The 144,179-nt window shown below is 43.9% G+C and overlaps 1 long non-coding RNA gene across 3 annotated transcripts; it reads left to right on the top strand.

The window, feature by feature from the left end:
* Nucleotides 1-4,326: 4,326 nt before the first annotated feature.
* LOC120386867 lies at nt 4,327-89,489 on the top strand. 3 transcript variants are annotated; one of them, XR_005589952.1, is made up of 4 exons: nt 4,327-4,368; nt 5,869-5,935; nt 6,981-7,155; nt 89,390-89,489. It is a non-coding gene; the product is annotated as an uncharacterized LOC120386867 (long non-coding RNA). The 3 variants fall into 3 exon arrangements; XR_005589951.1 differs by lacking the exon at nt 89,390-89,489 and adding an exon at nt 75,170-75,266; XR_005589950.1 differs by lacking the exon at nt 89,390-89,489 and having other exon boundaries at nt 6,981-8,520.
* The last annotated feature ends 54,690 nt before the right edge of the window (nt 89,490-144,179 follow it).

The following is a 144,179-nucleotide window of genomic DNA, read 5'->3' on the forward strand; positions in this document are numbered from 1 at the left end:
ATGAAAATCCACCTTAATGCGGCCAAGTTATAACCCTTTGAAAAATCTCAGGTCGTGCATGCTCAGAATAGACTTCCTCAAACCAAACATCAGTCAAGCTCCATTGGCCATTTTAGTGGGGTTTTGCCCCTCAGGGCCTTTAGTAGGGCACTAAGGATTTTTTTTTAATGTATTGGAATGCAAAGTAATCCCTTGCATTCAGTTCATTTGCTGGGCGTATTCTCCGTGTTGGCAGCGGCTGGGAGCTGGTCTGATTTTTGTGGGCTCTGAAGTATTTGTTTTTTTAGAAAGGAATAAAATAGAGATACCTGCTCTTCCTGGTAGCCTGAAGCATTGAGTGTTTTCATATGTAACTCGGGGAAGAGCTGTCCTATATCATGACAGGAAGGGAAGGGGAAACTATACCTGAACATACTCAAATTAACTAGCTGGAGAAGGACATCACTCTATCCATTGCTCACCTTTCTTTCTTTCCAACTTGTTGCTTTGATGCCTCCCCTTGAGGCTTTCCTGCCAGGATGCTGTGGGAAGGCAGCCTTGCAAAGTAACCCCAAGAGAGTGCATGGGACCTGGTGGCTAAAATGTAAAGGAATATCAGGCTCACTATGTACAGTATGTAACTGTTTGTCAGTTTTCCTGCTCACTGGGCATAACACTGTGGGTCAATATGTAACTCGGTGTAATGATCCCAGATGACACTGAGAAGGGGAAGAAACATCCCACATATAATTCAAATTGTACAAAGCAGGAACAAAGAGGCTTGGTGGGTGACATGTTTGGGCTGAAATCCAAACTTACCCAATGCAGTTATTTTGATTCTGCTGAACCAAACCCGGAGGTTCAAATACACTGGTTAGCTTTCCACTCCTCTGGCCACATTTCTGGTTCCATCCAGATTTGGTAGCAGAAAGGCCACGAAAGAAGCTATTTTTGTGACATTCCCAAATCAGCCTGAATGAGGGAAGCACTGGAAATCTCACGAGAAAGCCTGTCTTCCTGTGATGCCAGGCCCCAACTGTAGACTAAAGAGGTTTTCTTTATTTTCCAAAAAAGACTTAACTGCTAGATACTTAATTGTAACAGAACTTCGGAACCCATTTCCAATGGCTGTGCAAATCCTTGCACACGGCTGTTCTATTGGTCCCGTTTCACTATATCTCCCCTTCCTTCACCCTTCCACCTGTGCCACATCTGTACATGCTTAATAATCAATTATCATTCCCCCATATCTAACCTAAGCCTTAAGGATTACTGTGGGCCAGATGGTGTAAACTGGCATAGCTCCATTGAAACCACTGAATGGGCCAGTTTACACCAGGTGAGGTTCTGGCCCTATGTATTTAACATACTGTTACATTACTGTTTTACTCCTCCCCACCCCCATCCACTCCTCTGAAACTGTAGTTCAGGTCTTCTTCATCTCTCATCTTGACTACTGCGACCCCCTCCTCTTTGCACCCCCCAAACACATACATTGTCCTGCTCCAATCCATCTTTTCAGATTATCTCCTTGGCTCATCTCTCTGGCCATGTTACTCTCCCTTCCCCCATTTTACACAGCACATTTCAGATTAAATTGTAAACTTTTCAGGGTAAGGGCTGTGTCTGCCTGTGTCTTTATAAGGCACCTGGCAGAATAGGCCTCTGTCCTGACTGGGGCCTTTGGGTGCTGACACAGTATAAATAAATGTAATAGAAGTAAGAAATCACTGTAAAAGCCAATTCTTAATGCATACCTCTAAATGTCAATGTAGTTTTGCTTTGGATTGGTGGAAAAATAAACGTTTGTAATGGTTTAAAGCTATTATATTTTCTTTATCGTGCTCATGGTTTTATCTCAAGCCTCACACCATTCGTGCTTTTTCTTAACACCCAAGCCCCTGGATGTGTGTGATTGAAAACAAAATAGAAAAAAGTTTCTAGACCTCATGGTTGCCGAGAGAATCTAGAAAATGTGAACCCTAAAGGCCAAGACATAGAGGACAAATAAGCAAAGGCCCAGAAGTTATTTTTAAAAACATCTTATGATTTTTAAGCCAATGTCATGATTTTTTTAACACAGGGGTCTGGCAATATTGGACAAGCTCTGGGGTATATTGGTCTTTCTGGCTTGTTGCTTTTCATCTAGGTTCCTAGTCTGGCTTCAGAGCGCACATTGGTTATGTTTTTTAAGGAATGGGTAACAGAGAAGTTAGAAGGGAAAGGATAGGCAGAGCATTCATGGTCTTCTAAGCAGTAAATATTTTCTAGGTAAAGCTGTACACCACCCACCTTCATGGGTAACCTTAGAAAGAAGATGGCTGAGTTTATGATAAAACTGTAGTCATATAAATGAGAATTTGATTCTTCCCCTCCTCAAATAGCGTAATGGGGAAATAAAGGAAAAAATGAAGCAACCTGCCCTTTTAAAAGTAATTTTTGTAATGTCACTGTGTTTCCCTTTTCACACCCTCTGACAGTGTTTATCGTGTTTACAGGAAATGCCTTGAGTAATCTGTAAAACGAAAGCAGCTTTCTGCCGGGTTGGGGCCTGCCTAATTGGAAAACACTGTGCTTTACCACTGGACTCCACTGTTTGCGTTAGCAATAGTTACAGCCACAGCAGTATTCCACTGTGGCTGCTTAGACTCAAAGAGCACAGGGGGCAGAGGCAATGAGCAAAGGCTGAGAAGGTGGTTATGTAACTGTTTCATTTCCAGTAACAAAACAAAGATAACAAGGAAAGGACATGTATCGTGTCCAGCAAATAGGAAAACGGAGAATTACTGTAAAGCCACAAGGTGACATCCGGGCCCCCTTAAAGTCAATTGCAAAACTCCTTTTGATTTCAGTGGAGCTGGAATTACAGCCATGGTGATTAATATTCTTTTTGAGTGTCAGATATACGATTAAGCTAGGTCATCATGTCTAGTTTCTAATGAATTACCTTTAACGTAAAGCAAATTCATGTCACAAAGCTATTAGAAAACATAGTTTGTGTCCTTTGAACTCCTCTCTGCTGGCTTATGGAGGCTTCAAGGCAGAGGAAATGCTATCAAGAGGGAGGACTGTGTAGCTATATAAGCTCATTGATTTAAGCAGATATCTTTATGGAGTTTAATGATCTCCATCGAACTGGCACTGGTCACAGAAAGACTGAGATTATTATTAAGTGCAGAATTGTATATTTAACATTGTACTGCCCAAGATGAGTTAAAGTCAATAACAAAAAGCAGCCATTACCCAAAAATCAAACCACACCATCCACATTTAGGAAATCACAGTAAAGTCAAAAAATTCACACCTGGATATGTAAAATTAGACTTGTAATTCCATATCCAAGCACCTCTGTAAAAGTTAAGTGACCTGCTTTTCAGGGGTGCTGAGCACAAATCTCATTAAGTTGATGGGACCTGGAGATAGGGACCTTTGAAAACCAGGCCATTTTTACTTTCATGCCTAAATATGGATTGAAGAGCCTAACTCTGGCACCCTGGTTTGAAAATTTTGGGCCTAAGACTATCTATTGCCCTTATTGGGCAAGGCAGGTATATTCAAAATGCTTGTTCTTTCATCATGTCCCCACCACACAAAATACTGGTCCTAAGTAACAGCTCAAGTTTTAGAACTCTTGGCATACTGTAAATGATGGGAAAAGCAGGAGTTGTTGCACATCAAAAGAAAACTACACAGGCAGACTTCTAAACTTTGTAGACATGATGGAATGGGAATCCTCCTGACAAACTTACTAAGAGTTATTGAAACACCAGCAGACCCCCATTGTTGGTGAGCAGGGTTGAACCAGGGGACCTCTGGAGCTAAATGCATGAGCCTCAAGCCCTGGCCCTCTTAGCTAAGGCTGGAGCAGACTCATTAATCTCTAGATGGTCTAGGTGCCACTAAAGGGAGACAGAGCACCACACCCAGCAGGTATGGGATCCATTATCACACAGTGGCTGCACTTAACCAAGACTAACTATACCATACACTGCTCTTAAGGTCCATAGGAGCCAGGGGAAACTCTCCTGCAGACTTCAGGAAGGCAGCGTGAACAACAGAGTTCCCGCTTTGTTCCTCCAAAGCCACTTTCATTCTTCAATCCCATGTTAGCAAGACTTAAATTGTATATACATAAAATACGTACACAAAAAAAAAATAGCATTGATGAAAACCCCCTCTGTAGCCATTCCTTCCACCAGAGCTAACACAGGGCACATCTGTTTAGCGCGAGAGCTGTATAGTTAGGGCCATGACCACCCTCTCACTCCACTCCATCTTAACCTAACTACACCTGTGGGAGGAGGTTCAGTCCATAAATGGTCTGTCCTCCATTTTGGAGTCTTTCTCCAAACTGACTCAGCTTTTGGTTCAGAAAGCAGCCAGAAGAAGGTAAACTTTAAACAAGGAGAATTAAAGAACAGATAGAGGAAAGAGATATGGTGCTGTGAAAGCTGGGACATAATGCATGCCTTCAACTCTCTCTCAAATTAGAAAGTAGAACCTTGTTAACACACAAAAGCTTACTACTTTAACTATACCAGTGTTGTCAAAGCAATACAGTTATACTGGTGCAAAGATGCTCATACTGGTATAATTTATTATAATACAGGAAGGGAAATAAGCTATTCTTATATAAGACACCTTTATACTGGTATTACACATACACACATATAAATAAATTAAAAAAACATTATTTAGGTTGCAAAGTCAAGCATTCAAAAGTTAGGAAATACCAGTATTAAGGTTGCCTCTGCATCCTTAATTCAGCTGCCTTGTGTGTCTGCATTACATTATAATACAGTCTTTAAGTACATGATCACATATTATTAGAAGCCCTGCCTATAACTTTGTCCACACTTGAGGATGTACTGGTATAACTATTTCAGTAAAAAATCACACCTCTAACCTAGGCAGTACAGAAACTATGTGCAGACCAGGCCTTAGTTATTGAGAAGAAAAGGACTAGAAACAAAACATTTATTCCTTGGCATTATCTGGGATAGGACATTTCGATCTCCCTGTTCCAGAAGGTTATTTATAATCTAGAAATTCCCTTTCTGGACAGTAAATACTACTGAAATAATACAGAGCAGATTAGAGGATGTCTGTGTGATTTACTTGCTCCAAAACACAGATGGAAATTTGTGTATTTTACTGTAGTTAATGATGAGTTTTCATATCTTAAATTAATTTGGCTTAGCTTTCCTGAGTGTCCTCCTGTAGACGTGCCCTAATACAGTCCTCTGACAGTGGGGTTAGAAAAAAGTGGTTGCTTTATAGGCATGAGAGCTGAAATTCCTAAGCAGAAGGCAGTGATGTATAGAAGGCAAATTACCCTTGTACTGCTAAGTGTGAATTTCTGAGGGAAGAGAGCATGTGACATGGGTGTTTCAGAAACAAATCATGCCCCAGCAATTTACTGGAATTTAATTCCTGAATGAGGTTGCAATGAATCTGAGGGCAAACCTTCCCCTCCACCCCACACTAAGCCTAAATAAATGGGCTTGGTGCAAAAGATTTTAATGCGTGTGGTTACAGAATCCTAGTTCCTACCACTCGTGCTGCAGGGCAGCAGCATATCTACTTTGGCAGTCTCTGAGCTGTAGCTGTGTCCTCAGCTCATGTTCTTTGTAATGCTGGGCGGAGTGGCCAACGGACCTAGATCTGCAAATCTTTTAACCCCACCCCTATAGATTAAGGAGTTAGGCTCTAGGAATCCTATCCCCCTTCCTCATACACAGAACTTTGCCAGCTGCCTTAGCTGGGAAAGAGGCAGAGATTGACCCTTAGTGAATAAAGGAAATAGTTTGGACAGAAATGTATGTTAAATGCTTTAAGTTATAGTAGAAACAAATCATGTCAAACCAATTCTTTTTCTTTCTTTGACAGGATAACAGATGGTAACAAGCTTAGGCTCTAATTCGCCCCCACGCAGAAGGCCTGCACAAAGCTTTAGGTATGACTGAAGTCTCAGTGCTGGGTATAACTGGGGCATGAGGAGCCCATAGGATCTTAAAGTGGCTTGTCTTCGCAAAGATGAATTTAGTACTCAGTCATGCCTGCAAGGCATAGTCTTGTATTGGGGTTGCTGTGTAGCCACAATGTCCCCAAGGGAAGTACAAGGAGACATTCTGCCTCAGAGAAGAAGAATGCCTCTCAGAACTCCCAGGCCCACAGAGGTAGCGATCCTGTTACTTCCCTTCATGGTATATAGCGTATTTCCCCCTCCTATTGCACAGCCAGCCAGCTGTGACAGCTCAAGTGTGTGTGGGTGTGTCCTTTCCGCCCTTTCTTGCCCCCTCTGAAGCTCCCCATCAAAGGGAATAATCTTTGTGCTCTTCATGGACTGCAGTTATAGCTGGTTATTTTGCAGGTTATGCCAAGTATAGCTCATTGTAGCCTCACCCCACCAGGCCCCTGCGTGAAGGCCAGCTGTAATCTGCTCCTTAGTGAATAAAACTGAAGCAGTGAGCAGAGTGCACTATGTTATATGCTATCTCCACCACAATTCGTTTATTCACTGATCCTGCTGTCATTGAGGAAATAAAATTAAGTGGGTTTGCCATGATTTGTTTCTGATGAGTCCATGGCCATACTGCAGAGTACTTGCCATTTGCAGCACTCAGGGCATTTAAAGTGTACTTGTGATATAAAGCTATTGATAGTGACTCCACTCCTAGAGAAACTGGTGAAGTGTGGCTACATAGAATCACTTGTGAGACACCCATGCATTTGCTTAAACACAATAGAGCTTCAACAGTAACTATTATTTCAGCGCTGAGCTGAGCTGAAATGTCAAGAAGGATCTCACAAGCTGTAGATCTGGGCAGTGGCATCTTAGGGTGGGTGCTGTAACTTCCCTTGGCCGCACATGTGCTCGTTTGTTCACTGCCCTTCTGACTGTGATCCTTGGGCCTCTGCTGCAGTTGATGGGCTATCCAGTGTAGTTCTAGAGCTATTACTGCTGCAGAAGCCTAACTAATCTTATCTATTCTGTCCAGGCATTTATACTCCATCCATCACCATGGTATCCGAGTCTACATGCTGGAATAATGCACGTGGGCACTGCACCATATGGAGCACGGAGCAGCTGTTACCAACCTGGATCCTTCTTTGGGAAGTACTCTGGTGTTAAATGAACTGCTCTGATTGACACGCACAGGATGGGGCTAAAAGGTACATCTGTTTGAGATTGCTTTTATTATCTTCTGGTTGTGAGTGGAGGACTGCTCCAGCTGTCCTAAAGACAGAACTGCCACTGACTCCAAGTTCTGTACAGTTCAAACATTTCCTCATTTGCTCTGATTATTTGCTACACCTTCTTCTTGTGTCTGTTCTTAAATTAAACTGGAAGCACCTGGGGGCAGGAACTGTCTCTTACTATATGTCTGTACAGCATCTAGTGCAATTGAGATCTGATACTGATTTGGGCCTCTGGATGCTACTGTAATGCAAATAATAAATGACTTGGAGAGTGGAGGGGAGAATACACTAATCTAATATGAGGATGATACAAAACGGAGAGAGACTGTCAATACACTGAGGGTAGAATTAAAATACAGTATGAGCTTGATAGATAAGAAAAATGAACTGAAATCTATCAAAGGAGATACAATCTAATGTAAAGCTGATGTAGGAAGAAATAATCAAATTCACAAAAGTAAAATGAGGCATGATTGGCTAGGCAGCAGTGCTGCAGGAATGGATCTGGAGGTTATAGGAGATGATAAACTGGACATCAGGTAAAACATTGTTGCGAACAGGAAAACGCCATCTAGGGTTATCTTAACAGGAATCTCTCGTGAAATAAATGAGGTAATTATTTTGGCACTGGTTGGCTTTCTGGTTAGGCTTCATGTGATCACATTTGTAAAGGGGCACACCAACTGGAGAGAAATCAGAGGAGGAACATATAAAAATAAATGACAAAAGTTGTAGAAAATAAAATCACTGAAGTAAAGGTTAAGAGAACTGGAGATGTTCAATATGGAGAAGAGATGGTGGGGAGGTGGAGGGGAGAGGTTTAACTACCTACAAAGACAGTACTTACCAAGGTACTATAAAGAGGATAGGGATCAATTACTCTCAGGAGCTATCAAGGACAGAACTTGAAATATAACAGGCATAAGATGCAGCAGGGAAAATGCAGGGCAAATATTAACATGTTAAGGCAAACCCTGCTGTGACAAAGTAAAGGTGCTGCAATCTGTAACAGGGTTAACTGGTCCCACGGGGACTCATGTGGCTGCTCAGGGCCAGAGTGTACAAGGAAGGGGAAGTGAAGATCAAAGGGAAAACTAAGGAGAAGAGAGTGCCTTCTCCCCTCTGGGTTGGGCGAAGTGGAGACAGCCTGTGGGGATTATTGCCCAGAGTCGCCAGTTGATTTGTTTTTGTTTTGTGACTGTTTTGTAGACAATAAAATAAACCCCAAGGAAAGGGCCTTGAAAATATGGGTGCCTGGAGGTTTATTTCCCTTCCCTGGCTAGTGAAACCGCCCACTAGGTTACACCTGCCTTGATTTACACCCTGTGCAGTTCCATTGGCTCCATCAGAGATGCATAGGGCATAAGTAAAGACAGGGCTGGGCCCTAAAACTACAGTCAGTCAATGCAGAAATAAAGCACAGTTACCAAGAGAGCTTTTGACCTTTCTAGAGTTGCATATATGCATGGTGATCTTATAGGAATGGTTCAGGCATAAATTTAAAAATTCACCTTGATTTCGGAGTGATATAATGGAGATCTCTCTCCCTCTGAATGCCTGTATGAATGTCCTTGCTTTATGTGTGTAAGGGTATGTCTACACTGCAGTCCTGGGGTTGATTGCAGCTTGTGTAGACATTCCTGAGCAAGCTTTGATCTAGCTAGCTTGAGTGCCGGAGCAGAGAAGCTGCAGCAGCGTGCAAGTAATTACCCTGGATTCCTGGAGGGTTTGGACAGCCGGGGCTGAACTGTGTGCTGCTGTGACTTTGCTGCTCTGGTATAGAGCTAGCTACATTAAAGCTAGCACAGACATGACTACAAGAGCTGCAATCTCGCTTTGTGATTGCAGTGTAGACATACCTTAACTCAGAACCTCCATGCTATTTTATGTAACTTGGTGTGCTTATGTTGCTGTGCCATGCTTTCTTCTGTGCCGGTGATGCCTACCCTAGATCACCTTACTGTGAATGTGTGTGGTATATTTTGATTAGAATGCAGCTCGACTGGAAATACCCTCTGTTATTTCACTGATGACAATTGGAAAATGCCCAATTTTGTTGTGGTTTGGTTCGTTTGGTTGCCCCCCTCCCGGCACTTGTACTAATTTCCTTCCTTCTTCCTGTTAAGCAATATATTGTAAAGCTTCATACCTTTACAGTGGTTACCCTACACGATTATGGAGTTTTTCATTTGTAGGCGAGAGAGAGGACCTCCTGCAAGGCATGTGGGTAGGAAAGCCCAAGGGGATCCCCAGCGGGGAATATCCTAACAGTCATTGGTTGCCTCTTGTTGCTCCCTGTGTGTAATGGTTTGCAGGAGGCAGGCCTGTAGAAAAGAGGGGTTGTTGATGAGTGTGTCTTGATTGTTCTGTGTCGTGGCTGGATAGTCCTTTGGGGATCTCTACAGACCAGACATAAGTTAGAGTAGCCATTAGGTCAGCTCTAGTTTATCCTGAGGGCTGCCAAACTGGCTGTCACTAGTCCCAAAATTCTGGACATTGAAAAGTGCTTTAAATCTACCTTTGCTTACTTCCCCAGTGCTGCGCCTCCTGAGAGATGCCACTCAGAACTGGGATCTTAAAGTTTATTCATTTATCCCAGACATGAGGAAGTTTGTGTCTAGCAGCAGGTAGGGCTGTGATCAAGACCATGGTGGCTAATAACCACTGGAAGCTGTGAGGCTATTACCGCCCTTCCTTTCTAGGGCTGGTCTAAGTTCTATAGGGATGTTCTTTGCATTCCAAAAGTGGTGAAAAGGAGGCAGCTGGCCTCTTGCTTTGTGGGGAAGGTTGGTACTTGGCACCCTACCCCACAGCCGTGATTCTCACTACTGTAGGGCATTTCACAGAATTGATGCTATCTCAGGAGATTCTCTTCTTTTCAAAAACCCATTTCCAGTGTCCAGGGGCTGCAGCTCTGGTATTCCTAATTCTTCTTTTGGAGCAAGCCTCAAACTGAATGAGGTTCTTTTGCACCCTCGTGCTTCATTTGTAACACAGGAGGCCTTTGTGCAGTTGGGTACATCTGTGCAAAGTGTGTGTAAAAAGCAGCCATTGTGCTGTTTACATCAACTTTGCCCAGATGTAGATGACTACAAATGGGGCAAGCCAATGAAGAGAATCAGGCCTGTGGGGCCTGTGTTAAAAGTACGTCTCAGCCCAGCTTTGTCATCCCACGGCTACAATCAGTTTGTGTTTTGAGAAGGTCAGAGTGTTCATTGTACCCTGAAAACCTAGTTTATCTCAGTAGAGTGGGGGGGAGGCACTGAGGGAAGGCCTGCTTTGTCAGGCTTGAGAGGCTTCTGTGTGGTAAAATCAGGGAACCAGTGCAGTGTGTACTCTGAATATAAAAAACTACCTCTCTACCTGGGACTGCACAGAAAGAGGCAGAAACGCATCTCTTTTCTCTCTCTCTCTTGGAGTTCACGAGAACTAGAGGGAATTTAGATATCTGTGAAGAAAAGAGCTTAATTCTTCCCCATGACCAGCTTAAAGTAAAGTTACAGCAGCTAAATGGACCATGCGGTATGAAATGCAAAGTCACGCTAGTCTGCGTCAAACATTCCCCCCTGGTAACAGAGGAGCACAGTCAAAGAGCAAAACAAAGGCAGATGCATCAACAACTGAAAGTGTTTTTATTGCTTTCTTATGCATGGCAGCTGCCCGGGAGACCTCAGTTGAATTTAAGTAGTGGAATGTCACCTGGAGGTCACAGAGAAATGGGGAAATCTCCCTCCACCATCACAAATGAGTTAAAGGCTTCAGTGGTTTTCTTTCCTTTAGTTCATTTGTAGCATGAAAACTCCTATTAAAAGCTGATAACAAAGAAACATTAGGAGTATCTCCTGCTTGCTGAGCCAATTAAAATTGTCCTTAAATAATATAAAGGGGGGGGGGGAGGAAAAATCAAGTATGTGGTGGGGGGCGGGGGAAGGGGGCAAAATATTCCTGTTTAGGGCCTCCTATGGGCTAGCCCTGGTACTGCCTCAGGTTACATCTACACTGCTGCTGGCAGTGTGCTTCCCAGTGCACTTAGACACACACACACCAAGCTCTGCTCAAGCTACAGCACAAAAAATAGCAGTGTGGCTGGGGGTAGTATGGGCAGGAGCCCAAAGTCGGCACCCGATTTGTATGCAATGGAGCAGATTGCAGCAATTCTTACCTTGGATACATAGGTAGGACTCGTAGAGACTCTAGGTTTCAGCATATAGTGCTCCATCCTAATCTGAGTCGTTTCTCTGATGCTGTGCCATACAGCCTGTGCAAGTTATACCTCAGTTTTAAAGACAAAGGTGTCTGCAGAGCATGTTGTACTCTGTGGGCTAAACTTTGGATCCCACTGATATTGAGGATACTTTCTTTAAACTGTTACCAAAAAGTCTGCATGTTGATAGCTTTTTCATGTATTTATTTTAGTCACCATTTTATGATGTCAAAAAGTAAAATATAAAGGTAGCATCAGCACCAAGTGAAGGATATACCAATCTTCAAAAGTAATCTACCTGCCCTCCCATTTCTGTGAAACAGAGTGAGGGGACAGAGGAATAAAACTGCCTGAATCCACAGTGCTTCTCTGTCTTGTTTCTTCGTAACATGCATTTACCAAATCCCTGGCAGGTGATAGCAAAGGAAGACTCACCAAAACTTTGGAGGACCCTGTAGATTTCTCTGTGACTAACAAATCTCTAAATAGCAAATAGACCCTTCTTGTATATGTATTCCATAGAGTTTGCTGGTAATATTAAAACAAAACAAAACATTATTTCAAGTTTTTGTTCCCTTTGGCTGGGACCCTGCCCAGCTGTCCCAGGTCTTGCACCTAAACTGCGTGTAGAAAAGTGGCTGCAGTCCAAAGTCAGTGCTGTGTAAAAGATAATATATCAGTATGGGGCAGAGAGAGAGTTTACTGAATCCTTTAGAATGCTGTGGCAGTATGGTAACTGAGTACTGTGTTTTGTTTGTTGCCTATGACAGTATAAATAGCTAAGAGTCTTAAAACGGGGATCCTCAAACATTTTTGTAGTGAGGTCCGCATCTGAAAAGAGAAATTTTCTCATGGACCACCACCGACCCTCGTGTTTGTGATCAGATAACACCTCTTTGGCAGTGTCATCAACTACTTACATGGAAAAATAATATTAGGAATGTGTTTGATGTATTTGAAGTGCCTTTCAATGTGATTTAGTAACTGGTAATAGAAGAGGCATGGGTAAATGTTATAATGGTATGCAATAAAGAAGTTAGAGACTGGGAGAAAATTAGGAGCATGTTTCAAAAGTGGGAAGAAACATTCCATAAAAGATAGAAATGTCACGAGCTGTTATTTCTATTCAAATGCAAAGAGCACCCAATGTAAATAAGATTGTTATACTGTATGCTCCTCTATTGACTCCTTTTGGAGCCCCAATTAATTTCTGGTACTCATTGCCACTAGTTTGAACTGATCCTGGAGCTCACTAGGACTCAGAAAAGGGTTAAATATTTATATGGATAATGAGGACATCCACAATTACATTATATCCCTTCTGTAGAAGTAATGTAATTGTGAATGCTCAAGTTTCAGGTCATATCATAAGTCAACCTCTAGCTGACTGGGTTTAGGAAGAAGTTTCTCCTATAGTAAGGTTATTCCATAATTGTTCAATATGAGGTTTTTTCCACCTTCTTCTGAAGCAAGATCCGAAACAGTATATTGGGCTGAATGGACCAGAGATCTGATCTAATATGGGAATCCCTATGCTCGTATGAGCACGCAGCTTATTTGCAAGTAAATGATGTCTGGCTGACCCTTTTGTATGTGCACTATGCCTTCTCCCATTACATGAATAAGTTAATAAACAGCATGAGCATCTCCTCAACACAGCCTGAAGCAAGATCAGTAATGCTTTTCATTTAGGGTTGTGTTCATCAAATGAAGGTTTACACTTAATACCACATGCTAACCTCGCGCAGCACATTTCCTGTCATGGCTTCCAAGACACTTTTCAGTACAGAGACATAGTAGACTAAATAATAAATATTAAGCCAAAGTAAGCAAATGAAACATGACATTCAAGTGCTGCAATAATTCTAGAATCCTACATAGGGATGGGATGCTGCCTAAAAGGAGGTTCCTGATTTCCTTTGGCAGCTCCTGATTCTTTTAGAAACTTGGCCTGTCATTAGGGCTAGAGCTCTGGGTGGATAGCACTAAGATGATTATGTTGTAGACTATACAGTACGGCCAACTCCAAGTGCCAAAAAAGTCATCAGATTGGCTTAAAAGTCATGAGATTTTTAAAAATAACAACTTTGGGGGCCTTTTTGTCTTCTGATGTTTTATTTTTTTCAAGTTTTTCTCTGCAACTATGAGGGCTAGCTTCCTTTTTTTTAAAAAAAAGGAAGGCTGAGATTTTCATGCATCTAGAAGTTGGGTTTTAAGCGAGACACCAAGTATTACAAGATTCTTGACAAAGTCATGAGAGTTGGCAACACCAGACTTGTTACACTATGAGTGTTGTCCCAACTCAAAGGTCCTGTGAATGAGTGTGACTGTTCTGATGAGCTTCCTAGACCAAGCTAGGAATAGGAGACTTTTCACTGTCGAATTTTCAGTGTACACAGCCCCTCCAAACATGCTCAGCAGGCTAAACTTTTACTAAGGCCTGGTCTACACTAGTCTGTTATTTTTGAATTAGCTGAGTTTATTAAAAAAAAAAAATTATCCCGTCCACATGACCGAACTGTTTTTTTCAATTTGAAGGGCTCTTTAATCTGATTTCTGTACTCAACCTTGGCAAGTGGAGTAACACTTAAATCAAGATCGCAATCCTGGGTTAAAGGTATTGTGGATGCAATTCAATGTTATTGGCCTCCGGGAGCTATCCCAGAATGCTCCCTTGTGACCGCTCTGGACAACACTCTCAACTCCGATGCACTAGCCAAGTAGGCAGGAAAAGTCCCAGGAACTTTTGAATTTCATTTCCTGTTTGCTCAATTATGAGGGGTGACGCCCACTACCTCACCACTGTCCATGGACACCTGCAAGTGGGGAGTTGCACGGAGCAAGGAGGAAGAGACACTGGAGGATGAAGAGGAGGAGGACAGTGCACAGGCAGCAAGTGGGGAATCTGTTTTCCCCCCTAGCCAGGAACTATGCTTAACACTGGAGCCAATAGCCTCCCCCCACTCCCAAGGCGGGCGTCTGGAGAAGGTACTTCTGGTGAGTGAGAGCCTGATCGGAGCCATGCAGTCGGGGGAACCCAGCTGCGCTGGGCTGTTCGCGTTTAGTTTAAAGGGCTCATCCCTGCTCAGAGCCTCATCGGACCACGCTGTGTGAAGTGATCATCCCAGAGAGCCCGCAGGCCCTCCTTTTATATGGCAAACCCACCAGGCATTGCTTGCTATAGAGGCTGGCCCAGATTAGAAGGCGGAGAAAATGAACTCAGGATAACATGTTCGCTGAGCTCATGCAGTCCTCCTGCACTGATAGGGCCCAGCTGAATGTGTGGAGTAAAACAATTGCGGAACACAAAGTGAGGAGGGACGCGCGCGATGAGAGCAGGCAGGAGGCTATAGTCACGCTCATGTGGGAGCAAACTGACATGCTCCGCTGCATGGTGGATCTAATGTGGGAAAGGCAGCAGGACCACAGACTGCCACTGCAGCCCCTGTATAACTGCCCTCCCCCTCCCTGAGTTCCATAGCCTCCTCACCCAGACGCTCAAGAACACAAGTGGGGAGGCTATGGGGACCCACACACGCAACCCCAGAGGGTCGCCCAAGCAGCAGAAAGCTGGCATATGCGAACTTGTGATTTGGTTTCTGGACTTGTCCTTCCCTCCTCCTCCACCCCCTAACCCAATACCTCCACCCCCATTTCTCTCAATGTGTTGTGCAACAAATAATAAAGAACAGTTTTTAAACAATTTTGACTTTATTTCCTTTCATATATATAGGGGGCAGGTAACTTCAAGAGAAACAAACACAATTGTCACACCGTACCCTAGCCAGTCATTAAACTGGCTTTCAAAGCTTCTCTGATGCGCAGCGCACTCTGCTGCGCTCTTTTAATAGCCCTGTTGTCTGGCTGTGTGAAATTGGCCACCAGGCGAGTTGCCTCAACCTCCCACCCCACCATAAACGTCTCCCCCTTACTCTCACAGATATTGTGGAGCACGCAACAAGCAGCAATTACAATTGGAATATTGGTTGTGCTGAGATCTAACCGAGTCAGTAAACTGCGCCAGCGCACTTTCAAACGTCCAAAAGCACATTCTACCACCATTTTGCACTTGCTCAGCCTATAGTTGAACTGCTCCTTATTACTGTCCAGGGTGCCTGTGTATGGCTTCATGAGCCATGACATTAAGGGGTAGGCTGGGTCCCCAAGGTTAACTATAGGCATTTCAACATCCCCAACAGTAATTTTCTGGTCTGGAAAGTAAGTCCCTTCCTGCAGCTGTTCAAGCAGACCAGAGTTCCTGAAGATGTAAGCGTCATGCACCTTTCCCTGCCATCCGATGTTGATGTCGGCAAAACATCCCTTGTGATCCACCAGTGCTTGCAGCACCATGGAAAAGTACCCCTTGCAGTTTATGTACTGGCCTCCCTCGTGTGCCGGTGCCAAGATAGGGATATGCGTTTCATCTGTCGCCCCGCCGCAGTTAGGGAACCCCAGCACATTAAAGCCATCCACAATGGTCTGCACATTTCCCAAAGTCACTATCCTTAATAGCAGCTGGTCAATGATTGCGTTGGCTACTTGCAGCACAGCAGCCCCTACAGTAGATTTGCTCACTCCAAACTGATTCCCGACTGACCGGTAGCTGTCAGTCATTGCAAGCTTCCACAGTGCTATGGCCACTCGCTTCTCAACTGTGAGGGCTGCTCTCATTTTGGTGTCTTTGCGCTTCAGGGCAGGGGACAGCAAGTCACAAAGTTCGATGAAAGTGGCCCTATGCATACAAAAGTTTCGCAGCCACTGGGAATCATCCCAGACCTGAGACACTATGCGGTCCCACCAGTCTGTGCTTGTTTCCCGGGCCCAGAATTGGCGTTCCACGGCATGAACCTGGCCCAATGCCACCATGATCTCCCAATCGCCACATGCCATGCTTCTAGGAACGTCTGTGTCCATGTCCTCATCAGTATAGTAATTGCACTGTCATCGCTTCCTCGCCCAGTTTTGCAGGTACTGTACATACTGCTGGATAATGTGCGTGGTATTTACAATGGTCAAAACTGCAGCTGAGATCTGAGCGGGCTCCATGATTGCCACGCTTTGGCACTTGCACAGGTAATCCTGGAAAAAGGGCACGAAATGTAGGAGGCCTGTTCGGTTCAAGATGGCCGATAAAAGGCAGTAAATGGTTGTCTTCTGTAGCTTTCACAGAGTCGGGAAGCTCGCTAGAGCTGCAAGAGCGGGAGAGCAGAGTTTGTGGCAGAAGCGTGAGCAGAGTTTGCGGCGGAAGCTGTGTGGCTCAGTTCACAATGGCCGAAAAACGGTGGGGAATTGTTGCTTTCTGTAGCTTGCATGTGAGCCCAGGACAGACAACATGGAAAATTAGCTAACGATGCAAGAGCGGGAGAGCAGAGTTTGCGGCGGAAGCTGTGCTGCTCGGTTCATGGTAGCTGAAAAAAGGAGGGAAATGGTTAGATAAAAGAGTAGATAGAAAGATAGAGGACACGCGAGGTGGATTCATAGTACCAGGAGACAGGCGGTGCACCATACTGCACCGTCTGCTGGCAGTATGGCGTCTGCCATAGCTTTCATGGAGGGAGGAGCGAGTGACGGCAAACACCCAGAAACACCCGTGAGAATGTTTTTGCCCCATCATGCACTGGGAGCTTAACCCACAATTCCAGTGGGTGGCAGGGACTGCGTAAACTGTGGGATAGCTTCCACAGTGTACCGCTCTGACATTCAATGCTAGCCTCAGTACTGTGGACACACTCCGCTGAATTCACGCGCTTTAGTGGGGACACACAACACCGAATGTATAAAATCGCTTCTGAAAATTCGAATAGCGTACGTTCGAATTAATTTCGTACTGTAGACGTACCCTAAGATGATTTAAAATATTGCATTAAAATATTATCATAACTCCCGCATGCCAGGATGCAAAGTGGGCCTGAGTAGACCTGAGCCCTGCATCACCCTATTGCTCTACTGGTACCTGGCTGGGGTGACCTTTCTGTAGCTGTGTTTCCTAGATCAAATGCGATTGAAAACACAGAATGTTCTTCTCCTTCCATTAAGATAAATTCCTACAGCCTCTATACTGTTCCTTTCCCAGTGCTCATTTGCCAGCAATGCAAAATGTTCTAATGAAACATACATAATTCATTAATCTCACTTAAAATGTAAATGTATTGTCAGTCTCTTGGATAATTAAAGCGCCATTATGGGAATAGTTTTAAGTTTTGTAGCTGAAGTTCTTGTCACTAAAACAAACAAACGACACTTTAAGCTCTGCCTGAAGTGGTACAATAGATGCCCATGTGGGAAGTAATTTGAACTTCCTGAAGAGGTTGGCCAGTCTGTGTCTCTGTACTATGCAACAGAGCATGCGTATGCTTTGCTATAAATTGAACATGGTTGTTCTCTTAGGTGTCAGGTGTCTGTGTTTCTGAATAGTTTCATGGACAGAGAAATTATTAATAACTACATTTCCTACAGTAGAATACTTTATTGACTTCAAGCTGCCCTTCAGAAACCTTCAAATGGATATGATGTAATGATGTATTATGATGCTTAATGTAAACATTCAACCTACTTAAAGGTCTCAGAGGTTAGGTCAGATGTTGGCACAGTGGTTCTCAAACTGTGGGTCGAGACCTCAAAGTGGGTCATAACCCCATTTAATGGGGTCACCAAGGCTGGCTTAGACTTGCTGGGGTCCGGGGCCAAAGCTGAAACCCGAGCACCACAGCCCAGGGCCAAAGCCGAAGCCTGAGGGCTTCAGCCCTGGGCAGGGGACTCAGGTTACAGGCCCCCTGCCTGGGGCTGAAGCCCTTGGGGCTTTGGCCCCCGTGCCTGGGGCGGTGGGGCTCGGGCTTTGACTTTCGCCCCTCCACCTAGGGCAGTGGGGCTCGGGCAAGCTCAGGCTTCAGTCCCTTCTCCTGGGGTCGTGTCATAATTTTTGTTCTCAGACAGCGGGGAGGGGGGGTCGCAGTGCAATGAAGTTTGAGAACCCCGGGGTGTAGCATATTCACACTGCTATCCATTAAATAAATGAATAAATTAAAAACCTCTATTACACAAGGATGGGGTAGTGGAAAAGTGCTAAGCAAGTGATTTATTTGTAATTGTTAGTGCTTCCCCCCTTCATTTAATAAAAATATTAAATAAAACAAAAAAAACATACAGACAAGGTAGCCATACACATGTCTTGAAGCTGTGGGCTGAGGGGAAGAGCTGGTCTTAGAGGAGAGAAAAATACATACCCTGGTTGGCTTGCTAAAATTCCTTGGTTTCCTCCATCCAAATAAATTGCTGGGATGGAGCATATTCCACCAGGTTTATCGGATCATTTTTTCAAGTGGGTGGGGAAAGGAGTACTCCCCCGTATATGCCACACACACAAAAGTACATTGTAACTGTTGGGGAAATTTTGGAATTAAACAAATAGTGATTGGTTGTGCCAATACCCTACAGTCACATTTGTCTCTTGTTAAGGATACATATGGCTTTCTTGAGGGTCTGGGATTCATTATCTACCTTCTGCCATCACAAATAACCTTATGGCTTTGGAAATATGCATAGAATTCTAAGATTTGCTCTCCCAGCTAGGCAGTGATATGAAGCAATGGTTGGATTAATGGCAGCTGTGTGTGTGTGTGTGCGAGAGAGAGAGAGAGAGAGAGTGTGTGTGTGTGTGTGTGTAACTCAATCCCCACAGCGGCTTGGCCCCTGACATTAGGCCACTCCTGGCTGCAATGGAACAGTGAGTGTACCCTGAGAAAGCCCGTAGCAAAGAACCTGTAGCTGGTTGATTCATGAATCAGTTTAGAGCATGGCGGTGTTGCTGTCTGGGTGCCAGGGTCAAGGCGGAGGGGGGATGGAACAGCCATCTCTCTGCCGTCTGCAGATTCCAATGGACTGGAGGAAATGGAATCTGACACTTATTTCTGAGGCCATATTTTGAAAAATTCTCAGGAGCCCTGTTCAGATCAGGTTTTCCTTCACAGTTCTTCACTATTCAGGTCACGGGTGGTGGAAGTGAGGGTCCCTCTACAAAAACAAAAGCTTACAGCAACTCAGGACCTGGTTAGCCTCTTCTCATCTCCCACAGATATAAGGTTTGGGATAGTCTAAGATATACAATCTGAGTAATTTCTTGGCATCTCTGTGTATATGGTTGTGTCGGGGGCACAGGAGGAATGTTAATACCATAAAGGCAGCTGGGCAGTGGGGGGCTTTTTCAGTGTCAGAGGCTCGTTTGAAAGACAGCAGTTGAACCATTCTGACGTCAGCTCTGTCGCTGTGGGAAGTATCAGATTAAACTGATAATTATCTGCAGCACATGTACAATTTATGAACCTTCTGATGTTCAGACTCATAAGTTCAGAGTTAACTGACACATTTTAGTCTATTTTTTTAATAAAAACTCTTAGCATTGGCCCTCTCATGCCCCCGCTGCAGTTTTAATAATTCAATAAAATCTTCAGGAAATGCCTCCCTTCCCATCCTCTCCCCAGCCCTACAAGTTCCCATCCAGAAGCATGGCTCAGACTACTAAAATGGCTGGCCCTGTCTGTTTTGGATGTAACATATTTGATGTCTCAGAATGGTGAGGGAGCATTTTTTTGTAACTGTTTGTCCTCTAGCTAAGCATAAAATCCACTGTATGGATGAAACCGTTCAGGGGAACCCTTCAAAACTCAACTCAGGTCTTTTAAAGTTAACTAAAGCATGCTGATTCTAGCCCTTTTGATGTAGCAGAGACATTGGTGCATGCAGCCTCCAGGAGCAAACCTTGCAACTCTTCAGCTTTGCTTGCAAAATACAATGTATAGTCCTAACCTCAAACACTTCATCATCACCCCACCCTCTACACCAGACATCAAAATACCACAGCACCTTCTATCTGAGCTTCTCCAAACACTTGGTAAAGATATTAGTTAGTTATTTTTTTTAATTTACAATTGTTTTTGCCCATTTCTATTTGTTTTCTGTTATTAACTCTTAGCTATTTATAACCATATCCATGTATATATATTTGCTTTATTCTGTTTAAAAATGTATTTGTACAGGTTTCTTAAATAATTTCTAACATTTATTTTAATAGTTTCTTAGTTTCTTGCACACACACACTCCCCCTTGAAGGCATCTGGTGCTGGCCACGTTGGAGACAGTATATTTGACTAAATGGACTGACCACTGATCTGATTCAGTATAGCAATGTCCGTGATACCAGATTAGGTGGAGCAATGCCTTTGTTCTTATGCTGCTTCACATATACCCTGTGTCATCTTATAATACAGACACATGGGAATCTTAGACACAACTTCTTTACAAGGGACAGAGGTTGGATTAAGGAGTTGTATGTGTGAGGAAGGCACACTTTTTCGTACCTAATATCTTTGCAGCAAAGCAAGTCTCCTCTTCTGTGTATCATGCTGGAACTCCTGCCGTTGGCTTCGCCACCCCCAAAATTGCTGTACTCATTGATTTATACCAGGGGTTCTCAAACTGGGGGTCGGGACCCCTCAAGGGATCACGAGGCTATTACATGGGGGGTCATGAGCTGTCAGCCTCCACCCCAAACCCTGCTTTGCCTCTAGCATTTATAATGGTGTTAAATATATAAAAATGTGTTTTTAATGTATAAGGGGGTTTGCACTCAGAGGCTTGCTGGGTGAAAGGGGACACCAGTAAAAAAGTTTGAGAACGACTGATTTATACATTACTCTGACTAATTGAAGATTTGATCAGATCTGGTGCCATGTGGGAGGTTCCCTACATCCTCATGAATTATTCACGTGGCATGGAAGAGCCCTGGGGAGAGCTTAGGTGTTTTGAAGACAGGGACTGAACACATGTAATGGTTTACAAGATTATCTCACAACCATGCTGAGGTAATCTCTTAGGTGGATTATTTCTAAAGCCACAACACTAACATGCAGCTTCAAGAGTCTCAGATGAAATGCTGATTGAGCTTTTATTTTTATTTTTTATAATTTTTACTGGCCACAGAGAGGTTAATGAAAGGGCATATGCTTCTCGGCTTGTTTAAGAGTCTTGATAGTTTCCTGAGTTTCTTAGGGACTAATTCTTGACAGTGAGGAACATTTTAGTAGTGTGTGTGGTACTGTTTTGTACTGTTAAAGCCCTGAAAATGAGGCTGGCAAGGGCGGAGGCAGTGAGCTGACTACTTTTGGGGCATCCTTCCAACGGCCTGGAGGGAAGCTTCTCCTCCCAAAGGACCTGTCAGGTGTCAGATCTACTATCCTCCTTGACAGGTTTCAGAGTAGCAGCTGTGTTAGTCTGTATCTGCAAAAATAGCAGGAGTACTTGTGGCACCTTAGAGACTAACACATTTATTTGAGCCTAAGCTTTCGTGGGCTACAGCTCACTTCATCGGATGCATGTAGTGGAAAATACAGGAGGAAGATATATATATATTCACAGGGAACATGAAACAATGGGTGTTACCATACACATTATAAGAAGAGTGATCAGTTAAGGTGAGCTGTTGTCAGCAGGAGAGAAAAATAACTGTTTGTAGTGGTAATGAAAATGGCCCATTTCCAGCACTTGACAAGGAGATATAAGGAACTGTAGGGGGGGGAAGATAAGCATGGGGAAATCGTTTTACTTTGTGTAATGGCCCATCCACTATAGTTTCATGTTCCCTGTTAATATATATATAATCTTCCTTCTGTATTTTCTACTACATGCATCCGATGAAGTGAGCTGTAGCACACGAAAGCTTATGCTACAATAAATTTGTTAGTCTCTAAGGTGCCGCAAGTACTCCTATATCCTCCTTGATTTGCTCAGCAATTTAACACTTGCTTAGTGAATCTCCCTTTTAGCAATCAGCCAGGGCAGGGGGGTGAAGGAAAGGGGTATTAGAAATGACTTGGAAGGGAAGCCTATCCATCAGGTAATCAGGTTTGATTTAAATCTTTCTCTTTTGCTTCACCCCCACCATCACACCGAGTCTTCTCCACTAAAAACGAGAGCAGCTATTCTACATGAGACAGAAACACTCTGAAAGGTAAAGCTGGAGGAGAGAGAGAGAGAGAGGCAAGATCTTGCCTACCTCAGGCCTTCTGATTTTCATTTCTCTTATGGTTGTTGCTTCCCCCTCTCCCCACCCCCTCTAGTCACAGGACTAGTGTAATCTAGACACAACAGACTTCTGAGACCACTTGGCACAAAATTCTACTCCCTGAAAACTGATGGATTACATACAGAACCAGAGCTCTTCTGAGAGTCAGAAACACATTGCAGGGTATGTGTAGGAGTGATTACGATGCTGGTGCTGTGTGAACTTCATCTATACCAATCACTTTAGGATTGAAAATAAGTTTTTGAAACAAACAAATGACGAAAGAGAGCATTTCAGAGGAGGTCCATGTGGATATATATTTGAATCCTTCATTTTTATTCTGTTTCTCCTACTTGAAAGAATGCAGCACTTTACCTGAGGCTACAAGCTAGCACAGGCTTCCCTTGTGACTAAGCAGCACACTGACTTTGCAATGCTATGCCTTCCTGTGTGGTGCACAGACATGAATACATGGGGGAGCTGGAAGAATAAGGTAGTTCTGGTTAGTTCATTCAAAGTGTCCTGGGATTGCAATCTGGGATTGCATTATTTACTGTCTTGGAGGACGATGCGTGGGGAAGGGTATAGTAGTGAGTAGAAAGTGATTATGACGATAGAGACAAATTCTAAAGAATTAAATAAAATTGTACCACCTTTGAACTTGTTACAACTTCAAATAGCTTTTATGAACATTATCCTGGAGTCTCAGAAGGAGAGAGGTGGGGCTTAATTTGAGAAAGATTTGGGAGAAAACTTAGTTTCCCTGATTGAAAATAAGATTCCTTTGAACATACAGGAGATGGGAAGAGATGGGAAGGAAAGTGTTTTCTCCCTTACTAAATGTCTACCTTTGGAGCGCTAGAGGAAGCTATGGTATATAGTATGCATGTGATCATACAGAATAAGAAGGATCACTGAACCAGTGACGCAGGGAAAGAAGGATTACACTGCATGTGATGGCAGGAGGAGGATGGAGAAGAATTCTTCACAGTCTGATGGGGATGTGAGGAAAGGGATTACTAGAGGATTTTCTTGGGATTCTGTGCATAATGAAGAAATTCTGCCCTCAGATCCACACTTTGGGCCTCTGAGGGGACATATGAGGGGTTAGGAGAAACCTCATCATATAATTTACTATCTCTTGGTTTCCTACATCCTCCAAAAGTGTTTTCTCTGCCTTTTTTCCATGTTTACATTGGCAGCTTTCCAATCAACAACATTGTTTAGTCCAAAATTGCCTGCCTGGGGGGTTTAGCAAAATCCTCAAGTTACTATCTGAAAAAAGAAATTCTTTCTTATGCTACCATAGAAAATAAGTGGACATAGAGCCTTATAAAGTTTGAATTAATGGACACCTTAGTTGGAATTATTTACATTCTTTGGCCTCTGCCTAACACACAGTCAGTAGGAAACTTCCTGGCTAAATATGATTTTAAACATCATTCAAGTAATTCATAGATCTAAATATACCTCTGTGCATGCTGCCCCAAATCACATTGGACCAAATTCTGCTCTTAGAACGTGATCCCATTGATTTCAGTGGGAACTCATATGGATGCATCCAAAGGCAGAATTTGGTCCTTTTACACTTTTTGCTGTCGTGTCACATAGACTGTGAACTCCTATCCCTAATGAGCTGTCCACTATTCCCTCCTGGTTACAATCAGCAGAAGCTTACTGAAGGTGTCATAACAGTCAGAAAATTGGATATGAGCTTGTAACATGATAATGGCTGCAAAAAAATAAAGGTGATTTTTTTTCGGCTACATACACAAAGAGGTCACAGCAAGCGCCAGAAAAGTGACAGTTCCTTGTCATAGGGTGACATCATACCTATAATATTACTTTCCATTCTGGTTACATGAGTACCAGAATGGCATCAAGAAATTGGAGGGGATTCAGAGAAATGAAAATAAATAAAGATCTGGAAGGACTGACTAATTCTTTTAGGTCCACATATCAATGAAAAGATTATATACATTATAAACATAGTCCACATTTTATCTGTGACAAATCTCACTCCTATGTTTGTCATGTTATTTAAAAGAAAATTATACTCATTTTGCTCTCCTCAATAGTCTAAAAGTTCAAAAGAAAAGCAGCAGTCAGCACACTGTGTAAAAAAAAAAAAAAAACAAAACAACAACCCTGCAAAGAGTTCATTTGAAAATACAAGTTATATTGACAAGGTGTTACTGTTACCGGCAATTGTTCAGTGACCAGCGCTTTTTGTAACAGTTCTCCATCTATAATTCAGTTTAATGAAGAATTTATAACCAGGGGCGGCTCTAGGCACCAGCAAAACAAGCTGGTGCCTAGGGCGGCAAAGTCTAGGGGGCGGCAAAAGGCTGGGGTCCCAGCTCCTGCCGCTGCGAGCCGAGGAGCGGCCCGTCCCCTGCTGCCGGGGGGGGGCCGCACCCCCGGGACGACTGGACCTGCCGCAGGCATGACTGCGGCGGGGGCGCTCGTTCCGCGGCTCGGCTGGACCTCCCGCAGGCATGACTGTGGCAGCTCAAGCGGAGCCGCCGGACCCGCGAACCGTCCGCAGCCGCGGGAGGTCCAGCCGAGCCACGCGGGACCAGCGGTCCCTCTGCAGTCATGCCTGCGGGAGGTCCGCTGCTCCCGCGGCTCCGGGGCGCCTCCCGCGCATGACTGCTTGGGGCGGCCAAACAGGTAGAGCCGCCCTTGTTTATAACACCCTATTTTTTGAGTCTGAAGAGAATGAGAGAATCTTTATACACTATACCCATTATTGTGAGTTTTGAAACAGCTGTACAGCTGAAATCTATGGGGGAGGAAAGTTGTAATTTGGCCAAAAGAGGGCCTTTATCAAGAAGAAATGCCTCTGAATGTTCTGATGAAAATGGTTCAGATTTGGCCAAGTTATGATGCTTTGAGTATAAATTATCATAGCTTCCACCATACAGACACCATAGATGCTTGGCTTCTTCACCCTCAGCAACAGACATCTGTGATGCTTCCCCTTTGTCTCCCTCTAGATGCCACTGCACTGCTTTCTCCCAGCAGTTTCAATGGTGATAGTCTAGAGCAGTGGTTCTCAAACTTATTTGATTGCACCCCCCGTTCTTTGCATCTGTAGTCATTTACGCCCGCCCACCCCTCCCTGCTTCTGCCACACAAGCATATATGGCTGCCCAGCTCTGAAGGCAGAGTGGAGAGTGGCAGCTGCTGGCTGGGTGCCCAATTCTGAAGGCAGTGCTGCTGCCAGCACAGCACAGAAGTAAGGCTGGAATGGTATGGTGTATTGTCACCCTTACTTCTGTGCTGCTGCTGGCGGCGGTGCTGCCTTCAGAGCTGGACACTTGGCCAGCAGCTGCCACTCTCCTAAAGCCTCTCTCTCTCTCTCTCTCTCTCTCTCTCTCTCTCTCTCACACACACACACACACACACACACACACACACACACACACACACACACACACACACACACACACACACACACACACACACACACACACACACACACACTTTGAGAACCTCTGTTTTAGATGGGGAGGAGTGCACAGCAGTGGCACCAGCATCAGGAATAGGCCCAGGCTTTGGGGGAGAATTTTGGGCAGGGAAAAGAAAAGTAGGGAGAGCCTGGGGTAAAGGAGTGAATAAAGGCTAGATGAGAGATAATGTGGGAGTTCTTTAATTACTTGAAAATCAAAAAGGAATCCTACAAAAAGTGGAAACAGGGATGAATTGCGAAGGAGAAGTACAAAAGAATAGCACAAGCATGTAGGGACAAAAGGGTCAGGCACAAAATGAGTTATACCTAGCAGGGGATATAAAAAGCAATAAGAAGAGGTTCTTTACATATATTAGAGCAAGAGAAAGATGAAGGAAAATGCAGGTCCTTTACTTAGGAGGGAAGGAGAGCTAACACCTGTTGACATCAAGAAGGCTGATGTGTTTAATGTCTATTTTTCTTCAGTCTTCACTAAAAAGGATAAAGGTGACCAGATATTCAACACAGTTAATATTAACATAAAGCAGGGAGGAACGAAACCTGAAATCGGAAAGAAAAGCTAAAGAACATTTAGATAAGTGAGATGTATTCAGTGCAACAGGGCCTAGTGAAAATCATCCTAAGGTACTTGAGGAACTAGCTGAAGCAATCTCAGAACCCTTAGCAATTGTCTTCAAGAACTCATGCAAGATGGGTGAGGTCCCAGAGGACTGGAGAAGGATAAACATAGTACTTATCTTTAAAAGGGGGAACAAAGAGGATCCAGGAAACTATAGACCAGTCAGCCTAACTTCGATAGCTGGAAAGATACTTGAACCAGTTATTAAACAATCAATTTGTAAGCACCCAGAGGATAATAGAGTTATAAGGAATAGCCAGCATGGATTTGTCAAGAACAAATCGCACCAAACCAATCTAATTTCCTTCTTTGACAGGGTTACTAGCCTAGTGGATAATGGGGGAGGCAGCAGACATGATATATCTTGATTTTAGTAAGGCTTTTCGCACAGTCCTACATGACATCCTCAGAAGCAAACTAAGGAAATGCAGTCTAGATGAAATTACTATATGGTGGGTATAAAACTGCTTGAAAGACAATACTTCAGTAGATTTCAATGGCTAGCTGTTAAACTGGGAGGGCTTATCTAGTGGAGTCCCACAGAGGTCAGTCCTGGGTCTGGTACTATTCCATATTTTCATTAATGACTTGGATAATGAAGTGGAGTGCATGCTTATGAAATTTGCAGATGACGCCAAGCTGGAGAGGTTGCAACAACTTTAAAGGACAGGATTAGGATTCAAAATGACCATGACAATTTAGAGAATTGGCCCGAATTCAACAATTCAATAAAGATAAGGGCAAATTATTTCACGTTGGAAGGAAAAATCAAATGCACAGCTACAAAATGGGGACTGACTGGCTATGTGGTAATACTACTGAAAAGGTTCTTGGGGTTATAGGGATCACAAATTTACTAGGAATCAACAATGTGCCAGGGCTGCAACAATATCATTCTAATATTCTGGGGTGTATTAACAGGAGAGTCGTACATAAGATATGGGAGATAATTGACATTGGCGAGGCCTCACCTGGAATACTGTATTCTGGGCACAACACAACAAGAAAGATGTGGACAAATTGGAGACAGTCCAGAGCAGAGCAACAAAAATGATAAAAGGTTTAGAAAACCTGACCTATGAAGAAAGATTAAAAGATTTAATAACAGTTTTTGAATATATTAAGGGCTGTTATAAAGAGGATTGTGATCAATTATTCTCCATGTCCACTGGATGTAGGACAAGAAGTATTGGTCTTAATCTGCAACAAGGGAGATTTAGGTTAGATATTAGGAAAAACTTTCTAACTATAAGAGTAGTTAAGCTCTGGAATAGGCTTCCAAGGGAGATTGTCAAATTCCCATCATTGGAGGTTTTAAGAACAGGTTGGACTAACACCTATCAGGGATGGTCTAGGTTTACTTGGTCCTGCCTCAGCACTGGGATCTGGGTTGGATGATTTCTTGAAATTCCTTCCTGCCCTCCATTTCTCTGATTCTATGAAAGCAGAACAAGAAGGGCGAGAGGACAGTGCAGTGACAACACAAACAGGAAGTCGTTTTCCAGAGCAGAGGGAAGAAAAGTCTTTGTGTTTTTCTAAGTATAGCACAGTACATGTGTTATATGTATATTATTTCATACAGGGCCTAGCATAATGGGGCCCCATTCCCTTTAGGTGCCTGCAGTCATTTTAGTAAAGCAATGTAGATAAGACTCTGTATCCTCCATGCCTTCCCATGTCCCTTCCACCTTCCTTCCATTTCTCTCTATCCTGTGTCTACCAGTTCTCTACACTCTCTTTTCTCCTTCTCATGCTCTGGGAGTTGCCCATACACCCTTCCATCTCTCCCCTTGTCCCCTGCACTGCACTTCCATATTCTGTCATTTTCTATTCGCCCCAGTCCTCTGTACTCCCTCTATCCCAGCCTCCATCCCTGTCATTCTTGGGGTGCTCTGACCACCACAGGTCTCCCCAATTATGAAACCAGGAGTCTTGCAACATGCTCCAATGCCTCCTCCCACAATTCCCAACCCCAACACCAAGTCCATATCACATCTGGTCTCCGGGCCCTTTCTCCTCACCCCCACCCAGGCTTCTGCCACTCTGTCCTTCCTCCCAGTCTCCTGGCAGTTCAGTTTTCAATCTCAACCCATAGGCACCGACTCCATGGGTGCTCCAGGGCTGGAGCACCCATGGAAAAAATTAGCAGGTGCTTAGCACCCACAGGCATCCAGCTCCTTCCCCTCCCTCCCTCCCAGCACCTCCCGCCCGCCGTGATCAGCTGTTCTGTGGTGTGAGGGAGGTGTTGGGGCGGGGGAGCAGAGACGGGATGTGCTCGGGGGAGGGGGGGAATTGGGTGTGAAGAGGAGGGGTGGAGTAGAGATGGGAAGAGGTGGGGCGGGGCTGGGGCTTTTGGGGAAGGGGTGGAATGGGGCAGGGCCTGGGGCGCAGCACCCCCAGGGCAAGGAGGAAGCCGGTGCCTGTGTCTCAACCTCTAGTGAATTTGAAGGGGTTAGTTTACCACTCCTCACCCTGAATGGCAGGGTAAATTCCACAAACAGCATCACAAGCCCAGCTGTGCCTGGGTCATAGCACTCTAGTCAGGGATTCAGCCTTCTGTCTCCTCTACCTCCTAACACAATACTGTGACATTGGTTCATAACTGATTCAGAGGGAAGACTGCCACCTACTGAACTGCCAACACCATTTGCTACTGCAGCAGCACATGGGTTTCCTTTGGAGGTCTCCTATCCAAGAATTGACCCAACCTGACCCTATGTAAAGCTTCCTTCCAGACCCTGAGAATGCTGCCTACTCAGTGCTCTGGCCTGTTGGGCACAAGACAAGTGATTTAGGAATCAAGCTATCTGATTTGTGAAGTGATGACAGCCCAAACAGATCGTATAACACAGAGAGAACTTCAAATCTGGTTTTCTGCCAAGAAAATAGTTCTCATAATTCTTTTGTGGGTAAAGTTAGTTAGAGTGAGCTGGATTCTCTGGTCCATTTAAGCTACTGCACCCTGCATAAACTGCACAAAATAGCCTTAAACTTGCCAGAGGATTTCCCCCCACCCCCGTGTAGTGGGAATTTCTGGGGAATTCTCAGCTGATATAGAGCGGATGGAGGTGGCATAGCTGTCCACCTCACCCCCTTCTTTGTAACTGCTCCATGACTGTATTCAACAAATGCTCATGGAGGTGAGATACAACAGCATAAATATTCATGAAAAGCCAATGTTAGTCTCAAATGTCCTACTATTAACTGAACATGAATCTCAAATTGTATATCTGAATACAAAATGTATAGTCACAAGGGTCATCCAATCAGAGAACACAAGACAGCATGACTTCAGTGACTCACCAACCTATGATGACTACAAGTATTAGCAATGAATTGTTTGCAACTGATCTGCAGATCAAGAATTATTCAATGAAGAAATTTGTGAACAATTTTGACTAGTTAGTATGTTTGATCTGCTCCCAAACAGCTTGTGAAAAGAAAAAAAGTTCTAAAATTAATTGAATAAATTATTAATTGCCAATTATTCACTCAGATCTTGTTAAGTCACTCATCACAGGTGTCACCACAATTCAGTGGCTGAATCAGGACTGGAACCCACAAGTTCTGTCAGTCTTCAATAAACCATATTGTTTTTCCCTTAGCGTATTCTAGGCCCAAATAGTCTTTTTTCCTGGGTCTCTTCCAAGTCCCTATTTTGAAACACTCTATACCTAACCCTCCTATATTATCCCACTGTGGACTTGGTCTGAAAGTGCCATTTGCGCATGCTGCTTCTGCACCTCTGCCAGCTTATGCCTGCTTGGAGGAAAGGGGAAGAGAATTGGGAATCTAGGAAATTTGTCTTTCTTTGTCTGAGAACCTTGTCCATGACTGAGCTCCACTGCTAGGTTCCAAGGCTGAGCATTTTATTTTGACCATCCAACCTGCTTAGCTACCATATAGAGCAATGTCATCCTGCAAAAGTATTGCTTTTAGCAGTAACTTCAGAGCTATTATAAAAAAGTCAGTACACAACTGTATGACCCAGCACAAGGTTAAATTCCTTTGGCTACTAACCCCATAAAAGCAACTGAGTAATGAGAACTAGAAATTGGAACAGGCTACAAAAACTCCCCAAACCTCAAATGAACAAAGTGTTTTGACATTCCACCATGACCTCATTGCCCATATGATAGGGAACTATTTCAGCTATTCAAACAAAGAACATTAGTTGTTAGGAGGAAGCATGATGTCTTTCTAAGGCATATAAATACCTTACTGGCAATGGCATGCCAAAAATGCACAGAATCCAGCTCCACTGAGAGGCTTTTTTGTTCAAGGGCTTTAATGGGCGCTCTCACTCTGCAGGTGTAAGCATGACAATACTTCAGATTTACAAATTCAAAGGGGCAAGAAAGTATCCAGACAGACACTTGCAAAAAGTTGACTGCAAAAATGAAAAGGTTCAATGCAAATGACTGTCTGTTGGAGAACTGTGCTAGCTACCACCCAGACAGGCTGGATTATGCCTAGCAACTGCTACTAATCTTATTATTTAATATTTATTTACTTCAAACACCCCAAAACATGATAGGTGCCTTCAAAACAAGCAAAGACGCAGTCTCTGCCCATAAAGGTTTTTGCAGTCTAACTATGATATGATACAAGTGAAGGGTGATAGGGAAAAATAATAGAGGAGAAAGTAAGGACAAAGGTGACTAATATGATCACACAGTTATTCAATAAGGCATGCCCACATCTTGACTAGCATAATATTTCTGTAGGTTTTTTTAATTGTTCCTCCTGTAACACTGCACCCCATATTCTTTGCAGTGATATTATAATATGATTGACATAATTATAATGTATTTTATGCAAGATAAGTCATGTGAGGTGTCACTGGAAAACTTATGACTTGCTGAATATGATTTTCCTATTTGTATGCATGCATCATTTTTGTATCTGAAGTTATGAATACTGACTATGTATTTGAATTTCAAATGTAATTACACCTGGGTAATTCTCACCAGACAAGATGCTTTCAGTCTAGATAGTGGGTGGGGAAGGGCCTATTCAGGGCAATGGGCCATTAGGAAAAAAACAATAGGCCTTAGGAGAAGCTTATCTCTCAGCTTGGGAGCCTTCCTGAGCATGCTACAGACAGCCTCCAAGTAATGGCTGCTATGACTCTACAAGGACATGTGATGAGACCACATGTCTCCAGACTCCATCCAGGGATGTCAGTATTTTTCCACAGACTGGTCTGGGAACCAAGCTTTGGAACAAGGGGTTCCCGCCATATGCAAAACCTGTATAAGGCAGGGAGTGACATCATCTGGTGTTCTTCACTCTCCACACAAGAAGACTCCTGGAAACACCTGAGGAACAAAGACTAGGTAATAAATAAAAAGGTAATAATTGGAGATATACCAATCTCCTAGAATTGGAAGGGACCTTGAAAGGTCATTGAGTCCAGCCCCCTGCCTTCACTAGCAGGACCAATTTTTGCCCCAGATCCCTAAGTGGCCCCTTCAAGGATTGAACTCACAACCCTGGGTTTAGCAAGTTAATGCTCAGACCACTGAGCTATCCCTCCTTCCTAGGGGAAGTGCTGAAGGGATTTCTAGCCTGTGAATGGAACACCTGGGGATTCCAAACTGTAAAGCAAGTGCAGCTTGCCCCTAAAGAATCTGCAGCCTGCTTGTATCATCCGTCAGGGTGAGAATCTGCTAATTCATATCCAGTCTATTTAGTGTATTTAGCTTAGTTTGTGTTTTTGTTTATTTGCCAGCTAATCTGCTTTGATCTGTTCGCTATCACTTATAATCACTTAAAATCTATCTTTTGTAGTTAATAAACTTGTTTTTGCTTTATCTAAACCAGTGAATTGGAGTGAAGTGTATGGGACTCTTAGTTCAGAGGCAAAAGGCTGTTGCATATTCCTCTCCATATTGAGGGAGGGGGTGAATTTTACGAGCTTACACTGTACCGTTCCCTGCGCAGAACAAGACAGTATAATTTTGGGTTTATACTCCAGAGGGGGTGTGTGCCTGAGGAGCTGGGAGTTGCTTTAGCTGTAGCCTTCCTATGCAGGGGCTGGTCAGAGAGCCTGCATGCAACTGCAGCTGTGTGTGTCCCTAACTCAGGGGTTCCCAAACTTGGTTCGTGGCTTGTTCAGGGTAAGCCCTGGCGGGCTGCAAGATGCTTTGTTTACCTGATCGTCCATAGGTACAGCTGCTCACAGCTCCCAGTGGCCGCGGTTCGCCGTTCCCGGCCACTGGGAGCTGCGGAAAGCAGCATGTGCCGGGCCACCATTTCCCAAAGCTCCTATCAGGTAAACAAACCATCTTGCAGCCTGAACAAGCTGCTAACCAAGTTTGGGAACCACTGCCCTAACTGTACGTATGCTGGTAAAAGTGCAGGCTGGAGGGCTTTGCAGCTTGTCACAGCAGCACAGTGTGAGAGAGCACCCAGGCTGGTGGGTCAGAGGGCTCAATGGTACCCCAGTTCCAAGTGACACGCCGGGGGGAACCTGACACAGTACCCTCCTCACTTCTCATTGGCTTCTTCCTTACTGTTTGGATGGAAATGAGTGAGTCAAAGGAAGACTATTTTCAGTGCATGTCAGTAAGGAAACTAGTGTTAGTGGTGATTTCAAGTTTCCAAACAAAAATGAGGAAAAAATGTGTTTAAATTTTTTTGAAAACTGTTTTGAGTAGATACATTTGTATAATTCTTCTAAATCATTTACTAGGTAAAAATTTGGGCTGGTCATCCTTGGCACAGTCCCTATAAAATTTCTCATCTTTTTCTGATTTACTTAATGGCAGCAGAAATATTGGAGAAATACAAAAATGAGTCAGCCTGTTAGATCTCTGCAGGGACATCATCCTAACCAGTCTGCATCTTTGGAACTACAATATGTCTTGCATTTTCCTGATATAACTACAAAAACGGACTCTGCTTATTTATACAGTAATAGACAATTAGTTCCTGATTTACTTTTCCTTTGCAGTCTACTATTCCTTCCCTGTATACCTCACTCCATAATCAGATATGTAATTACATAGTGCAACTTTGATTCACATAAAAATCACTGTCCCTTCCTGTGACGAGTTAGAGCAGATGCTGCAGACTGGAACATTTTAAAAGGATGTGGTCCTACTGTTAGAGATTTTAAACACTGTGCCAGTCACTGGAATGGTTCATGGTACCTGGTGGAGACCCTTCTTTTGTTTTTTCTGATGGTGGTCCCTGTACTGTTCCAGCAGATGGCACTATACCATGTTTTAAAAAAAACAAAGAAGGAAAGCCCCTAACAGATACTCACACATCATAAAACCACCACACAGTTTGACAGAACTAACACTCTGTTCAAACGAGGCCTCGGACTTGAAGAGCAGGGTCATTGCAGGTCAGCGCTGTGCGTGAGGAAGCCTGACTGCACTTTGCCAGATATAGATAAATTGAATAATTCAAGAGTATTAAATTCACCCATAAAATTAATAAGTGGTATAAGAACAGGATTTAAAAAAATAGTTTAAAAGGTTATCTAGATAGAGGAGTCCCTCTGAAATGCTTTTATTTGGGGCGTTCAGTATAGTTAGAACTAGGGTTGCCAACTTTCTAATTGCACAAAACCGAACACCTTTGCCTCACCCTCTACCCCTTCCCCTAAGCCCTGCCCCTGCTCTGCCCCTTCTCTGAGGCCCCACCCCTGCTCATTCCATCCCCCCTCCCTCCCTCGCTCACTCTCCCCCTCCCTCCCTCCCTTTCACCAGGCTGGTTCAGGGGGTTGGGGTACAGGAGAGGGTGAGGGCTCCAGCTGGGGGTGCAAACTCCAGAGTGGGTCCAGAAATGAGCGGTTCAGCATGTGGGAGGGTGCTCTGGGCAGAGGTAGGGGGTTGGAATGCAGAAGGGGGCTCTGGGCTGGGGCGGAGGTGTTCAGAGTGCGGGAGGGGGCTCAGGGCTGAGGCAGGGGGTTGGGGTGTGGGCTCTGGGAGGGAGTTAGGGTGCAGGAGGGGGTTCCGACCTGGGATAGGGAGTTGGGCTGTGGGAGGGGAATCATGGTGCAGGCTCTGGCCAGGAGGTGCTTACCTCAGGTAGCTCCCAGAAGCAGCTGGCATGTCCAGCTCCTACATGGAGGAGCCATGGGGCTCTGCGCGCTGCCCGTGCCTGTAGGCACCAGCTCTTCAGCTCCCATTGGTCATGGTTCACAGCCAATGGGAGCTGTGGATCTGGTGCTTGTGGCAGGAGCAGCATGTGGAGCCCTTATGGCTGCCTCTACGCCTAGGAGTCAGACATGCTGGCTGCTTTCAGGAGCCACGTGGAGCCAGGGCAGGTAGGGAGCCTGCCTTAGCCCCACTACGCCGCCGACTGGACTTTAAGTGGCCTGATCAGTGGTGCTGACCGGAGCTGCCAGGGTCCCTTTTCAACCGGGCGTTCCGTTTGAAAACTGGATGGCTCGCAACCCTAGTTAAAACAACAGTGCTTAAAAGGCCAGGAACGATAGAGGGATGTGGGCCTTAACAATTCAATAGTGCATTATTGGACAAGATTAGAATTCAAAATGACCTTGAGAAATTGGAGAATTGGTCTGAATTCAATAAGATGAAATTCAGTAAAGACAAGTGCAAAGTACTTCACTGAAGAAGGAAAATCAAACACGCAGCTACAAAATGGGGACTAACTGGTTACGTGGTAGAGCTGCTGAAAAGGATCTGGGGGCTATAGTGGATCATAAATAGAATATAAGTCAACAATGTGATGGAGCTGGGGAAAAGGCTAATATTCTGGGGTATATTAACAGGAGTGTCATGGGTAAGACATGGGAAGTAATTATTCCACTCTACTTGACACTGGTGAGGCCTCAGCTGGACTATTGTGTCCAATTCTGGGCACCACACATTAGGAAGGATGTGGACAAATTAGAGAGTGTCCAAAAGAGAGCAACAAAAATGATAAAAGATTTAGAAAACCTGACCTATGAGGAAAGTTAACAAAAAAAAAGGGGGGGGGCATGTTTAATCTTGAGGAAAGAAGACTAAGGGGGAACCTGATAACAGTCTTCAGATATGTTAAGGGCTGGTATAAAGACGACTATGGTCAATTGTTCTCTATTTCCACTGAAGTTAGGATGAGAAGTAACAGTCTTAATCTGCAGCCAGGGAGATTTAGGTTAGACATTAGGAAAATCCTCCTAACTACAAGGGTAGTTAAGCTCTAGAATAGGCTTTCAAGGGAGGCTGTGGAATCCTCCTCATTGGAGGTTTTTAAGAACAGGCTGGACAAATACCTGTCAGAAATGGTCTAGATTTCCTTGGTCCTGCCACAGCACAGGGGGCTGCACTTGATGACCTCTCCAGGGCCCTTCAGCTCTACCTTTCTATGATTAAACTAGTTCCCACTGAAATCTTCCACTTTCTCTCTATCTTGTTGGCCTTAGAATCTACTTTACACACTAGTAGAGGCCTGTAAGGGCAGGGCTGACCCTTGATGTTACTGCACTCAGCTGCTCTCACCTTCAACAGATGGTATAGATTTATTTATTATTTGGGTGGGGGGTGTTAATTTTTGATGTTGTTGTTTTAAGCAAATTACCAGCAGTAGGCTTGGGATTTGGAAACTAATCCTGGTGTCAGCACCTGGGCTTAAACTACTGTTCCAGCCTTCTTGTCGTCAGTACAGAGATTATGCTGTGTTAAAAGACTGCTGAGCAAACAACTGTAGCTGCCTACCAAGCATATTAACTTCCCCTTAGTAGCTTTAGGTTTCATCTGTCTCCATTTTCTTGCTCCTCCCCTCCCTCTGACATTTGGAGAATATTAGGATTGATGAAAATTTATGCAGTTTTGAAACATAAGCAGCAATCATGATCCCAGCCTTCTATCTTAAGGTTATAAGATGACCAAAGTAAGCAATGCTTGATTTTAGAATACACAAATACGTTACGAAGATAAGTTTGGATTATTTAATTAAAACAGAAGAGCGAGTGCATGGCTATTACAATACAGATTACACTGGCTGGTGCCATAGTTACAGTGTAATTTGAATGAAAACAGAAATGTCATCCTGTACCCCTTGATCCTGTACCCACTGAAATCAATGGTAATGTTGCTACTAATTTCTTTTGGAGCTGGACCAGCCCTACGTCGTTGCATGATATTTACCAGGTAAAATATAAGTGATTTATTATTATAGGCTGGGTCCTGGCTACTGGGCATAGCCAGAGAAAATAGATTTGCACAGGGGATTAGAGAATGGAATACTTCCCCAACAGGACATGCAGCACCAGTAGCGATGTTGTCAATATTTCTTTGCTAGAACGCTGGCCTGCCTTGCTGGGTATAATGCATGGCAAATACTGTAGATTAGAGATGGGCCTCAAATGTAAAATTCTGATCTGTTCCCACTAATGTACAGAGCTGGGGGCCCAGATTGGCTTATCGTTATAGACAGGGCTGGTAGCCTCACCTACATTAAGGTAGTCCAGCACTTTCCTTTATAAGACCCTATATGCCAAACTTTAACTCTTCAGGCTGAAACTTTCTGTGCTGGATTTCTCCCTCAGGCTGAATTTTCTTGGAAAGTTTCAACTAAAATGTTTCACCTGTTTCCAAGCATGTGGTCAGGGAACAACACATTGCCTTACCCATGATAAAATAATTCTTACAGCGCTTGGTTGAGATGCTCTACCACCTTCACTCTTTGAAGCAGGGACTTGAAATTTGGCAGAAAAGTCATCTGCATGTTAGTGATGTGTCTTTTGCTGTTTTGTGAAAATCAGCTTAAATTTGGCCAAATTATAAATCTCTGAAAAACCTCAGCTCGCATATGCTCAGTGGAAGTTAAGACTTTGACTGTTAAATTCTCTTTAGATTCCTTCTGTACTGAGCTTGCTCCATCATCCCCTCACACAGGTCTACATGCCAACCAGACTGCATGTGCGGTATCTGCAGAATAACTGAGCATGCTCCATTCTAGGGCTGAGCTGGACTTCCCCTGCAACTGCTCCTTCTGACTGCTGCACCAGCTGCTGTGGTACCTGGCACCAGAACTGAGAGCAAGGAGACTGTCTTTCCTGTTCCCTCACTGCTCTCCTTTCTGGCACTCAGCTAGCGTGCAGGAGGAAGCAGCCACACTGGAATGCAGTTACCTTACTTTGCAATTACCTTACTTTGTTTTGTGCCTGTAACCAATAGTACACAAGTTGTTTAAACAAAAAATCTCTTGCTAGCCTTTTAACAGTAATTGCATAGACACTGAAAAAGCTCCTAATGCAACAGTGTGAGATGTTAACAGAAGGAGGGAACCCACTAACTTCCACTGCAAATGTATCAGATCTATGGCTCCTTCAGGCTTCCTAAAATGTTCATGGAACCATAATAATGGTTGATGTATACAATATATGGGATACCCATACTGTATTGACATAACATGGAATTTGCTTTTATATGGACCTTCGTTAGAGATACCTAAGCAGACTTTAAAAATTAATGTTGATTTAAATTGGTGCAAACAAGACGTATACATAAATGCAATATATGGGCTAAATCTAGAGCAGTCATACACAAAAGTTAGAGCAGTCATAATTCTAATTCCCACAACAGCTGTCATTTGCTCTTTTTACCTATATAAATTGGTACAGTATCATTTAGTCTTACTGTATAATTGATTATCTTTAATGCCATAACATAAAAGGGCCCGATGCTGAGTACCTGCAACTGCCTTTGAATGCAATTAGAATTGAGGATGTTTACCATGTTACAGAATCCAGCCCTGGAACTATGGGTCCAATCCTGCTCCTATTACTTGCACAAACACTCCTTCCGAAGTCAATGGAGCAACTCACTCAAGTGGGGTGAGCAGGATTTTGCCATATACGTAGAGCAATACAAGCCACCATAGTATATATTTGCAAGGGGGCCAAATCAGAATTGCTGTGGGAACCATAGTTTTGAACGGGTGACTGATGTTTATATGTGTACACACTACTATTGCACACTAGCTTAGTATTTTCCTTTTATTTGTTTATTTTTATATTTTTATGTAGGTATAAATCAACAAGAAAAAGAAAGGTGCTGGTATGTTTGATGTTTGACGGTGCACACACATTTGAACATGATATCTAGATTTTGTACATGCTAAACAAACTTCACATGTTGATTCACCCTTCAGGATGTGAGAGATTGGAAATAAATGGTAGTGATAGGGAAGCCATCCGTAAAGCTGCTGGGCCTGCTGGATCCCTTCTGATATCACAACCCCCAGGAATATACATGCCCAGCTCATGTGTGTGTGTAACTGAAATGTTACATCTCAGCTTTGATTAATCAAATGTCCTACATGCATAGTGCAGAGCCTTCAAAAATTATTTATTCTGTGCATGTACCACATTTGATACACACAAACACAGAACATTTCAAATCACCGAAATCAGGGCTTTGATTAGTAAAAACCCTGCACACTAACGAGTTCCTTTGCTATGTACATATATCACAGCTCCCTGAGGTCTTCATTGGAACTGCTATGGTGGAAATACATGGCAACCTCCCACTGAAATCAGTGGGACGTAGCATAGTAAAACCATAACAGCAACATTTAAAAGGAAGTGGTATAAAATACAGATGCAGCAAAAAACAACAACAAAAATAAAACCAATTATGAAACATAGCAATTATACATGGGCATACTATGAAAATATCTTCTGCTTCAATATTTTGTCTCTCCAGTTCCCATTTTAAGGACTGTAGCGCTGGCAAAATCCTTTGGCTTTTGTTTATTCCAGGGGTGGCCAAACTTACTGGTCCTCCAAGATGCATATGACAATCTTCAGACGTTCAAAAGCTGGGGCACACCTGCTGGGCGCCGGAGCTCGGGGCTTCAGCCCCATTCCTGCTGAAGCCCCGAGCTCTGGCAGGTGCCTGCCCGAGAACCTCCTTCCCGCTGGGCAGAAGTCCCTACCCTACCACTCCGCTGAAAGGCAGAGGTCCCGAGCTTCCCCCCCTTTCCCTCCCCCCGGTCTGGTAAGTGGAGAATGGGGGTGGGGTGGGGCTTCGTGAGTCACACTTTAATGGTAAAAAAGCCTCATGTGGCTCATAAGCCACAGTTTGACCACCCCTGGTTTATAATAGTAATAGGAGATATATCTATCTCCTAGAACTGGAAGGGACCTTCACTAGCAGGGCAAAGTACTGATTTTTGCCCCACATCTCTACCTGGCCCCCTCAAGGGCTGAACTCACAACCCTGGGTTTAGCAGGCTAATGCTCAAACCACTGAGCCAATGCAAGAGAACATTTTCCCATTACACTTATCATTAACTGACTTCCTGAGGGGTGTCATGGCCAACAAGCCAAGAAATGGGCATGGAGAGAGGGCCCTTTCTCTCCTTAGAGGTGGAGCCTGCAGTTAGGTCCCTCCAACGTAGGACTGAGTACATGAAGACGGGGGCAGCCTGGAATAGCATGCCCTATCTCTGTCCATGCTGTACCAATGGATAAATAAAGAATGTCAGTCTGCAGTGCTGTTGATTCAGCATCTTTCATAAGCACCATTCTCTTAAAAAGAAAGAAAAGAATCCAGTCTTCTTGTTGCTGCTGCTGTTTTAGAAAGTGGTGGAAGCTTTGAGTCTTGTACTGTGTGTTGTTTGTTTTTGCCTGTCTGTAAATGCAAGCCAGCTGAACCAACTGAAATAAAGTCTAAAGGGGAAAATGAAAGAGAAAGAAAGACGGAAATTGCATGTTTACTGATTTTCTACTGTTGCAGTTTCAAACAGGTAATTTATAAACCCCAGAAAAAACAGGATTTCTAATGCTGACAGATTCCAGGCTGTGGCAGCTCTTTTGGGTAATGCTGCAATAGCAGTTCATGATTTAACCAAAATACTTGGTAAGGAGGAAAATAGAGAATAAGAAACAGAATGTATTGCTCTTACTTGAACATTTTACTCCTGCGATTCCTGCTGCTGTACCCCTCCAACTTCCCCTCAAGATTAGGCCACATCTATATTAGGAATTCTTTACCAGCATACGAATAGTATATCGGCAGAGCAGTGCATTGTATCAATATAGTAAAACCACCTCCCACAAGTCAAACAAGCTATGATGGTAAAAGCACAGCTTTGCCAGTAGAGCTGCGTCTCTACTTTGGGGGCTTCTGCCGGCACAGCTGGGTTGGTCAGGGAGCACATCTCTTCACTGCCATGACCACCCCAGCTGTGCTGCCAGAAGTCTGTAGTGTAGACCTGGCCTTGGCAGGCAGGCTCAGCTCAGCCCTAGGATCCCAGACTGTCATACGGGCTCAGCCAGACAAATGAACCAAACCTTGTTCTGTACAGTGTTTTTGTTCATGCTGCACAATTCTCAGGCATTTTTTCAGGCGTTTTGTGATGTTTTCCCCTCCCCTCAGTCAATAGAAATAGCTTGTCTCTTCACATATTTCATTTTATTTCAAAACTGAAGCTCCAAAGACAGGTGTCTGGTTTTAAATACAAGAAACAAACCCCTGCTGTGTGTACTGGGGAAGAATAGATCGTGTAGCTTGAGAGACAGTCAGATAAGCTGTCCAATGGTGCAGCATTTATCTTTCCACCGGTAGCTGTGAGAAAGAACAGTTTCTCCTTGACCTAGGCAAGCACTCTGCATGCCATGTTGGCTGCAGTTTAAAGAGTAGGCTGATTATCTAAAATACCAGGCCATAATGGAACAGACTGAGCTCCCCCTCCACCCTCCCTCATCTCCCCAGTGGAATTAAGGGGCTACAGTCAGAGCAGCCAGTGGCAGCTGCACAGATAGCTGGAAGCATTTGATTTGCGTCAGTTTGCAGCAGAGCCTGATGGGGCTGCGTTCAGGGTGCTTTTAACTCTCAGTGACTGGCAGGAGCGTGATGTCACAATGAGGCTAGATATCTCGCAGGAGGCTCAGGTTTTTGAGACAGGACCAATTTAGAATCAAATAGAAAATGGACAGCAAAGTACTAAATGATAATCCAAATCACACTGCAGAAGCAGGCAGAGAATTGCAGGAGAGCGAGGGGTGGGGAGGGTTTACACTGTTTTAATTCTGTGAGTAACTATCCAGAGAGGTCAGGTCACTATGAACAGTAAGTCTAGTAGATAGTGCTTATATTTACCCTGAGTAGGTCTCTCTGTGCTACTCATTTTAATATCCTGGGCCTCCACAACACAGTCAATGAAGGAACACAGTTAATTGGGGGAGTTTGGCTGGAATACTGAAGGTTATTTGAAACCTATAATTTCACAAAGATTAAAAGTAATCATCAAAGAACTCAGATGAACCACAGACTTTAAAAAGTACATGTAATGCACTTTTCATTGGTTTTTAGTATAGTGCAAATATGAATAAAATATTTTCAATTCAATATTGGTTCTGGAAAAAGCTGAGCATAATTATGGTTAAAAATACATGTGACAAGAAACTAAGCTATTGGACATAATGCGTCTTTGCTTTTCTTATCATTCAAGCAATTGTGTTCTGTTTGTATAGTACATAGGTAAGGATTTTGCAGGATATAGAACTATAGCCATCTCTATTACCTTCATTACTGTGTGTGGCTGGGAAATACCCTCTCTCCTCCAACTTCAGATCCTCCATTACCCCAAGTTGCCGCCAGTTAGATTCCCTGGGAGATATCCCTTCACATTGACCCCCACCTCCCCTCCCCAGGTGAACCACTGTTATTGAGAGACAATAGTCTTCTGGGGGCTATGTAGGTAGAAAACTGAGGGTGGGTTCACTTCAAACTATCATGAAAGGGCACTAGTTTATTCCCTTTTAACCACTTCTCTCTTCCTCCCTAACCAAGTAGATTTCCTATCAGTGTTATATTCTGGCCTTTTAGAAGATGCTGCCCAGTGTACAAACACCATTTATAAGTTATTTATGACTTGTTTGCCTAAATGTAGGCACTTAAAGACACTGCTAAATATGTGCCAAAATGAATATTTAGGTGCTTATATTTAAACATCCGAATTTGCAAATTGGACCCAAATTGCCTCTACTTTAGGATTCTTACTACACTTTACAGAGATTACAGAGACAATTTTAATCAACCATTTTATCACTTTTAATCCAGAGCAGTTTGCTTTATTAGAAAATTAAAAAGAGGCAGACAGCTTAATTTCCTTGTCTGCTTTGTTACTATATTGTTAGTGAATTTTGCGCAGGTGAAAGGCACCTGGATTGATGAGCCCTGGAGACTAAAGTCCTTCATTTATCCGCAAGGGTAAAAACAAGGATAAAAGAAGCTGTTCGAGTACTAGCTTCTCCACAGTGACCCGTCAACATGTCAGCCTTGAACTCCAGAGACCAGCTGTAAGGATGACCCGAGGTTCAGTTTGCGGGTCCATTTGTTCCTTGGCCATTCTCTTGAAACAAACAACACAGGAGCCAGTTTGGGTCAACCGGGCGGTGGTTTTATAATGTGAATATCAGTTTAGTTCCTAAACTAGACAGACATCACCAATAATTTCACATGAGACTCTCAGATATTCCACTAGACTGTAGCAACATTCAGCAACTATCATTCTGGGTTGAATTCTGACTTGTGACCCAGAAGTGAAGATCTGCATATAAAATTGTCAATATTTTGACTCATTCACTCTCTCAATTTCTCTGTGGTTCCTGATATCTTGATACTATGAAACAAGTAACTAAAATTGGAATGAATATTCACAGATACTTTTCCTGTTCATCTCTGCTTGCTTTTTCTCATTTGTTCTGCTCTGCTTAGTTTTTTATATCACACCCATCTCTCTACTCATGGAGTCTTTTCTGCTGTGCTGACAGGTAGATTTTAGCTTAATGCTAGTTCCCATAGATGGATCAACAAGTTGTTGGCTTGTTGTGACTGAGAGGGGGGTGGGAACCAGTTTGTTCAGCCTCTTTGAATGAATGTGTTTGATGTGGTGTATAGGTCTGTCAGGTGTTTGCACGGGATGTACTATCTCTCAAGGGAAATTACAGCAGGTATTTGCCTTCACTTCTGCCAAGAAACCAGCTCTTTGGGTGTGAGGAAGAAATGTGGCTGCAGTCAGCAGAAATGAGTTATCAGTATTGAAGAGAACAACTAGGAGGAAGGTTTGGGGCATAGGTCTCTTATTAAGGTTGACCCAATGGTGAGACCTGGCTTTGTGAAATGCCTGGGGACAGGGGAGAGGCGGGGAATGGGACTTTGTTATATATGCCCAGTCTTTGCGGTGTGACAGCCACAAGACCCAAAGGGGACAGTTTTCCTTTTGCCTGTGATTCATGTTTTGTACACGTTGTATTTTGTGGTCTGAGGATAAAAGAGCTAAAAGAGACATTTTAAACCACAGACTCTGTCCATCTTGATTGCCTCATGTCTCAGCGATGCAGAGCTGGCCAGGCTGTGACAGGGTCAAAAAGTGAGGCTATTTTTGGTTATGGAGCACAAGTGAGTTCTGTGTTATCTGTAAGATCTGAATAACTATTGTATCCATGAAAAGACTCTATACTCAGTGATGGCACTGCGGTACATACTATATTTTACTCCTCTTGCAAGGCAGCCCAGCTTCACTGTCTAAAAGGCGTTCTATTTGCTATACTTCTGTTCCTGATCCCCTGAAAGAACCATGTCAACATGGTCACTGAGAGGAAGTGTTGCCTTTGGAAAGGAGTACTTCCATGCAACCGGGCCTGGATGAAGGAAGTAGAATGGAAATGGGTGGCTTAACTGAAGAGCCAATGAAAAGAAAATCATTTTAAAAAAGGGTAGATGATGAGGCTAGAGAAGAAAAGAGAGTAGAAGGAACAATCTCTGCAGCAGGTTCCAAACAAACTCTGATAGTAGCGGTGGTAACCTTTCTCCAGCCAAGAGCTTGGAAAAAAATCTCATTCAAATCTAATACTTTTTGTTTACTGCCCTTTAGTCAATTTCAGTCAGTTGTGCCAATTGTCCTCTTCTTCCATAATTCTGCTCCTTTGGCACGAAGGCTCTAGAATAGGAACACAAACTGGCACCAGTGACATCCATTGTTCTCATTACAATGCAAGTTGCAAGCTGGCAGAATAAAAATCGGCATTCTTCTCACAAGAATTGTTAAAAAATAAACACCCAAATAGTGCAGGATAAATGTCATCCTCTGAATTATGCTTTCTCGTCTCCTGGGGACTGTCTCATGCTGTAACTATTTTTCTTTGCGGGGAGGGGGTCAATAAAGTCTGCCAAAGCAACTTCTTTTTTTAAAGATGCTCAGTTTCTTTGTGTGTTAAATGGCAGCAAGGACAGCAGGAGCTGGACGCTGCCGAAGAGAAAACAGAGGCTTCAGAACAAGAATAAAGGAGAGATGGAACAAAGCTGAGGTAGGGGCAGAGGAAAATGAAGAACACTATGAATAAAGAGCCATTAAGGAAAGGTAACTGGAAAAGTGTGAGAGAGGAAAGCAAGTGCAACTCTGCGAATAATCAATAGTAGGAAGCTGAGTGACTTAATTTTAACCCTAAAAATGGAGCAAGGAGAGGATGTAACTATTTATACTATCGATAGCTTAATAATACATGAATCTAGTAGAGGATACTGTCTTCATTGTTAACTCAGCCTTGAAGTGCTTCTGTGCTCTGAGATCATCTGATCACTAATCCATTTATTTCGCTCCTAAAATACGAGCATGAGAAGCAAGTAGGGAAGCCCCCATCTCTAGCACAGTCGAAGCACTTCATACATCTAACAGCAGGGGGGTCTTAATGGGAGCGTTACCTTCTTGGGCGCCATTAAGTCACAGTGCTTTTCCCTCCAGTCTCCCGAATAAAGCTTTCTAATAAAATACTATTTTAAGCAACCGTGTGTGTGTGTGTGTGTGTGTGTGTGTGTGAACGCGCGCTAAGCGGAGTGGTTTCTATGCTGATGAAAGATAATTACTGACCCATACGTTCGACCTACAAGCCATTCACTTTAAATGTTTTATGTGTTTTTGTGTGGGTGCTGAGTAGTCCTGGGACTCTCCAATCCATGGGCTGTTTTTCATGTTTCCACTTCATTGGCTTGATTTTTGCCCCATTTCCTCCTTTCCTCTTAGCCCCTGCAGTAGCTTGTCTGAGTCTCCAGACTCCTTGAAGGATTCCAGCCCTTACTCTTGTGCAGTGTGAGCTTCTTGCCACCCAAGACAAAGCTCAGTGCATTTCATAAGCATGTGAGAAGCATTCCAACTGCTTGTACTGTAGAAATGCATTTCTCGAGCAGTTCTTTAGCGTATGAGGCTCGTGAGTGTCCATTTAGATATTGGAGGGATAGCCTCTAGTCCATCTAGATATCTAGTCCATTTAGATATTAGCATTTGCTAATTCATTCCCCAACATACATACCGTTCTAGCTACTGTTAGGAATCTCTCAGGCAGATTCTATACACCATAATTTCTCTGGGCCTGATTCCCCACTGCCTTGGCCATGTATAGTCAGTCACAATAATAATATTTAGCTCTCAGATAGCAGTGCAAAGTGGATGCCATTCTGATTTGGTATCATTTTATATCTCCTTTGCATGGGTCTTCATGAGTATGCAAGGTGCAAGGCAGTAGGAATCAAGCTTCTCTGTGCTTTAGGTTTCTTATCTGCAAAGTGGATAGGATAATTAATACTCACCTCACAAATATGTTAATATTTGAAAAGCATTTAGAGATGCTTAGTTGCGAGGTGCAAAATATTAATGCTTTTTAAAAGTTCTTTAGTTTTTTCCCCCTTTGCTTGCTGATTGGCCCCTTAGAGGACCCACCTACACTGTCCAGCTACTAACACGAGACAATGACCACTTGGCCAGCAACCAGAGAATAACTTTCCTTCCCTCCCACTGAAATGGCAGGTAACTTCCAGGCAACCCCGAAGCTGGAATTCTTATGAGAACAGTCTTTCTTGCAAAATTTGCTATCAGTCATGTTTCCATAGCTTGGGCATGACAAGAATAACTTTACTTGCTGTATTTCCATAGGATTTCAAACCTGGAAATGCAGAAGCATATGAAAATTCAAAGAAAAAATCCCCCCCTCCGTCTTCCCCTTTTGTTTTTCTTTACCCACTAAAACAATGGGGTTTAAGTTTCAGTTTTGGGGAAGGCTCAAGACAGTGATTATCCTGGAAGCAGTTGGCCTGTACTTACTCAAAATTCAGGTTTTAGAAAACAGCTTGTTTTGACATACGTGGCTAGTCTGTGGGAATACTGCAATGTGCTACATCTAGTTTCAGCTCCATCTTTTATTATACTTCTGCACTGATATGCCCAGTGTGTTACTCTCCTTAGGGTGGGAGAGAATGATAAGTTAAAGGGGCATGGGCAACTGCCCAAACCCCGCAGGTTGTCATGAATCAAAAAACGTGGACCTGTCCAGCTGAAACATGGCAACAAATTAACGTGGCTGCCACAAGTAATTGATTGTTGCTGGCCTTCAGGGGTTGTTTGTGAGAGCAGGAGCCCCAGCTTTCAAGAGTGAAAGGCTGCCTCACTCAGACGTGACGTAAACATAAACCACCATCTTACTGACCTCTTTTCTTCTGTGGGCAAACACAGCAATGCATGGCTGGCTCATTACTGTCACACACTCAGGACACCCCAGGGAGTCACGATGCAGATTTTCCATTAGCATCAAATGTATATAGATTTCTGAACTCCCATAACCTGGAGTTGATGAGAACAGATTAGGAAGAAATTGTTTTTACATAACTTGCATACCTAATCGACTAATATAGGGCTTGATGCTGAAAGGTCACCAATTTCCCAAGAGTGTGAGAGAATATTATTCTGTTCACTTCATTATATATATAGCATTGTGTATATGTTTGGGGTCTGATATTTTTTCCACCCTTACTCACAATGAGTAATGATCTACTCTATGTACAGTCATTATTTCAATAAGAATACTCTACAGGTCTCATTCTTAGTTACACTAAGGCCCTTTATGTTACTCTGGCAGCACAAAGGGGAATTAAAGTAGATGGAAACGGCCCCCTGAAAATATTCCCTGCACAGAAGGCCTGGCATAGAGCTGGTGTAAGGTCTCTACACTGGCCTTTCTCCCAGCCCTCAGTGTAGGAAGTGGATTGGGCATGGCCGGTGTGCACTGCATTATGGTTATTCTCTGCTTCCTAGGGCTTTTAGAGCACCGTGGCAAGCAGAACATAAGTTAGAGCAGCCCTGACAGTGCTCTACCTTACACAAGGGGTCAGGCAGCCCCACAATAGTGTGCAGGAATGAAAAACAGGCCCGATGTGAGCAGGGTGAAGGAGTCAGGCCCTTAATAAGTGCAGCACTTCTCTTAGGTGAAAAATTTGGAAATGTAACTTGAATGAAGATGTCATTGTGCAAATAAAAATAGGAAAATAAAGTGAAGCCTATGTAAAATGACTGCTCAGGGGAATCACCAAAAGAACCCTGATCGGTTGCTAAACAAGCTAGGTCTGCTAATAAAGGAGACACAGAACTGTGCTCAGTACATTTGTCAGTACTTTGAGATAGTCTCTTCAAACAGGGGTTTGTCTAATGAAGGTGGTCTTTTGTAGAGGTTTGGCTATAACGTGCACTTGGATAGCACCTTCTAGCTGACGAACTCAAAGCTGTTTGTAAATATTAGTGATTTAATCCATGCAACCCCTCCTGTGACACAGATAAATATTGTCCCGGTTACAGACATGAGGTGACTAAGGCACAGAGATATTAAGTGACTTACCCAAGATCATACAGGAGCTCCCCAACAAAACTAGCAATAGAACCCAGAAATCCTGACTCCCCAATCCCGTGCCTCGCTCGCATACAAAAAGGTTCTCCTTCCTGCGCCTTTTATAGCAAAAAAACTTGTGCTCTGCTGAGCCCCATCTGATGTTTAATTTAAAAGCCAGATGGGTTCAGTTTGCTGGGGTTGGGAGAGAACCCTCTCCTGCGGTTCTGCCCAGAAGGTTGGAGTTCAGTCTTTGCATTAATTACCAGACCAAACGAAGCTTCATTAGGAAAGGTCTGATTGAGAGTACATAGTGGTAATTTCCGGGTGGAAATCCTTACCATAGCTTTGTCACCACAACAACAGCAAAGTCAAAAGCTAGGAATTTCAGAGTTAAAGCTAAACTTATAAGAAACTCCACAGTTGGAAAGTATGAAAATGCACAGTTAAGGTACCCAGACTACCTTAATTCTGTCCTCTTCATGATCACAACCTTCTACATTCCCTTCTTTGTTCCCTTTATAGCTTCTTTTGCAAGATGGTATTTTTGGATCAACGATTCTTTTCCCTATAGGCTCTAAGAGAACTGCAGCCAATGGCTCAGATTTTGAACAGCCACAATACTGGTACAACTTATAAGTATTGGAAATAGGTGCCACTGAGCATCGGATTCTAACTGGGTTCATGTCACCCTGCGAGCATGCTAGCTCTGTGTGTAATTACAGTGGGACATGGAATAGTAGGACCAAAGCCTGTTAGGTGCTTGGCATATCTTACAAGGGGCTGACCACTCGCAGCACTTTGCAGGACTTGTTCCTTAGGGGGATGATTTCCTTGTGTAAGCTCCTTGTCTGATGAGGACTTCACAAAGATAGGCTTTCTCTTTCCCCCTGTGGAGTGTGGATGATTGTAAAGGTGGTTGGATCTAGTATAATCACCGTAAATTCAGTTCTGTAACCCGCGCCCTGGGCTAGATTGTCGCAGTAACACAAGGGAGTAAAGATCCTCTCTATCCCCTGCTTGACCCTGCTCAGATTGTGACTCTGGCTGCGATGGGAAAAGCTGGGGCTACTTGCTGCAAGCAAGTGGGGGGTGAGGGAAAGGGGAAGTGGAGGAGCACTCACAGGGCACAGTTGGGAGAAATGTATCCCTCCCTACAGCACAACTGGGGACCAGGGGAAGAATCGTGATCCTGAGTCATGATTTGTTCTTTGGCCTGCTCCTGGAGTGGGCCTGCCTTGCCCCCTGGGCAGATTGCAGTTATAATCTAGCCCACTGAGTAGTACCTTACTAAGCAAGTAGACCTGAAACCATCGGGACTACTTGTGAAGTAAGATATATATTCAGAGTTATTGACAGTGGCAGATTTTTACCTTGTATGATTAAGAGTAAAACACTCTAAATTTCTTCTGCACACGAAGTTCCACATGTCCCACAATGGTTCCTCAGCCTTCTTGCAGCTTTAGGATCAGAGCTCAGACTTGTCAGTCAGTGGTTCGGGGATATGTGCCTCCTGCTGAAGTGCCTGACCATTTTTCTGAAGATATATGGAATAGCATTATCTACCTCTGATGCCTCTACATGCTTGGTATCTCTCAGCCAGAATAGATAGCTATTTTCCTGCAAAGTAGACATTCAGGCAAAACATCTCTTGGCAGCGTCAAAAATATCACAAACTTCTGGATAGCTAATGGACAGAGTAGTGGCCGAATCTTGGAGGAAATGAAAATAAAGCCTGCCATTTACAAGGCAGTATAAAGGGAAATATACAAGCCATGCTACAATGTTAAACAGTCCTTTCGAGGCTATCACATGAGCAAGCACAGTTAAAGAGAGAACTGGTACAGCAGAGTAGGATGGAACAGGTCAAAGGAAAACCACCCCAGGAAATGTCTTTGGGAGAACCATCCTGTTACGGTTCTCAGGGTACCCAGGACTGTGAGTTACCCCCCTGCCTCCAGTGAGAGGAAAAGTTGCTTGAGCTCAACTGGGTGTCAGCTCTCTGACACCACCGGCCTGTTCATCACCCATACAATCTCCTGTGGGCTAAGCCAGCCCTGACATTGGCATGCAGGTTAACAATAGGTGCACCACAGTCCCCAAATCCCTTTGAAGTGTTCCCTTGTAGTGTGCAGCCCCTTATCCACTGAACACTCACAGAAATACCAGGTCTGCTGCTGTCCCTGAGGGAGCAACGTACACACCAGATTCAAGAATGAGGTGTACTTGTGGCACCTTAGAAACTAACAAATTTATTTGAGCATAAGCTTTCGTGGGCTACATCATCGGATGCATGCAGTGGAAAATACAGTCGGCAGATATATATACACAGAGTACATGAAAAAATGGGTGTTACCATACTAACTATAACAAGAGTAATCAGTTAAGATGAGCTATTATCAGCAGGAAAAAAAAAACTCTTGTAGTGATAATTAGGATGGCCCATTTCCAACAGTTGACAAGAATGTGTGAGTCATAGTAGGGGGAAAAATTAGCATGGGGAAATAGGTTTTACTTTGTGTAATGACACATCCACTCCCAGTCTTTATTCAAGTCTAATTTAATGGTGTCCAGTTTGCAATTAATTCCAATTAATCTCTCTCTCGTTGGAGTCAGTTTTTGAAGTTTTTTTGTTGGAGTATTGCAACTTTGAGGTCTGTAATCAAGTGACCAGGGAGATTGAAGTGTTCTCTGACTGGTTTTTGAATGTTATAATTCTTGACGTCTGATTTGTGTCCATTTATTCTTTTGCATAGAGACTGTCTGGTTTGGCCAATATACATGGCAGAGGGGCATTGTTGGCACATGATGGCATATATCATATTGGTAGATGTGCAGAATTGGAATTAATTTGCAAACTGGACACCATTAAATTAGGCTTGAATAAAGACTGGGAGTGGATGGATCATTAGACAAAGTAAAACCTATTTCCCCATGCTAATTTTCCCCCCTACTGTTACTCACACCTTCTTGTCACCAGTTGGAAATGGGCCATCCTGATTATCACTACGAAAGTTTTTTTTCTCCTGCTGATAATAGCTCATCTTAACTGATTACTCTTGTTATAATTAGTATGGTAACACCCATTTTTTCATGTCCTCTTTGTATCTATATCTTCCGACTGTATTTTCCACTGCATGCATTCGATGAAGTAGGTTTTAGCCCACAAAAGCTTATGCTCAAATAAATTTGTTAGTCTCTAAGGTGCCACAAGTACTCCTCGTTTTTTGCTGATACAGACTAACATGCCTACCACTCTGAAACCTGACACCAGATTGAATGATTCAGCTCAGGGTCAGCTCCTTGTGTAATATCACAGCACTGAGATTTATCTGTAGTGACAAAAACAATACATTTATTATCAAAGGTTCAAGATTCAAGTGAGAAAGGCTAATGGAAACAACAGGGTTACACATAAAAGAAAATCATAACACAATTTCTAGAGACTAAACTTAGCACGCTACCTGCTGTCTAAAGAAGTTTATCTTACCCTACATGTCCCTCATAATGTTTTCAACGAAGCCCCTGGTTGAGATCCCATCTTCATGACTGTAATCGCATTGTCTGATTACTTCCTAGGGGCAGGATATAGGGGTGTCTTTCTCACCTTCTCCTTATATTCTTCAAAGTTCATTGTTTCTGCCTCAGAGTCAGTAATGACACCCCTGTCCCCACTAAAGTTTATTCTCTGGTGGGCTTCCTCTCCGTTGATTTCACCTCCCTCCCATTGACTTCATGTGTAATTATGGCTTCCATTGTGTTGGCTTAACGTATATGTTGACAGAGAGACAGGTGAATACACATCTTTTGTCTGGCAGAAACCTGTTTGTCAACTCTGCCTTGATACAGACTTTAGGAACATATTCTCAGTACACAGACATTACTCCTCACATAGTTATGTTACAGAGTTACATACATAGCTTCTGACATGCATTTCGCAGTGATATTAATAACCAGTGTGACCCTGGGCTTTCATTAAAGACCTCCCAATATTCTTTGTTGAACCAGAATGTATGTATCAGGATCAGGGTGTTCTTGTAGCCCCCTTGCCAGTTGGCTTTGAGGGGCTTTTCGGGTTACACATACCCACCTTGTAACAGGCCATATTACCCAGAGTCCCCTAGTATATCCACTCTGATGTAGAGTCTCCAGAGGATAGCAGACTCCTCTCCTTTTTAGACAAATAGCCACCATCACATTGGGCATATTGGAACTGATCATCATGCACAAAAAATACACAGAATTAATCAAGCTACCCAGGCATAGATTCCAGCTTGAAAGTGTGCACGACACAACCTCCCCGTAAATACTAAGAAATAAAATGTGGGTCTGAGGGCTAAAATGATAGTCTCAGCTCCTGACTCAGAGAGAAGCTGGGACCGGTTCCATCCTGTTAGTGGGGCCAAAGGCTCAGAGCAGGGCAGGTTGAGCCTGACAGAAAGTAGGTGTTAGGAGTCCTGAGCAGCTGTATCTTCTCAGCTTGTGTCCTTTCACTCCATTTTCTGTTTGATACATAGAACTAGTGCATTGTCAGTGGAGGGAATAAGAACATTCTGAAGAATTTTTGAGTTCTGATGGGGGTGCTGGGAGGGTGTGAATTGATGAATCCCATGTGTAAGTGACCTCAAATCTGGTAGAAAAATTCTACCTCAATCACAGACTTACCCTATCAATTTTGAGACCTATATTCCTCTCATTGTCAAATTTGGAGGGGGGTAAAAATCAGGCTTATAACAAAAACTCAGTTGCAACTTTCATTATGAAGTGGCTACCACCACTCCATGACATATGCCAATGATCAAATTGATTCTCTTTAACCCCAATCTACAGAAAAACTTTCTATTGACTACAGCAACAGGAAATGATTAGAGCTGGGTTGATCAATGTTATTGAGAGGGCTCAATTGTTGAATAGAAGGAATAAGATACTGTCATGATTCTCTAGCAGATGGCTGGCCTCTGAAGCCAATACAAATGTAATGAGTTGTGCTCTGGTCTGCCTCCCAGAGGGAAGTAGCAGCTTGATAGAGATTTCAAAACTCACTGTTTCAGGTGAGGAACAGAATTGCTAAGACAATTAGTGGTGCCAGAGGCTCAGAGCAGGGGAGACTGAGCCTGAAAACAAGTGTTAGGGGTCCTGAGCATCTTTATCTTCTCAACTGGTGCCCTTTTACTCCAGTTTCTATTTGATTTGTAGACCCCAGTTGTCAGTGGGAGGGATTGAATTTAGGATCTCTGGAGCCTAGTGCATGAGCATCTTACTGCATGAGCGAAAAGCCACCTGCCCCTTAGCTAAGGCTGTAGCAGACTCATTAATCTCTAAGTGGTCTCGGTGTCAGTAGATGGGACACAGCACCACACCCAGGAGGTGTGTGAGTTAGACATTGTCAACAGTGGAGCCTCCAGATAGCTAACTTAATACCCTTACATTTTCACTAAAAAATGCAGCCTGATGTATGAAGTATCTGCCTCATATTGCAAAGGCATTATAGTGCGTTCAAATCCTTCATGGGGTTTTGCTTTTATTAGAAATTCCACACCTCTTTTATTTTCTGTATCAAATGCGTCACTACAATGTTTCCAACACAGTCATTTTAAGCAACCAAAATGCTTCTGCCCTTTTTTCACTTTTTGGCCCCTCTTCCATCCTGTGCCAGCCCATGGAAGTTAATGAGGTTGTATCAGGTGGAAATCAGGGAAGAATCTGGCCAAGCTTTTGGAAAAACAAACTCTATAATATTAAATCTCATTTTCACAAAGTTTTGTGTGCTTATAGATTCTACTGTGAACTAGGAAGTGCAATTCATTGAAACTCTGTGGGGACTGATTCTACACTTCCTTGCGACCTTGTCTTGACATCTGTGCAAAGCGAGAACAAAATGCTACCTTTCTGATTTGGAGGCATTTTGCACCCACTGTAACCAGGCATAAATTGGTTACACAAGGTAGGGATGACTCCATGCTATAGCCTTTATTTTCAATTGATTATTCTGCTCTTGCTTGTAATGCTCAGCAGCCCATGCTCCTGCTGCATTAACTGGAGGAAATATGGGAGCTATCTGGTGGCCAAAATTATACTTCTACCTTCTTTGGATCAGTAACCAAGTGCTATGTAGCCTACCATATAAAATGTCAGTTTCATATTTTAAAGGTAACGATCACAAATCATAATAGTTACTTTTTAATATTTTTGTCTGTCAATGTTTTGCTGAAGCAATAAAGAAGGACAGCTAGCACTAAGATGATTGGAGAGGCAGCATGGTCTAGTGGATAGAGCATCTATGTGAGACTTGGGTTCTCTAATCAGTTCCCTCACTGATGTGCTATGTGAACTCTGGAAAGTCACTTCCTCTCTGTTACCTCTCCCATCATTTGTCTGTCTTTTCCCTCCAATTTTAACCTCTTTGGGGCGGAAACTCTCTTACTGGTACCTGTGTTGTTGCAAAACTGCCCTCGGACTAACCAGTAGGGATTTGATTTGGGTGGCCACCTTAGGCAGATGCGATGCCTGTTACTGAGATCCCAGACAGGCTTACGCATGTCAGGCTGGAAATCAGAATGGAAATAAAGTGGAAGTTTTTAATCATGAGACTAATTAACCAATGAAACAATTTACCTAGGGTTATTGTAGATTCTCCATCACTGACCATTTTAAAACCACGATTGGCTGTTTTTCTAGAGGAAATGCTCTAGGAATTATTTTGGGAAAGTTCTATGGCCTGTGCTATGCAGGAGGTCAGACTAGATAATTCCAGTGGTCCTTTTTGGCCTTGGAATCTATGAATCTATGTGGAGTAGTTTGGTGGAAGCCAGTGGCACTGCTTGTGTGAGTACAATTATGCATGTGTGTAAGCCTTTGCAGGAGAGAGGCCTATAAAAACAACCGTGTTAGAAAAGAGGTAGCTATTTAAATGATCAAGTTAAGTTGAACACAGTTTGGACTAACTCAGCTCTTTTAATGCACATGGGACAAAGGAATTGGAGACAGCAAATCAAGTTAAAGAAAACTCTGAGAGAACTAACTGGATCTTCTCTTCTCAGTTCAGAGTGCCCCCTGTATGGAGTTTTAAACCCTTAGGTTCCAAAATGTTAGCCTCAATTGTGTGCTGGTTAACGTGACTATTTAACCCTTTCCCACCATACTCTTCTTTTATAAATATTGCATCTTTATTTTAGCTGAAATGTTACTTGGCTTTTTTGCATGTGAAATGTTTTGGACTAGATTACAGGTATGTGCAAAATTATATAAATGTATATTTTTGCTAACAGCTGTGAACATATGTTATTTACTATTTTAAAGCATTATTTGTTTGTTTGTTTTTGGAATTTGTTATTGCCAAACACTTCCACATATAGCACTTAAAAAGACACAAATATCTTGGTTTTCCTTTTTGTTAACACTTACTGTTGCATTTTCAGACATCAGCCACATGGCATTTCATTACATGCCTATAGTCAAAATCCTCCACCTCTTATACCAAAATTAGCTATATAAATTGCCTACCACAGAGAATTTGCATTTGTAACATGATCAAGGTTCCTTTACATTTAAATGAGTGCACAAATCCACCATAAGAGACACCACGGCGCTCTCTCAGAATGATGTCTTCAACCAGCAATAAACTTAAAAGCCATAAGAGCTGGAATGAGAACACTTTAGGAGGGAAATTAGTAGGAGTGGGTGGGCATGGAAAGGAAAATGTGGTTCTCTTAAAAACTTTCCTTTATGGGAGTCAGTAGGAAATTAGATTCATTCACTAACCTTTGGTCATTTGTCTTAAATTATGAATCCTACTGTAGGAAACGGTAAAAGGAGTTTGGCTAGCTCATCCTAGGGTGTAATGCATGTTTGTCCAAATGAGAAAAAACACCACTAATAATCACAATAATATAAATATCTTCCATAGTGTTTTACATTTACACAGCACGGCCCAAATATTATCTAATTAATGTGCACAGAGCAGCCCATTTGGCAGTCTGTTTTCAGGAAATACATAGAACTTGGGGAACATGGGTCTTGCAACTTTAACTTGAGTGTCTGCGTTCAGCCAGGCCTAGCAGCTCTTTTGTAGTAGAGACACAATTTAGTCTAACTAAATTGCATAGAAATATTGTTGTTTGTTTTGGCCAATCTACAACATCTCTCATCTTGATTGTTAAGAATGTCCTGGCCTATTGCACCTTTTCATGAGGCAGGTACCATAGAGGGTAAATGTAACAGACCATGACACAGCCACTTGACCAAAGTGTTGAGCAGTCTCCCCCTTTACTAAATCAGAGAGGACCAGGAATCAAAGAACGTGCCCAAGAACCAGAGTTGGATTACAAAGATTTAAGCAGTAAATTAATAATATATCAGAAGGGCATTGCCTGGTAATTGATAATTGGCTGGATTTGCCTCAGACTCTTTTAAATCTGCTTATTAACTTTATCTTTCACAATTTATAAAGGTCTTATCACCATTATTGTATCTCAGTAAACAATACATATCTGAAAACAAGACATATGAATCCTCACTTATAATTTTAAATGTTCCATGAGATAAGCCCCCACATTAGGAAATGTAATACAACTGAGAAGTAGAATGGGGTACAGAGCCCCAGCTAACTACCATACACTGCTAAATTCGTCTCTATACAACAGGGTACAGATGACTGAACTAAAACGTTAGATCCAAATGTGTCCAAACTTGGTCTGGATCTGAACATCACAGATCTCTAGAACAATCAGACCCTAAAAGAGTGATGTGCTGAGGAGACCCACTGAATTCGCTAGTCCTTTTTGACCTCACAGCTCAAGCAACCCTTCTCCACACTAACGCATGGTAAGCAGCAGGTAGAGCACATCATACTGACATCATCTTTGTCATTAACCCTCTCCTTACCCCAGGCAGTCACACAAGGAAGAGTAATATCATGTGGACCAAATTACAGGAATGGAATTAGATTGACAAGATACCATTACTTAATCTGGAAATTTAATGTAACTAGCAGAGTAACTAGCAAAGGTTAACACCAGTTGACTATTTCAGAAGTCTCAGTGGCAACGCTTACTGGAAGTGAAGGGCATGCTGCTTTGTATTGTACATAGCGTCTAATCTGTACCACACCTTAACTTCATTTAAGTCAGATCCTCAGGAATCCTACCCCTGCTACATTCATAGTCGGTTTTGCTAGTATAGTATCTTTGGTCTTTCGTTGACTCTGTTCACCATTACCAGTTACATTCCTATGTGATTACATTCTGCTGTCATTATGCTAAATTGTTCTGGTGCAACTAAATGCAGTTGCTGGAATATCCACTGATATCTTTTAGCATCTGCAAAACAGCACTTGTAACATACATAAGGGCCTAGTAATAACAACAAAAATAGGTCAGAGACCCAGAACAGTAACATAATGTTCAGTGCAATAATGATCTCATAATAAACGGCTAACATACCTGATAGGTAAGTGTGCTTGGGTGCAGTCTCCTACAGGTATTTCATAAACAGAACATATAATAACACTTGCAGTACATACGCATTATACAGAAGCGTCTGTAGAGTGAAAGTGGGTGGAAGAGCTTTGCTCCCCTCTATCCTTGACACATTTAATGTAAGGGTTTTTTGCATGTTATGGGGATAAGGTGACCAGATAGCAATCGGGACAGGGGGTGGTGGGTAATAGGTGCCTATATAAGACAACACCTCAAATATCAAGACTGTCCCTATAAAACTGGGACATCTCATCACCCTATATGGGGAGAGCATCATCCAAAACTCTGTTGAATTGCCACTCAGCGCCATCACTTGGCGACAGAGAATCGAGGTGACCGCTCTGGGCCCTGCACTTTGGGGGGGCCCCGTGGGCTGGGTGATTGGCTGGTGCCACATGGGTGGTAGGTGAACCACGGCTGGGTGAGGCTACCTCCAACCCCAACTGCTCCTACCCAAGGGAGAGCACGTGCCCCGGAGCATTGGGAGGGAGAGCACACGATGCCATTGCAGCCTCCCCAGCCCCAGTAAGGCGGGCGGCGTGGCCCCAGCCCCCTGGAGCCCAGTGACACTGCCAAAGCGGGGCCCTGGAGGAGCAGAGTGTGGGCGGGGCCACACCTGGTTGTTTGGGGAGGCACTGCCCTCCCCACTTCCCCCCAGCCTTCCCTACCCACCCCTGGTGAGGTCGGTCCCGGAACTGACATCACTTCCACCCCAGGCCCAGGGCACCCTGGGGACAGCCCTGTCACTGACACCAAATGTTACAAAGATCTGAATGTGTGGCTAATGAGTTCTACAATATGCTTATGTTTTGCGAAGGGACAGCCTTGAGACCAGTCTCTTGGCTCAGACATACCATTGATACTCTAACCATTGGTGGTGAATAAAGCTCCCATGGAACTTGTTGTAAAAGTCTTGGAGTTAAATAAAGATGGCCTTGGTCCAAAACAGTGGATCAAAATAATCCCAGACTTTAAGAAAGTCCAGAGCCAGACTCTCTGTCTTGTCTTTTGTGTTAAGGCCACTTTCCTGGCCAAATTCCCAACTTGGATAATTAGATCCTGCCTCCTCACATTTTTCTACAATTTCTGAGGGACTCAATATTCATCTTCACTTCCTGTCATAAGCAGTGGGGTAATGTATTTATTTGCTGTGAAATAATGCAAAATTGGTCAAAAGATGCATGCATTTCAGTGATTGTTGAAGTGATCTTATCTATATTTCATTCAGCTGTCTAAGGATTGAGCCAGTTAGTGTTTCTAAAGTACTTTGATCTTGAGATGAAATGTAAAGCCCAAATCAGAGGCCAGGGCCCCATTGTGCCAGGTTTGTAAAATAAAACAGACAGGTGCTAAGGCAAAGTGTTTACATGCTTGTTTTAAAAAGGAAATACTTACAGAATGCATAGTTGGCTTGTAGCTAAGATTGGACCAACATACTACCAACCTGTTCAGGAAAGCCCTTGGATAGTTTGTTTTTGACGAAACCAACCTTTTTTAAACGCAAAGAAAATAAGTTAAGGCTTGAGAAGAAGTATTTGTCTCTCTGCAGTTTAATCAACCATAGGTTGAAACCAACACCCTCTTGTCTCACTTAGTCACTCAATTATTATGCTCTGGCTTTTCTATTTATTTATTTATTTATGTTATTTATGGTAATGAAACTTTTTCTTGATTTAAATCAGAGAGTGAAACGGAGTAACTTTGCTCTTTGGTGTGTTCTGCTTCTCTCTCTGCCTCTTCTTCCTTCCTCTGTTTTCATTCTCTTGTCTTGAATTATTTGTGGAGGAGTCTGGGAGCCTGAATTTTCTTGACATATGTTGATTTGTGTGCTTCAGACATGTTCACACAGGCTTTTTTAATGTATGCAAAACACTTAATACCTCCACCAGTCTCCAGTTTTAAGTGCTTGAAAACAACACAATTCAGATCATGAACCAGATTTAGTATTAGCACAGGCCAGATCCTAAACAGAATTATTCTGTTGCTATGTTTGACGTGTCATTGCATCAGTTTAAAGACAAACTTGAATGCAGCTTGTTCTCTCTCTCTAGTCTTGCAAAGCTAGTCCATATGAGACTTTTAAGCCTTGGCTACATACATAAGTTGTACCAATTTAACTACATCAGTTTAGAAAATTATGTAGCCAAATTGCTACAACTCCCTGTGATGCTTCCCCAGGGGACCCAAGGGTGTGAGGCATCTCCAGCCCCAGTCCACTGAACACTCTCAGTAGGTGCAGATCTGCTGCTCCCAAAGAAGCAGTACACTCCAGCTTACCAGTTACACCTCAGATCACCACTCGCTTCACACACTACACTTAAATATGCTTATAGTGAAAACAAGTAAATGTTCATAGACTCATAGAATAGTAGGACTTGAAGGGACCTCGAGAGGTCATCTAGTCCAGTCCCCTGCCCTCACAACAGGACTAAGTATTATCTAAACCAGTGGTGAGGAACCTAAGGCCTGTGGGCCGGATCTGGCCTGCTGCTTTATTTCATCCAGCCCGCGGCAAGTCTCTGCGCCACGGAATGAAAGCCCTAAGCCTCAGTGCTCCCCCATGGGGCTGGAGCCACGAGCGCTGGCTCACCCCGCTGCAGGGGGAAGCTGGGGTTGCCAGGGCATTAAAGGTCCAGTAGGCTCCATGCAGCTCCAAGTTTGGAAGCGACTGGCATGTCCCTGTGGCCCCTAGGAGCAGGGGCGACCAGGGAAGCTCCGTGCTCTGCCCCTGCCGCCAGCGCTGGCTCCGCAGCTCCCATTGGCTGGAAACCATGGCCAATGGGAACTGCAGAGGCAGCCCCTGTGGGCGCGGGCAGCACATACTGCGCAGAGCGCCCTGGCTCCTCTGCCTAGGGGCCAGACATGGTGGCTGCTTCTGGGAGCAGTGCAGAGTCCCAGCAGGCATGGAGCCTGCCTTAGCCTTGCTGTGCCACCGACTGGGAGCTGCCTGAGGTAAGTGCAGCCCAGCCGAAGCGCGCACTCCGAATTCCCTGCCCCAGGTCAGAATCCCCTCCCACACCCTAAGTCCCTCCCAGACCTCGCACCCTGCATCCTCCACCCCCAACCCCCTCCCGCACCCTGAACCCCTCATTTCTGGCCCCACACCGGAGCCTAGGGGAAGCCCTGAGCCTCCAGCCCCCTGCCCCCGCGGGACTGTGTGTGGCCTGCGACTGATTTTTTTCTGTGGGTCAGTGGCCCCTGATAGGAAAAAGGTTCTCCATCCCTGATCTAAACCAACCCTGACAGATGTTTGTCTAGCCTGCCCTTAAAAATCTGCAGTGATGGAGATTCCAGAACCTTTTAATCTTGTGTCATTTAACACAAGGAAGAGATTCAGATGATAGCAAGTGGAAGTATTGGAAACAAATGGTTACAGATAAAATAAAATCATAACTCATATTCTAGAACCTAGACATATTTAACTAGTTACTCTTATGTTTTATAGGGCTAAGCTCACCCAAAATCTGTCCAGCGTATTACAGTGAGGCTTGGCTCTAATCTTCTGTTCATGAGAAAAGTCAAACTCTCAGCAATGGTGTATCTCTGCACTCGAAGTTATACCCCCAACAATCCATTGTCTTTACTCATAAACAGGATTTCCCCCTACCCAGCCATCCCGCTGTGTTCTTCCTGTGTGCTCTTTTCTTGATGATTTTACAGTCTCTTGATTAGCATTCAGCTCAATCTGCAGACTGGCCTCCAGTCTGAAGCTGACAGTACACAATACACGCATGGCCAGACAGAGAAAAATAAGTGTCTCTTCTCCCCTACCTGACAGGAGTATGTTTATCACCTTCTGGTGACCTGCTTTCACTCACATATCTTAAGAACATAATTTTCAGAACAGACTCATAACGTCTTAGATATTATCTGTACATATATTTTGCAAGGATTTAGATGACCAGTGGGCTCTTGGCTCTTGGCGGAGACCTCACATGCCACCCTTGGGTGAATTATTGTGCGTGTATTTGACGCAGGAGATCCCTGTGAAACTCTATCCCCCTGTGCCCTCTGCCAATGGACACACCAAGATTCCTGTATGACAACCCCTTGTGTGGATGCTCTGAAATCGGTATGGGAGTGTCTTTATATTGGTTTAGGTTAATTGATTTAAGAACGTCCACCCAAGGGGGTTACACTGATTTAATTAAATCCATTTCTAAGGGCTTGTCTCCATGGAAACTAGAACTGAATTAACTAAACAGATTGTAATTCACACGTTTTGTGTATGGACATTTGTTTCAGAACAAGAGAAGCCTATTTTGATATTACTGAAGCCAGCAAAATATCCACGGAAGTTATACAAGAATGAGGCCCTTAAATGAGAATTGAGCCCTCTATAGCTCCATTTTACAGATGGGGACTGAGGCTTGGAGATGTTGGAGCTTTTTTTGTAGGAAAAAAATTAATAAATGACTATTTTCTGCTCTTTTGAATACACTTAGTGACACATTCTATACTTCTAACTACACTATTTTTGTCCCTTTCTCCCATTTCTATTCTATTAATTAGCCCTAGTAAATCACTTACCCTTTTTGTGTTCATTTATTTAACTGGAAATAGTGGGGATATTTATCTGCCTGAACGAGGTTATGGACATCTTAAATCCTGAACAGCCCTATAGATTCAGCTCCCACAGCCCTATAGATCCAGCTCCCACAGAAATGCACCGAACCAGATGAATTTTCAGAAGGGAAGAGAAAGACAAATAGCAACAGGGACTGCGTTCATGGCCATGTTGTTTGAATTCTGCTGTGCTAGATTATTTTTTTTCTGATGACAATTTTAATCACTTGGTCTCCTATCTTAAAAAGCCCCTGTCTCAAGTTTGTTCTTTCGCACGTTAAGCATTGTACCAGCATTACTAATCACAAATTTTGTTTGTTCTTGTGACTAATAAAATAATTAACTTCAGCAACATAAAACAAGGTAAAAAAACCACAAATTCATTCTGACTTAAAAAATGAAGCCAGAAAACTAGAACGCAAGGGCTGCTTAGCCTCCTCCCAATCCAATTTACCGGGGGCAATGGAACAGCAGCCAAATCTTCCATAGATGACCCTTCTGTCTTTAATGGCCAACATGTGGCCATCTGGCAAGTAGGGTTATTACTTGGAAGGGCAGAACCTAACAAAACAGAACATTAAAAAACAATCCAGAAAGCATTTGCACAGAGACTGGGCGCCTTTGGAGGTTTGGAAAAAGCAGTGTTGAAGCTTTCTTCTTGGCAGTACATCCAGGCCTCATGATCCCTATTAGCAGGCTGTAGCTAGGGGATAGAACATTTAAACACTCATCAGTAAGGGAAAATATAGCATTTGGTTGATTACATAACTGTAGTGGACAAACTGGCAGACTTTTTTTAAATTTTATTTTATGCTTGACTTGTAATTTGGGGAAATAGAAAGTAAAGAAATGTGTCATGACTTTCTGCCTGCCCTGTTCTTCTGTCGCAGAAAGAGGAAGGGTGGTCTCATAGGATGCTAATCTGGGCCTCTGGAGACCCAGATTCAGTTCCCTGCTTTGCCACAAATTCCTTGTGACTTGGGGAAATCATTTAGTGTCTCTGTGCCTCAGTTTCCTATCTGTAAAATGAGCTGAAATAGCCCTTCCCTACCTCACAGGGCTGTTATGAGGATAAATACATTAAAGACTGTGAGGTGCTCAGATACTGTGATAATGGGGGCCAAAACAGATACTGCAGTGAATCCCATGCCATCAGTCATAGTTTCAAGATACATTAATGTCTGAAATATTAAGTTACTTGGGCAAATCAAATATTTAGCATAGTGCTTTACATTTCCAAAGCACTGAACAATGCCCCTGTGACATAGGTACGTGCATGTTATCCCCATTTTATAGAAGGGGTGAGGGAGACTGAGGCATAAATGGACAGATTTTGAAATGTGGCTATTTCATTTAGGTGCCTAACTGGGAGCTGAGCTTTTGATCCACTCTGAGCCAAAGAGGTGAGGTGACCTGCTTAAGGTTTCACAGAAAGTATCAGAGCTGGGAATAGAACTCAGGGGGGCTCCTGACAGTCAGTTCTGTAATAAATTCACTAGCATTCCTGGACAGTGATGTGTCTGCAGTTTACCTGCTAGAGAAGCCTGAACACAAATGCACACTCAGCAAACCAATCCACATCCTTCTACAGAGCAGGCTTGGTTCAGAAATATTACTCATCTGAGGCAAAGTGTTTACAGCAAGTAAAGGACAGAAGCTAAAATGATGTTTGGAATTGACTGTCTTTGGGAAATGGCAGTTGTATTGAGACTTTATTCAAATGTTTTTAGCTTTGCAGGCAATGCCTTTAAGGAATACCAAAACTTTGGTAGTATTGAATGGAAGGAACTAAAATTTCTTGGATAAGTTTTACTTCATGGCAAATTGGCCTGCCTCACATTCATACTTCTAGTGAGACAAATCTTTGTGGCCTTTTTGAATAGCTGTGTCTCTGGCACTTACAATTTGAACCTACTATGTCACAATGGCCTTTGGAAAGGGCAAATCACAGAGAAGGATTTACCATAATATAAGAATAGTATCTTTAAGATACAACGAGGTATTTTTAAATACTTCACTTTCAGGAGTCAGCATTTTTATATCACAATTTTTCACTGGTTCCACTACCAGTGTTGTTAACCTCAAGAGTTCAAAAATCATGAATTGGGCCCCCATAAATCATGAGATGATCTTAAAAATCATAAGGACTTTTAAAAAAAAATGCTAAATTTTGGGTTGTTTTTGTTTACCTTTTGGTGTTAGCGAATTTAGAGTTCACATTTTCAAGCTTTTCCTTACAGCCACAGGTCCAGAAAGAAAGATTGTCATGTAATAACCTGGTGCCAGCAGTTGGGGCTTTAACAAAAACATCAAGTGTCATGAGACTTGTGATAAAACTTTAATAGTTGGCAATCCCGCAGCAGGTTTGTATGGGATTAATGTAAATTTGTGTTTAAAACTAAACTGAACCAAACGCTGTAAAAACTGTCCTGCAATTGCTCAAGCGATTGTGGTTTACTCATACAAATGGCATGAGAGTGTATTTTAAGCTTGCGTATTTGTGCCAGAAGTGTTAGGTTTTATGTGATTTTAGACACCGCTTGACACAGCAGGCGCCCTCACCAGGCCCCTGGCACAGAGACAATTAAATGAGCCAAATGACCACATCCTCCTTGGCATGTCTGTGCGTGCACACACGATTACTCTGTGACTTTTATGAGAGAAAACTACATTTTAACTCAGCACCCTGCCAGTAAATCTTACCGTTGCCTAATGTTCTAGGAATCATGCCTCAGGCTAGGCCTGAGTAGCGCAGAAAAGGTTTAATGAATTCCCTAATCCTGTTTATTTGCTACCATATCTCTAAAGTCCTATCACTTCTCAGAGAGTCAAAGCTCTATGGACTCCTTCCAGACGGAGCACCTCACAGTGCCTACTGTTAAAGTTGAACATGTGTTTCCACTCTCAGGGGCCATTTTTAGCAGTTTGTAACTTTGTCAGGCTTTTACTTTTCAAGCTGAAATAGGCCAGATTTCTTCTCGTTCTTCTGCGAGTGAATTTATATGTTGGAAAGTTTCAGCCAAATCTGTTCAAAATTTGTAACTTTTTTTTTTAAACAGCTCTAGCACCTGTCTAGTAGAAAGTTCAAAATGGGGAGGGAGAGTGCATATGTCTGGTGAAAACTGGTCATGGTTTGTACAGTTTTAAAATATCTACTTTAGAGGAAATTGATAATGTGGTCCCTTAAAAGCCTGACCCCACACTGTTGGTTCATTTATTCGGAAAACTTTCTAATTATAAGGAGAGTTAAGCAGTGGAACAGGTGTCCTAGAGAGATTGTGGAATCCCAATCACTGGAGGTTTTTAAGAACAGTTTGGACAAATACCTGTCAGGGATGGTCTAAGTATACTTAATCTTGCCTCAGCACGGACCGCATTGTAAACCTGGGTCTGTGAGACTCTGTCGCAAAGCTTCTACTTGAGCATCCACACTGCACTGTAAACCTGACTTTATAATTGCTGGACCTGGGTCTCACAGCTGTTCTTCTGACTCATCCACACTGCAAAGTGATAGGATTTAGGGCCAAGTTGCAGTGGGACTTGGGCTTTGACCCACGCCTCTAGCAGGGTCCTAGGGCCCTGGTCCTGAGAGCTTGCTGGCCTGAGTTAGACTGATTTACGTGTGGTGTGGACAGAAGGGGGATTTGGGCTGAAACCTAAGTCAGACCCCAGGCTTAGGGTATATCTACACTGCAATTTACACATGGGTGCCCAAACCTTGCTTCCATCTACACACACCTCCATCTACACACCACAATCCCAGTGCCCCTAGCCAATCTATCCGAAGACTGGCCAATCAACTCCCAGGAACTGGAAGTGATGACCCGATTCAAGTACAGCTGCTCAAAGTTTAACCCTTCCATTTGATTCTGATCACTGAGCTATAAAGAGTGAACTGTCTCCAACTGTCTGCCACCAACAAGAAGTCCTTTGCCAAGCACGCTGCTACCTGGTCACAAGACCACGGTCAGATTCTGGTAAATCTCTGGTGCAAGGCGAGCAAGATATTTGACTTCCATAAGAGTACCAGGAATAGCCATGTGTACCCGGAAATAGCAGAGAAGCTGGCAGCATTGGGCATTCAACAGATCAGTAACCAGTGCAGGGAGTGGATTAAGTGACTCGAGTGACTACTGGAAAACCAGGGATGAGAACTGCACCTCTAGGAACTCCCCATCATCCTGCCTCTTTTATGAGGAGTATGTCCAGGTGCTGGGTACCATGCCAAGCACAGAGCCCCCAGTGGTTCATGACAACCTCATCAGCTGGGATGGTACCCTTCTCACTTGCAAATCTAGTATAGCACTGGAGGGGAGCTATCAGGGACTGGATCAGGCTAGTGTAGTGACTCTGGTGCTCACACCAATCCCCAAGGAGGCTTTGCCACCAGAGCAGCTACAGCATGTCCTGGGTCCATACTTGGAGAAGCTGTTTGATAACCCAGCTCCTCCAGAGGAGCAGCCCACCATGGTACTGGCAGCAGAAACAGAAGAGGCAGGAGTAGTCCCAGAGCCTCGTGAGTGTTTGGCTCCATGTCTGTTGTTATTAGTATTAAAATGCAAGGGATTTCTGATTTATGACCCAATGCCATTTTTATTACAAGGCTTGGGTAGTAGCATGTATCTGCTAATGGCGGAATGCATACAGGCACCATGGAGTCATCCCCTTACCTGCACCACACCACATGGAATTCAAAATGGATCCCAGGAAGCACAAAGAACACTTAAACGAGCATTTAACATTAAATCTTTATTAGATACTCACAAATTCTTATAAAGACATACCGGGCTGTTAAAAGTAAGAAGAATTTGCAAGTTTCACCTACCCATTGTGTGTGCAGTCTTTTCACTCTGCTTAACTCACTTGTGTTCCCATAGTTTCTGGGAACGTAAGTGTTCCTCCGCGAATATACTGAAGCTGAGTTTTACAAAGTATCATTTTTTGGTCTTGAGATTCCACGGACACTTTTTTCTGAGAATGCACTGAACCTTTTTTGAAGTACTGAGACAATAATGTCTCAGTCTGACGTCTGCATTCAGGCTCTGCCCCCTCTGCAGCCCAGCAATACTCCAGCAGGAGCCTGGGATTTTGACCCGTCACGCACCGGTCAAAGAGGAAATGCGTCCCTGCTGAACTTACGATGGACATCCTCAACAGGGCCAACAAGCAGGTACAATACCAACGGGGAAAGTATTCACGGCAAGTGGAACACCACAGAGAGGCTGCAGAGCACAAGGAGAGGCTTGCAGTGCAGTTTCTTGAGCAGGAACTGGAGGGAGGAAGATAGAGAGCAGTGGAAAGACCTGCTTGTGCTAATGGTCACAAGAGGGCAAACTCCTGCTCCACCTGCACCACATCCTGAGTCCCCTCCATGGTACCATGTCCTGCAGACCAGGAATTCATTGGACAATGCCATGGTTGGGATAGCCCATGCAGCCTGGAATAAACACAAGGCAAATGTACTCCCAGCAATCCTCCTCCCCTCTGCAGTCCTCCACACCTAGGCAGCGGTGCCAAGTATGCTAAACGTGCTAGAAAGGGAGTTTATTTGTTTGCATTGGTTTCACCATTTTGCACTGTTCAGTGTTTGTGCCATACACTCTGTTTTATTGCTGTTATAATGGCAGCCATAGATGGCACGTAGTGGAGACTGGGGAATGCTAAGCCTCCCCAAACATCCACTAACATTTCTTGCCACAGCCCTGGGGCTGGACTCTGGGTTGGGGCTCAGAGCTCCTCCGGGCAGCTGGGCCATGGGGTGACTCGGGCAGCTGGACTGGTGCACAGGCTGGGGCTCGGGATGACTTGGATGGGGGGAGGCTTGGGAAGGTGGACCAGTACGCAGGGCGATGCAGGTTGGCTCAGGTGGGCCGGCATGTGGGGCACTTCGGTGGGCAGGTGGGTGGGCCAAGGCTCAGGGTAGCTTGGGTGCACCAGCTGGGGCTCCGCCAGCCACAGTAGGGGACTTGGGGCACCTCTAGCTTTGGCAGGTGAAGGGAGGTGGAGTGTGGGACGGGCCTCAGATGGAAGTGACAGTGCAGGGAGCTAGCCTCTCTGAATGGGGGCTTCACACACTGCCCATTATAGCAGCTGGGCTGCCTGACAATTCTTTAATATACTTTTTTATTTCTTTTTTTTTGTAAGACAGCCATGTTCACAAATAAAGGTTTTAATTTTCATTCAGAAAGTCTATCGTCGTCACTGCATCACATCATATAATATGTGCAGTTTGAAGAATAAAGATAAAGACGTGATAAGGCACAATTGGGAAGTTGTATCCAAACACAATTTCTCAAGAACAATAAGGCCATTGAGGAGAAACTAAATGAATTATTTGCATCAGTCTTCACGGCTGAAGATGTGAGGGAGATCCCCAAACTTTAAGCCATTCTTTTTAAGTGACAAATCTGAGGAACTGGCCCAGATTGAGGTTTCATTAGGGGAGGTTTTGGAACAAATTGATCAGCTAAACAGTAATAAATCACGGGGACCAGATGGTATCCACCTAAGAGTTCTGAAGAAACTCAAATGTGAAGTTGCTGAACTACTAACTGTGGTCTGTAACCTATCATTTACATCAGCTTCTGTACCAGATGACTGGAGGATAGCTAATGTGACGCCAATTTTTAAAAAGGGCTCTGGACGTGATCACGGCAATTACAGGCTGGTATGCCTGACTTCAGTACTGGGCAAACTGGGTGAAACTATATTAAAGAACAAAATTATCAGAGACATAGATCGGCAGGATTTGTTGGGGAAGAGTCAACATGTTTTTTGTAAAAGGAAATCATGCCTCACCAATCTACTAGAATTCTTGGAGGGGGTCAACAAGCATGTGGAGAAGGGTTGATATAGTGTACTTAGATTTTCAGAAAGTCTTTGACAAGCTACCTCACCAAAGTAAGCAGTCATGGGATAAGAGGGAAGGACCCCTCATGGATTGGTAACTGGTTAAAAGATAGGAAACAAAGGGTAGGAATAAATGGTCAGTTTTCAGAATGGAGAGAAGTAAATAGTGGTGTTTCCCATGGGTCTGTCCTGGGACTAGTCCTATTCAAAATATTAATAAATGATCTGGAAAAAGGGGTAAACCGTGAGGACAAAACTACTCAAGATAGTTAAGTCCAAAGCAGACTGTGAAGAGTTACAAAGGGATCTCACAAAACTTGGTGACTGTGCAACAAAATGGCAGATGAAATTCAGTGTTCATAAATGCAAAGTAATACACATATGAAAACATAATCCCAACTATCCTTATAAAATGATGGAGTTTAAATTAGCTGCTACCACTCAAGAAAGAGATCTTTGAGTCATCTTGGAAAGTTCTCTGAAAACATCCACTCAATGTGCAGTGGCAGTCAAAAAAGTGAACAGAATGTTGAGAATCATTAAGAAAGGGATAGATAATAAGAGAGAAAATATCATATTGCCTCTATATAAATCCATGGTACGCCCACATCTTGAATACTGTGTGCAGATGTGGTCGCCCCATCTCAAAAAAGATATGTTGGAATTGGAAAAGGTTCAGAAAAGGGCAAAAAAAAATGATTAGGGGGTATGGAACGGCTTCCATATTAGGAGAAATTAATAAGACTGGGAGTTTTCAGCTTGGAAAAGAGATGACTAAGGGGGAATATAATAGAGGTCTATAAAATCATCACTGGTGTGGAGAAAGTAAATAAGGAAGTGTTATTTACTCCTGCTCATAACACAAGAACTAGGGGTCACCAAATGAAATTAATAGGCAGCAGGCTTAAAACAAACAAAAGGAAGTATTTTTTCACACAATGCACTGTCAACCTGTGGAACTCTTTGTCAGAGGATGTTGTGAAGGCCAAGACAAGGTTCAATAAGAACTAGATAAATTCATGGAGGATAGATCCATCAATGGCCATTAGCCAAGAAGGGCAAGGATTGTGTCCTTAGCCTCTGTTTGCCAGAGGCTGGGAGTGGGTGGTAGGGGATGGGTCACTTTGTGCTTGCCTGTTCTGTTAATTACCTCTGGGGCGCCTGGCATTGGCCACTGTTGGAAGACAGGATACTGAGCTAGATGGACTTTTGGTCTGACCCACTATGGCCGTTCTTATGTTCTTAATACATCTATTCAGATGAGTCCATAATTAAAATCCATGGTTCATGTCACATAGACTACCCCCCAGACCCCATTGTATAAGCAATCATCTCATCCTCCATTAAAAATTCATGACAACCACAAGTACCCATTCATAGCATATAGCAATAGTACTTCATTTACTGTAAAAAATGCTGTACAAATACATACATGAATGTACTGTTCTCCCTCTTCCATTGGTCCATGGAAGTCCATAAGGTGGGTGCACAAAGCATCCCTGATTTTCCTTGCCCATGTGCATCCTGCTCCGGGTGTGACAGGTGCAATTTCTGACTTAGTGTACCAGTTCAACAATCCATTACTGTCATTGGTCCATTCAGAGGCAAATGGCTCACCTTTGGCTTCACAAAGATTGTGAAGGGCACAGCAAGCCACAATAATACAGACTATATTAATGATGTTGGAATCCAAAGGGTTCTGAAAACAGCACCAGCAAGATTTCAATCTGCCAAATGCATATTCAACCATCACTCTACACCTACTGAGAGTGTAATTAAACCTTCTTTTGCCAGGGCCTCTGAGATCAGGAGACAGTTTCATAAGGCTGGCAGAAGCAGGTATGTGGAGTCCCTTAGAATATCAGTGGGGGAGTTACTCCATTTATGACAATGTCATTTAGTTGGAATAGTGTCCTGGCCTGGCTATGAAGGTAGACCCTGTAGTCTGGAAAAAACCCTGGCATCCTGAACTTTTCCAGTGCAACACATGTTGACATTCATAAATCAGCCTTTGCGGTCCACAAGGGTCTGCATAACCATGGAGTACAACCCTTTGGGGTTTATGTACTCATGTGCTCCCTGAAGAGGGCAAACTAGGGGCACAGGAGTCCCATCAATGGCCCTGATGCAGTTTGGAAACCCCATTCTTTCAAAGCCAGCAAATACTTCAGGGATATCGTTTGTGCCAACTGCCTTTGGGTAAATCACAGTGCTGATTGCCTCAGAAACCTCCGCCCCCACAGCCCCCACAGTGGACTTTCCAATGCCAAACTGGTTAGCAATGGACGTGTTACAGTCTGGGGTAGCCAGCTTCAGACGGTTATAGCAACCTGTTTCTGGATTGGCATTGTTGCCCTCAGGCATGTGTTGTGATGCTGGAGGCTTGGGGCAAGGTACTCACAAAGTTTCAGAAATGTAGTTTTGTCCATGCTAAACTTCTGGAGCCTCTGCATGAAAATGTGAGCCCACCAGTCTGGGCTTGTGGCCTGCTCCAGAAGCACAGGTCTACATAGGGGGTATCCGAAGCTATACCAAGAGTCATGAGCAGCATTGGCCAGTTTGAGTATCCTGTGTCCTCATCGTCCTCTGACAGGTGCCTTCGGTAGGTCAGAAACCGCTGCCAAAATATCCACCAGTGTCTCTTGGATGCTCTGTCCATTTCCTGAAACAGGAGTGAAAGCCCAAGCAGAACAATTCTTCAAATGGTGACTCCTCCATGTTGCTGGCTCCAGTTTCCAGGAGCGTGCAGACCCGAAAGATGGATCAGCTGGATATGTTGCAGGTAGAGGGGTCAGCAACTTCCTGTAAAGTGCTATGGGATGGACAGTCAAGTTTTCCCACAGTGCACCATGAACAAAGACCCACAGTGGCTACGGCTGTGGAGGATGCTAGGAAGCCTGGAATAGGCTGGTTTGATTCAGGTCTGCATAGTGTGGACATACGAGTGTGGGTGGTGAGATCCAGATCATCTAAACCTAGGATCAGTATTCAGTGTGGCTATTCAGGCCTGGGCTTGCAAACACCAAGCCTGTTGCCTTGAGTCCCACAGACTCCAGGCTTATATTGCAGTGTAGACATACCCAATAGGACCCGGGCTCTGACCCACCCCCTAGCAGGGACTAGAACCTGGGTTCTGAGTCCTTGCTGACCTGAGTCAGGCTGATTTGTGTATGGATGGAATGGGGGCTTGGGCTCTAAACTGACCCAAAGCCCCGGCTTAGCGTACAGTGCAAACATATGAGTTCTTGAGGGCCCTTCCAGCCATGCATTTCTGTGATTCTATCGTTTAGGAACCCAGGTAGGAAATGATGTGATTGTTTCTATGCTGAGTGGAAAAGACTGGACTGAGAAAGAGACCTATGTCCATTGAAGGACATTCTCAAAGCACTGAGAGACCTATAAACTGCTGAAGGTGATGCTCATCATTATCTTCCTGGACAGGGCCCTAAGAGAGGCAGAAATAAATGTTATGAGTATTAGCTTTAGTCTTGTATTGTTACCCAAGAGAGGTGTTTTAAAAAAAAAACAATAGAGGGCTTTTGGCAGTGAGGCAATGGGCCAATGGATAGCATGCCAGACTAGAACTCAGGAGACCTGGGTTCCATTACCCATTCTGTCGCTGGGTGATCCTGGGCAAGTCACTTCATGCCTCAGTTTCACTATCTGTAAAACAGGAACAATAATACTGACCTGCTTTGGGATCTACAGGTGAAAAGCCCTATATAAGAGCTAGTTATTAAAATGTTCCTTTAAAGTCTCCCCAGTATGTGTGTTTTCAAATGGTTCTCTTTCCTAACTGGGACAGCTACTTAACAGAGACAATAGGCCATCCACCAGTATGACCCAGTTTAAAGGATTCCACTAAAGCTCCAGTTGTAGCTGCCAAAAGAAGCACTCCAGAACTTCCTTTGAAATATTGCATTTTTAAATGGATTAGGAGGGATTGGACTGTCCTCATCCAACTTTTATTACTTGGCTTTTTGTGAGTGATCCTTTTTGGAAACAGGTTGGGTAGTTATTGAAAAAAAACATACCAGAACTTAATGCTTTTTAATAAATTTTATAGATTTAATATAAAATTAGTTATAAACAAACCACAAACCCCATGGTCTGGCCTCTTTGTGTGCATGAATTAGCTGAGCTGATGTTTGGATGCATCTGGAAAATTATATTTAGTAATTCCTTTGAGGCCTGACAATGGGAAAACCTATTATTACTATTGCACAATCTGGAACCTATTGTTCTAAGGAAATTTTAGAAGTTGATTGTGCGTGAAGTTAGCCATTTGTGAAAGATGCATAAATGGTTATCTACACAGAAACATTCTGTGTATAGATTTAAGGAATTTTAGGCATATGGCTGTCGAGTTGAAAAATTTGGTCCTAAACTTCCATTTCTTTCTCACTTTAAGGGTACATATTGAGACCATGTATTTCCTTTTTGAATCGAGGGAACTTTTTCTGAACAACACATATAAATGTAACCTGGAAAAAAAATTGTGTGTGTGTGTGTGAAATCATGCCTCTGTTTTGTTTTTTGGGGGGTACGACTACACTTCACACTCCATTCAGCAGCATGTGGAGTACATATGCCATTTGCCCCACTAGCATGGGTATAAATAGCAGTGTAGGCAGTGAGGCACTTCTTAAGCAAGTAAAGACACTCCTGAATCCTGTAGGAATGTACCCATGTACCCTACAGAGCTCTCTACTAGTCCAAGCAGAGCCTCCCTGCCTAGACTACTATTTTCAGCAGTGTAGTGTCCTGCTGCCTCCCCACTGCCGGAGTCTTTCCCCAGCTCAGGGAAAGGTTCCAGCAGTGGGGAAAGACTCCAGCACTCTGGCAGCTCCCTGCTACCACAGTCTTTCTCTGTGGTGGGGAAAGGCTCTGTGAGCTCCCCGGTGCTTGCCGGCAGTTCCCTGCCACAGAAGCCTTTCCCCACAGCCTCCCACCTGCCAGAGCTTTACATTGACATGTGTAGCTACACATGCATTGTAGATGCAGCCTGCTTTTCACTGTGGTGTGTAGCTACACATGCTGTACATGCAGCTGCCAGAGGTGCTCAGTGTTGATGCAGCTCAAATGATGTATGAAAAAGACCCCAACAGGGTCTTTATCTTTGCTGTGATTAGAGGATTATTTTCCCTTTTTGTCTTTTATGTTAGCAATTCAGGTCTTGTCCACTCTGGTAGACTCTCTGAAGACTGAAGATGTAGGCTAGGGATTTCACTACAGCCTTCTGCTAGAGTAGTTATGTTGGTCAGGGTGGGAAGAAGTGAGCAGGGCCGCCCAGAGGGGGGGGCAAGAGGGGCAATTTGCCCTAGGCCCCAAGCCCCACAGGGGCCCCCACCAGAGTTTTTTGGGGCCCCTGGAGCGGGGTCCTTCACTCGCTCCGGGGGTCCCGGAAAACTTGCGGGGCCGGGCGCAGGAGCTTCTTGTGCTCCTGGTCTTCGCCGGCGGGGGGTCCTTCCGCTCCGGGGCGGAAGGACCCCCCCGCCGGCGAATTACCGCCGAAGACGGAGCGGGACCCGCCGCCGAAGTTCAGCTCGGTCTTCAGCGGTAATTCGGCGGCGGGGGGCCCTTCCCTTCCGGGACCCGCCGCCGAAGTGCCCCGAAGACCCGCGGCAGGGGCCCCCCTCCGCCGAATTACTGCCGAAGACCGGGCTGAGCTTCGGCGGCGGGGGGGCCCGCCGCAGGTCTTCGGGGCACTTCGGCGGCGGGTCCCAGAACGGAAGGGCCCCCCGCCGCCGAAGACCCCGGGCCCCCGGAATCCTCTGGGCGGCCCTGGAAGTGAGACCCCTAGTTGTGCCAGCAGAAGTCCCTAGTGTAGACGTGCTTCATCTTTTACTATTATAGCTTGCTTTGCTTGCAGTATTCTTGTATTGGTAAAGCGCTCCTAATGCAGACATGGCCTTAGTGAAATAATAACATCACAAGTCAAAAGAATGAAAACTGAGCTAATGAGAAGAGAAGTTGAACTGTTTAATGCTTTGAGAGGGGAGGGAGTCGTTTTGTTTTGTTGGGGTTTTTAACACCTATTTAGCTTCAATAACTATGTAATGTTTTAGAGGAAGGATGTCTGTTAAACATTTAACACACCTAATTCCTTCAATCCAGGTGTCAGAACAAGGTGTGTTGGAGAGAATGAAAAACAAATAAACAAAAGCCATCAAGACCTTCTGTGCACACAATAAAGAAGCAGAAAGGGGCTAACACACAATTTAGAAAAAAAAATCCTTTGCAGGACATTTTAAGAGGTTTACTTTGGAAGTGGTTATTTTCTATCTAATAAATTAAAATAAGAAACAGCAATAGTACCACTGGGGAAAATGTCTTGTTTCTGAACTGAGCCCCTGATGTTTTGTTTTATTATTTTGATATGACTATTTCTTTTTATGCGCTATTGATCATTTTTTATTTTTTGGAATACACTGTAATTATATTTGGGTTTTAATGAATGAAAAGGGCTGAATTATTGCTGTTACACAGCGGATCTGTTCTGTCAAACAGAAAAAAATCTTTTCCTTTTCAAAATGGTTTTAGAATGTACTCTGACAATTAGGGTTTCTGATTCATACCTGTGCAACTGCTGTCCTGTAATCATGCAGCCATGAGTCAGCATCAGCCAATTATGTTGTTCAGTTTCCTAAAGCAACTTGTTTATACAAAATTGTATAAATCCCTATTAAGCCGGCAGTGAAAATGTGGACTATCAACCAGCTGTGACAGCATGGTTGTAAATAAGGGCCTAATCCTGTTCACTTTACTCGCACCAGTAAGTAAATAGGGCTGTTGGCCTGAGATAGGCAAGTAGAATTTGGCCCAGATATGACTCCTACCAAATAAAAGCAGCAACGAATCCTGTGGCACCTTATAGACTAACAGACGTTTTGCAGCATGAGCTTTCGTGGGTGAATACCCACTTCTTCGGATGCAAGTAGTGGAAATTTCCCACATATCTACACCAGCAACACCATCACAGGACCTAACCAGATCAGCCACACCATCACCGGTTCATTCACCTGCACGTCCACCAATGTAATATATGCCATCATATGCCAGCAATGCCCCTCTGCTATGTACATCGGCCAAACTGGACAGTCTCTAAGGAAAAGGATAAATGGACACAAATCAGACATTAGGAATGGCAATATACAAAAGCCTGTAGGAGAACACTTCAGCCTCCCTGGCCACACAATAGCAGATCTTAAGGTGGCCATCCTGCAGCAAAAAAACTTCAGGACCAGACTTCAAAGAGAAACTGCTGAGCTCCAGTTCATCTGCAAATTTGACACCATCAGTTCAGGATTAAACAAAGACTGTGAATGGCTTGCCAACTACAGAACCAGTTTCTCCTCCCTTGGTTTTCACACCTCAACTGCTAGAACAGGGCCTCATCCTCCCTGATTGATCTAACCTCGTTATCTCTAGCTTGCTTCTTGCTTGCTTATATATACCTGCCCCTGGAAATTTCCACTACTTGCATCCGAAGAAGTGGGTATTCACCCACGAAAGCTCATGCTGCAAAACGTCTGTTAGTCTATAAGGTGCCACAGGATTCTTTGCTGCTTCTACAGAACCAGCCTAACACGGCTACCCCTCTGATACTTGATACCAAATAAAAGCTTGCTGTCTATTTTGTACACTATCACTTACAGTATGAGAGCACTTTTCAATGTTTATTGGTGTAAGTAACAAAAAGCAAAGATGAGTAGTCCCCAGGAGGGGACACCTAGCATTAGGAACATCACATCCTCATTTCCTCCCCTCCCTCCTTGGTATAAATCTGCATCGTTGTGTTGAAATCAATGGCGCTACTCAGATTTACACCAGCTGATATAACTCCCAACCTTCGGACTTGCCAGTGGATGTCACAATCAACTGGAGTGTGTGACAAAACTGAGGAGCTGGCCTGCATCCATGTCTTCTTTAGAGTCCCTCTCTTCTGATGCCATTGTAGGGACAGTTGCACTCCTCACAATATAACTCAGGGATTGGCAACCTTTCAGAAGTTCTGTGCCGAGTCTTCATTTATTCACTCTGATTTAAGGTTTCACATGCCAGTAATACATTTAAACATTTTTAGAAGGTCTCTTTCTATAAGTCTATAATATATAATTAAACTATTGTTGTATGTAAAGTAAATAAGGTTTATAAAATGTTTAAGAAGCTTCATTTAAAATTAAATTAAAATGCAGAGCCCTCCAGACCCGTGGCCAGGACCCAGGCAGTGTGAGTGCCACTGAAAATCAGCTCGTGTGCCGCCTTTGGCACCTGTGCCATAGGTTGCCTACCCCTGATATAACTGGTTGGTTGCTGCCATTGGCAGCATCTTCTTATCAGAATGACAGCTGCCTTTTCACTCCATATGGATCATTCTCCAGCTTATGGCAAGACAGAACTGCTTCCACTCTATGTCAAACGCATGGCTTGTTGTGAACAGGGACTAGCGGTACAAAATTATTTTTATCTTCACAGCAGTGGTGCACACGCTGTCTGCTAAGATCCTGACATCCCCAGCTTTTCAAGATGAAGCACAGCACTGACTTCATTTCATAAATAAAACTAATCATACAAATGTAGTTAGGTTTTGCCCTAACAAATAAAGGGAGTCTGGGTTGAGCACGTGGAAGCAGAGCAGCAGAACTGAGTTCTACTGGCCCCCAAACCTGCACAAGAGAGTTTATAGAAGTAGCAAAAGGATTCTTTATCACACTCATCAAAACACTTGCTTGTCCATAACCCATCCACTCTTCCTCTTTGCTCCTTCTGCCTCTTTCTCCAATGTGAACTGCAGCACATCGCTTCTGTGCACCATCAAAAAGGAGAAGTACTGTGGGCGGGAAATGTTATGAAGTAAGATTTTCCTTGATCAGTTTGCAGTCTGTTCTGTGTCTATAAAAGGAGCCAGTAGAGGGAAATTGGGTTCACGGGAACCCATTCTCTAACAAACCACTTTGGTTCCCAAACCAGAATAGGTTATACTGGTATAAGCACCTTTATACCATTACAACTGTGGGCTTGGCTACACTTGCAAGTTGCAGCGCTGGTAGAGGCTTTCCAGTGCTGCAATTAGTAACCGTCCACACCTGCAAGGCACATCCAGCGCTGCAACTCCCTGGCTGCAGCGCTGGCTGTACACCTGGCCAGGTTGGGGTGTAGCGATTGCAGCGCTGGTGATCCAGCGCTGCTCATCAAGTGTGGACACACACCAGTGCTTTTATTGGCCTCCAGGGAATAAGGAGATATCCCAGAAAGCTTTTAACTAAATTACTCTCTTTGTTTTGTTATGCAGCCTCTCTTTGTTTTGTTGTGAACTCCTATCGGAGCTCCATTGAACTGCTTATCTAAAAAACAAACACTGATCACAGCAAACAGGAGCTATCTGTACCTGGCTGTGAACGATCAAATGAGAGGCAGGGAGTGAATGTTTGCTTGACAGAGAAACAGCGTTGGATGAGGCTGTTTGCAATTAAGACCAAGGGTTCACGAACATTTTGTGATTTTTCAATCCAGGAAGCTAAACTGTTGGCTCCAAAAATCCACTCTCTCTCTCTTCCCCGCTCCCTGTCACAGTACACCACCCTCCACCCCCCTCTTTTGAAAAGCACGTTGTTGCCACTTGAATGCTGGGATAGCTGCCCATAATGCAGCACTCCCAACAGTGCTGCAAATGTGGCCACACACAAGCGCTGGTAGCTGTGAGTGTGGCCACACACCAGCGCTGCTCCTACACAGCTGGATGACCAGCGCTGCAAACCGTAAGTGTAGCCAAGCCCTGTATCTACTCTAGGGATGTTTTTCTGCTTTACCTATATTGAAGCTCCAGAACTTTTTAAGGGTAGACCAGCCATAATTTTCTTCTTACTTACAAAGGCTACCACATATTTGAACAAAAACAAGAAAGGAGCTGTTCAAGTTGCTATTTACAGAATGTGAATGAAATCTTGAATAGATGGGGATATAAGTGTTGATGGAAAAGGGGTGTTGCTGGTGTACAGCTGTAATCCCAAACATTCTCCTGGACTGTTTGGAAAAGCTGATATGTTGCACGTGCAGCTAGGGCATTGTGTTACAGTAGGTGCCCACAATAGCACACACAAAGAGAAATTATGACTTTTAGCTGCAATAGTCACTTTGGTTGCAAATATTAGTTCCAACTTCATTACCCTAAACTGCACACCTAGACCCATATTTTTAAATGTGCCTTCTGATTTTGAATGCTTCCCTTTTTGGGTACCCAACTTTAGTCACCCAGGCTCTAATTTTCAGAGGTGCTGAGTACCTAAAACTGCTGCTGGCTATGCCTTTAGCTGGAGTTGTGAGTTCTCAACACCTCTGAAAATCAGGCCCTGGCAAGTTGGGGACACAAAAATGGAAGCGTCCAAATGTAGAGGCCCCTTTTGAACATTTGTCCTTTACTGGGTGAAATTCTGAAGTCCTAACTCAGTTTCCACTCTATCCTTAAATGCTTTAAAAATGTAGCCCCATCTGTCTAACTCTGTATCTGGTACTTCTGCTTATTTCAGTATCTGAGTGAAAATGAGCCAGGCTCCAAATTCATCCTGTTAGCCGATGTCTACATGCAAATGTGTGCTGTCGTAACTGAATCGGTTTTAATTCACACCTTTTGTTATTTTTGGCGCAAGTCTCTGTGTGGAAACTCCTACTCTGGAATAAAAGAATTGTATTTTGATTTTGTTTACATGAGTTTGGTTTTGTTCTTTTTAACTGATAGAAGCACAATTGAAATAGGACACTTTTAATCCAAAATAAGAGCTTCCACACAGAGACTGGCACCAAAATAACAAAGGTGTGAATTAAAACCCATTTACTGTAGTTATTTCAGTGCAAGTTTGCATGTTGGCCACCCCTTTGGCTACTCCAGCAGCAATAAAATCTATCCACTCTCTGTGCACCTTTGAACAAACTCACACTGCAGTGAGTGTGCTGCAGATGCTGCAGGAGAAGCTTAACGGTCTTGCCTATTTTTTTTTCTCTGCTCTGAGTGAATTGACTCTTGTTACAGGACAGCTGTAGGTTGCACAGGGTGTCATTAAGAGTGGACAATTTGTGCATGGCTCATGTGCAAATGTCATTCACAAGGCTTATGTTCTAGACAGACTGAAAAATGTGGAAACCAGGTTGCCCATTGTATGCCAAGTCTGCATAAAACTGTAGTCATTCCTTTTCCATCCAGCTGACTGATGTAACCCTTCTGCCCTTCTGAGGAGCTCATCCTGACCCTGCTTACACTGAGGTAGCTGTGGAAACCAAATCCTTCTCTAAAATCTCCCTTCCCCCACCCTCCCTCCACTTTTTTTCTTCCCTACTCACACTGGGCACTGCTCTTTCCTTCTCTCCTCACAGTCCCCTTCCTGCCCTGCACCCACTGAACCGCACTCTCCCTATATTTTCTCTCCAGACCCGCTCATTTTCATAGGAGGAAAAGGCCAAGAAAAAAAATGCAGCAAAACTACAAGGTATTTTATTTTTAACAAAACCAGGAGGGGATATGATTCCTTCTCTCCCGTACCCCTGCTGGATTTGGCAGCAGTAAGAACTTTTTCATGGCTCTACCAAGGATTCTCATTGTTTGCCAAAGAGAGTGATGATTTTGATGGATTGATTTTGGAACTCTGTTGGATTGTTTGAATGAACTAATCTAGTGAAACAGTCACCAAGGTTATGCTGGAGTGCTCCAAAACAGACCCCGCTCTTCTGATCTCAGAAACAACCTTCCCATAGTTAATGTATGCACTGTAGTCTGGTCCCCCAACAATTGAATTACACGGTTCCTATCAACAGAAGAACACATTGTGTGTCCATTTCTTCTGTACATTTCAAATTGACTCTTTTATTGCTTGCTTTATTCCTAACCCGAAGGATTCACCAGTTTATTTTTGTGTAAAGTAAATGGCAAGTTTACCTACGTTTGCATAGGATCACCATACAACACTCCCCGAACCTACAAATAAATTGTTTTGCTCTCTGAAGCCCTGTGATTCTGTGAAGTCTAGGTACCCTCCCTTATAACTGAAATCAGTAGGTCGTCATAAGGTCAAGTCACAAAATACTAACGGTAGAATCAGTTTTCAAAGAGTTACAAATAATTCAAACCTTCTTAATGTTTTTGTTTTATTTTATTGCCTTGTGCTGCTCTTTGAAAAGTCAGCCCAGTGATGGAGTCAGATGGCAAAGGCAAAGCAAATCAGAAATGCTGTGAAATAGCTGAGCAGACCCACTCCAAAATCACTAAGCCAAACAGCTGGAAAAGATGTAAACAACCATACCTGTGACTTACTCTGAACTGACAGTTTTTATTCACACAAATGAGAGAGCAGCAGGTTTTGGCATTTCGACTAAAATGCCCTTCTCAAGAATTAGCGGCCGGCCACTGATATACAGAAGTGTTTAACAAACATGCCTAGAAGGCTTTGCTGAATCCCTCCTCCCCCAGTCCAGCTGCAGGTTAACATCAACGTTTGTCTCCCACTCCCAGTCAGTGAGAGCGGCTCCTGGTATCAATTTGTCCTGATTAAGCTATTTTTCAGAATTTTCTTTTGCACACATTCTTCTTAATGTATTTTATATTTCTTCTATTAGCCTAAGGGCTGTTATGGTTTGGAGACAAAAAGAGGCTATTGCATTTTTTGGACACTAGCCATGGCTCAGTTGGAGATGCATATGCAGGATATTTCCTCCCACTGAACGTCAGTAATGTAATTGGCTGTCCATTCTGGGGCTGGTGACATACGACTCACACATGCATAGCGCACACACCCTGGATTCCTCAACGTATAATTATGTTTCCTTGGGGAGTCAGGCTTTAGGCTTTCCAATAACAACTGCCATAACTCAAAACAGCTGACGCAGGAAGCCTCACGGGGAAGAACAAACCCTTCTCCACTAGGCCCACTTGGGCATTGTGGAGGCACTGAGCAAAGAAAATTGAACAAGGCAGTGATTACTGATGTGATTTTTGTAGCAAGGCTTCCTGTCAGGATGCTGGAGTTGCTCCATCGGGTTTTGTAACCAGATGTCTCTCGTCCCACCATGTTGTTTGACAGGTTATGTCTTGAATAACCTTTCCCTTCACAACCATTATTAATCTCTTTATTATGGTGTTTGGAGACACCAGGTTACTCTGCAGATCAGTTTTTTATGTTTATAAATACGGATGGAATTTTCAAAAGCACCGAGGTGACTTACGAACATAAAGCTTAATGCCTTTTACTGGGACTTGTGCTCCTAAAGTGACTTAGGCTGTCTTGTCAATCTCACCCAATATCCACATAACAGGTAATACACATTAGAGGCCAAAATGCTGCAAGAAAAGCTATTCTCTGAGTGCTTCTGGACTGACTAGCAGCAAAAAGTACATGAAGTTGTGTTCTTCAGAGAGGTACAGTCAGTTTTTTCCAATCAATGAAGGATAAGGTTGGATTACGGTTTAGCGAAGCAGTGATGATCGAGTGTACTGAGCACTGAGTTAGAAATCTCCCCCCTCTCCCAGTCCCAGTCTTGGTGTGTGACCTTAGGCAAATTGTCCAGCTTGTGGGGATGAGAATACATTGCTTGCCCTCCTCTGGGAAGCACTATGGGTGGGATTTGCCAAAGTGACTAACTTTCAACATATTGCTAGTGATTGTTGAACTCCTTGTTCCTTTTATTTAGGGGTCTGGTTGCCCCTCTTTTAGACACTCTTGATTTTTTAATAAATATTTTATTTCTGTATTATTAATATAAGGCTCTCAAAACTAGCTAAGTGTTTTTCAGACAGATTCTGGCCCCAAAGAGATCACAGTCTGAATGGACAGCATGTACAGAAAGAACACTCCAGCATAAGATGAAAGAGATGTACCAGAGGAGAATAATTTTTGTAATCATCTTTGTGTGTTTGTGTTTGTGTTTGTGTGTGTGTGCATGTGCACATGCCTGTTTTAAATGTTGGCTAATTGTCAATGTGCTTGATATACTTCTTCAACCCTTGCCTATTGTTTGTTCCATCATTGTTGTTGGGTTTTTTTTTTGAAAGGTAACAAAACACAATAATTATTATAGATGCTATTTCTGGAAATGTGTAAGATGTAAAATGCAACCCAAATTACAAAGGAGGAAAGAACAAAATCTGCAACATTTCTTCAGAGCAGTTTCCTAGATTATCTCATACTAACGTTTTTTTAAATGACTATATGTTAGTTAACGTAACTTTATATGACAGGGAATCCAACTATACCAACAAAAAACACAATTCGGAAGATGTTTCTATCGAATAAGATTCCAGGACTGTCCCTTTGTCCGTGTGTTGCTTAGAGTGTCTACAGAGTCCATGTGAAGTGATGGCTAAAGCTAGATATGGTTGAGAGCACTTTTTATTTAGAATATTATCAGGTTCATCATTGGGATTCACAATCTGTTACCATCCAGAAGTTCTCAAACACTCTGACATTACAAATTATACCTGTGTGGTGTAGCTACAGTAAGGCATGCATCTATGTCATGACAAGAGTCTTAGACCATTGTAATATCAGAGGTAACTCAACCAATCACCACCCTTATTCTACATTGAATTTGCAAGCAACAGTTTCATTGGTTGTTTGAGGGAGACTGCACAGATGGTGGATTACTTGGCCCAATTGTAACACCCATGTGAAAGCACAGGCGAACAGCTCATCACAGGATTTGACTCACTGCTATTTCTATATAAACAATAATATTTGTGTGTATTTAGTCATCTTAATTTGCAAAAAAATCTACTGAAAAATGTAATAAAAATTTAAGAAAAATCAAATAAAAGGGCTGTATTGTTCAAAATCCAGTGCCTGTTTTATACCCAGCTCTATATACATGGACAGTTTAATTTTTTATTTTTGTGTGTGTGTGTGTGTGTGTGTGTGTGTGAGAGAGAGAGAGAGAGAGACACATATTTGGTATAAGGGTGAAGAAAAGCCCAGAAGTTTTCTAAAATTTAGCTTTATCTTTCTCCAGAACTAGAGAATTTGTGTGTATGTTAGAATGATTTGGGTGGGGAAAAATCAGAAAACTAATTTTCTAGTCTGGGTATTGTCTGGGAAATACCTTGGATTCTTGATCAAGTTTGGATCTGCATAGCTATAATGTTTATAAATGTCTTTGTGATCCTCAGCTAGAAGGTGCAATAGAAATATAATTATGAATTAATTATTCACTTTGTACACTTGCCCTGTATCCATATGTTTTAGGGCTCAGCTAATTATTAGGCCCTGCCTAGCTACTCTTCCTGGCTGTACCCCAAAGTGTGTATCACTAGAATGTCTGAGAGAGAAGCAGCAGCACAACCTTTCACAAGGAAAAAAAAATCCTTTTGAATGGCATGATTTGCTGTATAAAAAGGATAATCTCAAATAATACGTAGTTTACTCACAATAAACAACTTTTGATTTTGATTAAATATCTCATCTTGGTATTGCCTATAGCCAATCTCAGAAGTCGTTTAATTCTATGGCAAAACTAAGGGAAAATGGAGCAAAATGATGGCGACTTGGCAGGAAGTTTGAGTCATTTATGATAATTGAAAGCACGAATTTTATGAGACTTGACACTTATGTAAGGGATAATCTCCAACGCTCTGTAGTTTACAGCCTCTGCATTCAATCCAGCTGCGGTGCAGAACCACACCAGCTTCAGATGCACAGCTAGTAAGATTCATCCTGGAAGCTATCGCTGATTGCGCTTATTTGTCTTAATTTTTACACTGTTGTGATAAAGCTGTAAAAAAAGGAAATCTGAAACTAAATCAAAAGTATTTTGGGGCATAAGGGAGTAAATACTTGTGCACTTCAAGAGAGGTCAGTGAGAGTTGGAAAAGGGTTTTTAGATAGAATTTAAAGAAAATGTTATTGTCTACCCGTTGAAGCACACCATACAACCAAGAAAGAATTGCATTTTATGTAAGAAACGACATGGAAATTAAATCAAAAGTATGTATTCTGTATGTGCAGATGAACAAGTGAGATTCCTGTTTCAACTGTACACTCTTTGAGGCAGTTCCTATCTTTATTTGTGCATTACACATGCCCAGGCAGACAGCTGGGGCTTAAATAATATACAACAATAATGACATGATAAGCATCTGCAGCAATTGAATTTCAGCATGCAATCAACTGCAAAAATCTCCTATTATGAGTGTGTGCTAAAGCAAGGAAGGGGTTTGGCTCTCATAAAAGGAGCCAAGAGGTGAAAATATTAAAAATAAAATTTGTTATCTGTATTTTTCTGTGATTAGGGCTTGAACCTCTACTGTGCTGCCTTTTTCTCTGACAGTGGGGAAGGGTCCAGACCAAACTCTCAGATCTGAACACCTCAAAAACTAGGAAAGTCTGTGGCAGGATTTGGGTCCAGACTTCATAGCTGGCCCCTATTTCTGTATTGAACCAAATCAAAAGTTCTGAAGAACCCCTGAATGTTAGGAAAGTTTGCATCCAAATCTGAAGCCTGCAGATCAGAGTCATCTCTATGGGTATGTCTACACAGCAAAAGGTGTGACAGGCTAGCCCACCGCCACTAGCTTGAATCCAGCTAGAGTGGTTACAGCAGCAGTGAAGACAGAGCAGTGCAGACTGTACAAGACCCTGTGTACATACTCAGCTTGCTAGCCCGCTGTGAAGCCCATGCAGCCGTGTCTTCACTGCTATTGTTACCAGCACTCTCTGGGTTCAAGCTGGCTCAGGTAGGCTGGCCCATGCATGGCTTTTGCCGCATAGACATATGAGGTATGTCTGCCCTGCAGCTGGGAGTGAGCCTCAGAGCCTGGGTAGATAGATAGATAGAGCTGGGTGAGCTTTGACTTGGACAGGTAGCGCCAGCTGCTGCCCATGCCACAGTGTCCACACTGCTATTTTTAGTGCACTTTCTTGAACTGGGCTAGCCTGAATCTCAGCTGGGCTGAGAGGCACTGCAAGCGGCAATGTACATGCTAGGAGCATGTGTAGAGTGACTAGAAAAGTTAGTGTGGGGCAAAAGTATTTTCCTTCTTCTTGAACAAAGCGTTGTTTAAATATTTGTATTAAATTCAGAGTAGTTTGGATGGAAAAGCTAATTGTGTTGAAAATGTAATGATCCATGTGGCACTGTGAGAATGAAATACAGGATATATGTTCATAAATAGATACTCTGACCATGGGGATTGCACCTCACTACCACTGCAATACAAAGCAGATACTTTATCCACCTGGATACAGTCTTTTGATAACACTTGCGGGTATTTAGTGAAATAACTTTTTATATTTAACAGAGGGAGATACTGAAAAAAAATCAATGAAAACATTAAGAAAAAATAAATACAGGGGCTCTGGAGGGCAAACAAAGTCCGATCTCTGTTTCAGACCCAGATCTTCATGCAAACACATTTTTATATAAATCAAACTTTTCACGTTTGTCACTAATTTGGAGAAACAATGAATTAAAACCAAGAACTCTATATTTCTCCAGAAATAGGACATTTATTGTGTGTCTCCGTGTTAAATGATTAGACAGGGGCAAAATCATCCATATTCTGATGTTCAAGTGTTGCTGTTGACTAAGCTGGAAATACCCTGGATTCTGTATCAAGTTCTGATCTGTGTAGATAACAAGAGGTGCCATTGTAATTACTTGACTTGACTCATTTTTTGTATCACATTTGAAACCAGAACACTTTCTTAACCTCAGACGATTTATGCATACTGTAACTAGCTTTGATAATGGATACCACAGCCGCATGCTTTTTGCTCCATTTTTCTTTTATTGGGTCATCAAGCTGACACTCTGTTTTTAAGTATTACTTGTCTAAAACCAGCCCAATCAGTGGTTTAAACCTTGCCCTCGTTAATTAACTGACAAATTTAATCCACGCATTACGCTCAATTTATCTGGAAACCGTGACTTTTACTTCTGATAAGCTATGGTGTAATTGAGCTTTTTTTGTGTTCTCAGCTAAAAGTGCAGAATTGATTTAGAGTGCTAAACTCTAGAAAATCTAGTGCTAGATTTCCTGTAGAGTGCTCAACTCATAAACAAAAAGCCCATTGTTAATCTGAAGCATTCCAAAATCATGAGATTGATTTAAAAATCATTAGATTTAAAAAAATAATAATGGGTGAAAACTTGGTTCCATCAAAGTAAATAATTTTGACATTTATTTGAATGGGTCTGGATTTCATCCAATACATTTGTGGTTCTTTTTATTTGCCTTCTGGTTTCCTAGCCTTTAGGGTACACTTGATATTTGTTTCGTGTTTTCAGGCTTGCCTTTGAAACAATGGGGGCTACGGCTAGAAACTTTTTTTTTCATGAAAGCTGAGATTCTCGTGTAATCGCTTGACTCGAGAAGTGGGAGCTTTAAGAAAACACAAAATATCGTGAGATCTATAACATGGTCATGAAAGTTTTTGAAACTGTGCCTTTAGCATTGTGACTGATGCTCAGGCGAGTTATTAGAGGCCAGTGCTCTAAGTAAAAGACCACTGTGGATACTGCCCAGCTCAGGCACCACCAGTGCAACTGGAGCTCAGAGTATAATGTTGCAAAAGGACTCCCTAGCTAACTTTATGCCTGTATCCACTATGGTCTGTCTGTAGAGAGAGCTTTTAAAATTACTTTTCCACTCACTGGTAGGTTTTCTTTTTACTCTTTCCTTGTGTAGAAACAGAATCTCGGTTTTAAAAGGCCAGGACTCTATTCGTCCAAGAAGCATAAAACAGACACCCTCCAGGGAAATGCCATTTAAAAAAACCACAAACCCTCAGAATGAGACGTGCACTGTCATTTGTGGAGACTACAGAGATGAACCGTGGCCATATTTGGGCAAGGAAAAGTGGGAGAGGGGATGTGAAGAGGGCCCCATGGGAAGCAGTTAGCAACACTGAAATGTAAAATGTCACCATGCAGGAACTGATGTGGTGAAGATTGCAAGCTGACAGACAGCATGACAAATGCTCGTTCCTGACTGACGTGCTTAAGCATGGGATTGTTTACTCAGGAGTACAGGGAACAGTCGTACAACCACACTAGTTTATCACCAGCAGAACACAAGCTGCTGCAGGGAAAGTGGATAGGTATTCGCATGGGAGCAGTGTCATGGGTCAGACATGCACACATAGCATGATGGATGTCTGCTGAGAGGCCATGTAAATAAGTGTAGAAGTCCATGACACCTATGAGAAGAACTCTGCTGTGCAGACCCAGAATGAGCATTATTGGAAATAAGTGCTCTCTAGTATGTTGCCACACTAAGCTGCTGGAAGGGGGTTGCTGTTAATCACCGCTCATTCATTTTGGTTATAGTGGCACCTTAGCAGCTCCAGTATCTTCCCATCCTGTTGCTTGTGTTGGGGTCCTGTAACATCCGTCTTCTCCTTTGATTCTTTTACCATCTCCTTACCAGCGGATGCTTCTGGCCTGTTGGGCTTTATAGTGCATTTTAGAGCAGGATCCAGCGACTTTGATTTGTACCTTGTTTGTCCCTGTGTTGTGCACTCCTGGGAAGAATAGGTCCTATGGCAGGTCATGCTTGTGGCCAGGCCTGTTTGCATACTTCCTGTCCCATTCCTGCATATTTGCAGGTTCTGTCAGCAGTAACTGTGGTACACCAGTAGTTAGACTGCACTGTGTCTGGGCGAAAATACCAGTAGTGAAGAGGTTTTTATGTGTTATTCCTTTTTATGGAGGCCATGTCTTTCAATATTATTTTCAGCTGTTGGTAGATATGGTTGTTGGTGGTGGATAGACAGTGTTTCTCTTGTGCTTGACTAGTTTTACAATTCCTCCATACATATATTATGTTTTTCTCTCCCCGCTAAATGCAGGGACTTCACTCTTTTGTGTCTTGAATTGCATGGGGAGGACTGTTAGTGACAAGCCTAGCTATCAGAAACGCTTACAGATGACAATATATTTAATTGCTGTAGTGGGCTAGAGACTGACATCAGGTCCTGTAGTGCTTGCTTGGTGTGATATTGAAATCCATTAGCTCCTCAGCTATTATTAAAAGCGACAGCCCCATAATTTTTCCTTGTCTCTGGCTTCTTGACGTGGAGGAATGGGAATTAGAGATGGGAGGGAAGAGTATTGGGCAAAATTCCAGATGACATGTAAAGGGTTGCTTCAAAGAGAAGGGCAATGTCAATCAATTAATCCATTTCCATTACTGGTGAGGAAATACAAGGGGGGGGGAATCCAATGTGTCATCTCTGAAGATTCTGTCAGGGTTTGCTGAAGGTTTTATAGCTGAAACTTCGGATTTTGCCCCCTGTCTGTCCTTACTACTACGCAGTATAGGTGTTCTTTGGTTGGTTAATGTTGTTCCTCTCACTGCAGAATCAACAGTTGTAAGGATGTCTGAAAAGTGGCCGGAGTCACTTTACACCCTCTAGTTATTGATATTCTGATGGCCCACACCGGCAATGCTGTGAGAGGTGAGGAAAGACTGCCTCTAACTGGTGATTTGGCTAAATCAGGGGATTTGGCTAAATTTATGCATTGTGAAGGCACTCTACTGTGAATATGCTCTTTCTTGCTCTCTGTCCCAGTATAATGTATATGGGCCTTGTCTTGCTCCCACCTGAATCTGTGGAAAACCTCCTTACAAAACAGTTGCTAGCCCTTTTAAAACAGAGCAGAAAAGCAAACTAAAACAACAAGCACAGTCTCAGGACTGATGCTCTACATTCTGTTTGCTTTTTATCCGTGAGACTAACTGAAAATACCCTCTCGGCAGGGTGGCCTCATTGTCCCACTTTTCCCTTGTAGCAGGACAGAGTATAAAAGAAAGAGTTCTGGTTCTTTCCCTAAGCTCCACTTCTCTCCTCTCTGCATGCAAATAGATATAATATTATGCAAAAATGCATCATGCAAATTAGCTGTATATTTGTGAATCGCATGATATCTAATGCTTTACAGAAGCAATACTCTGTGATCCTGGCTGCTTTACAAAGAGATCAGTGGCATTTTCTATCTATTAGTGCCTTAGGTCAACTCTTGATAAATAAAAAGCAAAGCTCATCTGTTCAAGTGGTGCTCAGCTACTGATGCATTCCAGTGCAGGCAGTGAGGCCAGCTAGCTAGAGCACCAGACTAGGACTAAGCAGCCCTGCATTCTATTAGTAACTCTGCTGCTGGTGACCCTGGCCAACTCACTTTCCCACTCTGTGCCTCAGTTTCCCCATATGCAAAATGGGGATAAGCACTTTGTAAAGTGCTTTAAGGTCTACTTATTATTACAATGACTTTCAGGTAAGTAACTGGGGCGGGGAGCATCAGAGGAGCTGTAATCACGAGCAGGATAACAAATATCCCTAGCAATATGTGGATATTGCCAAAGAATATTAGGTTACATGGAGCCAGAGTCTCCATACTGGTATTGGCTATGACCTTTTTTCCTGTCAGTAACTCCTCCATTGCTGTTACCTAATCCACATTTGGTGCCCCTTTGTGCCACACTACTAGTATAATCCAGTTGTAAAGTCAGTGTAAACTGGCCCAAAGAGGATTATCCTCAGTGTAACAGTGATCCTCTAGTGGCACAGAGCTAACATAGGGAATCTTGGGCCACACACCCTCCCTGCTGCTAGAATAGCACGAGAAAAGGAGTTTGTCCATAGAAAGGGTGTGCGTCCAGGACTCTGCTCATGCCCCACCAATCTTCACCTACATTTTCAGCCCCTTGTGGCTGCTGCAGCCAAACATATGCTACAGCAACCTGAAGTCTGCTCTATTATAGCAACATAAGGAAGTGACCATGTGCAGAGGAGCACCAGGATCAGGATATAAACATGAGTTTGCACCACTTTTGCACACCATCCCTAACCTCTGACCTGTCCCTTTTGTCCACACTGGAGGATTTGCCCCCTGAAGTATCTCATCAGGTAAATATGACAAGAAGTGGTTAACCAAATTCACAGTAGTTGTGTTTGCTCATTTATGCCTACAGCAAAGCAAATTAAACTGGAGGTCACTCCATTGCAAGCTCCAAATCTGTTTTTTAACTGCACGTGTACAGATTTCATAAGAAGAAGAAATAGCTATTGTCTATAATATTGCTGAACAATATGTGACAGTATGAGAGGAAGGGTGGTCCAGTGGTTAGGATGCTAGTCTTGGAATGAGAAGACCCAGCTTCAGTTCCTTGCTCTATTGCTGTCACTGAGGCCCAGGTGTTTAGGCATTGCTGTGCTTAGCATTTGAATGCCTCACTGATTTAGGAGCCTAAATCTCATTTTCAAACATAAGTGTTTAAATCCCTTTTGAAAATGAGTTTTGGGCTCCCTAAATGAGTCAGGCATTGCAACACTGAATATGGCAATGCCACAGTACTTTTAAAACTCCAGGCCCTAGTCTCTGTGCCTCCGTGCCCGCTCTGTAAGATGCCCTCACATACAGGGGTGTTGTGAGGATAAATACATTTCAGATTACGAGGTTCTCAGATGCTATAGTGAGGAGGGCCATCTAAGTATCTACGGTAGGTAGGTACATTCTGCTCGGGATGGTCTTGCTTGACAAGGCAGAGCACTGAAAACCGCGCTCGTCACTTGTTTCACTTTTGCAAGGAGTTTTGTTGACATCCTCCTCCTTTTGACACCGACCTCGGGGGCTCTCTTGCACAGTTTCCAGTTAGTTGGCCCCAGACAAGTTAGTTGTGGGGCACTGTAGTCAAAGGCTGAAACTTCCTCTCTCAAGCAGCTCTGCTTCAAGCAGGTTGAGGGAAATGATAAACGCTGTATCTGGTAGAGCAAGAAGGACAATATTTACATCTCCTGGCATGTTTTCACTTTCCTTGTCCTCCATAGTCTCTAAAATATGACTAACGTTGATGGCAAATAATGCTGCCAGTAGCTCACTGATCAAACCATCCAGTGTCAGCACATTTGTGAAGCCATTTACTCGCTACGGCATCAGATGCATTTTTAACTCGATGTTCCTGATCAGATGTTCTTTTTGCTGAGTTACCAATTAATGGTTTTATCTTTGCAATTGAACCTCACTAGGTACTAACTGCAGGAACACCTGCAGATTGACTGATCCCCCAAGTGCATAACTGCATTCAAACCAAGACTCGAGTCATGTTCAAATTGCTCCAAAATACCAGTCTGGCACTTTTTAACAACTTTCTGGTACTTCCAATATTATCATGAGTGATAGTACCAGGCATTCTGGCACTTCTTTCTTTTTAGGACTGGAACACTGGTTCAAACACAATATGTTTTTCTAATGTGGACAAGTCCACAGAGTCATATAAATTAGGGATATGTAAAAAAAACCCTATTAGATCATCCTTGTATAGCTCCCTGAAAATGCAGGGTTTCCCCTGCAGTATAGTCCATATTTTTTCAATTCTTTAATTCAATTTTATACTATCAAACCAGGGAAATAATGATCAGTTTTTTTAAGTGGAAAGATATCACACAAGTTAGTGTTCTAATGTAAAAGATTCAAGGACCAAAAAATGTCTGTGACATTAGGCCTGAAAGGTGAAGAAGAAAATAAATTAAAGACTAGACTGCGTGTTTAATTCCACCCATAACTTTTTTTACAGAGCCAAAAATATATTACAGGAAGAAAGAAAACCTAAACAGCTTGTTGAAGCAGAAGGGGGAGTCCAAGAAAGTATCGATGTGAATGAAAATACATATTGAAAAGATATGCTAAAATTTACAAAAATAATGTTTTTTAACATTGCAAACAGTCTAAATTGTGCAGACATTTGGCTCCTAAACCTGAAGTGCAAGAGCAGTACTCATCAGAAATGGATGTCAGAGACAGTGTAAATAACAAGGAAGGATATAGCCAGCTACTGACAGGCTCTGATCATTTGGAAGCTAATAGATGATAAAGACAGCTCAATCCATGCAAATATAGAATAATGACAACTCTGACTTTGTGCGTCATAAAAAATAAGGAGAATAAAAAAAGAGAAGTAAGAGCAACAACATTTGAATCTATGTGCGTCACTAAAGGATGAGAAATAGAAAGGCTATATAGAGAAATAATCAATTTTAAAGGACAGAAGTCTGTAACACAAACACATATTACAAGATGAGGAAGGAATGACAACAGAACAGTGCAACTCCAAGAGTGGAGGTCCTCTTACCAATCCATATAATGATTTTTCATGTTTAACATTTGAAATGCTATTCTGAGCCTCATGCTTGCAAGGAAAGCACACCAAGCCTCAACTCCTGTTTTAAACAATTCTTTCCATTCCAGTAACTCAGGAAGCTGCTTTGATGGAATTTTGGTGTGTGATCACTTTGGACCCAAGCTTGAAGTCAGTGGCTGCAGAATCAAGCTTATAGTTTTGTTGCATTGGGATCAACCTACAGTAGTCCTCAGCTTTTCTTAGTCTAGTTAGCCTAGAACTTGATCACCAGATAAGTGCAGTTTGTGGGTAGGATGTTAAACAGCAGCTACTAAAGCTAACATTAAATCAGCAGGTCCAGATAACTTGCATCCAAGGGTTTTAAAAGAACTGGCTGAGGAGCATTAATACTGATTTTCAGTGAGTCTTGGAACACTGGAGAATTTACAGTGAATGGTGTAATAGTATTTATCTTAACAAAGAGAAGGTTTAAGTGTGACTTGATCACAGTTTATAAGTACCTCTATGAAGAACAGAAATTTGATAATAGAGGGCTCTTCAATCTAGGAGATAAAGTGTAAAAAAGATGCAATAGCTGGAAGTTGAAGCTAGACAAATTCAGATAGAAATAAGATGCAAAATTTTAAGACTGAGGGTAATTAACCACTGAGTTATGGTGGATTCTCCATCACTGAGAATTTTTAAATCAAGATTGGATGTTCACTTGGAAGATATGCTCTAGTTCAAACAAGAATTAATTCAGGGAAGTCCTATGGCCTGTGTTAAACAGGAGGTCAGATTATGTGGTCACAGTGGTCTCTTCTGGCTTCATAATCTATGAAAAATCTGCATGAATTCTAGCACATCAGGCAAATTTGGGGGAATCCATTTAGCTAATTGTAAAACAGATTTATTTTAGGGTGTCCAAACTAGCATCCCCACTGATGTGCCCTAGCATCACTCTGAATGGAAAAGTTAATGTTCCTAAAACTAAACACTTTAGGATGTATGCATGGGAAGGGAAAAAGAAAGGAACACAGAAACACATCAACTGCCAGATAGGATCAGAACAGCAGTCCATCTAGTCCAGTACTACCCTGTCTCTAACGGAGGTCAGTAGTGTTTCAAAGAGAGGCATAGTAGACAATTATGAATAACCTGTCCATAAGGGAAGTTTCTTCCTAATCCCATTAGTTAGTAGTTGGCCAGATTCTGAACAATGACAGTATTTTACCATACCCCATGACTTCATAGCCTCATGCAAGGGACTTGATGCTAGGCCTTTTAAAATCCAAATAATTGACGTCATCCAATTCTCCTTTATCCGCTATTTTGTTGACAAGCTGAAAGGATTCTACTGGAATAGAAAGGCATGATTTTCCTTTACAGAAGCAGTGCTAGTTTCACTGTATTATATCATATTAATCTAAATGGTTTATAATTTTATTAACAACTATCATTTCACCCAGTTTTCTAGGTATTGAAATAATATGCATTGGTCTGTGTAATTCCCAGGATGTGGCCAGCACTTTCTTTTTTTAAAAGTAGACACATATGCTGCCTTCCAGTTCTCTAGTATATTAGCACATCTTCATGAGAGATTGTAGACTTTTGCTAGCAGCTCAGCCACTTCATTCTTAAATTCCTTTGCTACTCTTGGTTGTGTACCATCTTGTCCTAGTGACTAGTTGCTACTCTGTTTGTTCCAGCACCTCTTTACTGACACCTCAATTTCTACTAATGCTTTGTCTTTATTACCTGAACATTGTAGGTCTGGTGCAAGTTTATCTTCAGCATCCTCTGCAATGATGCAAATAAATCATTTAGATTTGCCTTTATCCTTCTGAATTGCTCCCTTAACTCTGTAGTAGCCTTATGGACTCACTAGTTCTCTTGCAAGCTTCATGTTTGCAAGATGGTCTAGCTAATACTTAGTCCTGCTGTGAGTGCTGGGGACTGGACTAGATGATCTCTCGAGGTCCCTTCCAGTCCTATGATTCTATTATTCTGTGCTTCTGATATGCATAAAAATTTTATTTGTTTTCATATCTTCAGCTATTTGGTCTTATGGTTCCATCTTAGCCCTCCTAATAGCCCTGTTACATTTTACATGCTCTGGTTTATACTTCTTTCAATTGGCTTTACTTGAGCTGGATTTCCATTTTCTGAACTTTCCCACAGTTTTAGAAGGTGATTGAAGCCAGTTCATATGACCTAACATCATACCTTTAAATCCAAACCAAGACAGAGCCAAAGTGCACATTCATATCCTTCCCTGTCAAATCTAGCCCAATGGAAGAGTTCAATGGACTGCCTTAATAATGTCTGTTATTCAAGAACTAATATGAGAGTGTCAGGAACAGAATGTTTAAACATTCTTCAGTGCATTTTACTAATCAGCTAGCAGGAGAGGCAAAGGAAGCAGGAGAGAGACTTGAAGATAAAAATGTCAAAGGCATTCATACCAGACCCTACTAATATGAGACATCACCTCATCCATTCTTTATGCTACCATAGCCTCAAAGTGTGCATAGTGGTTAAAATAAATGATAAGATGGTACATAAACGATATAGGTGAAGTCAGGACTCACATCATTGAAGGTTTTTCCTACAAACCCCTCCTTGACAGTACCTCAATGTTTTCAACCATAGCACTGTCTGTCAGATCTCTTTTTGGATTCTTGCTACATCCATCAGAAATTGGGTGGCTAGCTATGTACAAGCAGACGTAATTCCGTTTTGGATTACAGGGTTGCTTGCGACAGCCTGAGATAACAAATGGAATACACATTCCTTGAATTCTGTCTTCTTGCCTGTCTCCAGAAGCTTTCTCCAGTGATGTGTTAAATTGCAAGGTACTGCAAGCTATTATAAACAGAAAAGTGCTTCAGGAATCCAAGCAACCTGCCTTCCTTATCACTGACAACTGCAGGTGCTTTTCAAACAGGGAATCACATTTGTTGTATCAATTTACTATTGTAAATGTACAATCAGGATAGGGGAAGTACTGAAAATCTTTGATTATTAATATTTCAGCAGACTAGTCACTGGCAGATAAATAATGCCGTACAAAGACACCATTCAGTCTCTGGGAAAATTGATGCAAACTCTACATACTGTCATCTTGCCAAATAAGTATCAGAGTCTGTTTCTCTGAAATGGGCTCCAGTGTATAATATGAGCTTGCTTTGCTTTTAATATATTGGTGAAGTGGCGATAACATGATCTTGTCACATTTCGTGTTCCTCTTAACCTCAGTGAAGAGTGACCAGATTTTCTCCACACAAAAGGATTGGGGGGCAGGGAATAGGGGTAACTTCATCATTATTCGGTCGTCCTGCTGAGCGTGGGGTGAGGAGGGGTTGGCAGAACAGGAGCAGACTCAACAGAGGACTCTCTTAGTGCTAATTTCTTGGTCTTCTGTAACGCTAGGGTTGTGTGGCATTCTGGTGATTTAATGTGCCCATTTCTTTCATCCATGCTTAGCCAGCTTTCCATATTTCAGCAGTTTTAGAAAAGGCATGTGGTTTGGAGGAATGAGTTCTAATCCTGGTTCTGCCACTGATGTGCTGTGTGACCCTGGGGAAATCCTTTCTGTCTGTTTCCCTGTCTAACATAGGATAATGGTACTGAACCATGCACCTGCAGGGGTGCTGTGAGGATTAATAAGTTAATGTCTATACAATACTTTGAACATATAAGGCTCTATAAACTGGCTAAGGATTACTATGATCTCTGCTATTGCTGCTATTTTCTCACTGCTCAGTTGCTGCCCAGAAGTTATGGTACCATCATCTGTTTTTAGCTCTAGCTGCAGCCACATTTACTTTGCTCTTGTCTCTCCTTTCTGGACACCACGACAAGAAAATCACTGAAGCAAGTTTCCTCAGGGTTCATCCTAAGGGCTGTCCTCTCATCTTCCTCTTCTGCTCACTTCCACCACAATTGTAACAAGAATGGATTCCTTTTCATCCTTCTGCTGGCATTGCAGAAACATCCTCTTTTTGCTAGCTCAGCTCCAGGAGTTTGCCCTAAATGTGAAAAGCCCACAGGAAGATTCATCACTGAATTTTTGTTTTTCCCCTCATGCTTCCTCATCGTCCTTCACCCCATTCAACATGGCTTTATTTTGACCCTAAAAGATGACAATATTTAGCTCCTACCTAATAGCTTTTATCCACAGATTTCAAAACTATGACCAAAGGTGGGTTAATATCATTATCCCATTTTACAGATGGGAAAATGGAGACACAGAGAGGTGAAGAGACTTTCCCAAAGTCACACAGTAAGTAGGAATTAGGAGAGAACCCAGGTCTTCTGGCTTCCCATCCTGTGACTTACACCGTGATGATTGGCCCCCTGCCCGCTTTTAAAGGACACTATTCAATGTTTACTATAGCTTCCTGCCACTCAGGAGGAAAATTTTGGTCTATTTAGGGTAGCATTTTAAGATCTGAATATGTGAAAAGCTCACCTGCTCCTCAGGTTCATCGAAGACTAAAGTTTCATTAGAACTTTACCAGTTACTGACCTCTACTCCTCACTCCTTCCATAAGAGGAAGGTTTAAGTATTTTTCTTCTGTGTTAGTGGAAGTGAATTCTCACCGTCTTCACTGGAAATTGTAAGCGGCACAGCACCCCACAAACACCTTTCAGACAGCGGAGTAAAGGCAAAAAAAGAATTGGTAAAGTAACCTAAATTCCATATTCCCCAAATAAGAAGTGCGTAAACTTTGCTTACCCACGTTTACCCTTGACTATACTACTGCTTTCAGAGAGTTTTAACTGAATCATGAGGACAAACTGGTGGATTTAATCTCCATCATGCTAGGTCATATTAATGTTTGTTTTAGTCTGTGTGCTTCCAGGAAGAGGGTTTGTAATACAGGATTGCCCGAGGAGAGTAGGCTGAGGTCTGAACATTCTGGTATCGTAAAGGAAAGACTTTATTTCCTTTTGTAGAAATAAATGCTTCTCAGAAATGCAAACTGAGATTGCTCAAGATACAGATCAATAATGTAGGTCTGCTTAAATAGACAGAAATAATTTATGGTCATGCAATATAAAGGCATACTGAGTTTGATTTATTTATCTATTCTTTAATATGGAAATTAATTTACTAAGGCAGGGCTGATTAAATATGATGACAGAACAAACCATTTCAGTATTTTTGAACCAAAATTAAGTAGAAACATAGAATGCAGCAATTATGCCATAAGATATACATTTAGCTAAAAGTGGGTTGATTATCCAAAGCTTACTTGTATATTGCGAGAACAAGTCGACCTGTCCCAAACCCTACAAACCTTCTACTCTGGGGATTGAAAGACACACAGACAGTTATTTTTACAGAGCTGTACAAATCTAGAAGAAAAACAAAACAAAAAACATCAATCAGCTGAGCTCAGAAGAATCAGGGTCCATATTATCTCCTCTCTAGGAAAACGCAGTGTGGCAGCCAGGAAACTGAATTGTCGTGTGTGGAGTTTCCTTCAGTTTGTTCCATTGTGATGGGTGTTGTTTACCTCTCCCGCACAGCCACCTAATACACAGATGTTTCAAGATCTGAAGAGAATCTTGAGATCTCTGTTGAATGCTGGAGCACTTGTGTGGAGGCCCAGTGCCTCTGTCCCACTCTGGTGGTCTCTCTTTCCCTGGCCAGCTCCATGCAGGCAGCTCTCCTTTAAAAAACAAAACAAACAAAAAACCCACCACAATAACCCATAGTGGCAGTGGTGGTTCACAGTGTGGAGTTGACTCTCTGTAAGGTATCTCTGACAGAGGCAGAATTATCTTCAGTGAAAGGGGCCCTTCAGCCTATTTTGTAAGAGGGTAAACCCAATTTTCCTGCATGTCCACTGGAAGAGAATTGCCTGTGTCACAGGTGTGGCTGAGAGGCATCTCCGTTTAAAGGCCCAGCCACTGTGTGACAGTGCTGGGACAACAGGGGAGGAGCTACACAAGGAGATCTTTCCCTCCCTTGGCTTTTTCTGCAGGAGGGAGGGATCTTGGCTAGTGAAAGGACAGAAAGGAAGGGAACTGCGATTGCAGGTAATAACATCCAGAAAAGATCCCCTCTGCATACCTGACGAAGGCTTTGAATCACCAAAACAGAATCTCTGACTACATCCAAAGTGTCACACAAGACCCAGCTGAGGACAGAGCAGAATATTTGGAAATGTTTAGTCACTTCATTAAAAACATTCAGTCAGGCTGGAAGTGTTCAGACTATCTGCTTGTTGTTTTTCTTACTACTGTATTAATTCAAGGCTTCCTGTGGGTACAATGTGGGTACCTGTGAGTACAATGAGAGCTTCTGTTTGTTCGTTGTTTGCAGCTTGAGGCTTAACCCCGTTGTGAGAGATTTCAATCTGAACTCCCTTGTGGGCATGCACGGCGTGTACTTCACGTTGAATGTGAGGTGTGCACCCTATATGTACTGCTTCCCGTGAAGGGCTAAAGCCCTCGAGATACAGTGAAAACCTATTATAGTCTCACAGGTATAATCTGCAAGAGCAGAGCAGAAACCATTTTTAAGGTTTATAAACATCCATTTTTTAACCTTACTCAGTGGCATTACCCTTTACCATAAGCAAATATTATCTTGAGTTTAGCTCCGTATTATACAGAGCCTCTTAGAAATAAAATAATTTATCCCCCATAATAGTGTGTCAAACCAGGAAAAGGTCTTTAAATGCACAGCTAATTCAAAGCAAAACAGATTTCAAATTTAATACCTATGCATTTATGTGACTATAGTTCACTTTTACTGCAAAAATTATGTTAATTACGTTTTTAAAACAGAGTGGCTGGCGGGGTGGGGGAGGAGGGTTGTCCAGAAAATAAAATAACTAGAATAGGGTCAGATTTTGATCTGTTACACTGGTGTGAACCTGGAGCAACTCCACTGAAATCAGTGGTGTCCCTCTGGACTTACACCAGTATAATTCAATTCAGAATTTGTCCTCTCATTTTTCCAGGTTCTTGAACTAGGTTTTCTTTTTAGGAACTTTGAACTAATCCAAAGTGGAGAATCATTTCTACTTGGTAACCTCTGCAAGTGATCAGACCTCTTCTGTGTGTCACTTCAGAGTTAATAATAGCCTTTGGCAGGGTAGCTCATAGGACACAATGAGATTCTTACTGGGACACCTACTGTCAACGCTAGTGATGCAAAGCAAGAGCACCTGCTCACAAATAACTTTTAAATTTAACTCAGCTTTCTATTGTTCAGTCAAGTAACTGCTTCCATCATGTTGTGTTTCAGAGGATTCTTTGGAATTGGATCTCTTTACCAGTCAGTTGTGCTGTTCAAGTCCACGTGCAATTAGTGATCTTCCGACATTTGTAAGGGGTAGTGAAATTGCATGATATAATAGCATAATATAAAGAGCTCCACCTCCTTCAAATCCCTGTACTTTTTTGGTGGTATATCCTACAGAAATGAAGACAGAGCAAAACCGTGAAACTCCAACATTTGGTTATGTGGTACACAGCATCATCTCATGCACTGGTAAACTGCGTAGTGGATTGCACATGAGAAAATTGCAGAAAAAGTAAAAGGGTGGGCGCTACTTACCAGTGGAAAAAAATGGGAAGAGGCGAAGGTAAAGCAGATGTAAGAGACTCATGTTGTAACAAAGAGGTAGGAAATCTATATAAGCAAATGTTGAGCAAGTCAGTGTTCACCCTCACCAGTATTGCTCAGATTTTTGAAAACTAAACACTCCATCAGGAAAATGAAACCAATCAGGCCCTCCCAGCAATCCTGTCATGTGACATTAAAGGCCTACACATTTTAATACACCTCTACCCTGATATAACTCTGTCCTTGGGAGCCAAAAAATCTTACCGCATTATAGGTGAAACCATGTTATATTGAACTTGCTTTGATCCACCGGAGTGCACAGCCCTGCCCCCCCCTCCAAGCACTGCTTTACTGCGTTATATCCAAATTCATGTTATAACGGGTGGCGTTACATTGAGGTAGCGGTGTATATACAACATGCAGCCCTCCCTCCCTGGCTAGTCCTTCATGCTCTTCCCCTCCCCCTGTTGTGAGAAATGCTTGTGTTGATCTTCATAATACTATTCTGGCAAGAGTCAGCAGGTGAGGCTGGTACATATAGTCTTATATCTTCTTTTTCTTAGCATTTGAGCAGTTTACAGTCTTTGAAGAAATGCTGCCTTGTTAGTTGTGTGATACAGTTTCTTCTTGGGGGAGCAGTTGCAAACAGAAAGTGAGTTTGCTTTCTTCCACCAGGCAGTGGAACCACACCAGGGCCACACGACGCCTATGCAGCTCCATTCTGTGCATTTCCTGTGTTCTCTCAAAGGGATTTCTCCCCCACCTCCTGCCAGATAAATTGATGCTTTCTGTATTCCATGAGTTCAAGGCTAACTGTAATATTTGATTTCTCTTTTCTCCTTCCATGGGATTTTTTTTCACAGGAATGAATGTTGTCTCCCTAAGGGAATATTTAAAATGTAAAGCAAACGTTTATGCCAGGAGAGACGTTATGCAGTGTAGCTGTATCTTTTTATGTAAAGGCAGGGCAGCATGAGACAGTGTGTTCTTTCTCTGAAAGGAGATAAAAAAGCAGAGTTAATTACAGTACCTCTAATTTGTTTCATTTTGCAAAGAATGTAAGCCACCTGAAGCTGTTAGTTCCTCTTACAGTTTCCCAAAAATATGGCAAGCAGTCTCCATATCAAACTCTTGCTTCTGAGACTGTCCTCAAATAGTAAAACATAGCAATGGAATGGCAGTAAAGAAACAGTTGTAAAAATGCTGGTATGTTACGGGGTAGTCAAGGGCCAGCAAATATGAGTTTTCCACAAGAATCAGATTTTATCATAGAGTCTTTTTGGTCATGATGTTTTTTTAAATATCCCTGTAACAGGGTGGCATGCCCTGGGGCAGGAGAGCCTGGGTTTAAGTCAGCCCTGACTACATGATGAGCCCCCACCAGAGGGGAATCAAGCACTGCTAGGTTAAAAGGCAGCAGGAAGGGCTAAGGGGATTGAGACTACTAGAAGCAGGTGAAAGCTCTCCAGGCAGTGAGGCCTGGCAGAGACGGACACCAGCCCCTCAGAGAGGAGAGGGCTGTGCACAGTTGAAACTGGGACAAAGAATGTATCTGTTTATGTTTTGTTTTCAATGACTTGGTACTGAACTAGGGTTGGGGCCTGGAGGGCACCTGAGGAATAAACAAACAGGATCCCTTCTGGGGATAGCTTGAATAAGTTGGCGAACTGTGCATCCGATGAAGTGGGGCTGTAGCCCACGAAAGCTTATGCTCAAATAAATCTGTTAGTCTCTAAGGTGCCACAAGTACTCCTGTTCTTTTTGGTGAACTGTGAGTTTTAAAGGGTCCCTGAAGAGACAGACTGGTCATGGAGGCAGGGTGCCATAGGGCAACTTCTATCCACAAGGGGGCACTTCTGAGGCAGTAAGTGGCCACACCACTACAATCCCCAATAGAACTTTTCCCTTGTTCCTCCCCATTTAATATCTCATCTACTTAGGAAACAAAACTCTCTCTATAGGAAAGTGAAAGACAGGTGTTTAGTCGTTAATTCATTAACCCACCTGCCCATACACACACAAATTCCTCTCTTTCTCTTTTCTTCACCTTCATTGCTGTTTTTAAGTTGTTTCCATATAAACTCATTAACATCACTTTCCATCTGACCCACTTAGAGATTTGCGTCACTAGTGATGTCTGAGCAGTGAGCAATCTCTTGTTTCCCCTGCATTGTCCTGTTTTTGTTAAGGGGTTTGGTGCATGTGTTTTTGGCTGCTCTGCGTGTGTGTGTGTGTGTGTCTGTGTCTGTGTACGTACATAGCCCTGCAGGAGTTGTCTAAAATTAACTGCAGAGCATTTTTTTGTCAACACCTAATAGGTCCTTTCCATCTCTAGATTCTCTGATTTGGTGAGTCTATGATTCTATAGCAATTCCCTCTCTGCACAGTTTAACAACGCTGCTTTTTTTAGACTGACAACCTGTAATACTGGTGGTGCTGTAGAGAAGTGATAAAGGTAACATTTCACTTTGCCAGTCAGCAACTGCCTCTTAGGATAACTTAGGGCAGGGGGAGGGAGAAAAGAAGGAAAAAAACAAAGCAGAATGCACAATTGTTAGCCGTGATGACGTCCATAGTCACATAATCTCTCCTGAGCTATGTTTCAAGTGGGATTGGATGACAGGGTTTGAGAAAAATAAGAACCAGCCCTGGAGAGAGGTTAAAGTCCTATTAATACAGTCCATCAGTCCTCCTTATTTTCAGAACTTTCAATACATTTCAAAACCCTTAAAGCCAGAGTACTATTGTGCAAATTGCAAAAAAAAATTAAAATATTTTGAAGCACAGACGAGCAGCAAAAGATGACAGTTGGGCGTGTAGTTTTATTTGTGAGAATGGCATCATGACATTCTATATTCATTGTGTCTGACTGATTTCCAACTGTATTTAGTTTGCAAGTATAAAAAGATGAGGGAGAGGTTTTCTTTTGCTGCTAGTCCTGCGAGCTCACCCTCGGCTCTGACAGGCAAACTGAGATCTTTCCATTTCCTACATGATAACCACCAATAAAGGATCTACAGACCAAATTAAACTCTCATTTACATCCAGGCAAGTGTAGTACCTTCCAGTTATGCCTTCCATTACATCCATGCAAACCCAAAGAGTTCTAATGGGGGTTACACAGGTGTCACTGAGGGCTAAATTTGCTCAACAGAACATTTATTACTGACCATGAGGTGTAAGGGGCCCAGGGTGACTTTGTAGGGTTGGTAGCTATTTAAGAACGTATATTTATTATTTTTACTTGGAAACCAAACACCTTTGCTATGGATACCACGAATTGGTAAATAAACATGGAACTCTCCTATGCAATTCTCCAGGTAGAACCCCACCCTAAAGGTCTAATCTTGCAGCCCTCGCTCATATGAATAACCCTAGGCTTCAGTGGAACTGCTCATGTCAGGAAGTGGCTCAGAAGCTATATTGATATTATATTATAAAAGGTTTGTTAGTACTTTTTTATTATTGCTGTAAAATGAACAATATATTGTACATGCTGATGGAAGTGTAAGCAAGAGAACAAGCTGTCAGTAGGGGAATGCACTGTTTAATGTTTTAAAGGGAGCAGTTTAAATGCTGCATTTGCTTCTTGTGTCATACTGAGAATGTTGTATATGCCATCTCTCTACTGTGAGGCCATTTCTTGATACTCATCTGGGCTTTGTCAGTGCTAATGGCTGAAGAAGCACTGATCCACTTGAGGCTTGTGTGTAAAAGTGCAGTTACACGGGGAGGCGGTAGGCTGTTGATTCTGAATGAGAATGAGATTTGATCTGTTAATGGACACCAGAAGAGGTTCCTCAGGGCAGGCAGAGGAGGCATTTTGAATCAGGTGTAATGTACCCGTTACCTGTTGCTATATATTGGCTCTGGGTGCACCCTTAAGTCTCCACTTAGTTTACATGCTTTCAGACATCATCTGTCTCTGCTTCTGGGCAAAAGGGCAGAACTGAGGGCTGGTCTACACTGGGGAGGGGTATCAATCTAAGATACGCAACTTCAGCTACATGAATAGCGTAGCTGAAGTCGAAGTATCTAAAGGTATGTCTACACTACGGGATTATTCCGATTTTACATAAACTGATTTTTTAAAACAGATTGTATAAAGTCGAGTACACGCAGCCACACTAAGCACATTATTTCGGCGGTGTGGCATCCATGTACCGAGGCTAGCGTCGATTTCCGGACCATTGCACTGTGGGTAGCTATCCCGTAGCTATCCCATAGTTCCCGCAGTCTCCCCCGCCCATTGGAATTCTGGGTTGAGATCCCAGTGCAAAAACAGTGTTGCGGGTGATTCTGGGTAAATGTCGTCACTCAATCCTTCCTCCATGACAGCAATGGCAGACAATCATTTCGCACCCTTTTCCCTGGATTGCCCTGGCAGACGCCATAGCATGGCAACCATGCAGCCCGTTTAGCCTTTTGTCACTGTCAACGTATGTGTACTGGATGCTGCTGACAGACACGGTACTGCAGTGCTACACAGCAGCATTCATTTGCCTTTGCAAGGTAGCAGAGACGGTTACCAGCTATAGCACCGTCTGCAATTGGAAACTGGCGATGACGTTTATCAGTCATTTTGTACCGTTTGCAATTGGAAATTGGTGATGATGATTATCAGTCCTTTTGTACCGTCTGCTGCTGTCATGGGTGCGCCTGGCTGGCCTCGCTGAGGTTGGCCGGGGACGCATGGACAAAAATGGGAATGACTCCCCAGGTCATTCTCTTCTTTATGTTTTGTCTAAAAATAGAGTCAGTCCTGCCTAGAATATGGGGCAAGTGTACTAGAGAACCAGAGAGCACAGCCGCTCCGTGTCAGAGCCCCAGAGATCCCACAGAAATGATGATGCCATTCACAGGGGGTGCCCCTGCAATAACCCCACCCGTTGCTTCCCTCCTTCCCCAACCCTTCTGGGCTACCATGGCAGTGTCCCCCGCATTTGTGTGATGAAGTAATAAAGAATGCAGGAATAAGAAACGCTGACTTTTTAGTGAGATAAAATGAGGGGGATGCAGCCTCCCGCTGCTATGATAGTCCAGGCAGTACAGATTCTTCATTAGACATGAAAGCGGGGGCTGATGGAGCTCAGCCCCCAGTTGCTATGATGAGGATGGTTTTCAATCCTTTTGCACCGTCTGCCGGGAATGACCAGGAGTCATTCCCATTGTTGCCCAGGCGCCCCCGGCCAACCTCACCGAGTCCAGCCAGTAGCACTCACGGGATGATGAGGATGGTTTTCCACCATTTTGTATTGTCTGCCATCAGGAAAGGAAGGCAAGGGGATGCTGCTGTTCAGCGCTGCAGCACCGCATCTACCAGCAGCATGCAGTAGACATATGGTGACATTGAAAAAAGGCGAGAAACGGGTTTTTTTCCCTTTTCTTTCACGGGGGGTTGAGGGGGGTAAATTGACGAGATATACTCTGAACCACCAGGGACAATGTTTTTGACCCTTCAGGCATTGGGAGCTCAGCCAAGAATGCAAATGCTTTTCCGAGACTGCGGGGACTGTGGGATAGCTGGAGTCCTCAGTCCCCCACCATGAGCATCCATTTGATTCTTTGGCTTTCCGTTACGCTTGTCACACAGCACTGTGTTGAGTCCCTGCTGTGGCCTCTGTCTGGAGATTTTTTCAAATGCTTTGGCATTTTGTCTTCTGGAACGGAGCTCTGATAGAACAGATTTGTCTCCCCATAAAGCGATCAGATCCAGTATCTCCCGTACAGTCCGTGCTGATCAGCGCTCCACACTGGGCAAACAGGAAATGAAATTCAAAAGTTCGTGGGGCTTTTCCTGTCTACCTGGCCAGTGCATCCAAGTTCAGATGGCTTTCCAGAGTGGTCACAATGGTGCACTGTGGGATACCGCCCTGAGGCCAATACCGTCGAATTGCAGCCACACTAACCCTAATCCGACATGGCAATACCGATTTCAGCGCTACTCCCCTCGTCGGGAAGGAGTACAGAAATCGGTTTTAAGAGCCCTTTATATCAATATAAAGGGTTTCGTTGTGTGGACGGGTGCAGGGTTAAATCGGTTTAATGCTGCTAAATTCGGTATAAAAGTGTAGTGTAGACCAGACCTTAGATCGATTTACCTCAGGTCCTCATGGCGCGGGATCGACGTCCGCTGCTCCCCCTGTCGATTCCGCTACCGCCGCTCGCTCCAGTGGAGTTCCGGAGTCGACGGGAGTGCATTCGGGGATCAATATATCGCGTCTAGATGAGACGCGATATATCGATCCCCGAAAAATCATTTGCTACCCACCGATACGGCAGGTAGTCTGGACGTACCCTCAGTGGAAGAACTGGAAACGGGGGGGCAAATATTGCATTTTCTCATCTGGTGGCCTTTCCATGTGCATTCCACCTTCTTTCTGGCTAGATTTCAGTTCTGTGGGTTATAAGAGTTCTTTGTGCGTAATGAGAATGTACATGGTTGTATCTTAATTTCTGCTAATTTATTCTAGAACATGTTGTCCAAAACACATCATTGCCCTTCTTCAGAGGGAGAGAGAGAGCATGAAGTCCACCCGCCATCTGCAGTGGTGGTTTATGGAATGCAAAAGCCATAGATAATTGTCAAGTTTTTGATTACATCATATCCATGTTCATGTTAAATTTATAGAATCATAGAAATGTAGGGCTGGAAAGGTCCTCAAGAGGTCATCTAGTCCATCCCCCACACACGGAGGGAGGATGAAGTATGAGTAATTAATTTAGTGAGATTAGGCCCTGATTCTCCTCTCACTTACACCAGTGTCAATCAGGAGTCACTTCTCTAAAGTCAGTGGACTCAAATCTCAGTTGCTCTGGACCTGAAATATGGGAGATATGAGAAGGGGGCAAAAGTGACCTTAAGCTATGCCAACTATGTCCTGCCAGAGTGATCCCGAGCAGCCTGTTTAGGGCATCTGAAAGTCCTGTTTTCAGCCAGAATGGGCAAAGGGGATTTAGTGTGAGCCAGGAACCAATGGCATTACATTGAAATAAGTAAGAGGAGAATCTGCTCCATATTGTCTGAGTAAGGATGGAGTAAAAGAAACTGGGTTAGGACATCAGGATATGGCCTGGTGAATTTGGGGCTTTAATACAAGATCAATTGCTTTTAATGGTCATAAATCAGGTCTCCATCCGCACAGAGATCCTACCCGCACAGCCGCTTTGCTTCCCATCTCCCATGGGAACCCCCGTGGTACTGTGGCAGTGCAATGTCAATGGAGCCATGCTACTGGGATTGGCTAGAGCTGCCTCAGGATCCCATGGGACTCCATGGAAAAGACAATACAGCTTCACATTGCATTTGTTTCTCTTTGCAAGGCTGGAGGAGAGAAAATTGGTGTCAACACACCCCTGCTTCCGGCCTGCCTATTCCTTCCACTAGCCCAGTGGTTCTCAACCAGGGGTATGCGTACCCCTGGGGGTACACAAAGGTCTTCCAGGGAGTACATCAACTCAGCTAGATATCGGCCTAGTTTTACAACAGGCTACAAAAAAAGTACCAGCGACGTCAGTACAAACTAAAATTCCATACGACTTGTTTATACTGCTCTATATACTATACACTGAAATGTAAGTACAATATTTATATTCCAGTCAAATTATTTTATAATTATATGGTTAAAAATGAGAAATTAAGCAATTTGTCAGTAATCGTGTGCTGTGACACTTCTGTATTTTTGTGTCTGATTTGGTAAGCAAGTCGTTTTTAAGAGAGGTGAAACTTGGGGGTATGCAAGACAAATCAGACTTTTGGCTTTATTTTAGGGCTAGGAAGATTAATATTCACTAGCATTAGGTAAGAGAGAATTACAAACATATATTTATCACTTATCAGTCCCAGAGCTCCCCCTCGTGAGCAGCAGTTGCGCTCCCGGAGCCCTCCCAGAACACCCAAGATTTAGTCAGGACTATATAGTACAAGTCATGAACAGGTCACGGGGCCATGATTTTTTGTTTATCGCCCGTGACCTGTCCATGACTTTTGCTAAAAATACCCATGACTAAATCTTAGCCTTAGCTATAAATAACAGAAGAATGAACTTAATGGGATGTGTGATCTCCTTGTGTCCAACATAGCATGACTCTGCCAGCGAGAACTGCTGCATAAAGCAGAATTCAACACAAGGCTCCTGTCATGTGCTGGCTGGCCCTTTGATGCAAGCCGGGCTCAGCCTTGCCCATGACTTAGCAGCTATCCCTCAAGTCTCACTGAGGAGCTGCCCATGGGCGGCAGGTACCATAGGCTGGGGGAGGCTGTGCCATCCCAAACAACCAGGCATGGTGCCGCCTCCAGACCCCCGCTTCTGCTCTTCAGCCCAGGGGCTGGAGCAGCACCAGCATCGCCCACCCTGCCTCCCTCCCGGTGGTCTGGGGTTGTGGTGGGGCTAGCCTGTGGTGGGGCCTGGCAGCCACGCTTGGGGGACTCTGGGTTCTGGGAGGGGAGGCAGAAGGGGCGGGGCCTCTGGCAGAAGGCGTCACCCATGGAGCTGCCTACATATGGACTAATTAGTGACCCAGCTGGATGTATTAGAAACTGACCCCAGCTGTGGTGGTAAAGCATGGAGAGAACTACTTACACAGAGCTGGGAACTCACTAGAGGGAGGAATGAGGGGCGTTCTCCTCTGGGAGAAGCCTGAGGAAAGCAGGCTGAGAGTCTCATAGAGCGTGTCAATACTGAAAGTAGACCCCCATAGCTGGCAGACTTGGGCTCAGGCTAAAGGGCTATTTAACTGAGGTGTAGATGCTCAGGTTGCAGCCCAAGCTCTGGGATTCCCCCCTTGCAGGGTTCTAGACCTAGGCTGCAGCATGAGCACAAATAAACAAACCCTTAGGCCGAGCCCCAGGAGCCGGAGCCAGCTGGCACGGGCCAGCCGCAGGTTTTTAATTGCAGCGTAGATGTGCCCATAGAAAGCAGAGTACGCGTCTGTGCGGGAGCCCTGAGCTAGGACCTATGGGGATAAGGGAATAGAAGAGAAGCCCAGCAGTGGCAGACGAGCTAGTAGTTATAAGAGAAGTTTTGCAGCAGGGGATACCTAAGGAAAGCTGTCAGAATCCCTGGGGAAGGGCGACGGTAGGGGAAGCCTGCTGGAGAAGTAATAAGGTGCGAAAAGCTCTGCAGATGCCAGGAGAAGAGGCCAAAGAACAGAGAACTTTGTTGGAGCCAGAGAGGGACTATCCGTGTCGGTGTTTGATTTAGGGCTTGTAATTACTTCAGAAGGGCTTTCAACTTCACACAACTTGGCTGGAGGACTGAGCCACAGAAGACCTGGAACCAAAGATACCGGTGACATCACACGGAGATGCAAGGGGGCACTCCCAGGGTGAGTGTAGCTCACCAGAGCTCTTTAGTTTGTTGTTTCCCTTGTTTCTAAGCAAACTTTTTGCAGAAGCTTGTAGACAGCCTTTGGTTTTGGTCAGAGAAGACTTTCTTGACTGTGCTTAATTTTTTCTAGTCACTCTTCTGTACTCATTCTAACGTTAAAGTTCTTTATTACACCAGTGCTGGAACATCTAGCAATGGATGGTCTTCTGGTGGATGTCTGCTGTAGTTTTAAAAAAATGTGGTCAGCAATCTAGCACAGCGTTTATTAGTTCTAATTAATCCCTGATGTAGCCCCTTTAAAAGCCAGTGTGATTATACGAGGGATATATTTGGCCACACCCAGGGCTGCCCGGGGGAGGCAGAGGGGGGCAAGTGGGGCAATTTGCGCCAGGCACTGGGCCCTGTAGGGGCCCGCACAAGAATATAGTATTCTATAGTATTGCAACTTTTTTTTATGGAAGGGGCCCCAAAAATTGCTTTGCCCCAGGCCCCGTGAATCCTCTGGATGGCCCTGGCCACACCACCTTGAGAGAGGAGAATACATAATACGGGAGGTATGAGAGTTCCTACCCAAAGCCTGTGTAGTTGGGTGATTATTAAGAAAATCCAACTATTTTCCTTCTGTGATTCTTTCTATAGCTCAAACCAATAAATGCATGCTTCAAGAGAATTCAAAGTTTCAGTAAACTTGGGCAATGGTGACCCAATGGGATTTGGGCAGGAGACATAAACAGTGAGATTGTTGATTAGCAATAGTGACTCTGTTTTAAAAAAATCTGACAATGGATCATGGGGCTAGTCACACAAGACTGCTGTTTTCAGCACTCTAAAAAGTTGGGTAGCTGGAATTGCAAAGTAGATGCAAAAATATTGTCTTTCAGGTGCCAGATGCTCTAGGAAAATGTTTTGTGTGTGTGTGTGTGTGTGTGTGTGTATTTTAAACATACAAAAAGTACAATTTCAGGTTTCCCCAGACAATTGGATAAAAATATTCTCCTTGCAGATTTTCACGGATTGAATTTCTCACTGAAACCACTCTTATGGAGATGTTGCTGTCATTTCCATATTACAGAGAGATGTTGATGTTTCATGTTCAATAGTAATCCTTTTTCATGGCAGCTAGCAGCTGTATGCTAATTTCCTGAATTCAAACAGGGACATTGGAAATTTAAGTAGGATATTAGCATTTATTATGACACATTATTTGCACTGGATTTGTTGAAGTTTCTAGTGTTGAACCTTTGTGTGTATAAGAAGAAATTATTGAGTATTAATAACTGGGGGCTCAATCCTACACCGTTGAAGTCATTGGGAGTTTTGTCACTGAATTTTATTGGAGGGGTATCAGATCCTAAGTGGATAGCTGAGAGTAGGTAATAGTGAAAGATGTTGGCACCCAGTTTATCAGAATTGTATTATATGTGAGACCCTTTGTTTTCGGTTTTATTTTTTGTTTAAAGTTTCTCTGGAATTTATCCCTGTTTGTTACAAAAATTAAGGGCGACAATCAGTGCCAAAAATTAACTTTGTTTTTCTGGGTAAGTAACAGGGCTAACATTCAGGGAGGGGAGGACAGGGAGAAAAGCAACAAATAAAGAAAAACAAGAGTACTGAAAGTAAGGCCTGGTCTACACTAGGATTTTAATTCGAATTTAGCAGCGTTAATTCGAATTAACCGCGCACCCGTCCACACCAGGAAGCCATTTAATTTGACCTAGAGGGCTCTTTAGTTCGAATTCGGTACTCCACCCCGACGAGGGGAGTAGCGCTAAATTCGACATGGCTATGTCGAATTAGGCTAGGTGTGGATGCAAATCGAACTTAGTAGCTCCGGGAGCTATCCCACACTGCGCCACTCTGTTGACGCTCTGGACAGCAGTCCGAGCTCGGATGCTCTGACCAGCCACACAGGAAAAGTCCCGGGAAAATTTGAATTCCTTTTCCTGTCTGGACAGTTAGAATCTCATTTCGTGGTTGGACATCGGGGCGAGCTCAGCAGCACCGGCAGCAATGCAGAGCTCTCCAGCAGAGGAGTTCATGTAATCTCTGAATAGAAAGAGGGACCCAGCATAGACTGACCGGGAAGTCTTGGATCTGATCGGTGTGTGGGGCGAGGAGTCTGTGCTTTCAGAGCTGCGCTCCAAAAAACGGAATGCAAAGACCTACGAGAAGGTCTCCAAAGCCATAAGAGACAGAGGATACAGCCGGGATGCAACACAGCGCCGCGTGAAAATCAAGGACCCCAGACAAGGCTACCAAAAAATCAAAGCGGCAAACGGACGCTATGGAGCCTGCCACCACTGCCCCACCAGTGACCGTGGACTCTGACGATGGGACAGTGTCGACGGCCAGTTCCTCGGCGATGTTCGCGGACGGGGAAGATGAGGAAGGGTTTGTGGAGGACGAGGCAGGCAACAGCGCTTACAACGCTGGTTTCCCTGACAGCCAGGATCTCTTCATCACCCTCACGGAGAGCCCCTACGAACCCTCCCCAGCCGTTAACCCGGACCCTGAATCAGGGGAAGGATCACTCGGTAAGTGCTTTAAACATGTAAACTTTTATTCTTAATATAACAGGAATCTGAAGTATGTGAAAAGGAGGTCTCTATCTATATGGGGATAGAACAGAAATCCTCCTGGGAGATCTCCATGAAGCTCTCCTAGAGGTAATCAAAAAGCCTCCGCAGGAGGTTCCTGGGGAGAGCTGCCTTATTGGGTGCTCCGTGGTAGCACACCTTTCCGTGCCAGGCTTTCATGAGGTACTCAGGGAGCATTGCCTCCCCGAGCACGGCTGCATAGGGCCCTGGTTTGTGCTGGCTTTCACGCAGCATGCGCTCTCTATCTCCTTCAGTGACTGTCCTCAGGGTGATCTCACTCGGCGACTCCTGCATCTAATTAGGAAAATTACCGTAATGTTACGCCCGGTCCAAAGTATTTTAAAAAAATCTCCGGACAGACGGCTTAGCAGAGAGTCAGCACGCTGCTGCGTGACAAGCGTAACGGGAAGCCAAAGAATCAAATGGACGCTCATGGAGGGAAGGAGGGGGGGGGGGGCTGAGGACGCAAGCTATCCCACAGTTCCTGCTGTGTCCGAAAATCATTTGCATTCTTGGCTGAGCTCCAAATGCTTCTAGGGTCAAACACAGGGTCCGCGGTGGTTCAGGGCATAGCTTGTCAATGTACAGCCACCCCCCACCCCCAGAAGGAAAAGGGAAAGAAATCGTCTCTTGACTCTTGTAAATGTCACCCTATGTGTACTGAATGCTGCTGGTAGACGCGATGCTGCGGCACGCTACGGTAGCATCCTCGCCCCCCCTCCCCCACCTCATGGGTGACTGATGGTGCAATACGACTGGTACCCATCCTCATCATCAGCCTTGCGGTAGATGATGTAGTGCAATAGGACTGCTACCTGTCCTCATCATCAGCCCATAGGTAGACGGCCTGCTAACCGTCTTCATCATAGCAACAGGGGGCTGAGCTCCATCAGCCCCCGCCCTTCATGTGTAAAGAAAAGATTCTGTACTGCCTGGACTATCATAGCAGCTGGAGGCTGCCTTACCCTCATTCCATTTCCCTAACAAGTCACTGTTTCTTATTCCTGCATTCCTTATTACTTCAGCATACAAATGGGGGGACACTACAACGGTAGCCCAGGAAGGCTGGAGGAGGAGGGAAGCAACAGGTAGGGTTGTTGCAGGGGCACCCCCTGTGAATGGCACGCAGCTCGTCATTCCTGTGGGATCTGACACAGAGCGGCTGTGCTCTGTAGTTCTCTGATACACTAAAACCCTAGTACAGTTGCCCCATATTCTAGGCGGGACTGTTTCTATTTTTAGATACCATAAAGGAGGGATTGACTCGGGGAGTCATTCCCAGTTTTGTCTTTTGCGCCCCCGGCCGATCTCGGCCAGGGGCACTTATGACAGCAGCAGAAGGTGTAGTGCAATAGGACAGCTACCCGTCATCACCTTGCCAATTTACATTGGCGTGGTAGATGGTGCAGTATGGCTGATAACCATCTCTGCTGTCATGCAAAAGCAAATGAATGCTGCTGTGTAGCGCTGCTGAATCGCCTCTGTCCGCGGCATCTAGTACACATACGGTGACAGTGACAAAAGGCAAAACAGGCTCCATGGTTGCCACGCTATGGCGTATGCCAGGGCAATCCAGGGAAAACGGGCTCGAAATGATTGTCTGGCATTGCTTTCCCGGAGGAAGGAATGACTGACTACATTTACCCAGAACCACCCGCGACAATGAAATTTGCACCATCAGGCACTGGGATCTCAACCCAGAAGTGCAAGGGTCGGGGGACACTGCGATGGGGTAGAACAGGGGCAGAGTTTATGCTTTCCGGATTGCCTGCTGCAGGAGTGCGGACGAGATAGGTGCTGTGCATGGTGTTGTTCACAGACACAGACTAGACTGTGTTCATTGTTCGCAAAAATGTATCTTTGCAAGGAATTCACTCCCTCTTTCCCATCACACAGCTTCGACTGTCTCCAGACCTGCCACAGCATCCCCCTCACAGAGGCTGGCAAAGATTAGGCGGCGAAAGAGAAAGACACGGGACGAGATGATCGCTGAAGTTATGGGGTGCTCCCGAGCCGAGGCGGACCAGCAGAGCCAGTGGAGGGAGACCCTCTCTCAGCAGCAGCGCTCACACAGCGAACGGGAGGAGAGGTGGCGTGAGGAAGACAAGCAGGCGACTCAAACGCTGCTTGGACTAATGAGGGAGCAAACGGACACGCTCCGGCACCTTGTGGATGTTCTGCAGGACCGCAGCCAGGAGGACAGAGCCCCCCCGCAGTGTATCTGCAACCGCCCTCCCCCACCACAAAGTCCCATACCTCCCATCACCCAAAGTAACCAGAAGGAGGGGCGCCAGGGGCCGTGAAAACTGTCACTGCACCCCAGCAGAGTGCTCAAGTACCCAAAAGCTCTCTGTAGCAGGGTGGACCCTGCTCCGGGATTTTAAGGGGTTAAAAGTGGCCTGACAGAGCTGAGCTGATTGGGGAAGTGGCTGCAGCTGGGGGACATGCCCCAAACTGAGGAGCAGGGCCTTATAAAAGGCAGGGAAGCTAGGAGCCCAGACAGTCTCTCTTCTGCCTTCAGAGAGAGACGGGCCTAGCTGCTGGGAAAGAGAGACCAGGTACCTGAGTGCAGCCGGGCTGGGGAAGGCAGAGGAGCCGGGGAGCTCCAGCCTAGAAAGCCCCAGCCTGCGGCCTAGGAGTGGGCCAATAGGTATTGTGGGTCGCAGAGGGCGGCCCAGGGGTAGGACAAAGCAGCAGGTCCAAAACCCTCCTTGCCAGGGATGAGTTGGCTGAAACTGCAGTCTGCCCAGAGTGGGGGGCTAGACAATGACTGGCAGTAGCCATACACTGAGGCAAGGTAGGGATAGAGGGTGAGGGTTACCTAAGGAGGGGAGACCCAGAGAGACGGGGGTGATTGTCAGGGGGCAGCACCCCAGAGAAAGGGGCACCGGGTCCAGGGAGGGACACGGGGGCCAGACGAACAGGTGGATCACTGGCCTGCAGAGGGCGCTCCGGCACTGGACGGAGAAAATTCCATGAGTCACCAGCAGGAGGCGCCGCAGGGGTGAGTACCGCCCTGTTACACTCTCATACCCTAATTTTTGAGAATTCCTTCCCTTCCTGACTCACCGTAGCCCCAATCCCAGTTTCATCCCCTGACTGTCTGGTTAATTATTAAAAATACTTTGCTGTTAATTACTGTTTCCCTCATGCTTTTTTACACAACGCTGTGTTTGAAGGGGTGGGTGGGGAAGGGGGTAGGGTATTGCATAGGACAGTCACCTTTAGCAGGGTACAGAGATGGGAGCAGGATCAGCAGCAGGTCAGACACACAGTGCAGTCAGTAGGCACCCTGGTCGGTATGGGAGGTGGTTTGCAGGTTCTGTGTGGGTGGGGGGGGGGGGGTAAGTGACTTTGTAGCGGGGGAGGGGGATTACAGATCTCATGCAACGGTCCCTGTCCTGGACCACAGAGCCACGCAGCAGAGGAATCTGTATCCGTCCTCCCCCGCCGCAAGGCCACTTAGCCCCCGCACACAGAGTCCCAAAAAGGAGGGATGGCAGGCTCCGTTGAAACAACCAGTCCGGCACTGCAGACCGCTCTGGGAGCAGGAGCCTGTCATTCCTCGAGTTTAGAGGCAGTCTTTACATCACCGCACACCCTACCCAGCACAGTCTGCGTGCCAGTTTCAACCCTTTAACGCAAAGTCATCAATAAAGAAACCTTTGTAAAGTCACAGTGGACCATCTGTTTTATTTTTAAACGTGTGTTGGAAGTGGGGGAAGCGGGGTGGATGGGGTATGTAACTGCAGATGCTAGTCAGCAGTAACTTGGTAAAGAAACAGGGGCAGGTTCAGCTTCTCTGTAAAGAAACTGAACAGTCACAGGTCACGCTGCTCGCTGGTACTTGAAGAGTTCCTTGTCGCTGTGCAAGGCGCCTGCACAGAGCTTCACAAGCCAGGGCATTAGCGGGTAGGCTGGGTCCCCAAGGATCACTATAGGCAGCTGCACATCCCCAAAAGTTATTTTGTGGTCCGGGAAGAAACTACCTTCCTGCAGGCGTCTAAACAGACGAGAGTTCCTGAAAACACGCGCGTCATCAACCTTGTCTGGCCACCCGACGTTGATGTTGGTAAAACGTCCCCCATGGTCCACCAGTGCTCGCAGCACCATTGAAAAGTAGCCCGATTTCTCAGCAGCTGACTGTGGAAGAGGTGGACGATAAAGTGCGAGGAGTTGACAACGGCCATAACTGCCGTGGGCTCCGTGCTCGCAGTGCTGTGGCGCCCGCGCTGTCACTGAGCAGAAAAGTGCATGAACAGATTGCCCGCAGGCGCTTTCAGGGAGGGGGGGAGGGCGTGATTGACGGTTCAATTATGACAGTTACCCAAAACCACCCTCGACACATTTTTTCCCCCAGCATGCATTGGGGGGAAATCCCAGAATTCCAATGGGCAGCGGGGAGTGCGGGAACTGTGGGATAGCTTCCCACAGTGCACCGCTTCCAAAGTCGACGCTTGCCCCGTTACTGTGGACTCACACAGTCGAATTAATGTTTTTAGTGTGGATACACAAATTCGACTTCATAAGGTCGATTCCACAAATTCGACTTAAGTTGATTCGAAATAGTCTTGTAGTGTAGACATACCCTAAAAGTGCTTTAATCCCAGGGGAGTCCAGACCCAGCTCGCTTCTCCAGAAGGAGAGATCGTGGCTCAGTAATTTGTCCAGGCCAGGTTACAGACCCACCATCACTCCCTCTGGAGCAGACCTGGAAGAGGTGGAAGATGCAAGGGTGCCATCTCCTCATGCTGCCTCCTCTACTTCTTTCACTTCTGGGCCTGCTCCGGAAGGAGAGGTGGCAGCTCAGTTACCTGGGCCACCCACCTTACCAAGCTGCCATCCCTCCTTCAAGAGCAGGGAGCCAGGTCCGAGTTGTTCAGCACTTCTTTTTTGTACTTGAGTGTTCCAAAATTTGGGTGAAAATTGGTTAAAAAACAAATAATAGCTTTTGTAAAACCCAGGCCTTAATTATATAGTATAGGCCCTGATTCTGCACCTGGATCCATTCAGGCAGCCCCCCTGCATCCAAGCAGAGACTGGGGCTCTGTCCAGACTTAGGTGTCCAACTGTAAGCTTCCTGGGCCCAGATCTGTCTTTTCTTGTTTGTTCCAATGCCATGCACACTGACCACACAGTAAACATAATAATAAATAATAACACTGTATCTTAGTGCCATGGTTGCCTTTATAACACTGGCTAACAGGAGTCCTTCAAGGTATTTTTCAGTGTTCTAAATTTTATAATAATTCTTCTGATGTCTGAAAATAAATAAAGTCTGTTATCTGTTTCCTTCCATTGAACGCACTGGTTTGTTTCTGAGTCCTTACATATTCCCCCCGATCTCCCCTAAAATATTTATTGACAGACATTTAATGAGGATGAAAGGTACCATCTTGAGAATGGCCATACTGGGTCAGACCAAAGGTCCATCTAGCCCAGCATCCTGTCTTCCGACAGTGGCCAATGCCGGGTGCCCCAGTGGGACTGAACAGAACAGGTCATCATCAAGTGATCTATTCCATAGGCGCCGACTCTGTGGGTGCTCCAGGGCTCTGCCTCCACTGGCAGCTCCCCGCCCTGCCTACCCGTCCCAGCTCACCTCCGCCTTCCGCCTCTGCCTCCTCCCCACAGCATGCTGCGTCCCCGCTTGCCACTGTGAAACAGCTGTTTCGCAGCGTAACAAGCTGGGGGTGGGGAGTGGAAATGCAGCGCACTCAGGGGAAGAGGTGGGGCCGAGGCAGGAATTTGGGGTAGGGGTCCAATACAGGCAGGGAGGGGGCGGAGTTGGGGCAGGGTCTTTGGGGAAGGGGTTGGAATGGGGGCGGGGCAGGACAGGAGGGGGCGGGGCAGGGAGGAGTCGGGGGAATCGAGCACCCACCACACCACGAGAAGTTGGCACCTATGATCTATTCCCAGCCACCCATTCCCAGCTTCTGGCAAACAGAGGGTAGGGACACCATCCCTGCCCATCCTGGCTAATAGCCATTGGTGGACTATCCTCCATGAACTTATCTAGTTCTTTTTGGAATCCCACCTTTGGGAATCATCTGTTTACCCACAGAACAGGTCAAGTGACAATGCGAGTTTTCCTACATTATTCTTCCATTTGTACTGCTCTCTGGGCAAGAGGGATGGCCCCTATGGAGGAGAGCGTAACTGACTCTCCATGACCGTTTAGGGTATGCTAGAAGAAAGGTGTGTGATAGCTAACACATTGTAAAATCCTAACACAGATGAGCAAAGGATGCACTTATTCTACTTCAATTTTGCTAGTTCAGATGAACTGTAGGCAACTTGCTATATCAAGGTTAAAAACTACAACTTGTCCTATCTACACTTTTCCAGTATAGTTATATCTGTACACTATAGCATATAATATTAGCTATTAAGTTGTAGAAACAACCTTTTTTCTTAGGATAGACACCTCTTAGTCCTCTGAGACTTCCAAAGAGGGGTGTACATTAATGCTATTTCAGGTGGTTTGTTTTGTTGTGTGCACACACTGGTATCCTAAGAAACTCTATTGAGAACATCAACTTGTTTTTTATAGGCCGATAAATAGCTATCAGATTGTAATGAATTTCACTTAACCCAGCTGAGGTGAAGTTGAGTTAGTAGCTTATAGGTGACAGACTGTATAGCCAGTGGCCACTGTCCTGTGCCATCCAATCCCGGCCTTCTCACCTTATTTTGGGAAGGTGGAGGTGGGGAGGAAGAACAACTGCACAGACCAGTCTGTGAACACATGGGTGGGAGGGTGGGGAAATAGCATTGTAGTTCAAATTCTGTCCCTGTACATTTAAACTGTTTCCCCTGATGAGTCATCATACGTCAGACACGAAAGAATGGAATAGGCTAGTGGCAAGGTTGGAATCTCTGGAGAACTGTGAATAAAGAGAATAAATGCCATATATCTAAGTGAACAAACAAGTGAGTAATTTGCATAATTATGAATAAGCCAATATGAAATAAGTTGTCTTGGGGAAATTGGTTGGCATGAAAAAGAACTTACCATGGCTTCTTGATAGATTTTTTCCCTCCTTGTCAGCAGTGATATTCCTCCACAATCTGCAGAAGTTTGGCAGAGATTTCTCTTTTCACATTTCATTTCTCTTGCCCCCTTGTTGTAAATGTTAAGGTCAGGTACTCTTGTAAACACAAAGCAGGGTCTTTAAAAAAAAAAAAAAAGGTTATGAGAGGTTTGGCCCTACTTCACCCCTTAATTAGGCAAAACTTCCATTCAGACTCAGTTGCCTGAATAAGGAGCATAGAATCAAGAACCAGATCATGCTCAAGGATCCATGCAGAAGTGGGGAGTCATCTTCCTTGGAATGTCATCCCTTCTTGTGGCTCCGTGGTCTGAAAGACTGGGCTCTGTATAGCAGCTGTAGGTGGCCTGGGTCAAAGAGTAGCTGGGCCTGGGTAGGGAGGGAAATGGTAGGTGTACCATGCCCCTTTCCTGCCCCCAGCCTTGAAGAGATTATCTGGAGCCCCTTTCCTGTATGTGGGTGGCCTCTTCCAGTGAAGAAGGTTTAAATCTCCTCATATCAAGTGGTGCTGGATTCTGCCATGATTGGAGTATCCTACAGCCTCACCAGAGGTCTGTAGAAATTCTTCCTGTTTTAATCTGTATGCTTCAAACCAAGTTTTTTGTCATTGGCACTCAAGTTCCCGTCTCTCTTCATCTGGCCCAAGGAAGGACCACTGGGATTTGTGTGGGCAACAGCGAGGAGGGGGCTGTCTGAGATCCAAGGTGTCAGTAGTAGTAACTAGTGCATGTGGACATAATGACTTATTAGCGATGCAACTCCTCAGCCTGTTGGGAGGCTGTTGCTGTCCTGAAGCATGTTTTAGCATGTAGTGAGGTCCATGAGCCTTCCTGTTGCCTGAATGTGGGGAGAGCTCAGACTGCTGACAGAATGAGGAGGTTGTTTAAGATAGGGCCATACTGTGTGATGTTCTCTGTGATGACATTTAGTGTGAAAAGCAGGCTGAAGATGTGGCTGGCTATGGGGGTTGGACTGGAGATGACACGTGAGAGTCCTAACACGGAGAAAGAGGAAATGTGTTCGGGCGTTTTACATCTGAGGCCTTGTCAACATGGTTGGGAAGATGAGTCTTAGGGGTATCACCACTATTGCTGATAGTATCTCAGACAGCTCCTTTGTGAAAATGCGGTCTTCTGCATCTATAGATGAGTAGAAAGTCCACGTTGGCTTTAGCTCTGGCTCTGGTTTCATGTGTAAAATGGAATAGTTTGAAGGATTTGGTATTTCCTGAGGTGCCACCTCCACACTGAGTTGGAATGACAATATGAATGCTACTCTGCCTGTGCTCTGGTCCACACCTGCCTTGCAGTGTGTTTAACAACCTCGGGCAGGGGGTGGCGGGGAGAGACAACGATAGCCAACACAAGGTTTTCAGTGTCAGCCAAGCAATGCTCGGTGATCCAGTCTTGATCTGGAGCCTCGTCAGCAATGATGGCCAGAATGGTCTGATGCCCATTGATCTTAGAACTAGTGTCCATCAACATTGGTTTGAGTTCCCAGGGGCTACTTGCATTTGTTTTGTTCTTGTATACAGATGATGTTTGGGTGCAGTGAATAGATAAGAAGCATCTGGATTTAAGCTTCCTTAGTCTGTATTGCCTCTTCCAGTTAGGATTGGCCCACCTGAGTACGGGGACTGCTCGTAATGGGCTTGATCCACTCTCCATTGAAGTCAATTGAAAGTTTCCCATTGACTTCAGTGTGGTTTGGATCAAGCCCACTGTGCGCTAGATGTTGAGCATCTGGAAGGTATGCTCAGCCCTAATCTTCTGGAGCTGCAATACCTAGGACCAGAATAGAAATAGTTCAGCAAGAATTCTGAGGAATGTACTGTTCTTATTTATTATTCAAAAGCCCTATGCTGATTATGGCAGGTGTCAGGATGTTTCCGCATGAGATAGGGTTTTTTAATCTTGTAGAGGAATCAAGCTTGTTAGTCATCCACTCTAGGCAAGACAGATGATCAGGTCTCACATGACAGACATAAAATTTAAAAATTACATGCACAAATACACCTCTACCTTGATATAACGTTGTCCTTGGGAGCCAAAAATTTTTACCGTGTTATAGGTGAAACCGTGTTATATTGAACTTGCTTTGATCCACCGGAGTGCGCAGGTCCCCCTCGCCCCCCCGAGCACTGCTTTACCGCGTTATATCCAAGTTTGTGTTATATCGGGTGGCGTTATATCAAGGTAGCGGTGTATATACATACATAATACACATGTGTAACATGCCTCCCTTGATTTCAGTGGGGGAAACCTCTCTTGAAAGATGAGGGAATGTTCTAGTCTCCATCAAACCAGGAGGTGCACGCACTGCATGATCAGAGGGCGGATCCTGGAAACTGTAGGTACTCCAGCTGCTCCTGTCTTCTCAGACCAGTTTGCAAGTTAGCAGGCTGCTGACATCAGCAGACTCTAATATGGAGCAGCTCAGGAGTCGGCATCAAAGAGCAAAGCTGAAAATTGAATTAACACTTATTAAAAAGGGCAAGTGGAAAGGCTGCAGAGCAGCCCTGTGTACAGCACATGGAACAGCACATCTAATGACCGCCCATACAAAACATACTGGGTGACTGAGAAATGTGTCGAAACACAAACGTTCTGTGTTCTTCTGCAATTATCTGGTTTTGGGGGCAAAACTTTTCCCAAAAGTGCAGTAACCCAGATCATGACCCTGGCTAACCAGCCGGGTCTGGCTCCTTGCAAAGCTTCATTATGTGGAATCAAAGGTCAAACAACACAGAAAAGGCACTACTAGTATTTACATCAGAAATAAGGGACAAATGAGTGATGCAATAAGAGAAAAGCTTTACTTAACCAAATGTCAGTAACAGCATGAAAGTTCTTCAAGATACAGATGTTGTACCCAGGGATGAAAATTGTTCTCCTCCCTCCCCCCCGGCGCCCCTCCCCCAAAAAACCCGCAGCTACACAAGGGCAGCAGGAATTAGCTAATGAGCATATATACCAAAGAATTATTTACTAAAATGTACAACGGGGGGTGCCCCCAGAAATTTTTCACATGGTACACAGGGATTCCTGCCCAAAGTTTCTTCACCAACAAAACTCTCACCTGGAGCAAGGAAATAAAATACAGTCACCCACCAAAATCCATCTCGAGGCCCTAAGCAAAACCCCTTCATGTTCGCCTCTTCCACCTCAGGCTCCCTGCCACCCTTCACTTGGCCAGCTGACCCGTGCAATCACTCACCATAGCTCCCCATACTTCTTGCAAGTCTTGAGGCTGTTGCTGAGTGAGTCTTGCAGGCAAAGCAGAGGGGACATGGGCTGCTGGAAGTGGGGTGAGGCCAGACAGGCCCCCTTGGGGATCCCTGGTGCAGGAGCCAGCCCCATGGCAGCGGTGAGGCGTAGCAGTGCTGGCCAACCTGCTGTCCATTCAGGCCTGGCCTCTACGTCATGATGTGGGGGTTGAACAAAATCGAGTGAGTGGCCTTGTGAACTGGCGCGCAGTGCTCAGGCAGGGTTACTATCAGGGTTACCAAAAAAACCCGACAACCCCCTGTACAAGGCAAGCCTGCCACAACTCCAACCACAAGGCAACACCCTTCCCTTCAACAGTCACTTATAGTGACTCAAAACCTCTCTCACAAACACACGCAGTGTGATTGTGTGCTGCGGGGCAGACAGCTGCTGTATTTTCAACAGTTTTGATCTGTTATCTCTGTTATCATTTAAACTGCAGAAGTGGGAACACTGCAGCGTCCTTACTTGGACACAGAAACTTTTAATGTTAGACTCATAGACTTTAAGGTCAGAAGGGACCATTATGATCATCTAGTCTGACCTCCTGCACAATGCAGGCCACAGATATCTCAGTGTATTGTGACAATAAAGCAAATCTTTAGACCAACATCCAACAAAAATTGAGATAAAATTATTTTTCTGGCAACTGGCAAATCCATACAAAAACTGGCCAGGCCAGTCAAATACTGGCCAGGTGGTAACCCTATGCTCAGGTCATGACAGAGGGGTCATGGGACCAAACCTGAACAGTGCTGCAAACCCCCCACCCCACCCCACCGTGTGCCAGGTTGCAATGCCACTCACTCAATTTTGGCCCCAGACCCCTCCTCTACCATGATGGAGAGGCCATTGAGTCAAACCTGAATGGGCAGCGGGACTGCCAGCACTGCTCCTCCTCACTGCTGCCATGTCACAGCCAGGGCTTGGGTGGTCAGGGCTGGTGCCAGAGTCCCGGGGCCTAGGCTGGATGTCAGAAATGAGGCTGGAGCCTGAGCGTGGCAGCCTGAGTTCAGGACACCAGGAACAGAGTCAGAATTCAAAGGGCAAAGCCAGGGTCTGTAGCCAGACACAGAGTTCAAGTGCTAAAGCCAGAGTCAGAGCCCAAGTACAAAAACCAGGGATCAAAAGGTGGAGTCAGAGTCCCAATACCGAAGTCACAGGGCAAAGCCAGAGTCTAAATACTGAAGCCAAGGGTTGGGCCTGGAGTTACAGTTCAAGGGTGGAAGCCAGGGTCGGGGGCCAGAGTGTGAGCCAATATGCGTCTGTCACTATGGATGGTGAGGGGTCCTCCTCATTGCACAGGCACTTCTGAAACGCCTCCTCCTGGGCTTAAATAGAGTGCCTGGACCAACCAGGGGTCATGAGGTAAGCTGTCAGTCCAGCTTCTGAGGTGTCACTCTCTGTGGTATTTGTCTCCACACAGTCTATGTGGTAATGCATGCAGCTCTCCCGTGGCTCCTGGGTAGTCAGTGGCATGAAGACGTTGGCTGTCTCTCAGAACCAGGATCTAGTCCCAACCCTGCAGAACCTTACCCTGCTATGGAGCCAGCTCTGACCCTGCCAATGGTATGGACTGTATGTGTGGCTGTGGGTCCTACTGATACAAAAATCCCATGTTGTTAATTTATTATTTTATTAGAGATGGGACCAAACTAGAACATCAAATCTCAACTTCAGCCTGATTTTGGGAAAGTTCACATCCAGATACAGATCATGAGATGGTCAAGTTCAGGATCCTGACACAAGGAAGAAAGGAGAGCAGCAGAATATGGACCCTGGACTTCAGAAAAGCAGACTTTGACTCCCTCAGGGCAGGATATCCTGGGAGAATAACATGAGGGGCAAAGGAGTCCAGGAGAGCTGGCTGTATTTTAAAGAATCCTTATTGAGGTTGCGGGAACAAACCATCCCAATGTGTAGAAAGAATAGTAAATATGGCAGATGACCAGCTTGGCTTAACAGTGAAATCCTTGCTGATCTTAAACACAAAAAAGAAGCTTACAAGAAGTGGAAGATTGGACAAATGACCAGGGAGGAGTATAAAAAGATTGCTCAGGCATGCAGGAGTGAAATCAGGAAGGCCAAATCACACTTGGAGTTGCAGCTAGCAAGGGATGTTAAGAGTAACAAGAGTTTCTACAGGTATATTAGCAACCAGAAGATGGTCAGGGAAAGTGTAGGCCCCTTACTGACTGGGGAAGGCAAACTAGTGACAGAGGATGTGGAAAAAGCTAATGTCCCAAGGGTCAGTCCTGGGGCTGGTTTTGTTCAATATCTTCATTAATGATCCGGAGGATGGCGTGGACTGCACCTTCAGCAAGTTTGCAGATGACACTAAACTGGAAGGAATGGTAGATATGCTGGAGGGTAGGGATAGGATACAAAGGGACCTAGACAAATTAGAGGATTGGGCCAAAAGAAATCTGATGAGGTTCAACAAGGGCAAGTGCAGAGTCCTGCACTTAGGATGGAAGAATCCCATGCACTGCTACAGACTAGGGACCAAATGGCTAGGCAGCAGTTCTGCAGAAAAGGACCTAGGGGTTACAGTGGACGAGACGCTAGATATGAGTTAACAGTGTGCCCTTGTTGCCAAGAAGGCTAACAGCATTTTAGGCTGTATAAGTAGGAGCATTGCCAGCAGATCGAGGGACGTGATCATTCCCCCCTATTCAGCATTGGTGAGGCCTCATCTGGAGTACTGTGTCCAGTTTTGGGCCCCACACTACAAGAAGGATGTGGAAAAATTGGAAAGAGTCCAGTGGAGGGCAACAAAAATGATTAGGGGGCTGGAGCACATGATTTATGAGGAGAGGCTGAGGGAACTGGGATTATTTAGTCTGCAGAAGAGAAGAATGAGGGGGGATTTGATAGCTGCTTTCAACTACCTGAAAAGGGGTTCCAAAGAGGATGGATCTAGACTGTTCTCAGTGGTACCAGATGACAGAACAAGGAGTAATGGTCTCAAGTTGCAGTGGGGGAGGTTTAGGTTGGATATTAGGAAAAACTTTTTCGCTAAGAGGGTGTTGAAGCACTGGAATGGGTTACCTATGGAGGTGGTGGAATCTCCTTCCTTAGCGGTTTTTAAGATCAGGCTTGACAAAGCCCTGGCTGGGATGATTTAGTTGGGGATTGGTCCTGCTTTGAGCAGGGGGTTGGACTGGATGACCTCCTGAGGTCCCTTCCAACCCTGATATTCTATGATCTAAATACTAGATTCTCTGATAGCTGTGATGAAAGCAGTGTAAATACCCAGACAGAGAGACTAGATAGTCAATCTTGATGATAATTTCTAACACTATGGCAGAGAAAATAAATAAACTCAAGTCACACAGACTCCAAGACAAAATCAATTTGTTTTGTAACCCAACAGTTATAAGCATTAGTTACAGACATTTCATGGGGAATGGAGAAGTGCTTTCCTTAGGCTGAAAATTTTGGTGGAGCCCTCTGCATCATAGGGGTTGACAAACTGCTACCAGATGAGGTACTTTCTAGAGTGGAGTAAAAGATTTTTAGTGAATAGTAAATTCACTAACAAATGCATTTTTTAGGACACTGAAACTATTTGCAAATTCTGGTCAAATTTGGCAAATAGTTTCAGCTGAAAAAAGACTGGGGAAAATGGACATTTGTTTCAATATTTAAAAATAAAAACATCAACAGTTTGAAGCAAAAAAAATGTATTTTGACAATTTCAAAATGAAACATTTTGACTTTTAATTTTAAAACAGCTTTATTTGAAATGTGTTAATTTAAAAAAAAAGTGGAAAAACATCCAAAAAGCAATCTGAAATTAAACAAAAACCACATAATTTTTAATCAAGCAAAATGTTTTCTTTGACTCAACACTTCTTTTTTTGTTTGGTTGTTTTTTTTGTTTTTTTTTTTTGTGAGAAAAAACAAGCCAAACCTCAATTTCAGTTTGAACTGAAGAATTTTTTTTTCAGATTTCTCAGTTTCCCAAGCCAAACAATCCATTATTCCCTCAGCGCTAGTCCTTTCACTAACGAGAAACGCCTGCTCAGTATTAATCTTACTGTATCTGGGGCTAGGTTTAAGTGCTAATTATTAATTCTAGGAGCCGTGTACTGGTTCCGAAGGATGTAAGAAGTGCTGTGTTTCTAACCTGATTATCTTCCTAACAGGGAATACATTTATGTATGTGCTAAAAGACCACACACCCAACAAATAAATTGGAAAGAGTGTTCCACAGTGAATTATTCCTGACAGTATTTAGCAAAAATGTCACATCAAAATATGGGCTGACAGTATGTAATGAGGAAGCTGCCTGTTGCAGCATAATATTAAAGGTTTCACAGTACTGTGTACTTAGGGCTGTAAGATGCTTGCACAAACATTACCACAAAAGCAATTGAGTGCCCTAGGTTTTCAACACTGAATAATTAGAATGGATTAAAACACTAGATTATACAGTGAAACAGGAAAAGTACTTGGGTGCAGTGCATTGTGGCATTTTGCCATGTGCATGTCAGTGAAGGGAGAGGCATGTGTCACATGCTTTTTGACTTTGGTAAATCACATGGGCTGTTACACCTGTAATCTGTTATAGAATGGCACAGGCTAGGTAGCATAATGCTTCCCAAAAGCATGTGTATTACATACCTCTGATATCCCATCATGATGGGTTTTGTACCTTCTCCTGATGTTCCTGGGACTGGCTATTGTTAGACGATGGATATAAGACTATGTAGGTCTGTTCTGGTGTGGCATTTTCTATGTGTATCCAATACAGAATGCATCAGAGTTCCCCATGAGTTCACTTTATTTATTCTCCCGGTGGACATTTTAGCACACAGAAGAGGAGCAGACTATCTATAGGCATCACTCTTATAAAGACAAATAAGGCTGCACGACTCCTGGAACTCACTCAGTAGAGCTCAGTGGGTACTGAACTGCTAATCTGTGCAACGCTTATTCCCTGGTTTAGCAAAGCCTGAGCATAATTGCAGAGGTTATTCTAGTTTTGTAACACACTCTGCTGGTTAATGAGTGGAGTGGCACCTACAGCTGCAGTTTGAAGTCCTGGCTACTCTGTGGAGTGGGGAGAAGTGATGGTGCTCTTGATGGGCAGGAAGGGCAGGGGGGAGGAGTGGGACACAAAGGTGAAAAGGAGAAGAAAATAATTTTTTTTAATTCCCATTTTTGGCTCTGTTTTGTGCAATAGGTTTTGAAATTATGTGTCTGTTGTGCAGCTGTTTGTACAGACCTAGCTTCACAGTTGCAGATCAAGCTGTTTACTTACTCCAGTGGTCCCCAACCTTTTCGTCTGGCGGGCGCCAGATGAAGAACCGTGGCGGCGGTGGAGCATCCGCCGAAATGCCGCCGAAGCCTCTCGATGACGTCGCTTGTCGGCGGCAAGCAGCATCATCGAGAGGCGTCGCTGCTGAAATGCTGCAGAAATTCAGCGGCAACGCCTCTCGATGACGCCGCTTATTGCTGAAATGCTGCCGAATTTCTGCAGCATTTCGGCAGATGCTCTACCACCAGCCAGGACGCGGGCGCATTTAGATGCCCCCGCGGTCACCATGGTGCCCGCAGGCACCACGTTGGGGACTCCTGACTTACTCTATTGCTCTTAAGTCTGAATGAGTAGCTCTAGTAAACATCCCGCCCTGAGAATAGCAGTTGGGTCTGGTGTGTGACTGTTCGGTATGTGAATATATTGGGAGCGTGCAGAAAGGCTAAGATGTAGGATGTAATGGAGACAGCAAATATTTCTTAACCTTTCTAGCATAAAGTTCCTTTTCTTCTGTTTTGTTTCACTTCTTCCCATCCCCTCCAATTCCCTCCCACACTGTTTTCTTTCCCTGCAGTTCTGACACATACCACAGCCTAGCTGTCACTTGCATAAAGCAGCAAAGCTAAAATATGATAGAAAGGTCATAACACTGTACAGCCTCACCAACAGTCTTTCTTAAATAACCCCAAAGGAGAACTCTCATTCAGATAATGTATCCTCAGCACCATAACGTAAGGTATAATTTGAATCAATCTTCCTAATATGGGGTTCAATTCTGCAAGGGGTTCAGAACCCCCAGCTCCTAAAGACTTTAAATGGGAGTGACATCATTCAGGAGGCAGCTCTGAGCGTGGGGTTCACAGATTTTAGCTTTTACATCTGTTTCAATGAGAACTAGAGAATGTGACTGATTATTTTTTAAACGCCATTCCCTAGCGATTATGGACTCCATTGTGCAACAGACGAGCACTCAAGATGTTGCATTGAGCTCTTGTTGAAGGCATTCCTGCAGAATAACCTACGTCTTCCAACCACTATTGGCCGAACATCACTTAAAATCTCTTGCCTGGTGTGCCCTTGCCCTAATTGGCAGGGAGTGTCTATAGTTACTTGATGCACTGAGAAAATCCAGTGCAGTCAATTATTTCTAGCTACAGTCAGGTTTATTACCAGGCTCAGAATCAGATGGCCAGCAGTGGCACAGAATCAAACAGTATAAGTCTACTAAATCAAATTGGACTTTACATGGAACTACAGCTGGGTACATGGCAACTCTCTCCACCTAGTGTTCTGATTGTGCCGTTACCCTCCCCCTCTCCCACCCACCCCCTTAAAAAACAAGTATCTGAAACATCCTGGATGGGAAGCTTTGTAGAATCTGAGGGGTTCACAGAACTGGAAAGGGGAAATTTCAGAAACTATTGTTCAAACCTAAAGGGACCTAGGTTTTGTTGCTAGAACACTAGGAGCACTGAATTCTTCAGTGTTTGCATGGGAGTGAGAGGGCTGGGGGAGCGGAGTGTGGCTGCTGAGAGTGGCTCAACGTGGGGGTGCTTTGACAGCTGGCAGGAGCTTTGGAATGTTTGTCACTAGGGAGCGCAGGAGACTCTGGCAGTGAAGTGCCTCCCAATCCACCACCCTCTTCTCATGAGGGTGCCGGGGGGAGGATTTTGGGAAGTGAGGTGGGCCGTCTGAGGCTTCTGAGAGAAGTAGAGCTGGGACAGCAGGGAGAGGGATTCTGATTGGAAGGGTGTGCCACTTGGAGTTGGGGGATGAGTAACAATTTTGGTAATAGAGAAGTTGGGTCAGGTTGAAAGCACTGGTCACTTGTGGGTGTGTCTGGTCTCACCTTTCCCCTACCCCACTAGCCCTGCAGCCTTAGGACCATGACTCTTTCTTGCCCTGCCCATTGCAACATTCTCCCTGTCTTAAACTTGGAGCTCAGCTGGATCTGGTATCCAGATAAGATGTTGATGAGCTCTATAGAAATGGCTCTAAATAAATCTGTGCTGGGCCCCAGTGCAGCCCTTCCCAGTGGATTGTTTGGTGTCTTGACACATAATGGAGTCTTGAGCACTCCACATCCACGTCTCATGCACATGGCTTGGCAACCACAAGAATTCAATGGGAAATGCCACATTAGAGACCACCACAGATGTGCCTGAGCGGAGTCCTAGCTTCATCCTCCCTGTGATGGAGGCTTTTAACTGGGAGACAGATGGCTGTGCGTGGTGGGGAAGGTGACCAGCAATGAAAGAAAATCGAACAATTAAATTACTTTATAGTTTGCTGGAACAAATCAGGACATTTACAATAAAATAATACCTACGTCTTATAAGTGCTTTTCACCAGTAGATCTCAAAGCACTTTGCAAAGGATTTCAGTATCACTATCCCCATTTTACTTACGGGGAAACCGAGGCACGGTGACTTGCCCAGGCTCATGCAGTAGTCCAGTAGCAGAGCTGGGAATAGAGCCCAGGCCTCCAGAGTTCCACTCCCATGGTGTAGGCCACTCTGCCTCCCCTGTTTAAATCCCCGTTTTCCTTTTTATCTAAATAAAACAAGCATAACCCTAAAAACATGGACAAAGTTCCCATGTCTGTGCCCTGCAAAGCTCTTGCACCATCTGCAAATGATGAGCTCTGGGACTTCCCACAAATCAGTCTTGCAAAATCCATTGATGCAAACTATTTGGCTGCTAAATAATAAACCAAAATAATTTTTTCTGTCCTGTCTTTCCACCTCAATGAACTGGAAAAATGCATCCTTCCTTTTCAAACAAATAACAAGCACTGTAAGAGACGCGACAGTGCCTCCAGACTGGGGTTTTCTTCTTTGTTTCAATTTCCATTTTGCCACCCAAATCAGATCTATTCAAAAATGTTCCATTTTTCAGTAATAGCATTGTCCTATTTTTCAGTGTATTATTGGGTTTTATCAGCAAGCACTTGCTCATTGCAATGAACTGCAAGATAAAGGTTTTTTAAAAAACGCACATTGCTAATGTAGCCTGAATGATTCAAGAACAGTGCCTTTGCGGAGCTTTACTGACGTAACTGGCAGGAGAAAATTACATAGACACCTGCTGAGGGCCAGAAGTGACTTAACTCTCATCAGCCAAGTCTTAGCTCCTGAAGGAGCTGCTGCTGAGGCAGTGGGTTTAAATAGACCTGGAGAAAAGCTAGACACAAATGCCAGATTTCTTTTTAAAAGGAGAACTCCTTGCAGCCTGGTCACAGGTTTTGTGTATGCCTTTGTAAAAATAAAAATGAAGCAGACAGACTGTAATTGGAATCCTTTTGCTAGTATTTATCAGTCCAAAACAGCCTCTTCCTAAAGGTTCGCAGTACTCTGGAAGCACAGACGTAACCTAACCAGATGATTTCCTAAGAACATTGTATGTTCTTTTCAGTTCTTGTTGTATGGACACTGTAGGACAAGCAGTACAGTCCTTAGAGGATCAGAGTGCTGTTAAAAGAGATCCCACTGATAATTTTTGTAAGTGTTTTAAGTCAAAAGCTGTCGTGCCTGTAATTCATGGATTTCTGATCATCACCCAGCCATTTTCTTTCAGAAAATCTAAGTGATACTGGAATTCTTGCAACAAATTCTGGTTTTCAGCAAAGCATAACTGAAATCCAATAATGTGATCATATTTAACAAGGCAAGTTTTAGGCTTCCAATAAACTGTCCCATTAGTGTTGCATAATAAAGTCATTTTGTAGTTAGCAGTAGCTCTGGGCCAGGCCTGACCTGCACCCTTGCTCAGGGGAATTGCCCAGTGAAATCATTGGGGAGTTTGGCCAGTATCAAGAGTGCAGAATCAGGCCCTTTGTTACACAGGTAATGTGATGTATGTATTTTCTTAACATTATTATGTAAATAACCATTGTTTTTAGGGCCAGATTGTAAGCTGGCTTTGACTGGCAGTGGTGGGAACAGTAAGAAGCTGTCTCACGCTCGCATGGCTGCTCAACAGTAGCAGTAATAGTAATCCTGCACTCCCTGCGTGCTGGGGAGCGCGTGGACAGCTCACCCCAGCTCCTCTCAAGTACCAATGTTGCTGGAAGAAGGTGGGTAGGAGATGGGGCCTTGGCCCTGCCGTCTCTCTGCCCCAGTCTGTGGAGGGTGGCTGGCTTGCCAAAGGAGGCATTCTGCATCAGCCTGAATACTGGTGCTTGCCACGTGCACAAAGCAGTGCCGGGGAGTGTGTGCCTACCTGAGGCATGGTTTCTACCTCCCTTCTCCTGGGGCAGGGCAACCCCGTATCGCCCACTGCTTCAGGTTTGTGGCAAATGCTACAATCTTGCTCTTAAAGTATAAAGTATTTTGTAGTCAGGTACCAATGAAGTCTCTTCGGCCCTATTATTGTGCTGCAGTCCAGGTGGTGTTCAAAGATCCACCACATGGGATTTTACTGAAAGACCCTTATTTCAGAACACAAGTGACATCAGGCAAAGTTGACACCCAAAGGCCAGCTCCAAGCCAAGTTACAGAAACAGGAAACACCCATGCTATTTCTGAGCAAAGCTTGGTCCTTCCCAGCCTGGGAAGCCCCACTACACAAGGCCTTTAGCAGGGAACTTGGATTTTATTTAAGGTTGAGGCTGGGTTGAATTGCTACTTTAAATTAAAAATAAATAAATAAATAAAAGCCTGTGGGCCCAATCCTCTGCTGAGGTAAATCATCTTAGCTTTGTTGCAATAAGTGGAATGCCCCTGATTTACACCAGCTAAGAATCTGGCCCTGTAGTCCTAGATTTTTAAGTCCAGAAGGGACCATTCTCGGTTCATCTGACCTCCTTAATCTGACCTTAATCTGTACTTAATAATATAACACAGGCCATATAAATTCACCGAGCAGTATGTGCATCAAGTCTGTAATTTCTGTCTGAGCTACCGTGTATCTGACAAAGGCACAGAGAGGGGAAATGACTCACAAAAGTCCTCCCAGCAAGGCAGTCGTAGAGTGTGGAAGAGAACCCAGGTCTCTGATCTCCCAGTGCAATGCCTGATCCACATTGTCTCTAGGTTGCATGGGCTTAGTCATCCTCTCCCATACCAAGCATTGCAAAAGAGGAACTTCATCAAATATTATCCAGGCTCTGACTAAACAAAAATCTCATGGCCTTATCCCCTGGGCGGGGAGAGGGCGGAAGGCTGGTTGTGGACACATGGAGGGGGCAGGAGCCAGTCAGATCAATCCCCTTAAGCGATAGAGGAAATGCCCAACACTGATTTGTGAAACCTAGATAGTTGCACTGTAGGAGCAGGTGCTGCATCAGATGCCTGGACTATCAATATGCTTTGGGGCCTCTTACTACACATGAAGATGTCACAGCATGTGATGACTGCAGGTGGCCAGAGAGCCCTGTGGTTCCTGAACATCTTCAGACTCCCTATGAGCATGTTGCACAGAGAGAACCTCATCATGGCTATAAGCCCTATGTGTGGGAGTGTTTGCGGATTTGGGCCAACTGTTTTGAAAGTAAGTTGGTGTGTTGAGTATGACAGCGACTATCTCAAAGTAAACTATCTTTCCTGTAGAGAGAGGAATCATCCCACGATGGCCAGGGTACGAACGTTGACCTAGCTGGAAAAAAATAAACAGCTCAAGACATCTTTACATTTTCCAGAAGGTTTTGATACAGTCATCAGAACGTGTCTGAACATTGCATAGGTTACAGCAGCCCTTTGTAGACTTTGCTGCACTTATTTGTTCTTGTAACAGTAAATCTAACTATTGTAGAAGAGTTCCTTACGGAATCACCATTCTAGGAGGATATTCTGGCTCCAAAGTTTTGAATGATTCCTGGTATAGGACTTACCCTTGATCTCAACTCTACTGACTCATAACTGACTACAGGTCATTGCAGACATCATTTTCTATCATATATGTTTCCTTGGGGGACAGTTTTGTTACATTTTAGTGCTTAATCAAGTGAAGAAATGTCAGTACTTGCTACTTTCAGGCATGAGTGGGCATTGTGCAGGATTTTCTCCACAACTCTATACTGTATTAACAGTTCTGATCATCAGTAATTCTCCATGCCATCCCTGAGACTCTCCAGTGCAAAGAACAAGTGTGTGTGGTGATATTGTGATGGGGACAAATATACACTAAGGAAGAGTCTCTGAGTACATCTATACCACAAATGAAGGTGTAATTCTAGTGGGTGTAGGCAGACCTACATTAGCTGTAATCTAGGTAACAGTAGGAATGAATGTGCAGCAGTATGGGCTAGTAACTGAAGTATGAAAGTCCAGAGAAGAGCAACAAAAATGATTAAAGGTCTAGAAAACATGACCTATGAGGGAAGATTGAAAACATTGGGTTTGATTAGTCTGGAGAAGAGAAGACTGAGGAGGGTTTTCAAGTACGTAAAAGGTTGTTACAAGGAGGAGGGTGGAAAATTGTTCTCCCTAACATCTAAGGATAGGACAAGAAGCAATGGGCTTAAATTGCAGCAAGGGCGGTTTAGGTTAGACATTAGGAAAAACTTCCTAACTGTCAGGGTGGTTAAGCACTAAAATAAATTGCTGTGGGAGGTTGTGGAATCTACAGAGGTTTTTAAGAGCAGGTTAGACAAACACCTGTCAGGAATGGTCTAGTTATTACTTAGTCTTGCCATGAGTACAGGCCACTGGACTAGATGACCTTCTGAGGTCCCTTCCAGTCCTATGCTTCTTTGATTCTATGTACCCAAGGTCCCCAGCAGGCTTGTACCTAGCTCATGCTGAAGCCCATGCAGCCATGTCTTCACTACTATCATTACTCATGCTTGCTAGATTAAAGCTAACACGGGTATTCCTATCCATGCTACAATCACACCTTCACTTGCAATATAGACATTCCCTAAGTAAAACAACCAGATTGTCAGCTTGGCCAGATGTAAATCCAGCTCTCTAAAGGTAACAGGCATCGATTTGCCATATCACCCACATGCCCCCTAAAACTTCTTATATACTTTGTAGGGATGGGCAAACCCGGGGAGTTTTTGAACTGTTTTAAAGGGTCTAAAAGATTCAACAAGCTACTTCAAATTCCCAAACCTTATGCACAAACATTAGTTACACTGTAGGTTATACTTATTAATACAAGAATTTTCCACCAGATTCTGTATGTTAACTACACTGTACTTACATTGCAGTTACAATGTGTATAAAAAAACCCTTCAGTGTACTTAATACTAATTGAACATTGTGTGTACATTAAATTAGCACTGGGCAGAGAATGATACTGTAATTTCATTTAATGGAGGAATAAGATCCTTCTGCTTTGGAACAAAACCAAAACAATGTGAAATTCTCCATGAAAGAGGCATCTGGAAAAAAAAACTGTTTAGAAAAAAATCACAGAGTTTTGTTCTGCTCATTTTGAAGTGAAATTTGGCCTGGCAGGCTAAAGAAGAGCCAGGAGCCTGGAAATCCTGGCTTAGCTGGAAGTCTTGGACCTTCTGAGCCAGCACTCCCAGCTCCCCTTCAGCACATTAGGTGGGCTGTCTGAGAGCAAGGGACCCTGAAAACCCTGGGTCCCCATCTCCAGCAGTCTGCCAGGCAAGCTCTTCCAGAGACAGAGACCCTGGAAGCACTGGGGTCCCTAGTTCAGAGGCAGTAAGCCTGAAGGGCTGACCTGGAGCCCCTGACCCTGATGCCTCCAGAGCCACAGAGTATGAAAGTCTTGGGGTCCCCTGCCCAGGGAGAGTCTGCATGGTGTGCTGTGCTGGAGCTGTTGATCTTGGAACTCCTTTCCCATTGAAATTGATGGGACCACTCATGGAGAAGGTTCTACTCAACTTGTGTAAACATGGCAGAGTCTGACCCACTAGTAGAAATTATAGTTTAAAATGTAAAATATAAATGTGATTCAGTTAGTGTCTCTGAACCCGAACTCTCATTAATGCAGACTTCATGTATAGATCTCATACTACAAAATTAACTCAGCAATTACAGCTTCAATCAGTCTGTTAAAGACACTATAGCGTTGACTTTTCACCACCTACATATTCACATTAACTTTACCAGTCACATCTACTACAAAACAATGTGAAAGAAATCTTTAATGCTGCAATGAAACTACACTGAAGTTATTTTTTTTTGTTACATGTTAACAATGTATAATGTGTGTTCAATACACAGGAATTTTAACAAAAAAGTTATCCTGTGCTCTCCTAGATAGAAGGTGAAAGCAAAAATGTTTTATTGGGTTCAAAATCAGGCAAAACAACCTTGCTCATTCTTCCTAATGATTAGGCAGCATTCAGAGTATGGGGTCAGATCCTCAGCAATTCTCTCAATGCAAAGACACCAGGGAAGGTATTACAATCCTGATGCATTCCCCCTATTGGATATCCATAAATCTTATTCACATGCTCTTGGCTTGCTTGGGCTGGGCACAGATTAGGCACTGTCTCTCTGGCTCTGGGCCTCTAGGCACACACCCCATGTGCAGACCTTGTGTTTGACACCCCTCCTGGTGGTGGGGACATCCATGGTGAAATTGCCCAGTCCTGAGACTAGTGCCAGTTCTCCCAAGCTTCTCCAGTAGCTGCTACAAGCTCTCAGAGTTCAACCAAAGCTGTGGATCCTTTGGTTTACTGTTTCCATCATCAGGGACTGAGAGTCTGCAAAGGATTTTCTACAAATACATACATTTTACTCATAGAGTGCGCACAAGAGAAATACAGATCCACACAAAAATAATAAACAGCTGAACACAAAAACCTTCCCTCCAGAGTCCTTGCCACTTGGAGTGCACCTTGGGTTTTGGTCAGTCCTTTCAGGGTCCCCAGACCCTCCACTCCGTCTCCTGCCCAATCTTGCCTTCTCGTTCTGGTTGATGACAGAGAGCTATTACAAGCAGACCTGTTTCTTTATCAGGCCATCCATTGCTTAATTCCCACCTATCTGAAGTCTAGACTGGAAAAACTGGTTTCTTGCAGCTTGTCCACCCTCTTTAGCATACCCACTGTAGCGCCAGGACAAAATCATTCATTGCTAATGACCTAGGATCACTCGGCAATGTTCAAACTGTGCCAACACCTCTTGGAATTCCAGTCTAAAATGGAGGCAAAAGGGAAGGCAGTACACTCTTACAACCAGAACGGTGCTCACTCAAAAAATGAAGGTTGTAGTTTGATATAGATATATACTAAATTGTCATATAAGGCAAGAGCAGACATCTACAAATCTCTTCTCCAGTCAGTGGTTTCTTACTAAAACTCAGGGGAAATGTCCAAGTCTGCATTGTACCTTCTGTAAGAACACAATTATTTTGGAGAGGTCCTGTTATTCATAGAACACAGAAGGATACATTTTAAAAACTATGGATGGAGGGGAAGGAAGGTCAATTACAGAAACTAAGCATAGATTTAATCTGCCCTTTATCCAAGGGACGCAATGGGCATTATAATGGAGTGGCACAGAAGCTGTGTAAATTGCAGGATAAAAGAATCAACTTTTGAACCTTTGTCCTCTAAGCAGACTCACTACAGAAGTTTATTTTCCTTTACATACCGTAGAACTTGCACTAAGAAATGTTCACTGGCACAAACAATGGATGCCTCTGTGACCATTGCTAATTATTACTGCGATGTTTGTCCTGTTTTCAAATGAAAATTGACATGGCTGAAGTATTTTCGCACATTTGCCTTCTCAGTGAAAGCAAGCAGATCTTTAGACTTGATCCTAATTTGTAACTAAGATCATAAAAGTTCATGTTATGATGAATATAGACAGTTAAACTCTCCCACAGAGTTCCTTGTATTGTACTTGAGAGAAGAGTTTGGCCCATGTGCTGTAGAGGAATGCACACACATGTAAAGAAGCACAGACTTGTATTATATCCTTAAGCTAACTTGTTTCTACAAACCACCCTATCCCTTTGTTACTCTCTGAATTTGTGCTCACATGAGATGTGGCTGGTTTTCATGATGACAGTCATGGTGTTTTAGACGGGGATCTAGCTCACAGATTGAAAAAGCAGTTCTGTCTCTCAAGCTGCTTCACACAAACTAATAATGGATTTATAATTGGCTTTAATTAGCTACTAAACAACATCAGAAGGGCCAGCTGAGAACTGAACAGTAGGGTACTACTTTGAGGTCATTTCCCTGCAATGTTAACCATCTCTCTCTCTCTCTCTCTCTCTCTCTCGCTCTTTTCCCCCCCAATTTTCTTTACACTCTGATGCACATGCACACACTAGCATGAAAAGTACTTGGGCTACAAAGAGGAAAAAGGGAAACATTTTTTTCCTTATTTAGAGTTTTAAAAACTCTTTTTGGTTTTAAACCCACCTCTGCCGTGCTAACAGGCTTCAAGTATTATGCAAGCAAAATATGATGAAAACATTCTAAAATATAAGGACATCATACTGATAAAACATAACCCAGCCTTTACAAAACTTTTAGTAATAACAAAAAGGCAGAGAGGGACCAACTTAGAACAAAAGGAAGAAGGGAGGGTGATGAACAAGAACCCGCAGTAGTCATACTAAAAACACCTGTAGGAGTAAAATACAGCTCCAAACCTGCAAACACTTACACCCATGCTTCACCTTACACCGTGGATATGTCCCCACTGCATCTGGGAGCAGGGTAGACAGACACATGCTAGCTCTGCTTGAGTCAGCGCACTAAAAATAGCAGTGTGGCCATGGGGGGTGTGGGTGGTGGCTTGGACTAGCTTCCCAGGTACATACCAGAGGACTGGGAGGTTTGTTAGCTTGAGCTGCCCCCACACTGCTATTTTTAGTGTGCTAGCTTGAGAGTGGAACTAGCCCAGGTCTGTCCACCCGGGCTGCGGCTGGGAAGCACGCTCCCAGCTGCAGTGTAGACATAGCCTGTGAGTAGTCCCATTGAAATCAGTAGGATTACTCAGAGTGCATAAAGTTAAGCATGGGTGCAAGTCTTTTTTCATGAATCAGGGTTTATGTTTTAGGTAAGGAAGAGAAGAAGATGGATTTCAGGGGGGTCCTGTGAGAGCTCCACTCAACACACTGAGGAAAATCCGGGATCCATTGTTTCCAGAGTAACACAAGAAAAGGGAGAGAAAAGCCCTATAAGGATAGAAGAATCCCTGTATTGAAATGGCTCTCTTGAATATCAGGGTGGAAGTGTGCTGCCCTGATCCTGAGCATAGATTAGAGCAGCAGAAGTACTGCTCTTACATATGCCAGCTGGTTTACAGGCCTTTAGGGACCCATACGCCAGATGAGCATAGGCAGAGCTCAGAGCTCCTCTGAACTGGGGGAATTCTCAGCTGCTCAGATTTGCCTGATTTCCAACCTCTTTGTGCCACTCCAGCAGGACAAAAGGAGCTGAACTGTAACCAAGAGTCTGGCCCCTCCAGCCACAGGGTTTGTTACAGGTAAATGGAACAGTGACAGAAAATTACCTGAATGCTACATTTTTCAATGTGGACCAAATTCCGAGGAGATTTAAGTGCTAGTGTAAGTTATTCATCATTAGAATTGATGGAAAAATATACAAATCCAAAATGTTGACTGTCTGTTTCATCAAAACTTTGAGACACATACCCCAAAACGGGGGGGCACAAAATTGTCCCATATTTTGAACAGCTCTATTCATCATTAGTAATTCCATGTAAATTAGTTTAGGCTGGTGTAATTTTATACAGCCAGGGGAAGGGAGAGTCAGTTTGTATCAGGGAAAGCAGCTAATAGGTGTAACATAAAACAAACCTCTAAAATCCTGTAGTATAGAATTAGTACTGTACTATCAATTGAGGTTCATGAGATAGCGTACCTTCAAGTGGCCACTGATCTCTTGAGTCAGGCCAGGTGAAAATACAGATAGGCCAGGATGCTTTCAGCATTCCCAAGATCCATTGCTGGTCCATCTCTGGCCAGCAAGCTTGGGAAGGAAGAAAGAAATGATCTACTAAAAGAGGGAGTATAAAGAGGGAGATGATTAGTAAGGGGGATTTATCTGAACTGTGAGGTCTCAATTAGGGGATCTGCTTTCTGTGGGTATCTTTGTCACCTCAAACTGTGGAGAGGGTCTCTTCCTTCTGAGAGGAGGCATCCTGGGGGGCAGGGATAGCTCAGTGGTTTGAGTATTGGCCTGCTAAACCCAGGGTTGTGAGTTCAATCCTTGAGGGGGCCATTTAGGGATTTGGGGATTTAGTTGGGGATTGGTCCTGCTTTGAGCAGGGGGTTGGACTTAGATGACCTCCTGAGGTCCCGTCCAACCCTGATATTCTATGATTCATTCTCATGTATCAACATGATGCCACTAGAGTCAGGAAAGCTGGCTTTCATCGCTTCCCTGCACAAGCACTACTACAGCAGTAACACCCGGTGGCATGTGCCCTCTCATGGTCCTCTTGGGCCTGGTCTACACTGGGGGGGATCGATCTAAGATATGCAACTTCAGCTATGAGAATAGCGTAGCTGAAGTCAACGTATCTTAGATCGACTTAGGTTGACTGACTTCACATCCTCACAGCACGGGATCAACGGCTGCCACTCTCTCATCAACTTCGCTTCCGCCTCTCACCCTGGTGGAGATCCGGAGTCGATGGGGAGCGTATTTGGGGATTGATGTATCGCGTCTAGACGTGACACGATACATCGATCCCTGATAGATCAATCACTATCCGGCGGGTAGTGTAGACATACCCTTGTTTGCCTTAGAAAGGCTAGTCCTGTGCCTGTGACACAACTTCTCCATAGCATTGGCAGCTGCTGGGGTGAGATATGGTCATCACCATGCTTTCTTGACATATTTTCTTTCCTCAAGTTCCCATCACCACCTTGTTCCAAGGACGTCTGAAGCGGTGATCTAAATGGTATGGCCCATAGGAAAAACACAAGATGATAACTGAAGTCTATAGAGGAGAAACTCTGTGACTTCTAGTTGGGGGTGGAGGCAGCATGACCTCTTCCATGGCACAAGTCAACCTTTCACAGCTGTGTCTGACACCAGATTTTCTAAAACTGGACATGTTCAGCTGCATTGATGTCAACAGCTACAGGAGGTTTTATGGTTTCAGACAAAGCTAGAAGTTTGAATTGGTCCTGCACTGACTGTGTGATGTTGTTTACACAAATCCAACATGATAATCAGAAGGCTAGGAAAAATGAGAGTCATTGCAAACTGGCTAATGTGTTGTATTCTAGGAGGAACCTTTTGTCTGCGGAGTGTTTTTCTCTCTCTCACTACAGGATATCAACGTGCTATTCTACTGAATTATTTTGATATTGCTATGAAATGAGTGCACATTATGCTATAAAAGAATAAAAAAAGAATTACAAGTACAGGGAGCATACATGCTGGAATTAGGGATGCGGGGGGTGCTACCACACCACCTGGCTTGAAGTGAGTTCCCTTATATGCAGGGTTTACATTTGGCTCAATGGCTATCAGCTACTACACTATAAAAATTGTTCCAGCACCCCTGGCAGGGAGAAACTGGAAGCTGAAATGGAATCAATAGTCCGATCTCAAAAGACTGGTAATTTTGGTATTGGACTAAAACCAAATATGTGAAGAAGGTCCAGCTAATTCCACCACATAATTTCTGTCCCCATTTCCAAACACCATCTCTTCTCTTTCCATGTCACTCCCCCACCACCATTATATTCTCTCTCTGCCCTGCACCCTCATGGCTACCTGTAAACACCTGTGTGAAGACACCCCCGTGCCTGCACCATAGCTGTACTGCCAGTGTATTGGAGCCACACAGCTACGCACCAGCAACTTCCACACAACCACTCATCAAAATCAGCCCCATACCAGCCCCCAGCACAGACACACCAGGAACATCCCATTGCCAGGATCACAGACAGACCAGCTGCTGGGAGAATTTGACCAGAGCTCCAGTTCTCAAATCCCTCTCCCCGTTTCCCAGAGGGGTTCCTCACTCCCCATAAAGGAGTGTATCAGGTAGGGACTATTTGCCCCCATAGGGAGGCACCAAGAGGGTGTTCTCCTGAGGAAGTACCAGCAGAGCTATTTCTCTTTCCACAGTCGTGTCCAGCAGACTGGAAGGGAGATGGCCCAAAGTTCATTTTTGCCCATCCAAGTAGAGTGAGCTAGGCAACGGGATAGGAGCTCTGTGGTTTGATGCTTCCATCTGACCTTGTCTCAGCCAGAGCTCTGTGCTGAAAGCAGGATAAACAGAGCAGTCAGATGAGAGAACAGCTGGACAACCTGAGTTGAGCCCTAAGGCATGGCAAAGGGTGCATCTCTCCCCATCCCACACTGTCTCTGTCTCTCTCTCACTATACAGATACTGTGAACCAGAATGAAAGATATAGTGTAAGACTTATAAACAAAATGATCAAGAAGGTTCATGGTTCCCAAACTGTAGACTGTAGAGAGCTATCTGGTCACATGGTGCTGGCTCCTCCTTTTTTATCCAGGTGCTAAGTTGCATTAAAGGGCAGCCACAAATACATGAAATACTTTCCCAATGTTACTCTTCCATGGAAGCCCTTGCAGTAGTTTCCACAGGGAGATTCCATGACCGGGAATGAGATTGGACAGACAGCCTTAACATAGGCATTTCCTGATTTTGGAGTGCTTCACTTTGCACCCTGCCTATTCTTTTCTCTCATTTTCTGGTATGGAGTATGTGCACGGTTCTATTGCTATGTTAGTATAAGTAAGGCTGGTCTTAGGGTTACACAGAAGAGCACAAAAGCAAAAGGGATTCACCGAAAAATCTTCCATCCATCTCCTATGGGAACAGCAGGATCTAGTTTTGTTTGGGACACCAGAAGATCAGCTAGTTCTATTTATAAAGGAAAATGAAGATTAGGAGCAGTCTTAAGACGTAAGTGAAGGATTTCCAGTTAGCAGTGCCAGCTAACGTTTGTAGATGGAGTTTAAAAGTTATCTAGAGCAGTGGCTCTCAACCTTTCCAGACTACTGCACCCCTTTCATGAGCCTGATTTGTCTTGCGTACTCCAAAGTTTCACCTCACTTAAAAACTACTTGTTTACAAAATCAGACATAAAAATACAAAAGTGTCACAGCACACTATTTCCGACAAATTGCTTACTTTCTCCTTTTACCATAGAGTTATAAAATAAATTGATTGGAATATAAATATTGTACTTACATTTCAGTGTATAGTATATATACAGCAATATTAACAACTCATTGTCTGTATGAAATTTTAGTTTGTACTGACTTTGCTAGTGCTTTTTACGTAGCCTGTTGTAAACCTAGGCCGATATCTAGATGAGTTGATGTACCCCTTGGAAGACCTCTGCGTATCCCCAAGGCAATGCATACCCATGGTTGAGAACCCCTGATCTAGAGGAGTACCTGTTTCTTCAGCTCTCTTATCCCCTACCCAGAGGCTCCAACTGCTCGGTGCCTCCCCACTGAGGTTCCAGTTGCTCACCCTTTTCACCTTCTTCCTATGTAAAAAAGAAATGTAGCATTATTATCATCTATTTATTTATCCATTGCATTATGGTAGAACCTACAGATCCCAACCCAGATCCTGGCCCCATAAATACTAGGTGCTGTACATATACTTAGGAGGAAATGGTGCTTGCCCCAAAAGGCTTGTAATCTACCCAGATGAGACAGCTCATACTTTATCACTACTCCCAGTCTCAGTGCTTTGGGTTCCAAGGTTAAGGAGGATGCCACATCTCACTGTACTGTTTATATGTCCCTCAATGAGGCTTTGACACTTAATATTCTGAAAAAAGAATGCAAGTATGAAATGCTGTCCCATGTGACTCATGTCTGCTTCTTGGGGCATCTTGGGTAGTGCAGTTCAGAAAATGAGATTGTATTGTGTGCAGCTGCTTACCCATGTAACATGCTCTTACAAGTAAACATGGGTCATATTGTAATTATTACCAATCTTTATTTTTTTTAATAAAAAGTCTCAGAGGCCCTGGTCAAATGCCCATTGACGTCAAAGAACGACTTCCATTGACTTCCA

The sequence above is a fragment of the Mauremys reevesii genome, linkage group 1, assembly GCF_016161935.1.
Source record: "Mauremys reevesii isolate NIE-2019 linkage group 1, ASM1616193v1, whole genome shotgun sequence".
Taxonomy (NCBI): domain Eukaryota; kingdom Metazoa; phylum Chordata; order Testudines; family Geoemydidae; genus Mauremys; species Mauremys reevesii.